Genomic DNA, 139,961 nt, shown 5'->3' with positions numbered 1-139,961 from the left:
AATCGGCCTCCTATTCTTTAAGAATCCACCTGAAGAACAAGCAGGACGCTTCTTCCGACTTTTTTTTGTGTGTGTGTGTGTGTGTAGGTGTGTAGATTGTGCACCCCACATAGGGTTCACAATCAGTGGCGTAGTAACTAGGAATAGCGGGGCCCTGTGACAAACTTTTGACATGGGCCCCCCCCCAAACCGACGCCGAAGACCTCAACCGACCCCCTCCTCAGAACTCTATTATGTCCCTTAGTAAGCCCTGCACACAGTATTAACCCCAATAGTGGCCCCTGCACACAGTATTAACCCCAATAGTGGCCCCTGCACACAGTATTATCCCCCATAGTGTCCCCTGCACACAGTATTAACCCCAATAGTGGCCCCTGCACACAGTATTAACCCCAATAGTGGCCCCTGCACACAGTATTAACCCCAATAGTGTCCCCTGCACACAGTATTATGTCCCATAGTGGCTCCTGCACACAGTATTATGCCCCACTGTGGACATCCATAAACAATTATTATACTCTGGGCTCTTTTCAGACCCCAGAGTATAATAATCGGAGACCCGGGGGAATAAAAACATTTAAAAAAAAACAGTTGCTTACCTGTGCCCGGCTCCTAGGCTGCCGCTCTTGTCCTGCATTAATGACGTCGGACGTCACATGTCCCGGGAAGCAGACCCGGGTCATGTGACGTCAGAGACGTCAGACACGAATGAGGGAGGCCAGAGGCAGGATCGTGGAGAGGGAAGTAACACTGTTTGTTATGTTCCTTACGTCTCCCGGTCCGCTGATCATTATACTCGGGGGTCTGCAAAGACCCCCGAGTATAATGATAGTGTTTGTGGGGCCCGCGGTGTCACTTGCCGATCCCGGCCCAGCCAGGATCAGCAAGTGAATGGGGCCCGTAACAGACTATTTAAAAAAAACAAAACAAAAAACACAGCAGTAGCGGCTGTCCCTGGGCCCCCTAATGGCCCGGGCCCTGTGGCAGCTGCTACTGCTGCTACCACGGTAGTTACGCCCCTGTTCACAATGTACATTTTTCCCTATCAGTATGTCTTCAGATTATGGGATGGAAATCCACACAGACACGGGGAGAACATACAAACTCCTTGCAGGTGTTTTTTTTTTTTTGCCCTTGGCAGGATTTGAACCCAGAGCACCAGCATTGCAAGGCTGCAGTGCTGGCCACTGAGCCACCGTGTGGCCCCGGTTCTTCTGACATCTTAACTTGCCCTAAGTGGCTGATCATGTGTAGGATTTTGACGCTGAATTTGGATTCCAGTATCAACGTATTTTGTCTTTATTAGGCAGAGCCAAATTCCACGACCAGATTTTGACAAAGTCTGTGCCGACGTTAAAGGAGCATTTACTGCCTCCCATTAAATTCAATGGGAGTCCTCAAGTGGAATTTGCCTGAAGAAAAAATGTTGCAATATGGAAAACTTCAAGATTAGAATCAGTAGGCCCTAAAAACTCAATACCCAATACAGAAGCAAGGTCGTGCTCATGGACAATCCAGGTTAGAAATGTATACTGTGTTGATCTCTGGTTCTGTGGATCCATGTCAGTAAGTTATTGTGAGGGTTGGACCTCCATCTCTACACAACATGTACATGTCTATTATTAATTTATTGCAATCTTTATTGCTATCATGACAATCATCGGTTACACGCAGAGACCAGCAGATCCCATGGACTATAACGGGATCCGTCAGGTATCTGCAGGTTTTAAACTGATAGCAGCGAAGGACAAGGTCCTCCATGCAGGAATCTTCCCTCTACAGATTTTCGGCGGAGTCTGCGAATGAGACTCCTCTACAAATATGAACACAGCCTTAAGTGACCCTTTCCTGTTCATACAATGTCGCCATCTATACGGTGAATTCCATAAGGAAACAGTTTGCCCAGTTTATTATGGACGATCTTCACTGACTTGTTCTGAGCCCCTCACCAAACACCCGAAATTGTGGACATTCAAGCGCAATAATTTTCTAGTGTAAATGTTCTTTAAATGCGGAGTTTGGCATGAAGCTTATATTTATGAACCCTCCTGCAACTTTTACCTAACAGACATTGTTCATCATTGTATGATAAATTGCGCACTACATGATGTGGCGCTAGGTTTACACTAACATCTGTAGAAGAACCAGAACAACGGATAGGTGGACTGCTAATACGGCGGTCACATATGGAGCAGGGTGGACCCCCATTATCTATAATGGGATCTGTTGGGTGTTCGCTCTTTTACAGTGGACAATAAAGTCGGACATGTTGGACTTCTTTGTCGAGTGATTTTGGACGCACACTGCGATGGAGTCTCCGAGTGGCGATGTGAACTGATACTGTCTGTCTGATCTTGGGGGTGCACATACTTTTGCGAGCCTGATTGTACATAACTCAGATGGTTAATAGACTAGTAAATAATTACAGACAATGCAGAATTTTCCTTCCTATGATCGGATCCTGATTGTCTTTCTGTTTTTGTAAATTCTAATCTCAGTCATGTCAGTAAGGTGAGGACGACATGGCCAATTTTCTCTTAACAACCCTGACAGATGTGACAACGAATCAAAAAATCAATTCCATTCGTTTTCTGTGGGTGCGACCTGGTTATGCAAATTCCTCATAGGAGGAAAAGTCTGTTCTGTTACTGACAGTCACGTGCGGCTGGTGCCCTTATAGCCAGGAATTATATAGGATATAACGCTGCCATAACTACTATATATAGAATTAGGAAGGCAAAGCAGACAGGCCGGGCCGTATGTGATGTCTGATTCCCATACAGAGGATGACCAAAGGGAAAAAACACAAATCTGCTTGTTTTCAGGAGATTGCCTATGCATAAGTGTATACGTGCTGTACATGTCTAGTATTATAGGATATATAAGTGCTGTACATGTCTAGTATTATAGGATGTATAAGTGCTGTACATGTCTAGTATTATAGGATGTATAAGTGCCGTACATGTCTAGTATTATAGCGTGTATAAGTGCCGTACATGTCTAGTATTATAGGATGTATAAGTGCCGTACATGTCTAGTATTATAGGATGTATAAGTGCCGTACATGTCTAGTATTATAGGATGTATAAGTGCCGTACATGTCTAGTATTATAGGATGTATAAGTGCCGTACATGTCTAGTATTATAGCGTGTATAAGTGCTGCACATGTCTAGTATTATAGGATGTATAAGTGCTGTACATGTCTAGTATTATAGGATGTATAAGTGCCGTACATGTCTAGTATTATAGCGTGTATAAGTGCCGTACATGTCTAGTATTATAGGATGTATAAGTGCCGTACATGTCTAGTATTATAGGATGTATAAGTGCCGTACATGTCTAGTATTATAGGATGTATAAGTGCCGTACATGTCTAGTATTATAGGATGTATAAGTGCCGTACATGTCTAGTATTATAGCGTGTATAAGTGCCGTACATGTCTGGTATTATAGCGTGTATAAGTGCCGTACATGTCTGGTATTATAGCGTGTATAAGTGCCGTACATGTCTAGTATTATAGGATGTATAAGTGCTGTACATGTCTAGTATTATAGGATATATAAGTGCTGTACATGTCTAGTATTATAGCGTGTATAAGTGCCGTACATGTCTAGTATTATAGGATGTATAAGTGCCGTACATGTCTAGTATTATAGCGTGTATAAGTGCCGTACATGTCTAGTATTATAGGATGTATAAGTGCCGTACATGTCTAGTATTATAGGATGTATAAGTGCCGTACATGTCTAGTATTATAGGATGTATAAGTGTTGCACATGTCTAGTATTATAGGATGTATAAGTGCCGTACATGTCTAGTATTATAGGATGTATAAGTGCCGTACATGTCTAGTATTATAGGATGTATAAGTGCCGTACATGTCTAGTATTATAGGATGTATAAGTGCCGCACATGTCTAGTATTATAGGATGTATAAGTGTTGCACATGTCTAGTATTATAGGATGTATAAGTGTTGCACATGTCTAGTATTATAGGATGTATAAGTGTTGCACATGTCTAGTATTATAGGATGTATAAGTGCCGTACATGTCTAGTATTATAGGATGTATAAGTGCCGTACATGTCTAGTATTATAGTTCTGTCGGGGGAATCATAATACCCCAGAGATATGCTGTCTGTAAAGGAAAATTAATTAACAGGCCAAGATTGGCTACAGCCAATCTTTGACCTGGAGAATCACGAAGACACATGGTGTTTGGTGTATCAAGGTGGATTCTAATTTAATGGTGCACAAAGGTGGTTTAAATACAATACAGACAAGAGCAGGTTGGACTATTCTAACATGGTTGGCATAAAATGATTGGTTATAAGATAAACCTGGCACATGACTATTGGCTGAGGCCTCATGTAATTTGCATATCATTACAGCTTAATGGACTTTGTCCTTAAACAAAGAAAGTTTCAAAAACACTTATGTGTGAACTAACAGCTTACACTATGTCTATATGCATATATCATGGAAACAGAGATAAGATGTCATGTTGGTGCTAAATGAGTCTCAGTGACCTCCATATACCATGAAGATAAGATATACAAATAGCCAGCTGCGACTTACTTACACAGTTTATGTGTGAAAGGTTACAAGATGACTGACAAAATACAAAGAAGGAGGATTTGACTCTAACATTCCCCCATTTTGAGATGGTTGAATACAGGAATTCATATTTAGGTACTTCAGTGACCTAATGTCTACTGCCGGACTTTACCAGATTCCCCTCATATGTTCCTGTATTCTAACCTAATCTCAATCATAGTTCTGGCCTTTTATATCTTGGTCTGCTCATCCTTTTGTATATGTTTTGTATTAAACAAACAAAATGAAGATAAGATTTTTACTACAACTTGCTGATATTTACTTGTTTATACTATGTATTGTTCCTAAAATATGAGGTGGTATCTTCTTAACTATATACTTTAAACATTTCCTGTTGCGTCAAAGAAACAGCTATATATGACATGACTTAGGCTAATATGGGGTTATGAGGACATATCCTACAATCTGACACATTCAGATCTTCGATCAAAATCATATGATGTTTAAGAAACTTATTGTCCTACTTCATTGTTAAATGTTCTATGCAGGCTTATCGTCAGGATCATCTGTAACAGCATTATCAGGAGAATCTTCATCGCTTTATGTTAGATACTTTCTTGCAATATGAAGCACGGATACAATTAGGCTCTCCTTCAAATATCACAGAAGGACTGGTTATCATCAGCATTTGGAATGGACCATCAAATCTTGGCTCCAAGGTTTTTCTCACGTGTCTCTTTATCACCATCAATCTCTTGGTTCAAATGAATAGGTCCCGCCCACTAACTTAAAATCTGAGAAGGAGAGAAAACTCAAAACTATACATTAGTCAAATGTTTTTGCCAATACATCACATAGTCAGTCAGTACACCATACCACATCTGTAGGAGTTGCCAAGAATACAACCCCCAAAGAAAGTTTGACATGGGCTAAAGCCAATTCTTCTCTTAGGAGGGTACCTTACAGAAAATACCAATACAAGTGACACACTACTTCTTCAGTAGCCGTCTATCTGCAGCCCCGTTTGTGATGGCTTTCTTCACCAGATATGCCCCAGGCCATCCTGAAGATAGATAACTATACACACAAGCACGTACTTATACCGTCTCACCTTTAGTAACTGCATATAGTTAACCTGCAATCTCTGGAACGGGTACAAGGGCTCTGGGCCTGGCTCTGAGAAACTTTTCACTTTTTGGCCTACTTTGCATTTAACACATGCCATGCAGTGTCTGTAGTGATGTTAAATCCTGCAGCCGCCCATCCTCTGCTCAACAGGTCACACATGGCTACTTCTAAACACTGCTTTATGCCATCAGTGGGGACAATGCACTCAGTAAATATATTCTCTTACCACCGGAGATCAGGACTTGTACATCCTCTTTTACTGTAGTCCTGGACCATTTTTGGTGCCTCAGTGTTGTAAAACCTGAAAAGAGAGCTAAAAGGGGGGTTTGGGTCGAGTATAATGACCAATTATCAGTAAGGCATATCCCCTAGGCCTCTGCAACTGGGTTAGTGGCAGTGTCTGCCCACAAGTTACCTCTACTTTCCTTCGTATCAGCCTTAGTGTGTGTCCTGACTTTTGACTATACCCACCTATGTGGGGGCAGCAGGGTCTATCACTACCTGAACAGCATGGAAATCCTTTTAAGCTTAACATTGACCCTACAGAAAGCTCTCGCTTTCCAGATTGGACCATAGTCCCACTATATCAAACACCTACCCTCAGACATTGTACCCTGTCTCAGTGATGGCTTCTAGTTCAACTTCATGAGCTGAGACCCATACAGTTCTATAATGGTTCTACTTGTGCTTGGTTTTACCCTTGGTTTACCTCATATTCAGTGACCATGACATATCTGGTGCAGAATCCACCATCATTCCCAAATCGAGAATCATCTAAAATAAAAACTCTCATCAGTGTTAACAATAGATTCATCATTTATTAACCAAATCAGCAAAAGTAAAATTAATTTTAAGTTATCTGACTCTCCTTACTCCTCCCCTGAAACTATTGTTAACAGGTTAGAAGGGACTTGTAGTGCAGCACAGAATGCAAAGCTTACATTAGAAGACATAGATAAGACACACTGCAGCCTGAGATATCCAGCCATTGTCATCTTTGTTTCCAATGCAAGATTTATCACCCCTTGTAAACCGTGTCTTATCATGGAAGCAGCTGCGCTGACTCTCCCCACACTTGTCATAGCTGTAGTACTACATATCCCAGCAGACTTATTTATACAATCCCAAGTAAATTCAGTTCTTTAAAGCTTCTAAACACTCCAGAAATTCATTGAGGTAAGTAAATACTCAAAATATATCAGCCATTACAGAGCAGATATGTGAGTGACTTCTGATTTACTTAGACAGCTATCTAACACCTTGTAGCAAACAATGACCCAGAAACACCACTTTAACTTTGTAGAACTGCAATTTATCTTTACCTGCGTGTACATATTAGGGGCGTTCTGTGCCCCTTGTGGCAAGATAGTTCACATGTATTGCCTACCCCTATGGGGCCTAATCCCATATCAGAAGGAACATCTGAATAACTTTTTCACACAATAAATCCCGATTGTTAACATTCTTGGAATTATAGTATAAACCCATAACAAATATTTATGTTACAAGTGTAAAGCCCATCTGATATAATTGATACACATACGCACCAATACACACTGAGTACATAATACATGTACATGGTATATCAAGTACATCTCATTTACACCAGAACACACATATATGTATTCAACAATGGAAAGAACTTTTATGCCTCCCTCTCATATCTACTTGTCACCACCCTCTGTGTTATCAGCAGTCAATATCTTTATCTGCTCGCTGTGGAAACTGAACATGTAACAATACAGACATGGACAAACAGAACATGTACACATAGCAGACACATGTAACATGTACATATAACTGACACACATATGGGCCCATTCACTTTTCTGAACCTTTCATACAAACATGCAACGTCACACTGGAGCTCCAGACAAAACAAAACAAATGTCAATTAAATCAAAAAGAACTTGTCTGAACTAAAATAAAAATTTTCATATATTTTGTACCGTGATATCACTTATTCTCTTGGGACGGCCAAATCTTATTCCTACAAATAGGCACAGAGTTAGTTATAATTCCCGCACAGCTAAATATTGAGGAGAAAACAAACCAAAACATGTAAATAGTTGCCTTCATCTTCTTACCAATTTGCATATTACTATAAAATAAACATAATAATGTTGATCTCATATTTATACCATTTATCCAATTTTTAAAAACATTACCATGAGGGGAGCATTCTCAAAATGGGAAACCTTCACTGAATAAAAGGACACTATAGACATTCTAGAAATAACTTAATGTCCACCCCCAAGCCTATATACACACATATGTGTATACACATACCTACACTTAACCTGCAGTATCCTCACCACAAAACATATCATGTTTCCACTTTCCACTAACCAACAAACTAACAACACAATGCTATGTGCCAAGCACATTAACCCTTTAGCTGGACTGTCAATGGATGCTCACTATACATTTCCTTACACTCAAAGCCTTTGTCCTTCGCTTAGGACACCAGCAATCTCTAGCCAAGTGTCCCTGGTTTCCACAATTAAAACACTTCCTGGTTACCCTCTATCCCTGTATCTGTCCTGCCTATTCTCCATTGGTAACTCCTGCTCTTTTTTTATTTTTTTTTATTTTTTATTTTTCTTGAGCGGCATCTTCTTCTCTCTCTCCCATTCCTATTAGTTCATATGGGGGTATACCCTACCTCAGAGGGTCCCTCCCCCATAATAGCTGATGGCCAGTCAGCCGTGAGCATCCCACTCCTCTAGGGCAATTAAGACAATAGAGGGTCACTTTTGACTCACCTAGTGGGACCTCCCAAACAGTCACTCTGTTTTCATTGAACTAATCTCTAATGTGCATGTTCTGGCGTAGTGCTCAGGGCAAAACCCTCATTTGGTTTCCACAGACTCCACTTTGTCTGTGTCCCTCTATCGAACACCCCTGAATCATTGCATGTACTTACTCAGATTCTACTCAGTCCTTAGTGTCCAAAACAAGGACTTTTCAATCACTCAGTACTTCCACTCTCGCAACTCTAGGGATTAAGGATGAAGAATAACTCTCTCTTCTGCACCGCTTTTTACACTCTATAACAGATGTAGCAACCAAATGACAGCATGGACAGTAGACAAAGAATGAGGTATAACATTTCCCACCCCACTACAGACAACATACTATTCAGGTTCTTGCACACTATATAATATGGCATCGATTGTTATAACATATGCAGCACTAATCTTCACTCACCGACACACAGGATCCGGAACACGTAGGAACTCAGATTAGTTATTTGGCAAGAAAAGGACTTACCGTTACAGCGCCGTTTTATTCATCTGAGGTCCTCCGGGCCCGTCTCCAAATCGGTTGGTGAGTGGATCAGTACACTATCGGCTGCACATTAAACGATTATCGATGCCCCACGATGGGCGTCAGGTTCTGTCGGGGGAATCATAATACCCCAGAGATATGCTGTCTGTAAAGGAAAATTAATTAACAGGCCAAGATTGGCTACAGCCGATCTTTGACCTGGAGAATCACGAAGACACATGGTGTTTGGTGTATCAAGGTGGATTCTAATTTAATGGTGCACAAAGGTGGTTTAAATACAATACAGACAAGAGCAGGTTGGACTATTCTAACATGGTTGGCATAAAATGATTGGTTATAAGATAAACCTGGCACATGACTATTGGCTGAGGCCTCATGTAATTTGCATATCATTACAGCTTAATGGACTTTGTACTTTGTCCTTAAACAAAGAAAGTTTCAAAAACACTTATGTGTGAACTAACAGCTTACACTATGTCTATATGCATATATCATGGAAACAGAGATGTCATGTTGGTGCTAAATGAGTCTCAGTGACCTCCATATACCATGAAGATAAGATATACAAATAGCCAGCTGCGACTTACTTACACAGTTTATGTGTGAAAGGTTACAAGATGACTGACAAAATACAAAGATGGAGGATTTGACTCTAACAGGATGTATAAGTGCCGTACATGTCTAGTATTATAGGATGTATAAGTGTTGCACATGTCTAGTATTATAGGATGAATAAGTGCCGTACATGTCTAGTATTATAGCGTGTATAAGTGCCGTACATGTCTAGTATTATAGGATGTATAAGTGTTGCACATGTCTAGTATTATAGGATGAATAAGTGCCGTACATGTCTAGTATTATAGGATGTATAAGTGCTGTACATGTCTAGTATTATAGCGTGTATAAGTGCCGTACATGTCTAGTATTATAGGATGTATAAGTGCTGCACATGTCTAGTATTATAGGATGTATAAGTGCCGTACATGTCTAGTATTATAGCGTGTATAAGTGCCGTACATGTCTAGTATTATAGGATGTATAAGTGCCGTACATGTCTAGTATTATAGGATGTATAAGTGCCGTACATGTCTAGTATTATAGGATGAATAAGTGCCGTACATGTCTAGTATTATAGGATGTATAAGTGCCGTACATGTCTAGTATTATAGGATGTATAAGTGCCGTACATGTCTAGTTATAGCGTGTATAAGTGCCGTACATGTCTAGTATTATAGCGTGTATAAGTGCCGTACATGTCTAGTATTATAGCGTGTATAAGTGCCGTACATGTCTAGTATTATAGCGTGTATAAGTGCCGTACATGTCTAGTATTATAGGATGTATAAGTGCCGTACATGTCTAGTATTATAGGATGAATAAGTGCCGTACATGTCTAGTATTATAGGATGTATAAGTGCCGTACATGTCTAGTATTATAGGATGTATAAGTGCTGTACATGTCTAGTATTATAGCGTGTATAAGTGCCGTACATGTCTAGTATTATAGGATGTATAAGTGCTGCACATGTCTAGTATTATAGGATGTATAAGTGCTGTACATGTCTAGTATTATAGCGTGTATAAGTGCCGTACATGTCTAGTATTATAGGATGTATAAGTGCCGTACATGTCTAGTATTATAGCGTGTATAAGTGCCGTACATGTCTAGTATTATAGGATGTATAAGTGCCGTACATGTCTAGTATTATAGGATGAATAAGTGCCGTACATGTCTAGTATTATAGGATGTATAAGTGCCGTACATGTCTAGTATTATAGGATGTATAAGTGCTGTACATGTCTAGTATTATAGCGTGTATAAGTGCCGTACATGTCTAGTACTATAGCGTGTATAAGTGCCGTACATGTCTAGTATTATAGCGTGTATAAGTGCCGTACATGTCTAGTATTATAGGATGTATAAGTGCCGTACATGTCTAGTATTATAGGATGAATAAGTGCCGTACATGTCTAGTATTATAGGATGTATAAGTGCCGTACATGTCTAGTATTATAGGATGTATAAGTGCTGTACATGTCTAGTATTATAGCGTGTATAAGTGCCGTACATGTCTAGTATTATAGGATGTATAAGTGCTGCACATGTCTAGTATTATAGGATGTATAAGTGCTGTACATGTCTAGTATTATAGCGTGTATAAGTGCCGTACATGTCTAGTATTATAGGATGTATAAGTGCCGTACATGTCTAGTATTATAGCGTGTATAAGTGCCGTACATGTCTAGTATTATAGGATGTATAAGTGCCGTACATGTCTAGTATTATAGGATGTGTAAGTGCCGTACATGTCTAGTATTATAGGATGTATAAGTGCCGTACATGTCTAGTATTATAGCGTGTATAAGTGCCGTACATGTCTAGTATTATAGGATGTATAAGTGCCGTACATGTCTAGTATTATAGGATGTGTAAGTGCCGTACATGTCTAGTATTATAGGATGTATAAGTGCCGCACATGTCTAGTATTATAGGATGTATAAGTGCCGTACATGTCTGGTATTATAGGATGTATAAGTGTCGTACATGTCTGGTATTATAGGAGGTATAAGTGCCGTACATGTCTGGTATTATAGGATGTATAAGTGCCGTACATGTCTAGCATTATAGCGTGTATAAGTGCCGTACATGTCTAGTATTATAGGATGTATAAGTGCCGTACATGTCTAGTATTATAGGATGTATAAGTGCCGTACATGTCTAGTATTATAGTGTGTATAAGTTTGAGCTCCAATACTGGACCCAAACAATGGACAAGAGTGGCGCTGTTTCTGGAACAGAAGATTTGACCACCGCAAAAAAAAAAAAAGCTACATTTTCATTACCAGCAAAGTGGATGGAATTCTGGATAATCTGATCCTCAAATTGCAGGAAAAAAATCTGCAGTGGAAATGCTTTATTGTAAGTTGCAGCATGTCAAGTATACTTGGAAATGCTGGCTTTTTCTATATAGGTATTGTGATGTACGGGGGATTCAGAAGCTCTGGTTTCTTTCCCAAAAGCAGCCTTTATTGCAGCAGAGAAGCTTACAGGTACAGGTAGTGCTGCTCAGCAGCTCAGCATGTCAAAACAAACAAATGAAAATAAAGACCTACGCCTGTCCGGTGGCTTACTAAACGAGTTATTCCCTCACTAACCAGGGGGTCAGCCTACTGCTGACCTCCTAATAAACAAGGTTCGCAAGTAAATAAGGGGTACACATACCCGGCCCTTTAACAGTGTCCTTTTTGGCAGAGCTTTCCCAGACTGGTTGAGTGTGTGTTTCAGTCTCTCTCCTCTCTCTCTTACTAACCAGCACACCTGTGCTACTCAAAAAGCCCTGCTGGTCTGTTTCCCGAGTCCAGAGTGGATGGCCCTGCAGGACTAGCCCGAACTTTTACTCCAGTCCGGGACCTACAAGCTAAACGCCTGTGCATACTGCAACAGTCTTGGGGAAAAATAGCTTCTCCCACACTATACCCCTCTCCACTTCACAGTATAATAGGGGCAAAAAATCCTCAGAGGATCCCATTACGGTCATATGCAGTAGGCCTCAGGCAGTGTTTTGGAAATCTAGGTTGACCAGAATGGGGGCAATTCAAACCGCTAGATTCACACCCTGGCCTGGCCAGTCCCTGTCTAGTATAAATCTGCAACTCGGCGCACGTGTATGCGTTATGCCTTTTAGTAACACTGGTGCGTTGTGCTTATGGGTATCAATAAAGCCTGGGGTAAGAATCGTGACTCTTAATAAATTTCCCCAATATCTTTCACTACAATGTGAATAAGGTCTTAAACTTCCGTTCTCAGGATAGGCCTATCAAAATAAATCCCCTTTAACGCCAAAATGTCACCAAATCTTATTGCTATCTTTATTTTTGCAACATTTTGACGCCAGAATTCCCGGAGAACACATTATAGAATCTGTGTAAATCCTTCCGCATATTCACACTGTGAGGCCTGAGCCTTACCTTTCCTCCTTTGCAGTAAACACGTATTATATCTTTAAAAAAAAAAGCCAATTGTTTTTTCTTTAACCCAAGGTGACATTTATTTCCATTAATAGAAAGCCTGTGGCATTTTCTGGCAACCATCGTGACAGGAGGAAGAAAAAAAGGATTGTGAGGGGAAAAAACAAACTAAAAAGCAAAAGCCCTCAGAAATTCCATTAGAAGAAGCTCATGCGGTGTCCTTCTCCGGCAATCAGACTTGTGTCTTCAGGTGGTTAGCCTTGCTGAATAGGTCTGAAGAGGCCTAGCTCCAGGCTTTCCAACAGGTTACTTCATCATAACTATCCCCTCTATTTCCAATCCAAAACCACCGCTGTTCAATTTGACATTTGCCCTGTGTGTTTTCATCACCTTTCTCTGTTTTTTTCCTCCCTTGAGCAGCAGTTCTGAAAGTCAGTCACTTGGAAGAGACAGGCCGGCCCCCTCCGCTCCTCTGACCTCAGAATCTGCATATAATTGCTGTCCAGCCGAGAATCAAATTAACCCCTTCCTGACGCCGGTAACAAAGACCCCCTTTCCCCCGGCTATTGTCCTTCTATCATTTGCGTAAGCGCGGCCCCTATGTGTAATGACTATCCGTGTCTGTAAACCCTTGATACGGAAAAAAAAAAACCCAACCTGTGGCTCTGCTAAGAGCGGGGTGGCAGACGGCCAAAGGAAATGTGGAATTTCATGGTCGCTCACTTGTTTACCCTGCTAATTCTTTGGGTCTTTTTTTTTTTTTAACCAAGGGAAAGTGTGGGAAATCAAAACGGAAAGGGAATGCTGGGATTTGTAGTGATCTAAATAGCTTATAAACTATATGGGGCGGATTTTAGTATTAGGTTAAGCCAGATATCTTGCGTTAAAAAAGTTGTAACCTTGGGTGTGTCTTATTAAATATTGCAGTTGGTGCTTTTGCGCCTTCCATGAAAGCGATGTGGGAGTTGGAGTAGCAGGCCGCAGCAAGAGAAGGCTGCGGGAAAATCGTGGCAGCAACACATCAGGGTCTCATAAAAGGTTTCCTCTGCGGAATTTATGCTTCCATGAGGGTCAGTTCACGCAGAGTTTTTTGGCAGTGGATTTTGACGCAGAATCCACCTCAAAATCCTTGACTTCAATGGGAGCTGCCCACTAGTAGTGGAAAAAAGCGAGATGACTAGAGATGAGCGAGTACTGTTCAGATCAGCCGATCTGAACAGCACGCTCGCATAGAAATGAATGGACGTAGCCGGCACGCGGGGGGTTAAGTGGCTGGCCGACGTCAAAGCGGAAGTACCAGGTGCATCCATTCATTTCAATGGAGCGTGCTGTTCGGATCGGCTGATCCGAACAGTACTCACTCATCTCTAGAGATGACCCTTCTTGCTGTGGATTCAGTGGCTGAATCAGCCGCGGCATGAGGCTCCCTTCTGATTAGGCCCATTCATTTGGGCCTAATCTGGAGTAGAATGCCCCGTTGTGGCTAGCTGTGCGTAATGCAAATTTCGCCGTATGAACATACCCTTATACAGAAAACGCAGACGTTTCTGTAGATATAATCGACATGCTTCAATTTCTTAAACCACGTCGGTTTTGGAAATTGCAGTTTATCCACTGTACGTATTTTTCCGCAATGTGTGGATGGGATTCGCTAGTATCCCATCCACCTTGCAGTGACTGTAAACATAGGCGTTTACGCCATGTGGGGCCCTGGCTTTAATTTACGCCAATCTACTGCTGCACATGATCTCCGAAATCTACAGTATGGGTGCAGGGCCCAAATTTATATGGCAGCTGTACTGTTTGCACCAGGGTTGCACACAGACTGGTGTACAATGTATCAGTCTCCATAAATATGCCCCTATATGCTCCAATATTCTATATATTCCTAATGTTCATACTGTCACATAGTGATTACCATCCTAACATCATACACAACTATACTGTTAGGAGTCCCTCTCCCGCCAGAAGTCTCATTGAGCACCCTCTGCTATTCTCTCCTATGTGTATGTACAGCACAGGCTACTACTGCTGCTGATGTCTCCTCTCCCTGCTCTCCTACACATAGCAGAGAGGGTGCTCGCTGAGACTTCTGGTGCTCGCTGAGACTTCTGGTGCTCGCTGAGACTTCTGGTGCTCGCTGAGACTTCTGGTGCTCGCTGGAGCCTAACTGAATAAAAACGGGATCATTCAAAAACTACTGAGGCGATTTACATACAAAAGGTATGCGTGGAATAACCTTTCTAAAGGCTATACAAGTATGCTTAGCTAAAAATGACTTTTTCCAATGATAAGAGCCCCTTTAATAACTCAGGGACATCTCACATCAGCCATGTAAATAAGACTCGGAAATAGCGATCCAAATAAATTTTCCCCCAACATGTTGTTACAGAGAAATCGGTCCTCTAACTATTTTTACTGCTGTGTGAATAAGGCCATATACTTACTACAGGACCAGAGATGGTGAATCATCTGGATTCCTGAGCCACGCAGCTCCTCTTCAGGTCTTGCACTAGGCCGGGGACCCAGGTGATAGAGCCGGACTGCTAAAACAGCGGTTACCTGCGGACACCCACAGACCTCAGACTATAACGTGAACCAGCGGAGAGAAAAGTCCGCTGCAATATTATTGTACTGAACCTATATAATGTATTGTCTATAGAGAGATCTCTATAGGGCAGTACATTGTATACTTAATTTTACTGTATATCATCTAAGCATACTATGTACTGGCATATACAGAAATAGCTCTATATATTATATATATGCAGGGAACAAAAAGCTGATCTAATCGGTGGTTGGATGGCACCCAAACCTGCACAGGCCCATTCACTTTCTTCAGTGAGCCCTGACCACAAAATGGACAGCTGTAGGATCTGTCCTGAGTTTTGCACAGGCTCACGGCCTAAAACATGGGCCTGTGATAATACATGAGTATGTGTATGGAACCATTACAATATCATGGCTCAGTGTGGTAGGTGTGAAAAACACGGCTAGGACACTGACAATGCACACGTGCATGAAGACTAAGGCCGGTTGCAGATCACCATGTGCAATCAGCCTGCTGGGAATGTCCCTGTGTGCCGCCCGTGCATGGTTCTGTGGATTCCTTTCATTAAATGAATAGGGCTGCAAAATAGGACAGGAATAGAACTATCTGGTGCGGCCCATACATGAGACCATGAAAATCACGGCCATGTGTATGTGCCCATAGAAAAGAACGGGTCAGTGTGCTATCCGGGAAATACATGGCCCACACCACGGTCATCTGCAACTGGCCTAACATTATGATTTGATATCACATGACCACAAGTCTCTATATCACCCCAGTCTACTATGCAAATAAGTGCGGGTAGAAATGATGCTATGCAAAAAAACCCAAAAAATCCCGGGCCCAGTTTCCTCTGAAGAACCCCTTGAAATGAGCCGACACTTGGCAATTACAGTTTAATTCCCCTAATCCTGGATTATCCATATGATGCAGCGTCTGAGAGCAGCCAGGTAGTTACCTAGGGATTGAGTTCTCCAGTTTCCCGGAGGAGATCTCGCAGTGTTCCTGCTCCGAGATGGTTGAGTGAATTCCTCTGAAGCAGAAATCTAATGTACTTTGGAATTGAAAGGCGCTACAGAGACACAAGTTATTATATTACTTCTGCTAGTACTGGCATCCCAGCAGGAATTCATTTGTTGCTGGTGCTGACACGATGCACATTGCTTGTAACATCACACTAGTTAGATCAAATCGGTGACTGGAAGCCTAAACCCGAGCGCCGACCATCTCTGCCGTCCCCACCCCCCTACTGTTGAATGAGCGCCTGCCACCAGTGTATTAGCAATATTAGAAGTGGAGAGAAAATGTAGGGGGATGAAATAATATTTAGAAATGTTTTGGTCCAAGACTTTGTGTGAACAGGTCTCTGAGGCCATTACATTTATACATAATGTCAAATATAATTACTTTCAGCCAGAAGGCCCAGCATGACATTGTTCAGCGCAAATGGAGCTGATGTAATAGACTGGACATCTCTGTTATTGCCTTGTAAAACCCTTAATTTGTTAAATAAGGAATAACAGAAGCACAATATAAGCTTAATGTGTCCATTGTGAGAGGCCCTAGTAAATAATCTCCGTGTTATCAGAGACCCATGATGTCATCTGTTACAACCGGTCAATGGAATCGATTTGTTCCGCCTGTTATTAAGAGTGATAGGCAACATAATTCCAATATCACAGATATCAGGACACATCACTCAGCTATGACATGCCTCTTATGTGTGTAATGTGTCCTCACGTACAGTAGGAGGCCCTGTATAGCCGACTCCGGGACACTACCGCTCCGTTTGTGGCTACCAGTCAAGTGTTAATACATCAAATGTATATGAGAAATAGGGAATAAATGTGCAAATGTTACTTTAGTAGAATCCTGTTACCCCCAAAATAAATAAAAATAATTATTAAATTCATTAAATTATAGATTACAGAAAGACATTCTAAGGGTACATTCACACTGAGTAAACGCTAGCTTATTATGTAGAGTAAAATTACACTTGTAAATTTTGCTATCCCATTGACTTCAATGACATTTTACAGGCGTATTTTTACAGGCGTATTTTTTACAGGCGTATTTTTTACAGGCGTATTTTTACACTTGTAAAAAAATATCATTGAAGTCAATGGGATAGCAAAATTTACAAGTGTAATTTTACTCTACAAAATAAGCTAGCGTTTACTCAGTGTGAATGCACCCTTAGACTGAGGCCCCACGTTGCGGAAACGCTGCTTTTTATGTTGCAGATTTTGCGGTGGATGTAACATAAAGCAAGTCCTAATAAGTCTCCTTTCTATCTATAATCCCTTTTGTAGACATTCTTGATTCTGGCTCAAAAAAGCAGCAAAATCTGCAACAAAAAGGAAGCAATGTAGGGCTATAGCCATGAAGGGGTCTTACAAAATTAAAAACAAACCCTCCCATGCCTATATTATGTTAGAAATAACACAGCCCTTGTCTATGGGCTGTATTGGATATCGTAGCGCAAATTTATTTATGTAAAAGGGGGCTTAGTTGCAATACCTGACATTACCCACAGAGGAGAACGGCGCTGTTTCTCCAATAAAGCAGCCGTTGTTCTTTCATAGATTCTGCAACCACTTATCCTTCGTAACGCATCCATATTACGTTTGCAAATCCTGTCCTGACCCCACATCGCATGACCCAAATTAGTAGCATCACAGTGATGGTTGCAAGTCATTGCTGCTGTATATTTGGGTTACTCAACTGGATTTGTGGACTCAATATGGATCATACAATGCGGATGCTTTACGGCCATAAAAAGGAGGCCTCAGGGGCAACATGGTGGCTCAGTGGTTAACACTGCAGTCTTGCAGTGCTGGAGTCCTGGGTTTGAATCTTGCCCAGGACAATATCTGCAAGGCGTTTGTTCTCCCCATGTTTGCGTGGATTTCCTCCCATACTCTAAAGACATACTTTTAGAGAAAAATGTACATTGTGATCTCTATATGGGGCTCACAATTTACATAAAAAAATGAAATAATAAAAGGAGACTTCATTGGCTGGTATAGTCATAGTCCAATCAGGTGCCCTGCCATAGCCTTTAGGGCACAGGACTATTCACTTGGGACCTGGGAATATTGGCCATGTAGTCATTACATATATATATATATATATATATATATATAGCTTCTTTAAGGGATCTTCATCTTTCAAGAATACGTGGCTGTGCAGTGATCTATCCAGCCACATAGAGGAGGCCGATGAAGTTTTAAGGGATTTGCTGGATCGACCATCTGCATAAATTCCACCTTATTTACCACTATGGAGGTTACATGAGGTCCTAGTGGTAAGATGGAGGCACCCACTAACCTTATCTGACAATCTCTTACCCATCCCCCGCACACATATAATAGATAATCTTCAAACATTAATGATTTATTTTCCATAAAATACATTAAAATGGGTAAATGATGAAATCATAATACATTATATATTATTCCAGGTCTCTTATTAAAACACCTCCAATATGTTCTGTACATGTTCCGCCACCCTTGTACAAAGAGTAACAGATGTCCTATGTGCCGCGGCGTCTGTACAGATGTACAATATGTACAGTAACGGTAAGTGCAAAGTTATGTAAAGCCATCTATTAAAAAACAAAAACATGCTCTCTTTTTGGAAACGAAGATACATTCTATGTGCTGAACGAAGCGGCAAAACCTCTTCTGTGCAAACAGGTGATTCACCTCTCAACAAATGAATATATCATAGAAAACAGGACAAGCAGCTCGCATAAACTCACATGCAATTGGCCAGCGAGATACGGCACTGTGCTGCACCTTTAAATACTAGGTGACGTTGCACCCAAGGCTACGTCTGCATTATACAGAGGTCGCAGCTTTGGCAGGGGCTGCATCAGATCTAAACTTTGGCAGGTAAAGACCAAATTTGTTCTCTATTCCGGCAAAGGTTGCTGTGGCCAGTCTGTAGCCTCCTATATGATCAGGATGTGCGGGGGGCAGGTCGGAGATTCTGGTCTTTGGAGAAGGCTCTGTCCCAGAAGGTTTACTGTCGAGAGAGAAAAGGAAAAACCTCCATCAATAAACAAATCGGTAGAGCGCCATCTTAGGACAACACGATACGTTGACTTAAGGAAATCAGCACGCCATGGGTTACGGGGTTGTTTATTTTATTGACTGGACTAAGCTCACAAGCCTTATTATATGGCTCGGAGAGAGGCCGGAGCATGGAACATTTACTCAGGAGACTCGCTGATTTACTTAGACAGTTCTCAAGGATATTGTGAAGTCCCGGACACCAAGCTTGATCCCTCATTAGAATACACCATTCATCCGCATACAGACACCAGTGACGTTGCGGCTACGTAGGCCTTCATTTCACCATCTATAATGTAACTAAGTCACCGGTGTGGGATACGTACCCATATTTATGGACACTTGCTAGGTCCACTCCCACACTACCCCAGGGGCATCCATTTTAGGTTATGACCACATGTTGGGTGTTTTTCTGCAGGTTATGAAGCCTTTTTTGACTGCAAAAAACATATAGCTTTTCCCCCCAACATGTGGCCTATACATCAAATAGTGGAATAAAGTGACCACGCACATGCTTGACCCCCAACCCATTCACACAGACGACTCCTCACAATCGGTGGGGGGTCCAAGTGCCGAGACTCGACAGGCAATAGAGGAGATGGACCACCATAATATACATTTCCATTATATACAGTCTCTACATAAAACATTCAAGGCTTAATATTTCTTTCATGTACATTTCCTCCGCCATAAGGTGCTTTTCTGTGAAGACCTTTATATATGTATTAGGTTTACTTCTATAACCCGGGGAAGTTATCAGACATTCATTACTATGGAACGGAGGCGAGAAGGGAAAATGGGTTTAGTTAAAGGACAGAGTTTCAATCTGAGATGTGTTCAGCTAAATGATAGCTTTTTTTTTCAGCCTATGAATTGATATCATTCTGTAGAGGAATCCAGACTTTCGGAGACATGTCTCCCGTGTCATATGTCTAGAGTGAAGTCACCCGGGGACCGGAAAAAACCCCATAATGTTCTATATTAAGCACAGACAGACTATGTTAGCATTGCAGACTTCTATCCAGCTATACATAACATGTATATAGAGGAATAATACTTACACCCCTCCAAAGTCTACATACAGCCATCTCTGCAAAAGTTCATAGGTTACCAGGGTCACACCAAACTGCGGGGAGGATCGGAAGACTCGAGCTGCGGGAAGATCACACATCATTCCTCAATGTAATAACTAGGACATGCAGTGACTTAACACCATGTGCACAGCATATTCCTGCCTGTGGCTTGTATCTGATATTACAATTCTGCGGTGTTGTGATCGATTCTACCATCCACATAATAAGCTAGGTCACTAGGTAACATTAGAAAATGCTCTGAGTCTGTGCAAAATGAAGGACAATTGGCCGAACAAGTCAGAAATTTATGTTTTACTCAACCCATGACAAATTTCCAACAGAACGGATCAGGTTTTTGGCACATAGAAGTGACCGGTTTGCTGTAATTTAGGAAACAATTGTCGGCTGACTTATGTATAGCCACATATACAACGGTCAGGGTGCATTCACATGGAATAACGCTCCACTCATTGTGACACAAACACGTGTCAGAGTCAGCGCTGCAAAACAATCCCATTGACTTCAATGGGTGCCGGTCTTATGCGCGCTACACATTGAAATCAATGGGAGGCTTTTAAACTCATTGATTTCAATGTGTAGCGCGCGTAAGACCGGCACGCAATGGGATTCTGTTTTACAGCGGTCACTCTGACACGTTTTTACGTGTCAGAATGAGCAGAGTGTTACTCCGTGTGAATGCACCCTTAGCTGCGATCGATTCTTTCCAAATCCGTCGGTTAAGTTTACATATGTTCTCAAGAGGGAGAGGTGAAGATGCTGCAGTCAGAGGTGTATCAAAAGCCAAAATTCAAGTACCTGACCCTTCTTTTATCTGATGTTGTGGGAGAGACAGGACAACTCCAAGCACATTATTGGCTTCCAAGTTGGCTTGACGTGAGGTCCTAGACCTTAGGGTCCTTGAATATTAGAGACTTCTTTCTGAGTCTTCAAAATCCTTTTACCATTTTTCCAAAATTATCAATAGGTCAATGCCAATTTGTGATAATTTTTAATGCAATTTTTTTGCAGCCAAGGCCTGAAGTGCATTCAATAGGAAAAAGGACTTGTACGTCTGCTATCTGCTGGACACACTTCTGTATGTGAAAGTGATATATTTTTAAGCTGGACCACACAGTGTTGGCTTATTTGTCTGGTTCTGAATGGTAGATGTCTTCTCATATGGTTGGAACGTGTGGTAGGCTTGTGGCAGCCATATTGTTGTACTCACGATCCCACCCCTCCCAAATCATTCTGCCAAAATATAGATTCTGACATGTCTTGAGGCAACGAACAGAAAGGAAGGGCTAATATAAATGACTCCAAAATCTATACAATGTTCTCGGCCTGTTCGGAAACATGCGAACCAGATACATGTAATACTACAAGGTATGGATATCTGCAATCCATGGGGTCACGTCTGAGATTCACATACAGCAGCGTCGGCGATACAAACCTCCGGCTCCTTTCCAGAACGCCCTTGCTCCTTCCTCTCGGAGAATCTTTTTAAAGCAGTCTGTAACACCAGTGTACGTGGTCTGACCGGCCCGAGCTGCCACTTGCAGTCTTGTCTTGATGACATCAGCAGGGGTTACTAAAGAAGCCGCAGGTACACCTAACCAGAAACGAAAAAGAAGATATTCACTTACAAAGAACATTAGCGAATGGCAGGAAAATCCCGGGCCGTTAGAGAATTGTTCAGATCTCCATCATACTGTCAATTTCAGAGGAATAATACACAACATCCCGTATATTATAGACGTTATAGGGTACTTGATGGTGAAGAATTATTGCCCGATGCACGACCGCTGACAAATCTATAGATCCATAGCACGCTCTTCTGTGACACAATCCATGTGGCTGGAGATGTATTCCTTGGATACCCAATTACATGCTTGTTAGGATCGCTCCACACACCAGGCATTAAACAAAGTGTGCGTAATGAATACACAAATGGATTACCACGCTTGTGTCACACACAGAGGAGCTGTGAATGGCTTATCTATAGCAAATCTGTAAGGGGAGAATTCTGATGATGGATCAGTCTATAACGCTTGCTGGGTTTTTTGTTACCTGAATCATTTGCCTTCTTGGAGCCCGGCCTGCGTGCCCTTGCTGTACTCACATCTACAGGGGGTTCACTTATTTAGTGCCACTCAATGGAGCCGGGGAATGCTGCAGTGCGAACAGGCACATGAATAGATTGCTTTACAGAAGGATTTACAATGCCACCTCTATGACTGGTCAGCAGGAAGCAGAGCTGCCGCATCCTGCCATCAGCCTGGCCCCGGGCACGAGGTGGCTTTTGCCCTGCTTTGCCTGGAAGTCAGGATGTTCCAGAACGTGAACACAATGTGGTTTATATGAGAGGACAGACCCTTGTCTGCGCCACCTATTCCCCTCCAGTGTCTTCAAACATGTCACTTAGACTCCTGGGAAACAGAATGTGACATATGGAAGGGGTATGAGAGGAATGATTTAATTTTCCATGAACGAGCGGAGGAATGAAGGGGGTTACTTTTTATCGGAGAGGAAGAGGAAATTGATATAGGTCTTATGTAATGAATATACAAGCTGCGCTTTCTATGGGCTTTAGTCCGCTGTATGGCACAATTCATGGGTTATTGTGCAGAATAATGAAAAAATATTCTGAGCCAAGGGCCATAAACTCTGAGCTGTATACAGTCAACTGTGCGGCTAGTGGAGGACCGAGGCGTTTTATAGGAATATGAGCTCACTATAGAAACAGTGACATTACTGTGGTGTAAGGAACGCTGACAGCTCAAATACAGAGAAAAAACATTTATTTATAGCGTCTCAGATAATCTATGGCAAATGTCATTTATAACACAGATTTTAGGTGGATGAAAAAATAAGCAGTAACCGGCAACAACACAGTCCTTATAGTATAGAAGACCCATCTAAAATATCATATTCCCCCATAACATGGCCGACCATGGTCACTATCCAGATGGTGGACGTCAGCGGTAAAAATCTACTGTTTTCCTATGAAAGTGAATGTTAACTGTCTCCCGCAGATCAGAACAGTCCTCACTGTCCAATAAGCCTAAAAAGATGGACACTACAATGTCACTGTCTAATTTCTATAATCCCCCGACAATGAACATGGCCACGAGTGTCTTAAGATTGGAGGAGGATTTAATTTACAATAGGAGTATTGGGTCCATGAAATACAGATTGTACGTTGGCCGTATTTCCCAGACAGAACACTGGGCAGATTCCAAGGATCAAAGTCATCTAAGATGTTAGAAGTCCATGGCTCCCTGCGGGACTACTGCCCCTTACTGAATATAGGATCACAGTATGGAGAAGTGGAAAGGCAGGGACTCCTAGTATCATAGATGACATTGATCCTTGGAGTCCAAGTCTCTGCTCTGTGTTCAGTCCTGGTAATATGACCAACCTACGATCTGTATTTTACAGACTAACTCTGAAGCCGGCATAAAGGCAAGACAGAAGTTGGTTGAACCCAGTGATTTTAGATGAAAACTGGTAGGAAACGCAATCATTGAATGCTACTGAAGGAGTGCGGGTGCATGAAGTCCAAGATGGATGGACTTTATCTTCTTTCAACCAATATAACTACATAGAGCAGTATAAAACATTCTAGAATTGCTAAAATTTAAAAGAGGGACTACAGCAGCACAATGTGGCTTTTTTTCTGCAATCCTACAGTTGGCCATTTTTAATAATCCTCAAATTTTTGTAAAGAAATATGACGTCACAAGAGTTCATTATGGAATTTAGACTACTGCAAAAGTAGACCTTTATGGCCTATCCTTAGGTCATCAATATCCAACTTGTGTGGGGTCTGGATGCACCAAATTTGCACAGTATACAGAGACAGAAGCATACGATTTATTGTGTAGTCATGCCTGAAAGGAATGGGCGCTGAGCTGCAACAGCGAGGCCACTAGACAGTGTACAGAGCCATCTACTTCCGGCAATTTTTAACAAACCAAACAATTTTTATAGAGAACTATTACATGTCCCGAGAGTTGGATCCACATTTCAGCCTGACAATATAATTCCATAGACTACTGCAGCGTTAACAATCGACAAAACTAAATTCCGCCAAAGCAGAAATAAGTTCGGTCTCCACATTGTGTTTTCGGCTGGCTCACGCCACTACACAGCCCTCTTCAGAAGTTGACTTCACTGTGACAATTTCAGGGTTCGGCCCTGTACACATCAGGCAATCAGCCGCCGTGTTTTCTCTACCAAAATATTTTCCGCCGACCTGAAGATCTCAGAAGCCGCTTTTGACAGAAGCCTGCTACAGATGGACACCCATAATGCTGCACCAAATCGCAGAGCGACATTAAGCTGTTTACACCAGTTATGCTAATGTAATTAGCGCTCATTAAAACAACGACATCACCCACCGCGAGCATATATTTACTGCTCCTCGCTGGTGACTGATACTGCTTTTGTATAAACGGGCTGATGAGGACAATTTTCATGTTCTCTATTAACAAAAACAGAGTTATCTTGCTAAGGGAGAAAAATAAATCTAAAAATAAGGTTTTACCTGCGATGGCACCAGCTGTCAGGAGCTGCAACGCTCCTATGTGTCCCTCTTCATTAGCAAACTGAGCTTTGCAGTGAGCGTAGACAGGGAAGTAGATGGCAGAGAACGGGATGTCGCGCAGGAAACACGCTTTGGCACCCTGCAACAAGTATTCACATTACTTTATGTACTTTGGCGACTTTTCCTATTCCACTTTCAGAGAAAAAATTTAATTGTTAACACATTTTTGACCACCAATTGTTGTGAACATTTTCCCTTAAAGGGGTTGTCCAAGAGTAGATACAGTTTTTATACTTATCTTTAGTGCAACTAAATTAAAGGGATTGTCTAAGATTTGATAGTTATGGACTGTCCTTAGGATCAGATTGGTGGAGGTTTGGCTACAGTTGCCAGATCTGCACAGTATACAGAGTCAGAAATAGATGACTTGCCAGGGTACAGCCATTGATCCCCCATTAAAGTGAATGGAAACGGATCTGCAATAGCAAGGCTGGGCCACTAGACAGTGTACTGAGCCAACTGCTTTTGGATCTGTACACTGTACAGATTCGCCAATCCACAATGTCATCTGAAAACCCATTTGGCTCTAGAATTTACTTTAAAAAAAAAAATAAATTAAAAAATGCACGTACATATAGGTATCACAATGTACATTTTTCCCTATCAATATGTCTTTGGAGTATGGGAGGAAATCCACACAAACACGGGGAGAACATACAAACTCCTTGCAGATGTTCTTAGCAGGATTTGAACCCAGGACTCCAGTGCTAACCACTGAGCCACAGTGCTGTCCCTTGGTTCTAGAATTTCCAGCAGAATTCCCGTATATATTATGTGAATTTAGATGAAAACTAAAGCAACTCTGCAACTATAAAAATATATTGAGTCTTCATTACAAATATCCTAATGTTTTATGTGTACAACTCCTACGCTTCTCCACAGTAAGGCTGCATTCACACGGAGTAAACGCTGGCGTTTTTTGTGTGTTTTTTGCACATAGCGCCGCGTTTACGCCGCGTAGCGTCGCGTTAACGCCGCGTATACGCCGCGTTAACGCCGGGCAACGCCACCGCTAAATAGCGCGGCGTTAACGCGGCGTATACGCGGCGTTAACGCGACGCTACGCGGCATAAACGCGGCGCTATGTGCAAAAAACACACAAAAAACGCCAGCGTTTACTCCGTGTGAATGCAGCCTAAAGATATGTTCACACGGCGGAAAATGGATTCTGCGTGTGAACATACCGTGCGGCTAGCCGCGACGGAATACCAATGCAGTACACCGGCATCCCATCGCGGCATTCCGTTCCGGATTAGGCCCGAATGAATGAGCCTAAATCAGGAAGGAGTCTCGTGCTGCAGAATCCGCGGGAAGAAGGGGCATGTCGCATCTGTTTTCAGATACTAGCTAGCGGAAAAAACAAGTGAGCGGCTCCCATTGAAGTCAATGGGAGCTGTTTTTGGCAGTGGATTTTGAGGCGGATTCCGCATCGAACTCCGTGTGAGTGAGCCCTAATAGACAACAAACAGACCCTTGGGAAGGAGTAGGAGACAGATTGAGGCTTATGGATGCGGGGTCAGACTACAGAAGGTTTGATTGTTGTCTGTTATCATGGAGATGCTTAGGTCTGTGTTTGACCTGTAAAACCGTAAATAAATATATTTTTTTGTTTCAATAGTTTTTTATTAAAGATTTTCAAAAAACAACTAGTATAAACTGAGTAATAAGTCAAACATATTACAGTAACTTAAGAGGGGAGGACCTACAAGACATGAGAATAATAGTATATTTTTTATTTTTAATATTATTTTTAATATATATTTTTAATATTATTTTTAATATTATAGTTTTTAATTTTTTTTTTAAATTACAAAAAAGCAGTATGTAAAAAAACCCAAAAAATCCTGAGCATCCAGTCTATCCTGGACATAACTCAATAGGGTAACTATGTAAAGTAGGATACCGGTATTTGCATTTATAAAACTTCTGCCGCATTATACGCGGGGTGACCAGTATATAGTCCTGTACTTGGATAATTTATATGGTTATTCCATCCTAAAGTTACACTTGTTAACCTGATAGATATACAATATAGAATATATGGAACCCACCTTATAAAGTCCGAAGAAGCCCAAGTCTCTGACCACGTTGACAGCGCTGACTCGGGGGCCTGTAGTAATTTCTCCTGCGACCTGTAAGCGAATCTTGACAATCTCCAGTGGGTTTGTGAAAATGACTTGGGAGCCTCCCGCCTGCACACAAATAGACAATTCCGTCAGATCTTTTACCAGCCGTCACGGGAGCAGATCTTTAGATTGTGTAAGGAGAATGCTGAGATAAACTAATTCCCTCGCCTCCAGTGCCCTCCATAAAGTAGTTAAATACTAATGATATTACACAGACTTGTATCCTAAATTGTGAGGCTATAGATCCCCTCGCCTCCCCCTAAGAATGAGAAAGTCTTATAACTGGAAGGATTAAGCGGCGACTGTCAAATGAGAAAAAAATTAATTTGAAAGAACCAAAATCTGACTGTGTAATGTTGATGGGTATAAAATGGAAATGTGGCCGCCGGGGTGTTTAGTTAATTCAATAATTATCCAGAAAATCTGATCATCCAGCAGCCATTGTGCCAGACTGATTATATACAGGTACGGAGCCATGATTATTAGTAGACACGGAGATACAATTACACAGGCCAGGGCTTCATGGCGGAGACCATCACTACCATCTGACCCATCAGCTGCCCTCATTTCAGAAGAGATCTTGTTGATCTGTCTTTCAGATGTGAAAAGTAAACCTAGGTGGTGTCCATTTCTTAAGCCTTAGTCTCATCTTATACTTATAACGTGAATACACCATTGGAAGGAATCTACAACCCCTCCCAAGGATATCCAACAGCCTCCACCATGTTACCGGTGATCCCACCATCAACATTAAAACTAAATCGCCCATACGGCCATTGTGGTATTGTCATGGCCAATTGTTGGCAGATGAAAACTTAGTGTATGGTTAGTCATCTAGATATTGCAGATGCCATCTCATGCCTAGTGAGGACCAGAGGAAGAAGAACAGGCTACATTAGAACTTGTCATGTCTTGGTCTGTATTCATGGATCCCTCAATATACTCAAGCCTAGAAGGGATCTTTGAAACCAAATTATACTTAGATTGACGTCTACTGTAAAAACAGCACGGGTCATCAGTTTTTCATGGTTCTAATTATAATTTATGGATGTAATTTTTTTTTTGTTACGGTCATGTGCATTACCTATAACATCCAGGCAAAGGCAAACTATGATAGTACAGCTTTTCTGGCAAATCGTCACAAATGTTATTTTTGCCCCCATCTTTAAGCCAAACCCAAAAGTGTTCACTCTAAATAGAACAGTGGGCTAGACTTCCTTCACACACAGTCGCTCTTTGGCCGAGGCCCCACAGGCTGGAAAATCGCTGAGTTTTACAGTACTTGCAAAGTGGATGGGATTCATGCAAATCCCATGCCCACTTTGTGGTAAAAACCACAGCGCAGACACGCTTCGATTTCCAAAAACAGTGCAGTTTTGGAAATCGCAGCACGTCAATTATATGTACGGAAACATCGGCGGCTTTCCTGTAGATATAATGGTAACAGAAAGTCAGCGGAGGAAAACTCAATGAACTTTCTGTTCAAAACGCTGCGGGAAGAACCGTGATGCATTGCCTCTGCGGTTTATTTGCGGTGCTTTTTGCTACGAGACACCACATGGGGCCTCAGCCTTAAGGCGTTAGAACAAGCCAGTCTCAACATGGCATATGGTGAGGTGAGTAGTCCAATTGGTCAGGAAATGGCTTTTATCCATGGAGGACATCAAATTCCCTTGACGGATCAACTAGGACATGCCTCCGAGGCTATGGGGCCTGGGATTCTGGTTCTGTGTGGTTACAGTTTTAAGGGACCACCTTTGGGGCAAGGTACTCCTATGTTGTAATATGTTATTGCGGTTTTGAAATTTGTGCCGGATCCCCCCATTTACATTAAATAATATACCTAGAGCATGCCGTGTTTGACATAAAAACTACAAAAAACAACCCCCCCCCCCCAAAAAAAAAAAAAAATCCTTGGAGACGATATCTGCTCGCAGCATTTTTTTTAACTTAAAAAAACCCTCAGGAAAAGAATCTCAAAACCATGGGATTTTTCCTGAAATACTATACACGATCTCACCTGTATTGCTACACATTGGAATAGAGAATTTCACAAAATTTGCACAGTTCAAGAGTTCAATTAATCTTCGGGACCTTTGGATGTTGCGGCCACCACAGAGGAAGAGCAAAATTATAAGAATAACTTTTTGCTTTTTGATGTCTCAGTGCTAGATTTCTAGGTCAGCTTCCAAGAGGTTACAGAAAGACAAAATTATACTTCAATGCTCAACATTACAAGGCAAAAATAATAAAAAAAAACTTAAAAAAATAAAAAATAATTAAGATCCTGCAATGAATATCATTCAACCAGGATAAAATGCACAGAAGTCAATTTAGCCATCATCAGTGCGCCCTGAGCAGATGAGTAGTCGTGGTGTGACCCTTGACCTTCCGGGGTCAGCACATTGTCCGCAGGTTACTTCTATACACAAGACAGGGATTGTTCTTTGTTTATCTATGTAGATTTATATTTGACACAACATCTATTACACCTTGAGCACTGCTGTCTCCTGTCTGGACTAAAGGGATGGATTTAAGGACGGCAGAACTGTTCAAGGTTTTCTTAAAAATTCAGTAATATCTGGACATACTTTCCAAATGAGACCTAAATGCTATACACCCAACTTTCTAAATTCTCTCGGTTTCTAAAGACTCAAGCAGCGAAAAGGGATTTTAAATAAGGAGGGGCTTTGTATGACATCATCTCAATTACACAGAATTAGGAGTGATGTCATCAAAGAGAAGTCATTTACAATTAGGGCTTAAGGTGGCCTTGTGACCTCTCTGGCAGCTCAGAGTCACCCGATACAAGAAACAAGTTTGTACAGGAACATGTAATTCTTCATGGGATATATAAGCTTTGAGAAGCGGCCATTGTGTATTTCAGGTCTATAGTAACATCCGGTATTTATTCAATATATTGATGCTTATTTTCTATCATTTAGAGGTGAAAAGATTTATGCGCTCTTATCAAAATTTGTATTCTTCAGAAAATATACAAGTAATGCTAAAAAAGAAGAACAAAAACAAAAGTCACCAGAAATATCGGCCATTAACTAGCCTATAGTCACTTATAGTAGTGACAACCAATCCTATTAATGTTATAAATGTGAAAGTTTGAGAGTTTGAATGTTTGTGGGTTGTGTGTTTGGATGTTTGTTCCTCAATCACACCCGAACGGCTGAATGGATCTCCTCGCAAATTTCGCACACACCTACATATTGGCCAGGAAGGGGTAATAGGCTACTTTAAAAGTGTCTCACTCACCCCAAAACGCCACCGCGACCCTCCAAAGTTGTGTCCTGCTCCGCTGTTGGCTGTCACCGCAGAGACTTGCACACAGATGCTATTGGTGCATGCCGGTGTGTGGGCGGGATAGGGAGCCAGTACAGCGGCCCATAGGTTGCTGCCGAATTGTGGGCGTGGCTAGCGCGTGGGAACCCGACGCTGAACATGGCGGCTGCCCACATCGGCTCGAATGCCGCTGACATGTCGGCCGGCCACACATTGCCTCAGGCCGGCGTAGCATTCAGCAGCGCATCCAGCCCCAACAAGCCCAGCCGCACCTACCAGCGAACTGTGCGGCTGGGAACACAGACACCACGGGAAGGACCGCACATGCTCGCTGAAGCTGCGGCCACAAGACACACACCTCCCCAGCATGTAAATGGTGAGTACTGCGGGAAAAGGGATCGGCGGGATGCTTAAGGGAGGGGAGGGGTGCTGGTGCTATGGGTTACGGAGGGGGCCGGGGGGTGCGGGTTTGGCAACAAAGGCCAGAAGGTAAGTAGAGGGGAGGGGGGCCAGATACCACATGTGGAAAGGGGGGAGAGGGGGTACATGTAGGAGGTGGCTGTAATCTCTAAAGGGGGGAGGAGGGGGCGCGTGTGGGAGGAAAAGGGTGAACAGCTTAATGGAAGAGGTAACTTGGCATATTGGTTGTCACTCTCCTATATATATTATTGGGTGTCACTCTCCTATATACAGTATATTATTGGGTTTCACTCTCCTATATATATTATTGGGTGTCACTCTCCTATATATATTATTGGGTGTCACTCTCCTATATATATTATTGGGTGTCACTCTCCTATGTGGCATAACTGGACAGATTTCCATTCTGAGGTTTGGGAAAACTAGTTAACAATATTGGTCATACAGTCACCCAGCTTTCCCAAAGCACATGTATTTTAAGTCTTCGGCAGAATAGGCCATTTCTATGAGCGCGAGTTATGGAAAGCAGTATAAAGACAATAGTATATTATTAAAAGTGAAGAAGAGTAAAATGTGCAGAACTTACAGGTTACTTTTTAACCATTTTCTGGAGTCTTAACCCCCCAAAAAAGAACCCTGGTAAGAGACACCTTCAGATAAGCTGACAAATTACACTGTATATACTCATTATCCGGAGCATCAATATAAATAGCAGGAGTCATCTGTTTAACCTCTGTGTCACCCAAAGGGGTAAAACACCCACAATGAACAATTATGCAAAGCCGAAAACTAAAAAGAACCGGGCACAAAAAATGTGCACACTGATATCCGGCAGACAGCACTCCATGTCACTTTATGGCTGTGGGGTATAAACATGTGACCCTACACAGAAGACCTATTGCCCTTTCCAATTTCACCCAAGGCAAATCCTCCAAACATTAGGATGTCCCGCAGAATGTCAATCTGAGCCTCCTACTTCCAACCTACACATCCTTGTCAATTAACAGTTTGTTATTGTTTAGCTCAGGAAAGATGTCATTCTTGTATCTGCCTATAGGGGCAGCAGTGCTACATTCTCGAGGAGCTGCATTATCTTAAGGAGAGCGCACCACGTATCGTAGACATTTTATTTTTTGCTCCACATTTCTGATTGACAGTCATAAAATTATATATTAATAATGATAATAAATAAAATGACTTAAAATAATCGCTAATCAGAAATTAGTACTATCAATTAGTATTAGAAAATATTAATAGATTTATTAATTAGCACAAATGGTTTTCTATTAATTTTATAATAAATGTATTAAACATTAGATATTAAATAAATTGTATCAAATTAATATTAAATAAGGAAAAATTAATTAGAACAATTTAATAAAATTAATCATAATAATAATAATTATTATTATTATGAACAACTGTTTATAAGTGTTATGTGCTTTGGAATATATTGGTGATATTAATATACACATATATAAAATCTGAACTTATCTGGGACGCATTAACCTAAAAATTAAGTAAATTACCTTTGGATTTCGCAGGATTTGTGTAAGAATAGGCACTAGAACTGAATTCTTCATGGATATCTGGTATAGGGATCACAATTTAAATTTTGTATCAGTATGTCTTTGGAGTATGGGAGGAAATCCACGCAAACACGGGGAGAGCATACAAACTCCTTGCAGATGTTGAGTTGGGCACGATTCAAACCCAGGACTCCAGCGCTGCAAGGCTACAGTGTTAAACACTGAGCCACCGTGTTGCCCCGTAAGGATTTCTGGTATAATTTATGGTCGGTTTTATAACATTAGTTATAATAAATTTTATTGGTACAAGGTATCCCTGCCCAAACATGTTCACCAGATCACCAATAAAAAGTGTGCACAAGGTGCAAGACAATTGATGTGGTGCATCTTTGGTGCAAGAAAGGGCCAAAACTGGTGTAAATATGTTAGTAAATTCCCCATAGAGTGGATTAGAAAAACATATACCTGTATACCCATAACTATATATCATTTGGCTCCTATTGACACAGATACAATGTCCCTTATCACTAGTCACACAACTAGTGCCCACATGCCACCACTGATACCAGTATACAATACACATCACCCTAGGACCCGTTGAATGGCTGTCACCGTCCGTTTTCCAAACAATGACAGTGTATGGGACTATTTACAGTTCTGCTGTATGTGAATTGACCCTTACAGATCCCAAGGGTCCTCATTATTGGAATTGTGTCTATATTGCACTGACCATAGTATCAGAAGATACATTCTAACTGTCTGCTTCACCCCAAGTGTGAGAAGGAGCGATATCGCAAGTCTTTCCTCCCAACCGCGATCAGGCTACGTAATCTACATCAGTCCAAGCAAAGATCACGCCGCACAGAGAACTAAATGATCCTGAAGTCTTTCTTTCTTTCTTAGCTGCTATGGACTCCTAGTACATTTCTCTTCTCAGTATATGTGTCTCTACATCTGTAATATATTACTGTGTATTATCCTGTATCTGTATTACTATGCTGCTGTAACATACTGAAATTTCCCCCCTGTGGGACTATTAAAGGATTATCTTATCTTATTCAGCTTTTGGCTCTAATATTTAATATGGAGTACAATTCAGTGACTTTAGGGTTGTAGTAGCTACATGTATATACAGCCTTAGCCCTCTTGCAGACAACTGTATGACTAGTCATTGTGTTATCCGGGTTTTTTCCCAGATGGCACACTGACCCATTCATTTCCATGGGCCCATACACATGACTGTGAATGACATGGGCACGTGTGTGGGATGATAGTCTGGGCAACAAAATATGGAACAGGTCCTATTTATGTCCGATTTCTGCAGTTCCTATTTATTGAATGAAAGGAGCCACGTAAGCACGGGCAGTACACGGGAGACATCCGCATGTTCCCGATGCGCCACCCATGCTGTTCCTTCACGGCAGCTAGTTAGCATATGGTCATGTGCAATCGGCTTAACAAAAAGACCAGGAATTACAGCCCTGACAAGCATTGATAAGGAGGGCTTACTAGTGTGCTTGGTCAATGTACTAGCCATGTTTTCCATTATCCTCCATGGTCCCGTAAACTCGTTGGTGTATTATCACGCCCTTGTATGGAGCCATAACTGTGTTTTGCGGCATGGGCTCACTAAAGCAAGTCACTGGGTCATAGTTCTCTTTCATCTTGTTTTACCATGTAGCTGGCGCATGCACGGGTTCATGTGCATGCAGCCCAACACTCAACTTCTCATGAATTGAATAGTGTCCTGTACACTTGTAGGAAACCTATTCTGTACAGATACCATCATCGGATTTTGCAGCCTTTCTGCATTTTGGCCTATAGTGAGAGCAACAAAACAGTCAGATCCTGTCGGGTGAAAATGCAGACATAGCCCATAAGTGATATACATGTTATGTCTGTGCAATGTTCCCATCTGATAATTTAATTGGATCTTGGTCACAAGCACAAGAAATCAGATTACAGGGCACCACTTATTTTATATATATATATATTCCCTGCTAATAATATCAGGACAGATGTCGCCATGATGATCTCAAGAACAAAGAGTTGATCAGATCTGTAGAGCTCAATCAACATCACTTCCAGCAATGAATTACATGCCCTGTGTGGGTGAAGGGACTTCGTCTGAAGAAAAAAAAAAATTAAATGTCTGCAATCCTGAATCCTTCATCATTTTATTACTTAACAGCTTTGATGTGTCAGTTTTTTGAAAGATCCTTAATCTTTCATTCAGGTAAACTAGGAGAGACTCATTTGGTAAAAATTTTGCATAATTAATCCAAGATTGAGGATTTGTGTAATTGTTTTTGCTTTAAATTACTGGAACCACTTTAGAAAAAAAAAAAAAATTACTACATTTTTTCAGTTTCTCTTAAACCACTCAGATAAAAAAAAAAAAAAAAAAAAAATCAAATGTAGCAAATAGGGTTGAGGGATCGGAAAAGATCAGATCCCGATTGGCGATCCAGTACATTTCACGATCACGATCCAATCCCGCCTAAAAAAAGATCGGAAACGGCATTCCGATCCTGATCACTCAACCGACTTACCTGCACAGAACCGCTGCCACTCCCCGAAGCTCCGGGCCGTTGTTCTCTCCTCTCTCTCTTCGCTGTGCGCGGCCCCGCCTCCTTAGGCTAGTGTTACTGTTGGGAATAGGTGGGACTTTTTGTGGTTTAGGAGAGTGTGGGTGGGTACAGGGAGGGGAGACGTGAGTGATGCACTCAAATCTCCCTGCCCACACTCTCCTAAGCCACAACAAGCCCCACCTTCTCCCAACATCAATCACACTAACCTGGGAGGCGGGGGCGCGCCGGCGTACGCTCTGCCGGTGTGTGAAGAGAGAGAGGAGAGAACAATGGCCCGGAGCTCCGGGGAGCGGCGTACACATTGGGAGAGGAGGCAGCAGCAATTCTGTGCAGGTAAGTGGGGGGGACTAAGTAGCCGGCGGATTTTTTAATCACTACACAGAGTGGAGGCTTCAATTTTTGGACTCCACGCTGTGTAGTGAACAGGATCATTTTTAAAATCTGATCTTTGATCATTAAAATAAATCCCATTGACTTACATTAGGATTGGGATCGAATGGAAAATGATCGGAAATCGTATTTTAAAATCGATCCTGAAATCTCAAGTTCGGCTCAACTCTAGTAGCAAACTATGTTAAAATTCTATACATTAATAAGATTTTTTTTTTTCATAGAGTCTAGTAAAGAAGAAGGATCTTAAAAGTCAAAGCTCAACACTATAGCACACGCCTATTTATTCCAACTTGATATACCCCACAATTTCTTTTATTGTGATCTGGCTGGTTAGAGATTGGCTCAGTCCTGCTCTCTATGACCACCATCAGGTTACGGTTTTGGTCACGCTGGTGGCCACCATAATTTTATGCTGGAGATTAATATTATTATTACATGTTGTGCATGTTATGAAATCCTGCACATCTTTACTCTTTTGCCAGCTGAAATCTGTACACGGCTTCTCCCTGGAGTACAGGTTGGAGGCATGGACGCTGAGACTCGGGGAAGGGGAAGTCTCCTCAAAACCGTTATAAAGTATAAAACTTAGAACAGTGGTCCTGATGTCATATCATAGAGATTATTTCAAGAAAAAAAAAAAGACAGTATTGGGATTGAGTTTTCAACTGGCTATATCTCTGGCAAGGTAGAACTGTGATCTTTGTGACATATGAAAGCTGAGAATCTCATCTTGCATATGACAGAACCGCAATTCTAGATTATTCTATATTATAATGTCTGTTTGAAATGTCCAGACTCAGCTTCCCTGCACTATACAAGAACCCCATTCACTCCAATGAAAAGTCAACAGCAAGTCTGTCCCCATCCTAGTCAACTCACATACCGGATATTTAGTGCAGATTTTACAGCCTATATTTGAGACACTGCCGTTATATTCATATAGACATTGGACTCTCCCGTCAAAATAATCACCATAATGGAATTCTTACTGTGTACAGAACCTGAATCATCTATAAAGTTTACCTGTAAGTGGTTATATCGGACCTGCAATGTCTTCGCAGAGATAACCCTGAGTCGTGTCCTTGCTATACATGTCCATAGTACTTTTTTCTTTTTTAATCTTCACAACAGCGTCTTTCTCATATGGCACTGAATGCAAACTTTGTGCAGTGACAGGTGAAGGCCTAGGTATGTACCAAGCTGCCAGATCCAATCACAGGAGACTAGAAGCAGCCTCCTTCAGGACCCTCCTGGGACATGGCTCTGAATTAAAAACTAGTAGGGGTCATTAACCTCACTGCCCTCAGTACTGGGAGTGGATAGGATTTTTTTTTTTGCAATCCCAGCTTGTCGGCTTCACTCAAATGGAAGTCATTAAAAAAAAAAAAAAAAAATTACAAAAAGACATCCTTGGATATTTCAAATACAAAAAAAAACAAAACAAAAACACGCGACAAACAAGTAGAAGTGCAGTTTTTTTTCCCTTTTTCTCCTAGGAACAAGGTGTCAAATGCATCTAGAAAGAATCTGAGTAACCTTAAGATCGAATAAGCTTCTATCTTACGTATGCAAATATTACTGTCTATGGCTCCATGTACACGGCTGTGTGCTTTGTTTTTCAAGGCTAGCACACTGATCCCTTATTTTCTTATGCCCCATACACACACCCGTTTATTACCATGGGACTATGAGGGGGGCTGTGAGCCCTGTAAAAAAACTCAGGACAGGTCCTATTCCTGTCCGTTTTGTGACCAGAACTCACTACAGGAAATGAATGGGTCAGTGGAGGGCACCGACAGCACATGGATGATACGGTTTTCCCACGGACCCTATGATACACATGTTCATGTTGCCTCCCAGTAAATAAAAAAAAAAAAAAAAAGAAGCCATCAAATGATTACAACACGTTCCAAATTATTAAGCAAATCTAATGTCCAAATTATTATGCAAATTTAAGGGTCATAAAAATTAATTTTTTTTTGTTTTTCAATTACCGTATATACTCGAGTATAAGCTGTCCCAAATATAAGCCGAAGCCCCTAATTTTACTACAAAAAAAATTGGGAAACCGTATTGAATCGAGTATAAGCCAAGCGGGGGAAATGCAGCAGCTACTGGAAAAATTTTAAAAAATTAAAATGGCCGGGATATTTGGGTGCAGTAGATGCTGGGGAGGGGGTGTATTGGTTGTCTGTCTTCCCCCCCCCACTTGGAACTCAGCCTGGCTGAATATAGAGTATCTGCAGTGCTCCTATTAACCCCTTCCTGATGGAATCGGAGTACTGCAGATACCCTGTATTCAGTAGACCGTGCACTTTCAGACACAGAGATACCTAATGTGTATGTGTTTGACAGTAATTTTCTACTTTGAGGGCGGGTTCACACCAGCGCCCCGGTCTCTGTTATGCAGGTTTCTGTTTTCTGCCCGTGCCAATAACACGGTATCCATAGACTGCAATGGCCCTATATTGTCTCTCTGTGTGCTTCTAATTTTCTACATTTTTTCTCATAGATTCCATGAGTTTGCAGAAGAAAAAAACAACAACATTTTCTATCACTTGGTGTGCTAAGAAAGTATTGTTACCCAAAAGCATTGTGAAGGTCCTACACGGCTGCATTTGGGGCTACGGTTCGTAAGACTCCGTGTTCCACCGACCAGGGTCCAGACTTGTGTCCTTCTAGGTATATGAGCTGTGTACATAACCATAAGGCTCTCTATTTTTTCCCTTATTCTTTTTCAAAACCCAATACCAAATAAATAAGATCAGGCCTCTCCTCAGGGCATCGACATTTTTCTTCCCCCAATCGCATCACTAAACAAGATACTCACGCAGCCGCCAGCCATGATTTCAGCCAGGAGCGGAATTGAACCATCTCGCTGTGTAAACTTGTCTCGAACAAAATCATTAACCTACATAAAGAAGGGAAATAGTGACATAAGTAAACAAAATGATTACATTCCCCGCACATCTCCCGGCCTGCGCTTTCTTCCACCAGATTATTGGCAGCGCTGCTCTTTTATAAAACAGACATAACAATTTATAATGCTATCTATAAACAAGAGCCACTACAAGATGCGATCTGCCTTTCACACTCCCATAATGGGCTCCGCGGGTCTATCTTGTAGCCGAAGAACTGACAAAACACACAACTGGTTTCTCTTTTTTCACTTGATATAACAAACAAAAGCCAATATGCGAGTGAATTTAGAAAAATGGGGGAAATTATAGACTGTGGGACACCAAACTTTGCAAACATATGTCTGCTATTGTCAACTTCAGAGGAACAGCAGAGCCGGAACCCAATTTTGTTATTACATGAAAAATGATCCATGACAAAGAAATATAAGGTGTTTTATTATAAGATGATACACTGGTTTATTTTGGAATTATTTCAACTTTTTTGGAAGGATGATTTTTATCTTTTCCGTGTAAAGTATTGAAGACAAATCGCTATTGACTGGAGAGAGAAGATTCGACACCGGCATCTTGAAAGATTTAGTGATCAAGGTTGGATTTGTACAAGCAGCATATGTCCAGTGGCTACACAATTATTACTACAAGATGTACCGATAAAATTTATGATCTTAAGAACTGGAGAAGATTTAAGATCTGAATAGATTTACTGCTGGTTCAGAATTGGGTTAAGTGGTCCATCGTAAGACATGGACATGTTCTGCAAAAACACCACTGGGAGGTCTAAATAGGAATATCAATAAGAATTACAATTTAGCTACATAATAAAATACAATTCCAATAGTCTACAACCAGATGATGGGGCTCATGACGTCCTATGTGACACCAACCATCACCCAAATGTGTCTTCTTGGTCACATCCAACAAAGTTTTATACCAGGATGATCTTTACCTTGCTAGGGCTCAGATATTAATCCTTACTATTGTATTCTTATTTTACACTATTGTCTAATAACGGAGAGAACTACATACAATTTGCACATTTCTAGATTGGAAATTCTCCAAGTCACCTACCGTCAATTTAATAGCCTTTTCAGGGGCGACTCCTACAAGTTGTGGTAGAAGACCTAAACAAGAGACAGAAGAAAAAAAAATCTTAAGAGTTGGGAGTATACTGTGTACGTTAAATAAGTCATTGCTAGCATTGTATGGATAATATTCCGACTATAGAAATATTGCTAGAACAGGTCATCATTTTACGCTTGGTGGGAGAACTTTACAATTATATAAAAATAGATGGGAAAACCACTTTAGTTTAAGGCTCCATGTTGTGGAAACGCAGCTTATTTTGTTGCAGATTTTATTGTGTTTTTTTGAGCCAAATTCAGGAGTAGATTGAGCACGAGGTAGAAGTATAAGAACTTACTGTAACTCCTTACTAATCAGTCTTCCCCTCACTAAACTCTCCCCTCTACAATCTATTCTGAATGCAGCGGCCAGGCTTATCTATCAGGCTAGACACTACAGCGATGCCTCGGGTCTGTTCTGGTCACTACATTGGCTGCCTATTCATTATAGAATAAAATATAAAGTTATCACTCTCATCCACAAGGCTCTCCATAATGCCGCACCTCCCTACATTTCCTCCCTCATCTCTGTCTAGCGCCCAAACCGTGTTCTCCGTTCACTCAATGACCTAACACTTACATCCTCTATTATCAGAACCTCCCACGCTCGTATACAAGACTTCTCCCGAGCTGCACCACTTCTCTGGAATGCTCTACCCTGGACAATCAGATTAACTCCCAATTTCTACAGTTTCAAACGCAAACTAAAGACATCTTTTCAGACAGGCCTATCACAATTCCTAATGTAAACCCTTCCGTACTATAGTTAGAATCCCCAAAATTTAACCCTCCTCTGTCCCCGCTCCCACATTACCCCACATGATATGATGTCTTTTCAGGCTAACTTTATTTTTCCAAGCTCCATCCACATGTTACAGGACACAGCTGGTGACGGCTCATAAAGTTTTGTTTGTGTAATGAACCTCTATTACAAAATTGTCTGAATACTGTATAAGCAATGCCGCCCCTGCTACCTCTTGTGTCACCCCCTCTACCTCATAGATTGTAAGCTCTTGCGAGCAGGGCCCTCAGTCCCTTTGTGTGAAATGACATTCTTTGTTGTATATCTGTCTGTATTTGAACCCTACAAATTGTTCAGCGCTGCGGAATATGTTGGCGCTATATAAATAAAATTTATTATTATTATTATTATTATTATTAAGAACTTCCTACATATATTTCCTATTCATTTTGTAGCCAGTCTCGTCTTCGGTTCTAAAAACCATAACATAATCTGCAACAAAAATAAGCTTAAGGGTGCATTCACACGATGTAACGTTGAGCATGATCTGGAACGTATACACGTGCCGGCAGATGACGCGCTCAAAATGCTCCTATTCATTTCAATGGGAGTTAAGAGCGTATACGCCGCGTTATTTTGCGCCCATGATTTTGTGGCAAAATCACAGGCGCAAAATAACGCGGCGTATATGCTCCTAACTCCCATTGAAATGAATGGGATGTTTTTGCGAGCGTAATCTGCTGACACGTGTATACGTGCCAGATTACCCTCCACTTTCCTCTGTGTGAACTCACCCTAAGGCGAAGGCCCCGCGTTGCAGAAAAGCTTTTTTGTTGCAGATTTTGGTAAACCTAAGAGGCTCCTATACTTCTCTCTTCTGTTAAATTCACTCCTGCTTTTAGCTCCAACTCCCACAGCAAAATTTTCAACAAAAAAGTAGTTTTTCTGCAATGTGGGGCCTAAGCCACAGAGTTTTGCTGTGAAACAAGAGCAACATTGAACATATGAATCTGCAGAAAGGAATCAGTTAAAGAAAAAAAATCTGCTACTGACTCCCAATGAAATGTATGGGAGAGTTGGGAGGTCTATTTTGATGCAGATTGCAAACAAAACTCAGTGTGAACATACCCTTATTGCATCATGATCAGCACTAACGGTGAAGACGCTGACAATCTATTGAGGACTGCTCTAGATGCAATTCCTTCGTATTAAATTCACCTTCTTCTAAGGGCAGAACGTGTTTTATTCCCCCATAAAGCTTCCGTACGGTACTTTGTTTGCGCTGGCAATAAGAGGCAATTAATCCAATCTAAAAATGCCTCCACGCTGACTTCCCATAACATGTAAATATTCCCATTCATACACCATTACAAGCATTGCTCCCCAATAGAAAGGGAACACAATTAGGCATAAAGGATGTATTCACACAGTAAGAAGTGTGTTTGTGATTTATGTACACAGCACAAGGCAACAAACACTCCATGGGTTAATTAACCTGAAGAATATTCAATCACAGCTCAATAATATTCAGTCAATTTAGGTTTCAGAAAAGCAAGAAACTGGGAAAATTGTGCACTGTTAAATTATGTGAAAAAAAAACTTAGAAGTCATTAATAGAATTGACTAAATGATTTTTCTTAGAAATCGGCTGCACAGTTGCTAATGTGACTTTAAAGACACGTTCCAGAGAGAGCAAATGGGCCACAGTATCTAAAGTGAAGCTCCGTGAATTTATTACATGTAACCTAACCCAAAAGCCGCCTCTGTAACCTATGAGGTCCTATATAACTGTACCGCACAATAGGTGGCCAACTATTCCTCCATACACAAATATATGGTCGGCCAGTTCCATTTATATACAGGGGCGCACCTAAACTAGCCCAAGACAGGCCGCTCTGAAAACAAAACGGAGTGGACCTGTCCTGGGCTGGCTTAGACCTTGGTACTAAGACGTCACCATGCCTCCTGCGCCGAGACGCAGACATCTTATGTGCGGGTGAAGAAGAGGAGGTGGAGTCTCCTTTAAGAGATCGCAGGTAGGTGAGTGAGGATACCTTTTTTTGTTCTGTTTTTTTTTAATAGGCTGCTACCTGCTGTGAGCAGGATCGGGTCCACAAACCCCAACAACTACCACTATTATACTCTGGGGTCTTTTCCGACCCCGGAGTATAATAATTGCAGACTCAGAGGAGGTGAAGAAACATAAAAATCACTGTTACTCACCTCTCCTGGATCCAGTGTTACTCCTAGCAGGCTTCAGGCCTTTACGGTAATGTCCCAGATGTCACATGCACGGTCTATGTGACATTTGGGACATTACCATAAAGGCCCGAAGCCTGTGCTAGGACTAACACTGGATCCAGGAGAGGTGAGTTAATAACAGTGTTTTTATGTTTCTTCACCTCTCCTGAGTCTCCGATTATTATTCTCCGAGGTCTGAAAAGACCCCAGAGTATAATAATGGTTCATGGGTGGACTACTATGGGGCATAATAGAGGTTGCAGGGGCAACTGTGGGGCATAATAGAGGTTGCAGGGGCCACTGCCTCTTCTGACATATGTTGTGTGTCAAAAACACTACTAAGTCCTGCCAAATAAAAGTAGTACAATCCTAGTACCAATAGAACTAGATAGAAAGGTGTGGATTGGACTGTCATAAAAAAAGACAACTTACATGAAAGAGTACAAAATAGGACAAAAAAAAGCCAAGATGAAATGTAAAAGCCAACATTTCTAATGATTTCTAATGCTTTGTTCTATATTTTATTTGGGAAATTGAACATTATATTACAGTTCTCAGTTGGAAGCGCCAGATTACCAGACCTTATGGATTATCAGACCTTCCCTATAATAACATGTGCTGAGGATAATACAGATTTGTAAACAGGTACATTACACCATATTTTACAGTAAAATATGTCTATAAATTACACAATGATCTACATTCACAGATTGATAAAAATGCACATAAATTATAAATATTTCAAGAACACATGGTGGCTCAAAACATCCCCCCCCCCTCCTTCAAATCAAAGCTAAGAAATGGTCAGGATGAACTACTCTGGGACCCGACCAATCTCATAGCATGTGTGTTCTAACCTCAGTCTCAACCCCCTTGCAGATGTTTGTTGAATAGAACAGTTTATGACGTCGTACCACATGGAGAGCTGCTATTCTCTGATTTCTGGCCATCTTTAAGGATACCAATTACACAGAGAAGCATTTGGGATGGGTTAGTAGTAGATGAGGAATAATAAATAAAAGTAGTAACAGGAGGACACCCGACATATATAAAATACACAATATTAGGCCTCATGCACAAGTGTGTGAAGGCCATGGAGTGAGGGTCCGATTTTTTAATGGGATACATTCAGATTGCATTGGAGTGTTATCCAAGTGCATTCTGTCCTCCATTAATTATAATGGGGGGTTCCGTTCCATTTCCACAGAGCAGGATAGGATTTGCTCTATCACTCTCAGAACAGAGGCTCGGGCTGCACACACTGAATTGTGCATGAGGCCTTCCAGATGTGCATAGAGCAAAACGGCAAAAAACTGCAGACTACAAGTCATAGAATGAATAGAAAGTGTTATTCCCATGTACATGCTGCAATACTAAAAATCTTTCCTAATTTTATTAAAGATTAGGTACACTTCAAGGCTATTCCCTCTTGATTTCAACTCACCCCCCCAGACCATGAGAAGGAATCAATTTGTTAAATTTTGGTAATTTCTGTAGCAGCAACAAACAAACTGATATGGTAAAAAGTAGAGATGAGCGAGTAGTATTCAATCAAGTAGGTATTCGATCGAATACTACGGTATTCGAAATACTCGGACTCGATCGAGTACCACTCACTATTCGAATGTAAAAGTTCGATGCAGAACCAGCATTGATTGGCTGAATGCTATACAGTCGGCCAATCAACGCTGGTTCTTCTCTTACCTTTAGAAGTCTTCTCCGTGCAGCTTCCCCGCGGCGTCTTCCGGCTCTGAATTCACTCTGCCAGGCATCGGGCCTGGGCAGAGCCGACTGCGCATGCCCGCGCTACAAGAAAATGGCCGCTTTGACTGTAAGCGGCCATGCGCAGTCGGCTCTGCCCACTTGTAGTGCCTGGCAGAGTGAATTCAGAGCCGGAAGACGCCGCGGGGACACTGCACGGAGAAGACTTCTCGGAGGATCCAGCCCGACCCTCACTCAGGGACTTGGTAAGTGTAATTTGATCGAATGTTGCCTACCCCTGAAACGAGCATTTTCCTCCCATAGAGTATAATAGGGTTCGATATTCGATTCGAGTAGTCGAATATTGAGCGGCTACTCGAAATGAATATCGAACATTTTACTGTTCGCTCATCTCTAGTAAAAAGTCGTAAATGACATGCTAATCTAAGAAACTTTGTACTATTCATGAGAATGCTTCTTTCTCCGTTCATCAGGTTCCTTTCCCCTAATACATTCAATCTGATTCAGTTTTGTGTTCAGAGAGGGGAGATGGGCAGTTGGTCTCATAGAAGTCTATGGAGAGTAGAGGGGGGAGGAATTGCTGCTGGACAGAAAGAGGGAGAACAATATTAGGCTGAGTGAACATTCAGAACAGCCTGATAAGGGGAGATATAAAAGAAAGTTTCTTATATTCACCTGCGCTATTCATTTATGATCATCTTTTTCTGTAGGTACTAGCACTGGACACTGCAGAGATATACAATCTTCTTAGATTTTAGCAGAGGTTTACTGAACCTAGAGGAATTACAGCAGCTTGTCCACAGTATTAGATGGGTCAGCAAATTGTCCTGCCAGTTCCCCCTTACTCATAATGATTCCTTTGTGCATCTTCTTGCCCAGTTTTGCAGCATTACCTTAGGATCTGTTGTTTCCTTATAACACACACATCCCTACTATACGTCTTGGTATTTGTAATATTAAACATCATTAGGTATATACCCCAGATATATATCCTCCCAGCTGTGCTGCAGATGTCGCTCACCCGGCATAAAATAAATCACTGACACATTCACAGTCAGCTCAATCATAAAACACCTACAATCTTTGTTAAAAAGAGTTAAAAGAATTCTTTTCATAGCAATGCAAGTCTTAAGGAGCCTCATGTGCAGCGGTCACCTACATGGAAGGCGGGGGAATACAATGCCATTATCCACTATTCAATTTACCATAGACAATCACAGTTAATCATTAGGATTATGGTACAAAAAAAAATTGTGCCAAGTGGATAGAAATTTGTTCCTTTGGCCATATATTGTGCAGGAATGGACTACTAATAGACATCCTTACAAACAACTTGCAATGCATGTCCCTTTAATGGTAGATTTTCAATATAGAACAATGGCGGGACTAGAGGCAAATTGAAATGTACAGAGTCCATGTCCTCAGTTCTAACTGCATTGACGACTGCATGTATGATTCCAGGTTTAGTCCTTACTCGCATGTTCATGTCCATCTTTCATCCATGAGGATGGAACAATCCCAGGTTCCACATTGGACTACAAACACTATAGTGGCCATATTGGCTCTTTCCTTAATCGTTAATCTTGCAGGAAAGTTTAACCCCATGACTTAGGGGATTCTTGAGGTCAGGAGGAAGATTTTCTGGGGTTTGCAACAACAGCTGGTTGGGTTAGCTATCTGACCTATTTGTTGCTAGAGGGACTTTGGAGTTTTACTTAGTGACAGGTGGGTCATAGGACTGGGGAAATCCAGGTGACCATATTGAAATACACAATACAAAAAAAACCCCACAAAACCCCGCACCCGGATAAAAATGTTTGATTACTGTAGAACTTGGTATGCAGTTACGTCTCAGACAGGTAACATGTAAATGATTAGAGGTGTGCTTTGATTGGACATTGGATCTTGACGCAAGAGGGCCACTTTTGGGTAGTGTACTTCTTGGTGAGAAATCATTAACTGCTAGATATGTCTCTTCAACACATTCAAAGACATTTTGCCCAGGTGACAGGCTTTGAGAGGGGGTGCATCACTAGACTGAGCAAAGTAGAGTGGTCATTTCATCACATTGCCAACCATCTAGGCCAGTGATTCCCAAAGTGGTCCAGGTGGACCCCCAGGGGTCCACGGGAGACTCGATGGGGGTCTACGTTGGCGTGAATCTTCACATTTTTTGACGGGTTTTGGAAATATGGTAGAAATGTAGCAGCAGGGGGTCCACTGAAACCAATAAAATTTTGAAAGCGGTTTACGAGAAAAAAAGATTGGGAACCTCCGATCTGTTATTTCATATGCACAGGTTATTGAACATATTTGTCTGAGCTTATAGCTGGACGGTTTTCATTCCTGACCTTTAGGGGGAGTTCAAACGGAGTAATGTGCCGCGTATACGATCCCGGCTCCCATTGAAATCAATGGGAGCGTATACGCCGCTCAAAATCTCACATGGCGTATACGTGCCACATCACGCGGCACGTTACTCCATGTGAACTCCCCCTTAGTCTGTGGCCATTTATCTTCCACTATGTATGTGTCTATTATTTTATTATGTAAAGTTTTGATACAATGTTTATATGGTTTATGTCATTTGTAAAGGACATGTAATAGATTTTGCCTAGCATTACATCACTATGGTGTAAGGAGTTGCGGCTTCTTGACTTGGTTCTGGCTAGGATATTTGGTTGATATCCTGGCCATCCACACACATATTCACATACATACACCTAGTCTACTAAATATACAAAGCACAAAGAGCTATTATATTTCTCATAGTATGAATAGGATATAATCTCTCCTTTGAAGACTAGAAGCTCCAAATTTTACAACAATTTAAAAGAAACTTTCCCATAAACATCCCCATTACAATGAACCATGCCAAGGGTGGGGGTCTGACAATAACATCCAGAATACAGATTATGGATTATGTATAGTAGTACTGTCTGACTAGCCGGTGATCTAAACCTCCCTCCCTTCCTCCAGGTTAAGGAGTGATGGACAGGGCGTGAATAGGAGGATACATTTTGTCGTTGTAGGAGGAAACGCATAAGCCGGATTACTATTAATGTGGAAGTAGACAATATAGGGTTCAGCAGGGACATTTATAGCCCTTAAGTGGCTGTAGTGGGGGATTAGAAGGAAAAGGTAAAATTACATTCTCTTTAACAGGTGAGAACAAAGCTGCAACCGAAGATGACAATCTGAATATACACATGATGTTGTCAGGATTGTCGTTTCTTGGAAGGCGTGTGCTGCCAATGGCAAAGGACTTTTACTGCCTCAACAGATGATACTTCCATCTCTAAGTCGTATCATGTCACTAAGAAACCATACAAGTTATTATAAATGGTACCAAGACTATGGACTGCCTCAGGGAATATTGTACAAAACAGGGCACTTTCACCATGCGCCCTCCTCGCTTTTATATAAATAAAATTTAATATAGAAGATTATTGTTTGAATATTGAAAAATTATACAAATTTTCCAATATAACTTCTGTATCAATTCCTCACAGTTTTCCAGATCTCTGCTTGCTGTCATTCATGGTTTACTCCCAGTGGATAAAAAAAACAGTCCATGATCATGTGATATGCGGTCCATGGTCATGTGATACATGGTAATGAATAGAGATGAGCGAACAGCGTTCGATCAAATAGCTATTCGATCGAATATCAGGCTGTTTGAGATATTCGATTCCAATCGAATACCACGCGGCAAACAGTAAAAATTAGTATCCCCTCCCACCTTCCCTGGCACTTTTTTTGCACCAATAACTGTGCAGGGAAGGTGGAATTGGAACGACAACAACGTAGGCATTGAAAAAAAATAGGAAAAAGCCATTGGCTGCCGAAATCAGGTGACCTCTGATTCATAAGAATAGTGTCAGCCATGTTCATCTCAGTTGCGGTTTGGAGAGATAGGGAGAGATTGTTCTGAGGGTGATAAAGAGATTTTAGCTTTTTCTAGGCAGGAAAACATTCTGAAACAACAGCTTTTCAGAGGTATACTGCAGGAACAGTGTACACATACAGTGAACCTGCCAATGATGCATCAGGGAAGCAGCAAGGGACGGGGGCGAGAATGTGGACATCCAGTCCACAGTCCAGGTACTGGAAAGGGGCTGCCAGCAGTGCCCCTCGTCAGCAGCACAAAGGGGCGAGGACGTGGACGTTGAAATCCTGAGATCCATGAGGATCAATTCCACAGTACCTCGATTCCAATTATATACTTGAGAGGGGCAGCCAGCAGTGCCACAACATCAAGCGGGGTGCAGGGTGTAGTGCTGCCAGCACACAATGTACTCGTCCTCCTCCTCCAACACCACCACCTTCACCACAATTTAATACTTAAAAAAAAACATTAATGTTTTAGGCCCCCCCAGGGCCTGAAATCTGATTTTTTAGGGGTCACCCAAAGGGCCTAAAACTCTGCTGTTACAAGACTCAACTCAATTTAAGGGCCTAATACTCTGCTGGTACAAGGCTCAACTCACCCCAAGTGCCTGAAGCTAAGTTTGGGAGGGCTCACCCCAAGAGCCTGAAAATAAATTTTTGTATGGCTCAGCTTAAGGGCCTCTAACTTAATTTGGAAGGACTCACCTCAAGAGCCACAAAAGTAATTTTTGGTGCACAACTCATTATAAGTCACATTACTGTGCTGTGATTTATAACGAGCTGTGCACCTGTGTGTTCATTACTAGAGAAGAGCGAACAGTGAAATATTCGGTATTCAATTCGAATAGCTCCTCAATATTCAACTATACGAACGAATATCGAATCCCATTATAGTCTATGGGGAAAAAAAGGTTTGTTTCAGGGGAACCCAAATCCATCTCAGGAGGGTCACCAAGTCCACTATGACACCTCAGCAAATGATGCCAACACCTCTGGAATGCAACTGGGACAGCAGTGGAAGCATGTCTGGGGGCATCTAACAAGCCCAAGTCACAGTATTACCCCAATATCACAGCCTAACAACTACACACTTTCCACACTCAATACAACCTCTATGGAAAGTGGAAAAATACCTGGAAACCTTTCCTCCCCAATTGTATGGACAGAAACCCAAATTTTACGCTAATGAAATCTTACCAAGCACCCATTTCAATCACGTTGCCCATGACAACCACAGAAGGCAAGGGGGAAATCAAACAGCACCCACCCTTATGTGTCATTGTGTATTTTTTTTTTTTGTAGACTATATTAAAGGGATTGTCCGGTTTCATCAAATAAATGTTATTGGTTGAAAAATGGAAAGCTTGTACAATTTTCCAATGTATACTTTCTGTATCAATTCGTCATGGTTTTCAAGAGTTCTACTCGCTGTCAATCATTCTCCTTACTTCAAGTGGATAAAAATCAGTCCATGGTCATGTGATATACGTTCCATGGTCATGTGATATACAGTCCATGGTCATGTGATATACGTTGCATGGTCATGTGATATACGGTCCATGGTCATGTGATATACGGTCCATGGTCATGTGATATACGGTCCATGGTCATGTGATATACGGTCCATGGTCATGTGATATCCATGGACCATATATCAAATGACTATGGACTGTATATCCCATGACCACGGACCGTATATCACATGACCACGGACCGTATATCACATGACCATGGACCGTATATCACATGACCACGGACCGTATATCACATGACCATGGACCGTATATCACATGACCATGGACCGTATATCACATGACCATGGACCGTATATCACATGACCATGGACCAGATATCACATGACCATGGACCATATATCACATGACCATGGACCATATATCACATGACCATGGACCGTATATCACATGACCATGGACTGATTTTTATCCACTTGAAGGAGAATGATTGACAGCGAGTAGAAATCTTGAAAACCATGCGGAATTGATACAGAAAGTATACATTGGAAAATTGTACAAGCTTTCCATTTTTCAACCAATAATATTTATTTGATGAAACCGGACAATCCCTTTAATACAGTCTAAAAAAAAAAAAAAAAAAAAAATCAGGTTTTTCTGGTTTCCCCTTAAGATGTCCCAAATGCACCATCTTTATTAAGAGGCACTAAGTATTCCAACTAATCTATGCAGAAATCAGTTTTGGTAGACGTGGGCCATTGATCATATTGAAGTGTCTCTGTACCATTGTAGAGTTGAGGGCAAAAACATTAACATGTAGGTTCTGTATCATCACGCTTCATGTAAAATATCATGAAAAAAAAAAAAAATACATTTCAACCTAAACTACAGACAATCAATCTCTCGAAAATTGAGCAAGCAACTCAGTGACCTGCAGCGGTGAACTTTTGCTGAGACACCTATAGATACATCCATTACATGGCCAGGACCAGGAATCCACAATGAGTTAGTGAAATTGACTTGATGTTGTCTAGCGGTGAATACTGATTTCTTGGCTTCCATTCACGGAGCATATAAATAACAAATCACTGACGTACTAAGGACACGAGAGGGATGAGACTTTTCTTTTAACATTTACCAAGAGGAAACCAGCCAATAGATAATGAAACTGCCTCCATTTCCATCCCCATGTCAGTAATTTTAAAGACTTCTGTGCTGGAGAAAGGTAGTTATTAGATGCAAGGGGAGTTGAAGAGAATACAAAGAAAGCGATCCTCCCTCCATGGTCTATGAACCGTTCGAGGAGAACACCCACTGAATATTATGAGGGAGACAAGTCACAAAGCGCTATCACACCCCTTCTCATCTCCACGATGACAACAGACTCCTTCTATACCAGAAGTCAGAAAATCAGAACTTCAGTATTGTCCCCAAAGGGCACGAAGAGCGCACATCATAGGTGCCGAAACCTTCTTCGTGCGAGTACAAAACCTGCCAAGATAATTGGTGTTCTCATTCAGTTATCATTGGTGGTTTTGTTCTCCCGATAGGATTATGTTCCAAAATTTTAATGCTAAAATATAGGGCAATTTAAGGAGGTGGGGGGGTGTCCCCTTATTGATAATATATGTAAATACATTAATTCCTAACCTTGTTACTGCAAGGGAACCCCTAATGCTGATCCTCACTGAGAGATGCGAGGAGTGGGAAAAACTTCTAGAATTTTTTGTCCAGTGCTGCAGCCTGGCTAAGATTTTGCAAAGTATCTTTGAACAGGTTGCAAACAGGCGACAATGTTTTTTGTTGCCATGTTCTATAGCAGTGGTCCTCAAAGTTGTGAGAAAATCTCCGAATAGAGTATCCCCAAAGAAGAAGTCTCTTATAAATGTTAAAAAAAATAAGGCTTAGTTTGGAGCCTCCGTTAAGTTATGTAATAACCCCTTCATTTCCCCCACTTGTAGAATAATGGTCCCTTAAGTGACCCCACATTTAGTATAATGACCATTCAGTGCCCCACACTCCATGATGTCCAAGAATGAGTGGCAAGCCACATTCATTATTCAACACTGTGCACCATGCTTCTGCTCCGGGGCCTGATGTGACAACAGTACTGAGTACTTGGATCAGAGAGAAGGAGTGGAACAGAGTGGTGAGCAATGAATGCAGCTCAATCCCCGGGTTGCCTGTAAATGCAATGAGCACCTTCATCACTACTGGTAGAGACACTTATTACACTTAAAGATTAAACGAGCAGGCTTCCATCCTGGGCAGGGGGGTAAGTGGTTCTCACCTGTGGCGCATACCCCAGGGACTGCGGTGTGTTCCGTCTGTGGTTTTCTACAGATTCCTAGGATTCTATTGGTTGTAAAACCCTGCTCTACATGACAGCAATTCCTTGGCAAAATTATGGTATGCTCATAACTGCAAATGTTGTATCTTCTCCTTTTACATCATGACCATTAAGTACCCCAACACCCCAAAAAATGAGGTCATAGATTCTAAGGCCTATCCACAGCTTATTTGTGGCAGGAAGCATTTGCAGCTTGCGCCCATGAACTCTGCAGGGTAACATAGGATTGGCTGGATGGATTGGTTCTGCTATGGGGAAGATATACACATACCAGATTTACTGCAGATAATCTGTGACTGCCCCATTCAAGTAAACAAGGTTTTTCTGCAACAGATCTGACCCTGTATGAATATGTCATTAAATCATTGTTTGTTACGATATAGTCTTTAAGGTATATGATGAAGTAGAGGAACACTGTGTTCTGACCCCCAATACATGGACACTACAAGATGTTACAGGTAGATCCTTTAAGTCCTGTCAAGTTACAATGTAGGACCTTCCTGGATAAAAGACATGTTGCAGCATTGACTTGTTGCTCTTCTGTGGCATCTTCCCTCCCCATACATATCAATAAGTCTAGGGCGCCCATGGTCCTGTCAACACTTCAATGGTTGTCCTTCCATGGACCGGTTTTGGTAGGTACTAACCACTGTATACCGCGAACATCACTCAAGATCTGCCGTTTTAGAGATAGCCTAGTCACCACAATCTGACCCTTACCAAAGATGCTTAGATCCTTATCCATGCCCACTGTATCTACTTCCATCTACATCACCTTCAAGAATGGACAATTCACTTGCTTAATCCACCCCAAACCTTGGCCTGGTAACAATGTACTTAATGTTATTCACTTCACTTGTTGGTTTTACTGTTATGGCTGATCACTTTATATATATTCCATCTTTTTTTCTATTTTTTTTGCTAATTAAGATTCCATTTCAATATTCCATTATATAAACTAATATCAAGTTGTCAAATAAGTTTAATATTATAGCAACCCAAATGTAAAAATAGATTAATAAAATACAACATAAAAACGACTTCCAAGTAAATAGCCTACACTGCGGATGTGAAATTCAGGGCCCAATTATTACCATTGTCAGTAATATTATCCAACAGTATTAACACTTATAAAACAAAATAAGACTTTCTATTCATTGTTCCCACTTCCACCCAATACATTCTCCTGTGAATGCGCTAGGTTACATAGAGCTCTGCAGCTTTTCAAGCACTCCCACGCCATCCATTAAAGTTGCTCTGTGTAACACAGCTAGTGTAGACTACACTCTTTTGTCATCTCCGCAACAGCCAATGGTGCAGGGCATGACAATGAATGTTTCCTTTAAAATGCACCTCAAGAGATACGCGGCATACACTCCAATCATTTCTATATATAGTGAGAACAATATAGCACAGTTCAGAATTAGTTTGATGCATTCGAGAAGAACGTTGACCTTACGGAAGGGCAGGCTTTGCAAAGAATCGCTCTAACTAAATACACAAATGTAGCACTTTGCAAACTGCTTCCATGCAGGTAACCGTAATTAATGCTTGGCAATTACATATCCGGTCTTCACAAAGTGCACACGGACACAAATACTTTACACTGGTTACCCAAGAGACCCTTTAAAGTGGACCTAAACTTTCTAACAACTTTTGATTTGTGCCGTTGATAAGTTTTGCAATATATTTTATTAACAGATGCTGGCTCCATTCCGTGAAATCTTACGGTGAAAAACATTTTTTGTCCCCATTTCTCTATTAGCATTAAAGGGGGTTGTCCAGGCAAAAAATGGACAGCCTATTTAAGTTTTAAATCAGACAGAGGCAATGAAAAAAACCCCAGTGCTCCAAGGATTCCCTGAAAAGTCCGGTCTTCTCGGTCTCATGCTGATGTTTTGCGCAAGTCCAAGCCACAAGTGATTCCTGAGACCAATCAGCAGCCTTAGGGTGCGTTCACACAGAGTAACGTGCAGCGTGATCTGGCACGTATACGGCATGTGAGAGTTTGCGCGCCGTAAAAGCTCCCATTGATTTCAATGGGAGTTAGGATCGTATACGCTGCGTTATTTTGCAGCCGCAAAATAACTCGGCCTGAACACGGAAACGGAAACCTGTGGTCATTTTTCAGATTCATTCACTTAATAGTTGGGGGTTATAAATTTGGCTAATATTTGAATGGGTTTGAAAAGTGGCTGGCCGTGAGCGCCGGTGAGCGTTTTATGCTATCTGCTGCGAAACCTTTTTTTTTTGAACCGGACACAAAGTCGGACATGTCGGACTTTGTGTCTGGTTATAAAAAAAACCAAAAAAAACCCCTGCAAAACGCTCACCGGCGCTCACGGCCGGACACGGTCTGTCAGGTTTCCGTCTTCTGTCAGCAGAAGATGGAAACCTGAAAACATGGATCGGGCGCTGGTGTGAATCCAGTGTAACCCACAGGAAAGATCATAAATGTAGTGTAACAAAACTTAATATGGGATCTTTCAGGTGATTTTTCAACCTTAAGCCATGACAGAATCTGTCACCGATTTTGCAGTTTCCCATCCTCCTGATCAGTGGAGGACCCAGTGATCGTGACCCCAGCGATCAGACACTTAATCCCCTATTCTGTGGATAGGAGACGAGTGCCTATAACGATACAACCCCTTTAAGTAGCTTTACTCTGGAACCATACGCCCATCAGACCTCACTAATGGAGTCAGTTTGCCTAGTGTTTAGTATTTTGACATGAAACACAAATTTTCCCAGCAATACAGATGTAGACAGCATGGACACTACATGAACACCAAATAAAAGAGGAAAAATTGTCTGTAAATCAACGATAAAAGACATACCTCTATAAAGTCCAAAAAAGCCCTCATAACGCAAAACTTTCTTAAAACAGTCAAAACTGTTTTTATACATCAGCTCTCCCACAAAGGAGGATCGTTGGTTCTGCATCCGAGTCTTCACCAGGTCAATGGGGTAGACGGCTGTCGCTCCCACCGCTGGAAATATAATAAAATAAATTCAATGTTCATACACAGAGATAGGAATTCCATATAGAACGCAGACAATATATTTAATAAGAAACGCCATCTTGCGCTCATTTTTTTTCAGACAGTATAATAACATAAAATGTCATATTTAATACAGATTTAATTGAATTTCACTTAATTCTGCCTTCCTTTTAATTTTCGGAATTCTCCATGCTCCTCTCCTCTTTCATCTTCGCTCTTTATTTCCTTGTACGACTGCCACCACACATAATTATTGTGAGCGGAGAGTTCTGTATCCGGAAGTACTGTGTTATTATGGAAGGCCTACTCTCAAGACTGTCTGGAGCCAGAGGTGGCACTGCCGGGGCCTTGTGATCATGGCAAAAAAAAAAAAAAAGAAGAAGGGGCCTCCAGTTTGTGCTCTATTGAACAATGCAATGCACCTTCTCGCAGATCTGTGCCGCTCCAAAGAGATTATATTACATTAACCCAAGCATGCAGACATATCACTCACCTCCAGCAATTGAGCCCAATGTGAATCTGTAAGCAGACTCAGCAACCTGGAGCCAGATGGGCCTACCCATGTCACTGTAGGATTGCTATAGGAGAGAATATGGAAGAATTTATGGGAAAATGTCAGAAAGTTCTGCATTTTGTGGTATAGAAACTCACGTGAACAATGGATTCTGTTACAGTTTTGGCATCGTATGTAAAGAGGGACTCCTACAGAATGCTATGATTGTTTGGTCTTTCTGGATTGCCCCTAATGTGATCTAAAAACACCCATCATAGGGGGCAACACGGTGGCTCAGTGGTTAGCACTGCAGCTTTGCAGCACTGAAGTCCTGGGTTTAAATCCTGACAGGAACAACATCTGCAAGGAGTTTGTATGTTCTCCCCGTGTTTGCGTGGATTTCCTCCTATTTTACAAAGACATACTGATAGGAAAAAATAAAAAATACATTGTGATCCCTATAGGGGGCTCACAATGCATAAAAAAAAAAATAATCAAATAATAACACCCATCATGTGGACGTTTTTCACGTTCATGTGAGTTTGGTACCTAAAACATTGCACATGTTATAAATTTGGTTAATAAAAAGAACCCTTCAACTAACAACATAGGAGAAAGTGAACCTATACTTTACAAATATGTGCACTTTAGGATCATGTCTGCCACTGTTTCATGGGTGTCCTAGGGTACAACTGGAATGTTTAAGAACAATTCAGTGGGTATCTGCTTTGAAAAACCCCTTTTTGTCCAAACGATCCCCTGAAAATAAACTCATCACACAGGAGACCAATCAATAGAGGATTTCAGCAGCAAGTATTAGAATTCACTACAGCGCCCCTACAGGTAAAGTGAAGTATTACATCACGTCCATTGAAAAACATACAGTATGTTGTCAATGCAATGCATGAGTGTCAGCGGTCCTCGGGTGACTGATCCCGCTCTTTGTATTCAGTCTCTGCCCTGACTGACTCATAAAAGGTCCTGAATGACAGATCTTTCTCCATTACAATCAGAATAAAGTAGTTAAAATTGCTTTATTGAAAAGGATTGCCTGTCTTTTCATAAGCTTAAAAATCCAGAGCAAACAGCTCAGTCCAGTTATTCCTAGTACAGGTTGTTGCTTCTTTGCATGTACAGGCTTGCAGAAATGTCCAAAAAAAAGTTATTACACAGTTTTTCGTTTAAAAAAAACGAAAAAAACAAAACACCTTTAAAGGCCAAGATTATGAAGATTTTGAGACAGGTTTCTGCTACAGTTTCTCTAGTTACAAATCAATAAAATAAAAAAACCTGATGTATAAGGGGCTGTTTACACCGACACATTTGATGCAGATTTTGGAGGCAGATTCCGCTTCAAAATCGGCTCCAAATTCTGGTTGAATTCTGCCTCCTATTACGGTATTTTCCAAGGGATGCAGTGACGTCTAAGGGTACATTCAGATGGAGGAAAAAGGTGCTGAATTTAGTGTGGAATCTGTGTCAGATTCAGTGCTGAAAAAAAGCCTCTCATTGACTTCAATGGACGCTAAGGGGGCATTCACATGGAGTAACGCCGGGCGTGTATCACAGCCGTACACACCGGCATTACAGCAGACTGCCGAACACTTCCCATTCACTTCAATGGGAGCGCTTGTAAAGGCCGCTGTTACGAGCGCTCCCATTGAAGTGAAAGGGAAGTGTTCGGCAGTCTGCTGTAACGCCGGCGTGTACGGCTGTGATACACGCCCGGCGTTACTCCATGTGAATGCCCCCTTAGCGTCCATTCACACAGAGATTTTTTTGTGAGCAAAAAAAATTCGCTTCAGGAATTAGGAAATGTTTTTTTCCTCCAGCACAGTGTATGGACCTTGAAAAAACCACTAGTGGTTTTTCCATGCGGTCTTTGCCAATTCCACGTGGATTTTCCACCTCCCATTGACTGAATTGGTTTTTGCAGGCAGAATCTGCCTGAAAGAAGCTTTTTTCTCCACTAGCAGAAAAAAAAGCTAGCGGAACTCATAGAACTCTATGGGGAGGCGTTTTTTCCACGTGGATTCTGACACAGATTCAGTGCCAAAATCCTTGCCAAACTCAACTGTGCAAATGGACCCTTAAGCTGAGGCCCCACATTGCAGAAACAACTTTTTTTTGTAGATGTTGTTGTGGTTTTTTGAGCCAAAGCCAGGAGTGGATTAAGCAAAAGGTAAAAGTATAAGGGCTTGTTCACACGGGGGGCGGTTTTTGGCACTGAGAGTGATGCGGGGAGCCACGTCACTCTCGGGTCAAAACCCGCCTGCCACGACCGTTGCGGTTGCGGCTTCCCCCTCCGGAGTTGGCTCATATGAATGGGCCGACCCCAGAGGTTGCTGCCGCCAGGCAGAATCCGCGGCTTGGCGAGCCGTGGAATCCGCCTTAAGAAAGGGCAGCATGCCGCTAGCGGAAAAAAGAACGCTAGTGATCTCCATAGACCACCATTGTATGGAGGCGAATTTTGAGGCGAAATCCGCTGTCAAAATCCGCCTCCTTAACCCTGTGTGAACTAGCCCTAAGAACTTCCTATAGGTTTCCCATTCCTTCTGTAGCCATTCTTGGCTTTGGCTCAAAAAAAAAACAACCAAAAAAAAAAAAAAAAAAAAAAAAAAAAAAAAAAAGCAGCGTTTCTGCAACGTGGGGCCTTAGCCTTACACAATCTTGCTATGGATTCCACAGCTGATTCAGCCGCAGAACCTGCAGAGCTACACCAACGCGGGTTTGCCCTATTGCCAACCCATGGCAGAAAGACACAGGGAATAAATCCGAGGCAGAAGACTGACTCAAATTCCACTCCACATTCCGTATCCTTTGTCAAAAAGAAGGTGTTGCCCATTTGCCAGCTAACAGAACAACAACAAAAAAAAATCCACCCACTATTTTATGCAGGTCCAAAATTTCCAAAGTACTATGACAAGAATGCATATTAAAAAAGAGGAACATTGGCTTGTAGAGGATGGAATTTCAGAATAACTATTTATATATGGCTATTAATACTCACATCAAACATCACGTATAGGAAACGAAGGGTTACATGGCTGCTCTTTAAATCAATGTGATCTGAGCGATGACAGCTCCTTTACATATGCCCCACTCGTTTTATCAGGCCGAGTCAAGCTTGAAGAGTTCAGCTGTAAGGGAGTTCACTCAATACGGACATGCTGCCATCAGCCCAGCTCTACCCTGGCATAGCTCGCCGTACCACTTGCTAACTAACAAAGATAATTGCAAAAGTTCAAAAGGCCATGTATAATTATGTTTTCAGAGAGGGATTAAAACCCGCTCGCCTGATGATAGCTGGAGAGTTGCAGTGTCACTAGCCCTTTGTTGCACGTTTTTCGTAATATGTTTAACCTCTCACTATACGCACAGGAACACCCGCTAGAAAAGTCACCACCAGGATCTTTATCTATGGTTTATTCATGTCATCTGGGACTCTGCCATCAAGATTAAAAACATACTAAAAAGTGAAAGTATTGTGAATTTTTTTAAAGAAAAAATTTTAAAAAATTGCCAAGACGATATTATAAATATTGGGGAGGGGACAAAGGTTGCAGAAGGTCCAGGTGCCTAAGAAGTTCCACTTTATGCTTTCTGTATAGAAGAAAGACCGCTCAACTACAATGACCAAGATAAGTAAGGGGATGGGTGGACTGGAGTATAAAACCGGTCGTCAGACTTGGGGTTGTTCAGTTTGGGAGGCAGATTGGGGCAACTGCATTACAATGTACAAAGCCATGAATGATACCAATTGTCCTTCCAAGGACTATTTGTAATTGGTACTAACCACTGAAGACCGGATACACAAGATCTGCCATTGTAGAGAAGCTCTGACCCAATCTTTCAGCCATCACAAATTGACAATTGTCACAATTACACAAGTTCTAACACTTGTCCATTTTTCTTGCTTCCAACACATCAACTACAGGAACTGACTGTTCGCTTTCCACCTAAGGCTGGAGACACACAGGGAAAAATTTACTAAGACCGGTGAAGTCTTAATATTTGAAGATGACAAAATTATTGGGAGGTCTTGACCTCAAAATAACTCTGGCGTATGTTGCAAGGTCATGTGTGCAAGAAATGAAATATAGAGCAGTCGGGAACGGGTGTAGATCTCTGGGATAGTTTACACCAGTATTCCAGTATGAGTTATAGTAAGTCAGATGACCTGAGCTGTCCCCATCCCGCCGTAAAAGGGTTATACAGCTTCCAAAAATTAACTGCAAATACATCCATAGCAGTGCTGAATACTCACTGTACCCTTATGCACCCTTTGCTTTACTTGCTGCTCCTTCTATCACTATTATTTACATGCAGTGAATCTGTAGACAAACTTCATCTGCATGCTCTCATTCACTGTGTACCCCTCTCTTCTCCAAACGTAGGCTTTGTGCCAAAGATGTGTCACAACGATGCCCATGTATATGAGTTTCTTGGCGTCAACTAAATCGTTTTTGTTGCTTTTTGTTCATGCAGATTTTGCAGCAGGAAAGGGTAATACAACTCTTTCCTTTATATTTTCAGAACCGTGGTGGTCCAACATAGACAGACCCACTGATATTCAGATATTATATGGAACCAGAGAGAGACACCTATGGACACATGTAGTGTCCTTGCCGCTGTATTGCAGCTCAGCCCCTATTCAACTAAAGAGAGACTTATAATACACCACCGTACTTGAACATGTGAATATACCCCCAACAATGACATCCTTTACGTTCTGTTGTTTTGCCAGGAAAAATATACCACTTTATATAGCACTATTCTGCCTGTCGAATCTACTGGAGAAGAATAAAATCTACCAGACCCCACTGATAGCAGATAACACTCTCAGCAGGTAAACATAGAATTGGACATACGTGATTCTTGTTGGACATATATACAACATGAGGCCCCTGGCACAGACAATTCTATGTTCTTGTAAGAGATAAGCCACGGCCGACACCTTTCTTTCCTAGTCTAGCAAAACACCTCCTCTTGGAGTATGCACCAAGCACCTACTACTCTTTAAAGGGATCCTATCATTCAGAAGCAATTTTTTGTCCCTAACACGTCAGAATAGCCTTAAGAAAGGCTATTCGTCTCCTACCTTTAGAGGTCTTCTGCGCGCCACCATTTCATAGAAATCCCGGTTTTCGCTGGTATGCAAATGAGTTCTCTTGCAGCACTGGGGGTGGGTCCCAGCGCTCAAACACGGGCCTCAGGGAGAGTCTACTGCGCATGCCCGCGGCCACAAGAAAAATGGCCGCTTACACAGTAAGTAAGCTGCCATTTTCTTGTGGCCAGTGGGCATGTGCAGTCGGCTCTGCCCGAGGCCTACAAGTTTCAAAGCCTGCGCCGGAAGGAGACACAGGAAGAGGATGTTCCTGAAGAAGATGGAGGCAGCGCTGGAGAGTTCTCTCGCAGCATTGGGGACACCCCCAGTGCTGTTTGAGACCTGGGGCCCGCCCCCAGTGCTGCGAGAGAACTCATTTGCATACCGGCAAAAACTGGTATTTCTACGGAACGGAAGCGCGGTGAAGACTTCTAAAGGTAGGAGACGAATAGCCTTTCGTAAGGCTATTCCTACGTGTTAGGGACAAAAAAAAAATGCTTCTGAATGATAGGATCCCATTAAGAGGCACACCATTTACCGCCATTGCTTCTGCACCTTCTTAGTACAGTAAGATTTTTTGTTTCACATTTCGGATATAGTACTCCTTGAAGTACTTTTTATGGATTAAAAAACAATGTGGATTAAAAAATGCAGACTAACCGTAGTCAAACATCCCACAATAAGCAAGACTGTCTCTTGAAGTCTGAGTTATGGCTGCCTGGCAGTCGTAAGAGGTGATCAGAAAAGGCAGACATGCCGGTTTCTTCATCTGCGAGGAGGATTCCCCGTCTTAGGCACACCTGTTTATCTTTATCCTTTTCAAAGACAATTCCCTTCCTTGTAAGCTTCCTCCAGTCACTCAGAAACCAGAGGATTATACTCCGCATTGTCTGAAATCACTTTCTTGGCTAAAACTACTATGCTGTTAAATACTGTAATTTTCTTTGAAGGATATGTCTCTTGTCCAATTTAATAGTAGCAGATAAGGCACAATATTTAGTTAGCTGCATTTTGGTGTAGATCAGTGGAGCCGATGTACTTCTAAAACCGAACAAAAAATCATAATGGAAAGCATCTGTAAGGAGGTCACGTAAGGAAATAAATAAATATGGCAGGTGACTTACATCAATGAAGAAGAAATTGCTAAAATTTATCTTTCTTGATTACGAAGCAGTCATCCTTGTTATAAAGCCGGCCACATGTGGTCAGACTCTGACATCTAATCAAAGTGACCTGCCGCCGTGAGGTACACGTGTAGCAGAGCCGAATTTGTTATTTAAAGGGGATGCTGGAAACTTAAAGAAAAATACACAAATTCTATCTATAGTATCTATCCATCTATCTATCTATCTATCTATCCATCTATCTAATCAATCTATAGTATCTATCCATCTTATATATCGTATCTATAGTATCTATCTATTTTATTGTATCGATCTATAGTATCTATCTATCTTATCCATCTTATATATCATATCTAGCTATATCTATCTATCGTATCGATCTATAGTATCTATCTGTTTATCTATCTTATCGTATCAAGCTATAGTATCTATCTATAGTATCTATCTTATTGTATTGATCTTTAGTATCTATCTATCTATCTAATCGTATCAATCTATAGTATCTATCTTACTGTATTGATCTTTAGTAGCTATCTATCTTAGTATCTATCTATCTATCTATCTATCTATCTATCTATCTATCTATCTATCGCAGCCAGCCTTCATATTGGCTTTAAAGATGAGCCCCGTTGTTTGTTCTGCACCCCCAATCTTCCCAATTTCAGAAAAAGAGACCAGGTTAGGCCGGGGATGCCTCATCCCACCAAATTTATCTTAACTCTCACCAGAAAACCAGTGTGAGAGATAACTGAAATCTACACCAGTCGCTGACTACCATAGATTTTAATTCTAGGCCACAGAAGTGCATCAGATTTACTATGAGGTCAGAGGAACCTCTTGTGCAAGGCCAGCCAGTCTTAGGAGAGTCCGACGCAGATTTTGTTTAAAATCGTTAGAGAGAAAAATACTCCATGCAGTGTAAAAGTCCAGCATTCAGTATAAAACCAGCAGAAACCCGACGAACCCCATTATAGCTTATGGAGTCTGCGGGGCAGGTCCTATTTCTGTCCCTTTTGTGGACTGTTCTCACTGGATACAATGAATGGGGCCACAAAATCACAGCGGCACATGGAGGTCATCCATGTAATAGATTTGCAGTCCCAGTAAAGCAAATGAGGTTTTATTCAACTTCACACGCACACTGCAGAAAACTTGGCACTTTCAAGAATACATTAAGAAAAACGAAAAGAAAAAAAAAAAAAAAAGCAGGATTTTATTTTACCTGCACAAAATGTTGTATTTTCCATAGACATATATGGAGGGGGAAGCAAAAACAGAAACTGAAAAGAAGTTTTTTATACATTTTGTTGCTTTTGTTCGTTGTATTTTTAGCTGCATTTCCCAACATGTGACTTTAGGCTAAAGCCCCACGTTGCGGAAAACACTGCTTTTTTTCTTGCAGATTTTTCTTCCTTTTTTTTTTTTTTTAATCAAAGCCAAGAGAGGATTGACGAAACGGAGAAGTATAAGAACTTCGTATATTTCCCCATTCCTTTTGAAGCCATTCTTGACTTTGGCTCAAAAAACCGCAACAAAATCTGCAACCAAAAACGTGGGGCCTCAGCCTAAAGTAGGATTTTATAGTATGGGGAAATAAAATGAGTATTCGTCAGGACAACCATATTAGGTGAACACGGAAACTCTGTACAGGTGATGTCTTTGGTTAGATTTGAATACAGGACCCCAGTACTAGCAACTGAGCCTTATATGCCACACAGAAGAACGGAGGAGGATATAAAGAGGAAGATATGTCTGTATGAATGAGACTGTCACCGAAAACATATCCGGCTGGTTAGGTAACCTTCTTCTAGACCATTACCAAGCAGCTTACTATGTCCTTCCTGTAGTACATCTCTCCCATCCTCCGTACCGGGAGGGGGCGGCAGGGGGGATGAGTTAGGATTCTGCTGCCTGAATACAGTAATTAGGGCTGATTAATCACCGCTGTGACATTAATCAGTCTGAATTCTCTCTCAGGCTTTGCTCAGACACCTAATTTTTCTGCCCCAACAGGTGTCTCATAAATGGCGTTCAGGGGAGCAATATATAGAATGCCGCAGACAGTCAACAACCACGTGATTCTGTCAGTCTCCCGACATGTCAAAACAGCACGTCGAGGTGAACCACACTGCCAGGAGGAACAAATGGCATTCACACTTCTAAACTTCAAATCAGAGGGGAAAAAAATGGAACTATAGGTATAATTGACATTCCTGCATTTAATATTTAGGCTGCTTTCACACATGATATTTTGATGCAGTTTTTGAATTCAAACCTATGCATAGATTATAGAATTTATTTTTTGAATTTATATAATCTCTAAGTAAAACGTTCCTTGCTTTAGAAAGCATTCCTTAGGCCTCATATATGCCACTGTGGTTGTTTTCCGTAAATTGCCTCCAAAGGAAGCATAGCCTAAAACAGGCGCACCTAAAATAACCGGCACCATTAGTCACATTTCATAAAACTGCCCCTAGAACCAGGGCCAAATTGCTTCCAGGGAAGTTTTGCAGCATGTTCCTCTGCAAGTTTCTACGGCAAAAAAACGGAAGATGTAAGCTGGGTTCACACAAGGTTTTTTGGTGAGGATTTTGACGCGGAATCTGCGTCAAAATGTGGGTCAAAAAAATTGCCTCCCATTGAATTCAATGGGTTCCTTGTTCCACAAGTGGTTTGTTCTTGCTCGTGGAAAAAAGAAGCGACATGCCCTTTCTTGAGGCGGATTCCATCGCAGAGTCTGCGGCGCGACACCTCCCTCCCGACTAGGCCCATTCATTTGGACGTAATCTGGAGCAGAATACCACGACTGGATGCTGGTGCACTGTATGCAGTGCACCGGCATCCAGTCGTGGCTAGCCGGTTTTTGGACCAGATTCTGAGGCGGCCTCCACGTCAAAAATCTAGTCCAAAAAACCCCTGTGTGAACCCGGCTTTATGCTGTAGCACAGCTGCAGGTTACACCATGGGTTGCAAAAGTTGAAAGCCAAAGGATAGCTTCACACAGAGGAATCTGCCATGGATTTGGGAGCGGATTCGACAGTCCCGGGCATGCCTTGGGTTGTAGTCATAGGATGTGATGAAGATTTTTTAGATCTCATTCATGATGCTGCTACTTTTTTGATGCAAAAAACCCACAGTTTACAATGGCTGCACTTTTCACATGTAACAAACATTTTTAAGCTGAGACCCCAAATTGCGGAAATGCTGCTTTTTTTAGTTGCAGATTTTGCTGTAGTGTTTTTAGCCAAAGCCAAGAATGGCTACAGAAGGAATTGGAAATGTATAAGAAGCTCTTACACTTCTATCTTCTGCTCAATCCACTTCAGCAAAAAACCCCGTGTGTACCTTAGGGTATGTTCAGATGGCAAAATTTTTTGCGGTTTTGTGGGCAGATTCCGTCCTGGAATCCACCTCTCATTTTCAAGACCTAGGTATAGCCCAAGCCTTAGGTTATAGTGCATTGAACGATTATAAAAAATAAAATACTGAAAAAAGGATAAAGAACTAATAATGTGCTGGATGGATAACACAAGGCCTTAGGGTGCATTCACACTGAGTATACGCTGAGCTGATTCTGAACGTAAAACACGTTCAGAATCAGCGTGTACAAAGCAGATCCCATTCATTTCAATGGGAGCCGGCATACGAGCGCTCCCCATTGAAATGAATTGACTGCTTTTTTCCTATTGGTTTCAATGTGATACGCTCGTATGCCGGCTCCCATTGAAATGAATGGGATCTGCTTTGTACGAGCTGATTCTGAACGTGTTTTACGTTCAGAATCAGCTCAGCGTATACTTCGTGTGAATGCACCCTTATATGTGTAACATCACTGTTTTTCACAGACCTAACGCTAATAGGGTTTATTCACATGGATGTTTTAAAGCCCATGAATATCTACAAGTCTATTCACATGACTATGTCAAAACGGTCAAAGATAGAGCAAGTCAGGTTTTTTTTGATGGCCGTGAAAAATGACCCATCAAAAATACAGACATGTGAATAGACCCATAGACATTCATGGTTTAAAAACAGACGACGTGTGAATAAAATAGAAACTTTGGGACAAAAAATGACTACTAAATTTTACTTTCTTCTTCCAAAGCAATCAAATTTAACGCGGTATTATGTCACTGTAGATCTCCGAATCCAGATGAGTTAAGCATTCTGTTTACTGCAAACACTCTACTCTGCTTGATGTCCTAGTCTAGATTTGCTAAATAACTTTTGCCCTCCCCAATAAAGTCTGTTTGTAAAATATAAGGAAAGGAAGGAGCGGGAAAGAATAAGATTACGTTCTGGTGTCATTTGTCTCTGTTGGTGGGCCAGAGAAGTTCAGTGATGTGACATTCACCAGCCTGGAGCGACAGGTTGTGAGCAATTGTAAAATAAGCTAGAACCCGACTTCCTGAACATCTGTTCCTAACACTTCTCCAGCGCTGAGCAGGCCTGGCAGATATGTACTTCACTTAGTAGAAGGGACGCTGGGTGCTTAAACATTACATATGGGAAAAACTAATAAAACTTTAGTAGACTAATAGAATGTTTGTCAATTCGGATACAATGTCACTTACTCTGGAGGACATTTGACAGTCCATGTCATGCAATGCTTCCTTTGGCCTGCAGAGGTGCTGCAGGGAAATTGAACACTTGATGCCACATTCCGCTACAGATTATTGGGGTCCCACTATCAGGACACCATGTGATCAAGTACTCACAAAAATATATATCAAAGGGGTTGGTAAGTCTCCACATACCTGTCTCTGTATTTCTGCCAAGTTGTAAGGTAGTGCTCCTTCCTCTAAAGGTGCTATTCTTTCAATATCTGTAAGGGTTAGACGCCTGCACAAAATAGTTAATGTACATATATCAGATTTATTGCCAGATTACATGTGAAATAATAACATTGTATATGTTTCTGTGAGTTTCCCCAAGTACTCTGATTTCTACACCTACTCCAGAAAAATACTTAACCTTCCACCCACAGTCCTGAACAAACCCTGCTCAAGGTCTGAGCAAAGTATATTCAAATTTAGTCCAAAAAGAGAAAAAAAATATGGCCAGCACATCCCAGTCTTATACATTGATCTTGTGCTTGTGAGCAAATTCTACAATACTGAACATGAGGTTCTTAGTCTACATATTGATGAAGGTGTATAAGCCCACTCGCTGCTTCACGGCGACCTCTTCATAGTGGGTCCCTACAATACTGGGTGTGGCTCTGCACAGCGACCACCACTATCGCAACACGGTGCCCACAGGGCAAGCGACTCAGCAACACCCCTGCCACCAGACTAAGCCCCCTGGCAGGAGTGGCAGGGGTGTTGCCAGACCACTGAGTCGCTCCCCCTGTGAGCGCCGTGTTGCGGTTGTGGCGGTCGCTGTGCAGCGCTGCACCAAATAGAGTAGGGACCCACTATAAGGAGGTTGCTGTGAAGTGGCTAGTGGGCTTATACACCTTGATCAATATGTATACTAAGAACCTCATGTTCAGTATTGTAGAATTTGCTGAGAAGCACTAGATCAATGGTAAGACCGGGATGTGCAGGCCATGTCTTTTTCTTTTTTGATATACATATTACAATTTAATCTGAGTAGGATATGTTCAGAGAGACTGCGGGGGGAACAGTCACTATAACGCCTCTAACGTCCGTAGGCACAGGGGCTAGACAAAAAACATGTCTGCAGTCCACCTAGATTTACAGACATCACTGGTTAAAGCAGAGCTGCATAAACTCATAGCTTCACTTTAATCTGTGTGCAGGAGAACAAGTGCAGCTGGGAAAGGAGAAAATGATTTTATTATTCTCCTATCCCTGTCCAATGGAGGCTCCAATGCAGAGGTGAACCCAACCTTAAATTGTTGGATCTCTGTACGACCTATGTTCTCACTCCATTAAATCTTTATTCTTAAAGGGATTCTACCACTAAAACACATTTTTTTCTAGTTAAAACGTCGGAATAGCCTTTAGAAAGGCTATTCGTCTCCTACCTTTGGATGGGCTCTCCGCCGCGCCGTTCGTTCAAAATACCGGTTTGTACCGGTATGCTAAGGAGTTCTCTCGCAGCGATGGGGGCGTCCCCCATCGCAGGAGCAGCGATGGGGGCGTCCCCATTGCAGCTCGAAAACCGACCGCAGCGCCGCCTCTATGGTCTTCTGTATCCTCCCCTTGCTTCTTCAGCGTCCTGTCGGAGGCCTGCGCAGTACGCTCTGTTCAGCGAAGATTGCCGAACGTACTGCGCATGCGCAAAATTGCAGTGACCGCACTATGGATTTCGCGCATGCGCAGTACGTTCGGCAATCTTCGCCGAACAAAGCGTACTGCGCAGGCCTCCGACAGGACGCTGAAGAAGCAAGGGGAGGATACAGAAGACCATAGAGGGGGCGCTGCGGTCGGTTTTCGAGCTGCAATGGGATGCCCCCATCGCTGCTCCTGGGATGGGGGACGCCCCCATCGCTGCGAGAGAACTCATTAGCATACCGGTACTTTGAACGAACGGCGCGGCGGAGAGCCCATCCAAAGGTAGGAGACGAATAGCCTTTCTAAAGGCTATTCCAACGTGTTAACTAGAAAAAAAAAAAAGTGTTTTAGTGGTAGAATCCCTTTAAGGAAACATAGATTTACTACATACCCGGTGGCATTGAATAAATCTGAGAGTTGATAGAGAATGTCAATTTCCAATGGAGTGATCTGTCCAAACTTGTTTGCAGCATTTGCAAATTCCTCTGCAAAAAAACAAGAACACCTTTTTAAAGGGGTTATCCAGTTTCTGCTATACATAGTCTATTCTTAGGATAGGTCATTAGATCTGCAAAGGTCGGACACCCGGATTCCTGAGACAACACAACACCCAGTATTGTTTACATGCCATAAACCACACTGCTCACTGCAGATTTATACAGTACAATGTCCAATACGTATATGACTATGCAACAAATACCCAAAAACGACCAGCACGGCCAAACAGTATGAACTATATAGGCAGGTGCCAGGACTGGAATGGAAATACAAACAAAAAAATAGCAAAATATGAGAACTCTGCTGGCACCAGGAGCACTACTGCTAATGTGCCTGGGCCTATAAATAAATTCAGCGGATGTGTATTTCATATTATGCTCTACTTAAAACCAGTCTTGGACATATGAGTAGCATGCATGACCAAAATGGAGTTAGTCACACACCCATATGCACAATGCAACAAATACAATATGTGTACAATACATGCAGATGCTGTTGCAACTTTTTGTGTTTGAATGTGCATGATAACAGCCCTCTTCTACCTCTAGTAATGTACTTATATGAAACAACACAATATTGCTAGTTCACATGCAGTTTGAACCCCCTGGTGTAAAAAATAGGGGGTTCAGCTCCTTGGAAGATATCAAGACGAGGTCTGTGCTGGATTATCGATGTTATAACCCAGATTCTTTAACACTGATTTATACACTATACATTTGTAAAAGGGGTTGGCTGAGACCCAGGCATAATGAAGACTGAAGGCCTATGTACTGGATAGGTCATCAGTATCAGATTGGTGGGGGTCCCACATCCAGATTCTGCACTGATCAGATGATTCGGTGCTAGAATCCATATACAAGGTATACAGCCTGAAGCAGCTATAGTCCTATTCAAGTGAATGGGACCACTGCTACAGTTTCCCAGCACCACCACTAAAAAGTATACAGTGTACAGAGTACTACACTATAGCGGTGGTGCAAATGCAGCTCTCCTGCCAGTCACATGAATAGGCACAGTGCTGCTTCCACCTGCACACCCTGCATTCAGCTAAGGCCTTGTTCACATCTGCATCGGTAATCTGTTCACGGAGGGGGATCCGCATGGGAGCCCCCCGAACAGAATACCAAATGCAGATGGAAAGCAGTGTGCAGTGAAAGCACACGGACCCCACAGACTATAATGGGAACAGAACGGAATACCAAGCGCAGATGACAAGCGGTGTGCAGTAAAAGCACACAGACCCCATAGAATATAATGGGGTCCATGTGCTCTCCGCGCAGTGTCCGCAAGAGTCATGCGGACAGAAAAGTAGATCGTGATTAGAGATGAGCGAACAGTGTTCTATCGAACACATGTTCGATCGGATATCAGGGTGTTCGCCATGTTCGAATCGAACACCACGTGGTAAAGTGCGCCAAAATTCGATTCCCCTCCCACCTTCCCTGGCGCCTTTTTTGCACCAATAACAGCGCAGGGGAGGTGGGACAGGAACTACGACACTGGGGGCATTGAAAAAAATTGGAAAAAGTCATTGGCTGCCGAAATCAGGTGACCTCCATTTTAGACGAATAGTGGATTTCAAATCCGGGTCATATGAGAATGTGAACTTTGTGACTATGAGACAGGGATAGCTGTACAGGCAGGGATAGCTAGGGATAACCTTTATTTAGGGGGGAATGTTATTAAAAATAACTTTTTGGGGCTCTATCGGGTGTGTAATTGTGATTTTTGTGAGATAAACTTTTTCCCATAGGGATGCATTGGCCAGCGCTGATTGGCCGAATTCCGTACTCTGGCCAATCAGTGCTGGCCAATGCATTCTATTAGCTTGATGAAGCAGAGTGTGCACAAGGGTTCAAGCGCACCCTCGGCTCTGATGTAGCAGAGCCGAGGCTGCACAAGGGTTCAAGCGCACCCTCGGCTCTGATGTAGGAGAGCCGAGGGTGCACTTGAACCCTTGTGCACCCTCAGCTCTGCTACATCAGAGCCGAGGGTGCGCTTGAACCCTTGTGCACACTCTGCTTCATCAAGCTAATAGAATGCATTGGCCAGCGCTGATTGGCCAATGTATTCTATTAGCCTGATGAAGTAGAGCTGAATGTGTGTGCTAAGCACACACATTCAGCTCTACTTCATCGGGCTAATAGAATGCATTGGCCAGCGCTGATTGGCCAGAGTACGGAACTCGACCAATCAGCGCTGGCTCTGCTGGAGGAGGCGGAGTCTAAGATCGCTCCACACCAGTCTCCATTCAGGTCCGACCTTAGACTCCGCCTCCTCCGGCAGAGCCAGCGCTGATTGGCCGAAGGCTGGCCAATGCATTCCTATGCGAATGCAGAGACTTAGCAGTGCTGAGTCAGTTTTGCTCAACTACACATCTGATGCACACTCGGCACTGCTACATCAGATGTAGCAATCTGATGTAGCAGAGCCGAGGGTGCACTAGAACCCCTGTGCAAACTCAGTTCACGCTAATAGAATGCATTGGCCAGCGCTGATTGGCCAATGCATTCTATTAGCCCGATGAAGTAGAGCTGAATGTGTGTGCTAAGCACACACATTCAGCACTGCTTCATCACGCCAATACAATGCATTAGCCAGTGCTGATTGGCCAGAGTACGGAATTCGGCCAATCAGCGCTGGCTCTGCTGGAGGAGGCGGAGTCTAAGATCGCTCCACACCAGTCTCCATTCAGGTCCGACCTTAGACTCCGCCTCCTCCGGCAGAGCCAGCGCTGATTGGCCGAAGGCTGGCCAATGCATTCCTATGCGAATGCAGACTTAGCAGTGCTGAGTCAGTTTTGCTCAACTACACATCTGATGCACACTCGGCACTGCTACATCAGATGTAGCAATCTGATGTAGCAGAGCCGAGGGTGCACTAGAACCCCTGTGCAAACTCAGTTCACGCTAATAGAATGCATTGGCCAGCGCTGATTGGCCAATGCATTCTATTAGCCCGATGAAGTAGAGCTGAATGTGTGTGCTAAGCACACACATTCAGCACTGCTTCATCACGCCAATACAATGCATTAGCCAGTGCTGATTGGCCAGAGTACGGAATTCGGCCAATCAGCGCTGGCTCTGCTGGAGGAGGCGGAGTCTAAGATCGCTCCACACCAGTCTCCATTCAGGTCCGACCTTAGACTCCGCCTCCTCCAGCAGAGCCAGCGCTGATTGGCCGAATTCCGTACTCTGGCCAATCAGCACTGGCTAATGCATTGTATTGGCGTGATGAAGCAGTGCTGAATGTGTGTGCTTAGCACACACATTCAGCTCTACTTCATCGGGCTAATAGAATGCATTGGCCAATCAGCGCTGGCCAATGCATTCTATTAGCGTGAACTGAGTTTGCACAGGGGTTCTAGTGCACCCTCGGCTCTGCTACATCAGATTGCTACATCTGATGTAGCAGTGCCGAGTGTGCATCAGATGTGTAGTTGAGCAAAACTGACTCAGCACTGCTAAGTCTGCATTCGCATAGGAATGCATTGGCCAGCCTTCGGCCAATCAGCGCTGGCTCTGCCGGAGGAGGCGGAGTCTAAGGTCGGACCTGAATGGAGACTGGTGTGGAGCGATCTTAGACTCCGCCTCCTCCAGCAGAGCCAGCGCTGATTGGTCGAGTTCCGTACTCTGGCCAATCAGCACTGGCCAATGCATTTCTATGGGGAAAAGTTAGCTTGCGAAAATCGCAAACTGACAGGGATTTCCATGAAATAAAGTGACTTTTATGCCCCCAGACATGCTTCCCCTGCTGTCCCAGTGTCATTCCAGGGTGTTGGTATCATTTCCTGGGGTGTCATAGAAGACTTGGTGACCCTCCAGACACGAATTTGGGTTTCCCCCTTAACGAGTTTATGTTCCCCATAGACTATAATGGGGTTCGAAACCCATTCGAACACTCGAACAGTGAGCGGCTGTTCGAATCGAATTTCGAACCTCGAACATTTTAGTGTTCGCTCATCTCTAATCGTGATCTCCTTTCATGTCTGCATGATTCGTGCGGTCAGCTCGTGGAAAAACACACGGACCTCATTATAGTCTATGGGGTCCGTGTGCTTTCACTGCACACCGCTTGGCAATGCATTTGGTATTCCGTTCAGGGGTTCCCCATGCCGACTCCCCCGAACGGATTACCAGATATGAACTAAGGGTCATTGTACGGAGGGCCAGGTGTCGGGCCATCACCGATCTGATACTGATGACCTAGCCTGCAAGTAGGTCATCGGTATCCGTTATGCTTGGCTCTTGAACAACCCCTTTAACAGAGGGTTATGCTTCCAAACTATGGGCACACTCATATCCTATTTTTCCTACCCATTAAGGATTTAGATTTTTGTATTTAGTAAAAAATGGATACAAACAGAGGCACAATCCATTCGCATCGGTTATTCATTGGCTAGAAAGCAACAGATTTCTAAAGGATTTTTGGTGAACACATTTTTACAATATTTTACTCTATAGGCGCAGAGATGGATATATTATTATAGCTGCTTCGTCTATGATAACGAATTCTTCATATGAATTTTAAAAAAATAAAAATATATAAAAAAAAATAAAAACATGATGGGAATGAACCCTATGATAGCCAGGATCTTAAGAGGGCAGAGAAAAGTCAACACTTAAAAAGTGGATCCACTACAAAAGGCCATAGTAAAGTACAGCATGTATTCACCACTACTTAGAAATCTCCAGTAATACCCAAGAGAGAAGGCATAATGGAGAGAGATAATACCTTTGGTGACCTCCAAGTCTCTTCTTGTGCCGGCTAAAGTGCTGTATATCTTTCGTACCAGCTCCATGTTATTTAGCAAAGAGTTAAAAGCATTGAAGTAGGAGAAGCTGACTTGGTGGGAGATGGTTCCCCCTGCGGCCTGCAAAAAAAGGAATCATTGATTAAAAAGGTAAGTGTTGCTATGGTTACTTAGGGCAATCACGGATCTATGCGACCGCACATTTCGGCTTCTTTTCGTACAGACTTTATTGATACTAAGGCTATGTGCACATGAGCGAGTGTCCTGTACGGATCCATTAAAAAGCGGAACGGATGGTATTTTTGTGTTCTCCATAGACGTATATGAGCCTGGATAACAACATGGATAGTGGTAGGGCCTGAGTTTTGTATAGAGGTTAACCCTCTTCCTCCCCCCAGACCTGTGAAAGACATGGCCATGTTTATAAAAAAGTACAGGTTAGTGAGCATACTGACCAAACCTAGGGTCATGTGCATATATCCTAAGGGCTAGTTCACACGGGCATAGAGGGGGCGGATTAATTAATCCACGTCATAATCCGCCCCCTCACAATGTTGGTCTATGTAGACCGCCAGGCTATTTTTTCCGTGAGCGGGCTGCCCTTTCTTCAGGCGGATTCTGACCCGAGAGTGACGCGACTCCCCGAATCACTCTCGGTGCCAAAATCTGCCTTAACGCTCCCTGTGTGAACTAACCTTAAGTCTAATGTGGCACACATGGGCACTTGTGGTATGGAAAAACGCCTCACCAACCGATATACAGTATATCACCGCCTTTCTATTTGCAGCCACCCCTTGCAAACAGTTGGCGGATATTCAGATGAATGGCTGTCCACGGAATACATGAATGCCTCAAATTTACCATAACAGGCGCCGTTCTATCAGACTGACTCTTCAATCTGGTTCACAAAGTGAAATCTGAACAAGTGACCCCAATTTATGATGTCTGATACCCAAGACCCCGCTGATCAGCTGTAGTGCTCATATGAGCGCTGTGACCTCTTCACTGTTTACTCTGCACAATCGTTTATTGCAGCCGTGCAATGTACTTATTGCTACGTCCCATAAATGTGAATGGAGCGAGACTGTGAAAACATTGCATGGCTGCATTGAGATAGATGGATTGGGGTGTAAAAAGTGAAGAGGTCACAGCACTTGTACTAGCACCACGGACACTTCAAATAGATGATCAGCAGGGGTCCCCTGGTGTCGGACCACCAATGATCACTCACTGATGACCAATCCTGAGGATAGGTCATCATTAGCAGTGACCTGCAAACTGCCCTTTTAATTGAGAATATTGTTTGGATAAAGACATTTTGTAGTTTTGGAAAAATGCCTTGTCCTTTAATACAGAAGAGATGTCTGCCATTGCTACTTACAGAGACAAGATTTTCTTCCACAAATGGTGTAAGCATATGTGACCGTATAGTAGCCATAATGTCACTGAAGTCCAAAGCCGTTATCATCCCAGATTTACTTTTGTCCTTTTGAGCAAATGCCTGTCGAGCATGTTCTAGCTGCAGCTCCTGAAATTCAGAGGAAGAAGACGCCACCAGTTACTTACTGTACATCATTCCCAAAGCCCCTAACAATACATTCAGCTTCTTGATCACACAATACACTATGGGATATCATATGAACCATATCAGTCCAGAGAAGTGGTCTCATCTTGCATTACCTCTATATAACAATTTCATACATAAGTATACTAAGCGCTTATATCTGTTATATTCCTACAGAATGTTGGATCAGAAATTTTCTACCCAAGGGTAGTTTCTAAGGAAGACTATAACCAAAATGCAGAGCACCATATGGCAACACTGAGAATATATGTATATCCAGCATGCTTCCTGAAAACCATGCATTGATCAATAGGGAGCTACCTTCCAAAAGGTGGCGCTAGAGCAAATTCCCCTTTTCCACTAAGCAGGAGATATTTGCATATTCTGTTCCCAGTATTCCTAGTAGAAAATGTTTGGTCTGTATCACTCTACACCCACAAAGTGGCCTGCGAGGGCAATATCTCCTAAGGAGACATAATATCCCCTCTGACCCACATCTATGACTTCTTACCTAGCCAAATCAGACCCTGCTTCACAGTGATGATGGACTATAGCCCCAAATCAACTGTCTGCAGATAGGTCTCTCTTCCTTTTGAGAGATATGTTCTGGTTTTGCTTTAGCCCAAGCCAAGCCAAGGTTTTTAGAAAACCAGACAGCTGCCTTCCAAATGGTGGTGCTAGAGCAAGTTTTCCTTGATCCTTCAACAAGAACTTATTTGCATATTATTTCCTCAGAATGTCTGGAAGAGCAAGTATGATCTGTAAAATTCTACACACTCTAACATTATGTTCACACTGGGGAATTTGGTGCTGAATTTGAGGAAAATTCCACATCAAAATCAGTCAGATTCTTATTTTTCCTCTAGCAGATTTTTTCAGCTTTTTTTAAGGCTGGGTTCACATAGGTTTTTTGAACCAGATTTTGACGCGGAATCTGCATCAAAATCAGTCTCAAAAAAACGCCTCCCATTGAAAGCAATGAGAGCCGGTCATTTTCTTTTTCCGCGAGCGGTTTGTTCCCGCTTACAGAAAAAAAGAAGCAACATGCCCTTTCTTCAGGCTGATTCAGCTGCGGACATCCACCTCACGACACTCCCTCCTGAATAGGCCCATTCATTTGGGCCTAATCCAGAGCGGAATGCCACGACTGGATGCCGAAGCACTGTATGCACTGCACCGGCATCCAGTCATGGCTACTGTTTTTTGGAACGGATTCTGAGGTGACCTAAACGTTATGCTCGATCTTCAGGCAGATTCTGTCTCATACCTTCCATTGAAGTGATTGGGAAGCAGAAAATACCATCTGATAGGTGGGGATTTGATGCAGAATTTGGACAAGCGGGACATTCCTGAAGCTGAATTTTGCGCAAGGAAAATTTCCTCTATATCAACTGCCCCTAAAGTGGCTTACAAAAGCAAGACCTTCCTAAATTGACTAAGTATCCTTCATGGGCTTTACAACTTTGGCACTCAAATGTTTCAACCATTTGAATGGCAAACTGTATCATCACATGCAAAAGTGCTAAATGTTAACTTCTATAAAGTAAATATACCATTGCAACATTGTTGCTGTAGAATGAGCCCTTGTTCTCTTTTGAGACCAAACTAACTTGTTTATTGTGAGGTTCGGACCATTTTCAATTTTTTTTACGCCCTCTAATAATTCAGAATCAGAGACTTCTTACCTGTAAAAATTCTGTAAACTCCAAATAGGAAAGGTGTTTTTTCCTGTTGTGGCCGAAGTGAAGTCTGATGAACTCGCAGTCCCAGTTAAATGGGATATGGTGATGAATGATGGTTTGTCCAAATATTTCCTTAACATTCTCTTAAAAAAATAAATCAGCAAATCAGATTTTGTCTTCACAGCTGAAAGGTCATGAACAGATATTGTGCTGCAGAACATGGTGATAGAATTACACATGATCTCAAGGAATTATCCAGGGATTAATGGCAACATTGCAGGATTCATGTCTTGCTCGGCCTCAAGTGAGTCAAATATTGATAATATTATTCAAATTGCAGAAAAATGGGAAAGTCTAACCTGACAAATATACTGAGCGAGTTATGGCTGTCAAGGTTATTAGTTCAGTAGATCTTCAAGACCATTTATGCTTTACGTCTTTTAACCTGTCCCTGCCGGTGACCTGTTTTTGGAGTGAGGTAGTTGCATGATGTGATAGTTGAGGATGCTCACTACTGCTCCACACAACTCTACTGGAGATATGGAAACAATGGGGGAAATTTAATATTTCTTGGGTTTGTGACTTTTTAAATACTACCGTCAACACTTTCCAAAAAGTTTATAGGGCGAGGATATGCAGGGGACCAGGCTATCAGAATCATTTATGACTGAAAATTGGCGCCGCCCCATGGAGGTTGTGCTTTATTTGTATGTCACTATTCAGGTGCATCCTTCACCGATGCTGGACATATGAAGAGCAGTGTTAAAAAACAGAGCTGTAGAGTCAGTAGGCCAAACCACCAGCTCATACTCCTCTCTCTGTCTGCAGTCGGACTCCAACTGCTCGATTTGTACACACTCTGACTCCAACTCCCCTATCTGTCCACAACCTGACTCCGACTCCCCTATCTGTCCATAGCCTGATTCCAACTCCCCTATCTGTCCATAGCCTGACTCCGACTCCCCTATCTGTCCACAACCTGACTCCAACTACCCTATCTGTCCACAACCTGACTCCGACTCCCCTATCTGTCCATAGCCTGATTCCGACTCCCCTATCTGTCCATAGCCTGACTCCGACTCCCCTATCTGTCCACAACCTGACTCCAACTCCCCTATCTGTCCACAACCTGACTCCGACTCCCCTATCTGTCCACAACCTGACTCCGACTCTCCTATCTGTCCACAACCTGACTCCGACTCTCCTATCTGTCCACAACCTAACTCCGACTCCCCTATCTGTCCACAGTCTGCCTCCGACTCCTCTATCTATCAGCCTAACTCCGACTCCCCTATCTGTCCCCAGCCTGACTCCGACTCTGGCTCAAATTCTAACTTGTTCATAAATGGCCAACAGCCAGGGTCAATCCTTTGCAGATGACTTCCTATGAAAAGATATATAAGAAACAAAATATATACTGAATTAATTATACAATACTAATAATTGTATAATATAATAAAAAAAAATAACTAATCATTTTATTTTTTTATAATCATTTTAACTTTCTTTCGACTGCGACTGCCCAGCCCTGGTTAAAAGTGCCAGGCTCCAAAAACCCCCCCGATTATTATTCTAACAATCTTGAGAGACCTCCAGTGATCTAACATTTTTCATCTATTCCATAGATAGGTGATACATGATATTTTATTTGCAAGACAAGGGAATCATACAGTGTTGACTAAATACAAATTAAGATCTTGTTTCTTGGTGTTGAATCTTATCTTTTAGCCCTTAAATCTTTGAGAAGACACATTGGAGGGGCCCTTTGAAAACAAAGGAAGATCAGTAATTGCACCATGTATTTGACAAATAGAATTATAGTTACTTTTCATTTATTGTTACAATATTTATTTGCAACGTATGAATATAGCAAAGGTTAACTTGACTCATAGCACATTAACCACACTGTGGCACAGAGTGTTAACTCTTTCAATGTCTTTTGTTGTCTTCTGACATAGGAGATCACGGTGCAAACAGTCAAATTAAGCTGTGCTATATCTGTACATTACTCCCAGTCCCAGAATAAATTAAGTAGTAATTAAATAAGTAGAATTTAATAGAAATAACAGGATATTATGTATGTTTGGTTGGTTTGCATACCACACTCAGTGAGGGTCACACTCATAGGTCAATGTTTTAGTGGAGTGTAGTCGTCATGAGAGAGCCTGAAGGTCTGAACCAGACAAACAAATAAAACATACAAAACCACAGCATAAATAATACATATATGATATGCACAAGTAAATGACATTAGTACACAAGCAGCATGAAATAAGGTGATTTATCTATAGTTCATCTAACAACCCCTGTCTACATCCCTTGTCCCCATCCGACAACTCCCATCCACATGCCGTAATAGGACATATAATGAAAGTGGACTTTCAGCGAATGCGGTAGATCGAACCTGTCCAGGTTTTGCATGGACAACCACTCATTGGATTTCTGTTCCTAACCTCACCCTGCGATAGCCATCCCCAGGTACAAAAGGGATTATCATAATGCCCCTATGTCTGATGTCCATGAGTTTGGACCCACATTAAAGACATAAAAAGGGTCATTGTACAGCTGAGAGCTAATGATGACATTGCCATAGGACCCTCACCAATCTGATCTTAATGGCCTGACTATCAGCACCATTGCTGACCCACTATTTGTAGAAATGAACACACTTAAAGGAGTTTCCCAGGTTTATTACTTGATGACCCATCCTTAGGATACATCTTCAAATGAAGATCAGCAGTGGCTCAACACGCGTGCCCCCTCTGATCAGCTGTTTGAAGGGGCAGCAGCATTTGGGTGAGCGTTGCATCTTCTTCACTGAATACCAAGAACAGCAGCGTACATTTGTAGATCAGCTCTGCACGGTATTGCAGATCAGCCCTATTCACTTGAAAGGGACTGAGCAGCGAACAGACCATGTGACTGATGAATATGATGTCACACAGCCTGCCACTTCCAACAGCTGATCCCTGGGGCTCCCTGCTGATCTTTAATTGATGACCTTACTCTAATGATAGGTCATCAATTAACAAAGCCTGGAAAACTCCTTTAGGCTAAGGCCCCACGGGACGTCCTGCTGCAAAAAAGCGCTGCGGGAAAAACCATGGTGGCACTTTAGACAGAAAGTCTGCAGAGGTTTCCTCTGTGGACTTTCGGTTTCAATTATACCTATGGTCGTTTCCATACGTATAATCAACATGCTGCAGCCTCCAAAACCGCACGGGTTTTGGAAATCGCGACGTGTCCGCATTGCGATTTTTACCACAAAGTGGGCATAGGATTCGCTAGAATCCCATCCACTTTGCCCTGACTATAAAACACTGTGATTTTTCCTGCGGCATTTCCGCTGTGGGCAAATCGCAGCTTTTACGCCATGTGGCGTCCCGGCCTCAGGCTAAGGCCACACACTGCAGAAACACAGCTTTATCTGTTGCACAATATGCTGCGTTTTTTTAAGCCAAAACCAAGAATGGCTACAAAAGGAATGGGAAAGCAATAGGAAGTTCTTATACTTATCCCATCTGCTCAGTCCTTTCCTGGTTTTGACTCAAAAAACTTCTGCAAAATCTGCAACAACAAAAAACTGCATTTCCGCAACGTGGGTCCTCAGCCTAAGAGAGTGCTGAAGTCTCCTCATTGTTTATATGGGTCTGTCCATCTACACAGAGCTGTGCAGAGTATTGCATCTCAGGTGACAAAACTGTACAGTCACTACTAAATAGATGTCAAGTAGGTAGACCACCCATGTAAACGACAAAGGTCGCAGTACTCACCCGGGCCCCTTCATACAGTTAATTGTCAATGGTGCTCAAAGTCAGACCCCCACCAATCTAACATTGATACCTCATCCATATTATGAAACTAGAAAACCATATTAAACAATAGGTAAACCAGAGGTACATTTTAGACCCTGTGCAATGCAATGGTTTCTTATCGTAGTGGTCACTGATACACAACTGTACAGGGGTGATGGCCACTACAATTATAATAGTTATCTAAACTAAACATATATTTACAACGTTCCTAAAATGTCAGCATACATCAAGTCGAAGGGCAAGAAAAATAAATTACCGACAAAATTGAAAAACATTTAGTTCTATTTTTATCTGCATCTTGTGGGGTGTGTGGTCGATGGTACTTCAATTTCCCCTATCAGCATCAGGTGGTACAGAAAGTAGTACTGGATGAAGAACCTACGGAGTGAAATGACTGGGTTGGCAGAGATGAGCCTATGGGCATTTCTTGTCCGGCCTCCAGCTCTATGTTATTACCCAGCACCCGTCGTTGGCACACGCTGCGCCTGCTAGAGGCAGATCTCATGTGAAGTTGCTTTTCCCTGGCTTCACCTCCCTCCAACAAATGAATGACTGACCCCTAATGCCCCTCCACTAATAAAATCACAGTCTGGAAAAAATATACAGATGCAGCGGAGATAAATTTGTCATTTAACTCTTTGGGACTCCATTACTTTTGCCCTGTTATGATAACGAACAGGTCTGGCTGCAGTCCTATGTAAAACCGTAGATAACGCATTGTATAAAGCCATTTCTTGCGCTCCGTGAAATCTACTTCTCCCCCCAATAGACTTAAAAGCCGGTTTTTTTGTGTTGTTTGACTCTGCCGTTGATGTATTCTTACCAAATGTTACCTCTCCAGTGCCGCTCTTATCAAATAACTGATAAGCCACAATGAACATAGCATCGGGGGCACACAACACCGACTCGAATGCCAGAAACTCTTGGAAAGAGATCAACCTGCGGATAACAAAATAAATGCACTTTGTCAGGGGGAACAGGCAGCAGAGGTCTCGAGTTAACAAAGTGGTACATTCTGTAAACATTTACTGTGTTATTATCTAGCTGGCAATCTCTGTACTTGTTCACTTTTTACTTAATGCATACTGCGGCGTGTTATCTTGTGTCAGGCCCTGCGTGTGTTGACAGAGATTTAAGCAGATGGAGTTCGAGCAGGGGAAGCAGACGGGCTAAAAGGCTAATGTACCGCTCAGGTAACATGGTCTTTCTATTTCCGATTTACATTTTGCTGGCGAGCCTATCTGATGGCGAGGGCTGCAACCTGAAACACTGATGGCTTTGTGTCTGCGCTTCGCAAGTGTGGACGGATTGGAGGGTTGTCAATACTGGGAAATAAGGAAGTACCAACAGGTTTGGTAAAATCCTTGTAATCGGGACACATTTTAGCGGAGTGATTTCCTTTTTAAGCCATTAAGTGCGGAGAGAAGTCACGGTAAGCCGGTTCTACGTATGCCGACGTTTCTCAGCTGAAACAAATGCAAATATGTGTATTTTCTAGTACATGAATATTCTGGCACCCAAGTATTAAGTCCTAGCAATAAACAACGGAGCTCTGAATAGAAACAATACTGGGAAAGTATGCGGCTCTGGATTATATTAGCATAGCTCTGGTGTTCACAAATTCTAGGGATCGACCACTTTACCCTATTTAGCATATCATCGGATTCATAAAACCTAATGTGCCACTCCAGGAATAGTCTATTCTGGATTTTCACACAAAAAAAAATATTTCATTAAAAGTCGTCCAGTAGGCCATGGAAGAACTTTGTAAAATAGGCAAATTGGTATGGATGCTATATACAGTGTTGTGCAAAAGTTTTAGACCAGGGGTAGGCAACCGTTAGCACTCCAGCTGTTGTAAAACTACAACTCCCAGCAGGCACACTTGCTCTGCTGTTCTTGGAAGTCCCATGGAAGTGAATGGAGCATGCTGGGAGTTGTAGTTTCACAGCAACTGAAGTGGCAAAGGTTGCTGACCCCGGTCTTAGACAGATACCAGCAAATGCTGCAAAGTAAGAAGAGTTAATAGTTTAATTTTGTCAATGAACAAAATGAAGTGAATGAAGAAAAGAATTAATATTTGGTATAACCTTTGCCCTTTGGAGGAGGAGTCCTAGAAGTGATGATATGACCCCCAAAAGATCTAGCCCTAATCTCAACTCCATCCAGTCCGTCTGGGATGACATGAGACAGAAGGATTGGAGCAAGCCTATAACCACAGAAGATCTGGGCTTAGTTCTCCAAGATGACGGGAACAATCTCTCTGCCCAGTTCTGCCAAAAACTGTTTGCAAAGAAGAATTGATGGAAGGCGAAGGGCAAAGGTCACATCAAATATTGATGGGGTTTAGAGTTATCTTTCCTTCATTCACTTTTTGTTAATTGACAAAAATAAACTATTAACACTTTTATTTCTGAAAACATTCTTACTTTGCAGCATTTTACCCCACATATGCCTAAAACTTTTGCATCATGCGGTATATCTGTTTTAGAGTTCCTCAGTTAGGCATTACACATAATAGCAGGTATTTGTAAATACATGAATACACAATAACATATGTGTGTATAGATGTACACACACACACACCTAAAAGAAAACATGTAAGAGATATATAAACCTCACCCATCTTTGGTTTGATCAGCGACTCCTCCCAGCAGGTCCACAGTCTTGGGATTGAAGTGTACATCAGTGTGCAGTCCAAGGTATTTCTGCACAAAGTCAGTTGGCGTCATGTAATGTTCTCCATCTTTGTCGACAAAGCTGGCGTACTAAAAAAAAAAAGTAAATAAAATAAAAACTATTTATTACTTAAAGTGTAATGAGTCGCTGCTGCCTCATTGTCCAATCCTGAGCTGTGGCGGGGTATTCAAACTCTGCATTCAGACTGTAGTGTCAGATGACTGCTATATGATCCTCACTGCTGGTGATGTTGTCCTTGGCCTGGTGACAACTGCCAGAGATATTGTATACATCCTCATGTCAAGTGACGTCCCTAGTGTTTCTTGTGCACAGTGTCAGGTGCTGCAAACTAGTCACAAGTAAGAAGTCTTAATTCCTTATGCGTCTCCTTCACCAGAATAGGACTGGGCAAAAAAAATGGCGGCCTTGATCAATCAGCCCCTACTTCAGCACTGTCTATTAGATAGTATTAGTACATCTGTCCCAATGATTTTAGAGAATATTTATGGCGCCGTGTAGAGTAAAGAATCTGCATGCTGCCATACACACTTAGGCTGTATTCACACTGAGTAACGCTGGCATTTTTTGTGCTTATTTTTGCACATAGCGCCGCGTTAACGCCACGTAGCGCTAACACCGCGCTATTTTGCGGTGGCGTTGCCCGGCGTTAACGCGGCGCTATGTGCAAAAATAAGCACAAAAAACGCCAGTGTTACTCAGTGTGAATACAGGCTAAGGATAAGTTCACACATAGGAATTTGGCACTGCATTTGATGCAGATTTTGACAAGGAATCTGCCTCCAATTCTGCCTGAAATTTAATTCATTTCAATAACAGGCAGTAGTGGATCAAAAGCAACCCTGTTTGTTTTTCAGGCGGATTTCACCTAACAAATCCCCTCGAAATGAATGGGAGGCGAAAATAAATCTTTTCCGTCGGCACAGAATTGGATCTAAAATTTGGCAAAATCTGTTAGCAGAATTTGGAAAATTTGCTTGCCCAATACAGGCAAAATACAGTGGCACTCTTCTCCAAAATCTGTTACAAAATCAGCATCAAAATAAGCTTCAAAATCAATATCAAAATCCTTGTTGGTTTTTGCCAAGCAGAATCCGCTTCAAATTCCTGAAGAAGAAATTTTCTGCTTGGCAAATTCAGTGTCAAATTCCTACATGTGAACTCACCATTAGGAGGTGCGTACACGTCAGAATTTGACGCCTAAAATCTGCTTCTCATTTCAATGAGAGGCAGCAGCTGAATTTTCAACTAGCAGAAGGCCTCCAAAGGGTATGTTTATTTATTGTGCTTACTTATATAGCGCCATCATATTCCGCAGCGCTTTACAGACATTGACAGTGATCCAATCTACAGTCCCGATCAGTATGTTTTTGCAGTGTGGGAGGAAACCTGATTACCCGGAGGAAACCCACGCAAACAGGGGGAGAACATACAAACTCCTTGCAGATGTGGTCCTTGGCGGGATTCGAACCCAGGACTCCAGCGCTGCAAGACTGCAGTGCTAACCACTGAGCCACTGTGCTGCCCTATGTTCACACAGAGTTTTTTGCAGACAGATTTTGATGCTGAATCCGCCTCAAAATCCGCCTGCAAAAACGAGTTCCCTCGCTTTTTTTCCCCCCACAAGCAATTTTTTTCAGCTAGCGGGAAAAAGAAGCAACGTGCCCTATCCTCCTGCGGATTCCGCAGCTGAGTCAGCCGCAGTGCGACACACCCTCCTGCTTATTCGGGCCTAATCAGAAGCGGGATGCACTGCAACGACATCCCGTCGTGGCTAGCCGCACGGAAAAGTCACATATGCGAACAGACCCTAAGAACTCCCATTGAAATGAATGGGAGGCAGAAAAATACATCTTTTTCCATCAGCCCAGAATTTAACAAAATCCACTTGCAGAATTTGGCCCTGCCCGATACAAGGTAAGTGACATTGCTCTCCAAATTCTGCTTTAAATTCAGCGTCAAAATCGATTTTTGACAAACAGAAAACTTCTGCTTAGGAATTTAAAGCAGATTTTTTTCTGCAGAAAAACTCCCCCCCCAAAAAAAAAAAAAAAGCATGCTCACTATCTGACACAAATACCATGGATTTTCACTATAGATTGTACCCTTCATTGTGTAAGCAAAATTGAACAAGTGTAGTTTTTGCTGCGAATTTGCAGCATAAATATTCCGCCATGTGTGTACTCAGTCTTAATTATTACACTATAATACAATAATTACTATAATACAAATTTCTTTCAAGCCCATGAGGCAGATAGATATTTTGTTTAACTAAACCAGCAAGGTATGTAAAGTAACTACCTCAGATTTCAGCGGGAATTACTAAAAAACCATCAAAAACTTAAATAGACTATAGCTAAAAGCGATCTGCCGGCGCTTCTATTTCTGTGCACGGTGTCACAGATGGCTCCTGCCTCGGCACCAGTGACAATGACTCAGTTTTCTGTCAGCGTCCCCGGATACATGATGTACCTGTTGTAAACGGTGATACAGCGGGGAGCGCCATCTGTGAATGACAGGAATCTGGATGCAGTGACGTACGGCCTGTAAACTTTCTGTCAAAACAAAAGGAGCACGTGCCACGCAATATTCTGCTTGCTGTGCCTATATGCAACACTGCTGGCCAGACACACGCCACCGAGGACTCACAAACATGTCATAGGGCATCCAAGGACACCGGCAAACATTCACTTTTTACTGCTTTTTAGAAGGAAACATATCATTTTCTTATGCGGGCACTGGATTAGTATATAGTTTGGGATGTTATTTCAGTCCTGTATCAGATAATCCAAAAATCCTCAGAAGGCAGCACTTGTTACCAGCGGTATAATGCGGAGGTTCATAAAACCAAAATCATAAGGCCATATTATGGGATAGGATGGGCCATAAAAAAAAAAAAAGCTCGGACAACTGCTTTAAATTTGGTGGACTCATAAGAGTAACTAGGAATGGCGGGGCCCTGTGGTGAAATTTTGACATGGCCCCCCCAACCGAACCCCATCCCTCCCAAAAAGACACATCCCTCCACACATTCCTGCACGCACTATTATAGTAGCCCCTGCACACTATTATGCTCCATAGTGGCCCCTGCTCACAGTATTATCCCCCATAGTGGCCCCTGCACATAGTATTACGCCCCATAGTGGCTCCTGTACACAGTATTATGCCGCATAGCGGCCCCTGCACACAGTATTATGCCCCATAGTGGCCCCTGCACACAGTATTATGCCCCATAGTGGCCCCTGCACACAGTATTATCCCCCATAGTGGCCCCTGCACACAGTATTATCCCCCATAGTGGCCCCTGCACACAGTATTATCCCCCATAGTGGCCCCAGTACACAGTATTATGCCCCATAGTGGCCCCTGCACACAGTATTATGTCCCATAGTAGCCCCTGTACACAGAATTATTCCCCTAGTGGCACCTGCACACAGTATTATGTCCCATAGTGGCCCCTGTACACAGTATTATCCCCCATAGTGGCCCCTGCACACAGTATTATCCCCCATAGTGGCCCCAGTACACAGTATTATGTCCCATAGTAGCCCCTGTACACAGAATTATTCCCCTAGTGGCACCTGCACACAGTATTATGTCCCATAGTGGCCTCTGCACACAGTATTATGTCCCATAGTGGCCCCTGTACACGGTATAATGCAGCCTTCACCTTTCTTGTGACATTTCTCTTCCTTGTGGTGCCATTGCTGACAACAAAAAAATGGCACCACATTTACATCTTTTTATAGACACCCGTCTACTGGATACCTGTTCCATGCTGGGACCCCACATGGCCTGTGGACTTTCTGTGAAAAGGGTTGCAGGAAAAACCATAATGTGTTGCCACCATGGTTTTCCCGCGCTTTTTTGCTGCGTCCCGCTCTATGGATTGTGTATGTGTTGTTAGAATTTAGCTTAACCCCTTAATCACATAGCTAGGTTTTAGCCGTGAAAGTCGATGCAGGATGCACCTGGAAGGCAGGGACTCCTAGCATCATAAATAACCATACTGCTGGGGTCCCTCTCCTAGCAGTAAATAACGCCAGTAAATCCGGTCAACACATAGACCGAAACTCAGCTGTGTGAATGCAAAGTAAGACTTTCACTGCAATATTCTAATTACGTTGCAATGAGCAAAAACTTATGGGCCAAATGTTGCACTATGGTATCCCATAGAAATATATATATATATATGTAGATATATGTCAGCAATAGATATTCCTGAAAGAATCTTCTGTTACACAGAGCAGGCTGCCGACATCCATCAAAATGATCACAAGTCACAGGACTCAGTGAATGACAAGAATGAGCATAAGAAAGCCTTTTTTCTCCTTGCTGCATTGAAACAACTTCTGTTTCGAGAGGTCATTGGTTTGCCCCGCCAGGAGATGCAATCTGATCAGTTCTGATCCACACTTGGTTTTATAAATCTCTTACTGTACAACCTGGACATACATTATTCATATCTCCAAGGACACAATCTCCTCCTTACTTCTGAAAAGAGAATCTTTGTAAGTTTCTGGTAATGGAGCTGTGTGATTGCTATAGGACGCTGTTGTAGCCGAGCCTTGTATTACTGACGGTTTGCGGAGAATTGACAATACACAGGGGAAACTCACGTTACATGCTAATTTCAAACACAAACATATTGCGTTACATGTTCAGGAAAGTGACAGGGCCAACGTCAGAAATAATAGTAGTATAGAACTGGTCACAACACAAGGGACTGTGGCGGAAAAAGCCTATTAAACAGTGGGCATTATATAAGAGATGGCATCATCTGTCAATCCTAACGTCATCAGTGTAACACAATGGCCACATATATTAATGGTCAGACAGTATAACGTAAGATTAGACAGTACTTAAAGAGGACTTTGATGTCCCCCGGCATTAGAGGAGCTATATATTCAGCGCACTCCTCAACTTTGCCAGTATGAACGTCCCTCTACCTCATAGATTGTAAGCTCTTGCGAGCAGGGTCCTCAGTCCCATTGTGTGAAATGACTATTGCTATGTAATGTATCTTTCTGTCTGTATTTGAACCCTATAAATTGTACAGCGCTGCGAAATATGTTGGAGCTATATAAATAAAATGTATTATTATTATTATTATGTGCCCTGGATGCAAAGATATTGTACACCAATATCAATGCACTGTCAGAGGGGCCAACCTTGCAGCTCAGTGTCATCCTTGGACAGTGCAGAATGCCTCTTCTCCCCCATGACAGTACAAGGCTATGGGAGTGGACACGTACGAGAGCACATACCGGCAAAAATAATAGTGTTTGGTCTTCTTTAATTGAGTCTGAAGTATCTGATGTGGCTGATACTGGATGATAAATCTGTGGCATCCTTAGACTATCCACCTATTAGTTGGTTTACTTTGTTGCAGCCCTATTTTTGCTACACCATGTCCCCTTACCCATAGAGCCGCTTTCACCGATTGAGCAAGTTGGAGAAAAGATAAATTTAAACTTTTCCACCAGAATTGAGTCGTAGCCACAATCGTCGCAGTAATATGGAGAATATATCACTGTATAACTAGACTATTACGGGTCAGGTTCTCCATTCTGTGCCAGGAATGGATGGCCAAAAACAAAGCGTCACAGGTGACCCAAAGTGGCCAATCACTGGCTTCATGTTGGGTACCAGTGATGTATTAGAAAGCTTTCCCTTTCTGTGCCCTGAGTGAAGAGCTATCAGTGCTGGTACCATAGCTCTTCACCGACAGAAGGGCGCTTCTGACAGTCAGTCAGGAACGCCCGTGCAGACAGTAGCGCCTATAGCACTGTACTGTGAGAGCGGGGAGGAACACCCCCTACCTCTCCTCACAGTACTCATCCATAGACGAGCACTGGGGGGGGGGGGGGGGAACACGTTCCTCACCACTCAGCGTCATCGCAGTAAGCAATGCCCCCTCTCACAGTACAGCGCTATAGATGCTGCTGTGAGGAACATCGCTCCTGACTGACTGTCAGAAACGCCCTTCTGAAAGTGAAGAGTTACGGTACCAGCACCGATAGTTCCCCATCAGGGGCACAGAATGGGAAAGCCAATAGTGCGCTGAATTTCTAGCAGTGTATTAAACCGCATTTGCCCCAAATGGTGAAAGGTGCTCTTTAAGTGAAACATCAACCTAACCAGGCCATGATTGATTGAAACTTGACATCCGTTTTTTAGAACAAAAATTTCTAAACATTTGACCCCAATTGCCCTGATGAGACTTTAGTGCGGGAGTCAGCAGGCGTGATTTTGCTAACTGTGTTGCAAAAGAAAGGCTTGATGATCCAAGGTAAAGAAAACTGAGCTGCAAAATGCAACGTACAGTTGCATATAATGGGAAGTATAATATAGGAATGCACATACGTGCAAATGCCATAAGAAACGCATTTACCGGATCCGGGACAAAACGTCTGTGCCAAGCACTGAGACACAGCAATGCTTATCCATCCTGATAATAGCAAGTTCTCTGTACTTGGTAAAAGTTGTAAAAAAGTGAAGCTGAGAAACATAAAAAGTTGTCTGAAGCTGGAACCCATTGTAAATGACTTCACTGTAGTTTCTGCAAGTCAAGGTCATGAGTGGGGCAAGGTCACTGAGTTTCTTGCTCTCATATATCCTATGTATAAATAAGACTACTCTATACTGTAAGGCGTATCACTTACCCAATGTTCCCAGACCGTTATATTTACAAGAAGTGACAATGAAAGAAGGATATTTTGCATAATTCTTACAGACCAGACATGGAGACTCGGAGCTGAACATTTCAAATGTGTTTCGTGATTTCAGGAGGATTTTTGTACATTTAATTTTGTCGCTGTGGCACAGACTTTGTTTTCACACCAGAATGCCAACTGTAAAAGGACATAATGTACCAGTGAGAGGAAGGCAAGGCTTCTCTATACAGAGCTCCTTCAGGAAGGGGAGCCAAATTTAGGCCGGAATGTGTGGCCTTTAAGAGCACGAACATAAAATGTCCTACACATAAGCTCATGCGACCTTCCGAGCTGCCTGAGCCGCCATCATCGATATTATGTGTACTTATGCCAAAGATAAAATGGATATATTATACTGAAAACTAGAGCCCTCACAGATTGTATTTTCCCATATGGATAATCTCCCCTCCTGTCTCACATAAGAACATATAAATGATAATAATGGGCAAATATTCTAAAAATGATCTATGATTTTAAAGGGTGCAGATGGAATATAATAAGGGGTGTTTTAATCAACATAAGAGACCTAGACTATGGGTAAGTTCACACATAGGAATATGCTGTAGATTTGGAGGCAGATTCTACCCCTACACGGGAGGTACAGATCACAGTAGGATGCTGAAAAAACATAAGCACCCTGCTCAATCTTGCCGTGGATTTCATGGCTTGATACTCCCTGCCTATTAGGTCCTGCATCTTGTCACGACTAGACCACAGCAGCAGGAAATGAAGAGGAATTCCTTTAAGGCCGGGTTCAGACGGGGGTTTTTGATGCGGAAATTGATGCAGAGGACGCCTCAGATTCCGGTCCAAAAAACGGTTAGCCGCACCTGGATGCCAGTGCAATGCACCGGCATCCAGGTGCGCCATTCCACTCCGGATTAGGCCCAAATGAATGGGCCTAGTCGGGAGGGAGGTGTCACAAGGTGGATGTCCGAGGCTGATTCCGCCTGAAGAAAGGGCATGTCGCCTCGCGGAAAAAGGAAATGACCGGTTCCCATTGTTTTCAATGGGAGGTGATTTTTTGAGCAGGGCTTTGATGCAGATTCCGCGTCAAAATCTTGACCAAACAACCCAGTCTGAACCTGGAGTTAAAGAGGACCTTTCAAATCCTCTGGCACTGGTGGTTTTATATACTGCTGGAAGGCTGACAGTGCGTGGAATTCAGCTTTGACAGTAGGCGCACTGGGAGCCAGAGATATTGTGACGAAACTAACGCAATATCCCTTCACCGTCAGAAGGACGGGCCTTAATGCTCAGCGTCAGTGCTGGGCGGTAAGAAATGGCCCCTCTGACAGTACAATGTTATGGAAGAGTACTAAGGGTGGAATGTTCCTAACCACCCAGCAATGGCACTGAGCATTAAGGCCTGCCCTTCTAATGGCACTGATATCTGCGGCACCCAGGCGTACATCAGGAATTCAAAACACTGTCAGCTTTCTAGCAGTATATAATACCGCAGGTGCCAGAGGATGTGAAAGGTCCTCTTTAATTTTCTCCCATGTGATCTTACCCCAATAAAGACTTTTATTTGTTGTGCACTTATGATGAGTGCTGCCGAACCCAGTCTGGGATATATACACTCTCTACCAATAAGAATTTGGACACTTGTAGTCCAAGCGGCAATTACAGCCTCAACCCTCCGGGGTATGCTTTCCACAAGTCCTTGTATGATGGCTAGTGGTATTTTATTCCATTCGGCTTGGAGAAGACAGGTAAGTTCTTTCACCGATTTTGGACGGCTGCTGCACCCCTTAGTTTGGCGATCCAACTCGTCCCAGATGTGCTCGGTAGGGTCCAAGTCTGGGCTTTGATTCCTTTTGGACCAGACAGAAGCAGTATGGCCCCGTGCACACAGTTGATTGTCAATGGAAAGGAGCAGTTTGAACTCAGATGACACTCGAAATGACATCAGAGTGTCAAGATTTATGATGCATTCACTTCTATGGGGCCTTCCAATCCATTCTGTTCTGATAACACTGATAGGACCTGCTCTGTAATCACCGGAACAAAGCATCGGACGCCCCCTCGGGAGAGCCTCAGCCTGCACACTCGGCTGCGTGCATTAGACCTAAGGCTCCTCTTTAGAAAATTCAGAAAAAAAAAGCCATGGATCGAATCCATATGAAAGTAACAAGTTTTGCATCTAATTATACAAACTTAATAATTGTATATCATGATATATAATAAAAGAAAAGCCTGTATGTAGGTGAGACAGGACAGTCACTGAGGATGAGGATGAACTCACACAGACATACGATTAGAGAACAGAGACTGGACCTCCCTGTGCCAACACACTTCTGCAATGAAAGTCATAACATGACTCAGGATATGAAGATCCTGGTACTGAGAGGGAATTTCAAGAGCAGAAAAGATCCGCCTCATATGGGAGATTAAACTCATGACGACCTTTAACACGCTTCAGAGGGGTTTAAACCAGGCCCAGGGTTTTATGACGTTTTACAACCACTAGACACCATGTCACTGATCAAAGAAGCCATAAACCCAGAGAACTTTCCTGTGAACTGATATATATGTTTTCATTGTTTATTTACATGGTGTTCTGTTCTCCATCTATTTTGCATCTAACACTCCATTTCTCTGTGTATATATATGCCTACCTTCAGAAATTGTGTTATACCATCCTGATGAAGGGACCTTTATAGTAGTCCCGAAAGCTCGATATGTCATCAAAAAACTTTTTAAGTTAGCCATTAAAAAAGGTATCAACTACTGAGGACTTCTCTCAAAAAATTTCTTTCATGATATATAATAATTCATTGTTATATTTTGAAGCTGAAGTCAATAACATTTTTTCAACCCCAATTGAACCCAAAACTGGCCTCAAGTTTGGCTGCACAGCCCTGTCCAAAAAAGCGCCCTGTTGTCATATTTAGTACTTACAGAGAGTTGTAAAGATTTTAAGAACCTAAAATGGCCCATTGGCTTGTATACATAGTGCCAGCCTTCCACCATGTGTGACTAAACAAAGCAAAGCGGTAGCATGCGGTTATTCTCAAGTCCTTCATTTAGAACACAACTGTTTCTATCTTTAGATCAGAGTCACCGACCTTTGACCAGTGCTGACCTCAAGAAGCGCTGACCTCCAGATCTGTAATACAATGTGAACAAGAAAACTAGACTGTTCCCACTATAATCACCTTCCTGTGCTGAAAAGATGTCGTTTTTGGAAAATGGGGAGAAGGTGAATTAGGCCCTGTTCACAGTTTGCATTTGCAGGATTTTTATTTATGCACAAAGAATTCAAAAGAAAAGTATTAGGCTGAAGCCCAAGGTTGCGGAAAAGCAGCTTTTTTGTTGTAGATTTTGCTGCTTTTTGAGCCAAAGCCAAGAATGGCTACAAAGAAAATGGGAACTATATAGGAAGCTTCTTCTCCTTCTACCTTCTGCTTAATCCACGCCTGGCTTTGGCTCAAAAAAAAAAATAGCAGCAAAATCTGCAACGAAAAAAGTGCTGCATTTTCGCAACGTCATCCTAATGTTTTTAGTTCTCTCTAACCTGTAGAGAAGACAACTAGTTGCTTTTGGAGGTTACAAAGACTATTTGTAAACTTGCTTCATTTTTCTTTTTAAAGGAGCAACCGCACGAAAACAAAACTTTGTGGGTTTCCGTCTTCTGCCCGAGAAGCTGGGCAGGAGACGGAAAATACGGCAGTCAGTGTCCGCGGGTGACCATGAGCGTCTTCTGGTCTTCGTGGCGAAACCTTTTTTTTTTTTTTTTTTTTAACCGGACACAAAGTCCTGTATATCCGACTTTGTGTCTGGTTAAAAAACAAAAAACAAAAAAAAAAAACCTTTTCACCACAGAGAGGCAGAAGACGGTCATGGGCGGAAACTTGGGTTTGAAAACTGACTGCCAGTTTCCATCTCCCGTCCAGTTTCTCGGGCAGAAGACGGAAACCCGAAAGCGGAGACCGGGCGCAGGTGTGAACCCGCCCTGAAGTTGGATCTTCTCTGCAACATGGAGTGTTACCATCCACTTGGCTAGTAGACTCTAATCTCCTTCAATACAAAAGCAACTCGAACTCTCCAAAGGTAAAAGATCTGCATTTGGGTTTCTGTTCGGGGACCCCCCCCAAATGGAAACCTAATCCGCTTAAAAAAGCAGTTACTCGCGGAAACCATTGACTATAATGGGATCTGCTTGGTTTCTGCCCGAAAAGGGCAAAAAATGCGGAGAGAAAAGAGCTGCTTGCATCGGTTTTCTCTTAGCATTTTTCATGCGGAAAGGGAAACGGTATCCCCATACGGAGCGCCAACACTGGTGTGAACCCAGCCATAAGCTCAATAGTAGATTATTCACTTCTATATGAGGGATCATTCTTGGCGCAGACAAGGGAATAATCGGAGTATATGTTATAATTGTATCAGTCTGCCCAAATGTTCATTTTCTCATGTGCGTCTCATGAAATCTTTCCATTGTTCTTACAAACATTCTAAAGCGTCTTGGTAGCCTATAAGTACTGGATAAAGAGGCTTCGATTCTAGCACAGTGGCATGTGAATGACAAACCTGCGCAGATCTGAAAATCTATCTCCTTTGTTTCATGTCTATAAAAGAACAGCGGCTGCTTCATTGTACAAAATGTACGGGTTCAGCTGCATCTTTCTTTTGTGAACAACTTTGCATGTGTGTTCTTTCTTATATATATAGGTTCAGACCACTTGCTGACTACTGAATACAATTGTCTGAGCACAACTAGACTCAGAAACAATAGACAGCTTAGTTCTGAACCGTCCCCATCCGGAATCATCCAGAGAAATATTAATGTAAAAGAAATTGCATTTGTATAGAATAGCTTGACATTATGGACAGCAGGCAGGTCACGTCTCTAGCGTCTTATTGTATATATTATTTTTACATTGGGGAAGATTTACTAATCCTGTCTAAGATTTAGACAGTGAAATCTTGCATAGACAGTCTACAAATGCTGGACAACAACTCTGGTGCATCTTTCATTTGTCTAGTCTAACTTTATACAATTTATAAGGCAGGGCAGCATCTGCCACGAGGCAAGAAGAGTATCTTGCCTCAGGTAGTAGACTGCCGAGTCCCTGATGGGGTGCTAAGGAGAGTACTTGTTGGACGAACCTTGCGTAATACACCTCACAAGGTTCACCCAGCTGTTTTGTTTGGACCAAACACATCTGAAACAGAACTGCTATTATTATACTCTGCGGTTTTCAGCCTCTTCCAGTCTCAGATACATCATGAATGACATCAGAGACCGCTGAGGCCTGTGATTGGGCTACGATGACAGACACCGGAGTCTTGTGGACAGGCGAGTATATATATTTTTTTAATCTTACATCTGCCCAAGGCTCCTCTGGAGTTTGTCCAATTCCTGGACAACCTCATTAAAGAGATCCTACCTTTCAAAGACATTTTTTTCTAACACGTCGGAATAGCCTTAAGAAAGGCTATTCTTCTCCTACCTTTAGATGTCTTCTGCGCACCGCTGTTTGCTTGAAATTCCATTTTTTCTAGGTATGTAAATCAGTTCTCTCACAGCGCTGGGGGCAGGTCCCAGCGCTCAAACAGCACTGGGGGCGTCCCCAATTCTGCGAGAACTCTCCAGCGCCGCCTCCATCTTCTTCTGGAACGAGGTCTTCATTGCGTCTTCTAACTTCTAGGCCTCGGGCAAGCCAACTGCGCATGCCCGCCGACCACGAGAAAATGGCCACTTCCAATACTGTATAAGTGGCCATTTTTCTTGTGGCTGCGAGCATGCGCAGTCGGCTTTGCCCTAGGCCTAGAAGTTAGAAGACACCGCTGAAAGAAGACATGATGAAGACCTCGTTCCAGAAGAAGATGGAGACAGCGCTGGAGAGTTTTCTCGCAGCATTGGGGACACCCCTAGTCCAGTTTGAGCGCTGGGGACCGCTCCCAGTGCTGCGAGAGAACTCATTTGCATACCGTCAAAAAACAGTATTCCTACGGAACGGCGGCTCGGAGAAGACAACGAAAGGTAGGAGACAAATAACCTTACTTAAGGCTATTCCAACGTGTTAAGTTAGAAAAAAAAAGGGTTTGAAAGATAGGATCCCTTTAAGTTGAGCACTGAAGGTGAGTGTATGTCCATGACTTCTTTAAATGTGCATGCAATGAGGGCTCAGTGATGAATCACCCAGATGGCTTCAGTGCTGAGTAGCACCCAAGCATAATTTTTCAGCTTTGGGAAGGGGTGGCAATATTTCAATTTTTGCCTCAGACAGCAGAAAAGCTATAGTCAGGCCTGCTTTTAGGATCGATTCAGATGACCTTGTACAGTTCAAAAGGGTGTTCTGTGCACGAGGGCAGGAAATATCAGTGCCGTTAGTTTCAGCACCGATCTCTGTCCACTGTCAGAAGGGCGTTCCTGACAGTCTAGTTGAGCTGTGAGAAACGCCCCTACTGACAGCACTTATCCATAGCCCTGTACTGTCAGAGGGGGCGTTCCATACCGCCCAGCAATGACACAGAGTTGTGAAGAATGCCCCATCCCCTTCAGTACAAGGCTATGGACAATTACTGTCGGGAGGGGGGGGGGGGCGCTCCTCACAGCCCAGCTAGACTGTCAGGAACGTTCTTTTGATGGTGGGCAGAAATCAGTGCCAAAACTAACAGCACTGATATCTCCAGCCCCCCATGCACAGAACGGGAATTCAGTGCACTGTCAGCTCTCTGGTGGTATATAAAACCGCATGTGTCCAAGAACATGAAAGGCCCTCTTTAACAAATCTCCTGCACTATGAAGCAATAATGAGTTGACTATATAGTTTATAGCAATGTATTACAGATGCTATAAATCCAAACGCCACATTTATTGCCTATATAGGTGCTATAGTGCAGCGATGGCAAACCTTTTAGAGACCGAGTGCCCAAACTGCAACCCAAAACCCACTAAATTATTGCAAAGTGCCAAAACGTCAATTTAACCTTAATACTGTGCGGACCCACAAGTGCGGACAATTATGGACCCGCAAAATACAGTCGTGTGAATAAGCCTTTAAGAGATTTCAATTCTAGAAATAATTTTGTACTGCATTTGGTATAATTTTAATGTTAACTATCTACATCGCACAGATCTGTTTTATAGTGATCATGCAATGTTATTATGAGCTATAATATTACATGTTTGCTATATAACTGATACTGTGAGATAGAAATAGTGAAGGGCCCCCACTCAGTCCAATCTGCTTCATAGTGGACCACACACAGGTTCGCCATCACTGCTATAGTGTATTACATAATCATATTTAATAGGGCATGAATATATTGGTGGTGGTCCAAAGCATAGGTTTACCAAGAAGGTCCATACGTTTCAGAATATGCCTTTGTATAGGTTCTTATTTTATGCCTTAGCCAGGCAGTGATCATCTGTGCTTTCTAGGAATGTATTGGTTTAGTAGTGTATCTTTGTGAGCCCTGGTATCTAGTACATAATTCACATGTAGCAAAAATAAATCAAATATAATTATACGAGTATATTATACAATGCAGGGTGGCGCCGTATTGCAACACAACAGGACTCTGCGTACCTACATGCAGCTTCTTTGTATAAGACTCATATGTATACAAAAGCAAAATGTTCATTTTGGGGTTAAACATACGCAAGAACATGGGTGTGCTGGTTTTCTGCCACGGGGAAGAAAGGTGTAGTATAATATCAATAATTTACTGCATATATGTCACTGACAGCACAATAGATGTCTACATGATACATTTCTTCTATGTAGATGTCTTTTGTCTTAGTACAATAATAGAACGCCCATAAAATAAGTGATGTACATTTTGTCCAAAAACTGGATGGAGAACGCAAAGTGACAGGTTTTTTTTGTTTGTTTTTTATGTTACTGCACAATATAGCTAAACTATACTATTGTACAATTGACCGAGACTTCTTGAGGGTGTCAAGTCTCGCAGAATTATTAGAAAAGCTGGCTGTAAGAACTTGGTAGACATTTCAGCCCCTTATGGATGAGTCCACACGTTGCAAAAAAGCTGCAGATTTTGCTGCAGTTTTTTTTTTTAGCCAAAGCTAGAAGTGGCTTCAAAAGGAATGGGAACTCTGAAATAAGCACTTAGGCCTCATGTACATGATGGAGTGTCCAGTCTAATGAATAGGATTCTGACCTCTGGTTTCCTAGCCAAATGAATGGGATGAGCTGCACCATCAGACATACTGGTGAGCCATATTGCCTATTGAAAGGGAGTCCACTATTGCCATAAATCTCTTCTAATCCAGTTATACGCTGTTGTATGGGCAGTTAGTGGTATAGCATGCATACCTCTTTGCGTCAAAAAGTAATATTGCTGCCAAGAAAGTGGACTTCTAATCTATATTCAAAAGAGCTGCACCCAGGACGTGGCCATGCCTGCCAGAGCATGGCCACGGGGTAGAGTGGGGGTGACTATGAATGCTCTGGCAGACACAGTCAGGTGAATTAAAGGGTTCATTTTCATATGGATTAAAAATTAATTTTCCAGGGGCAACATGGTGGCACAGTGGTTAGCACTGCAGCCTTGCAGCGCTGGAATCCTGGGTTTGAATCCCACCAGGAACAACATCTGCAAGGAGTTTGTATGTTCTCCCCCATGTTTGTGTGGATTTCCTCCCATCCTACAAAGACATACTGATAGATAAAAAAAAAAAAAAAAAAAAAAGTACATTGTGATCCCTATTTTCCTGATAGCAAGATTGCACTTTGACCCAGGTATATTCACTATGTCATGAATAGCTCTTACACTGCATATAAGGGGTTCAATAGAGATGTAGGTGGATATAGACTCCCTATAAAGAGGACCTTTCACCACCTCCATCTCATTGCATCCATTAATAGGAACTGCCCCACTAATTCCAGCCTAGTTGGAATGTTTTCTCTAGCACGCACCATTCCTGAGCAATTAGTGCAGATAGTTTCAGCACCTAATATGATAATTAGGCTCTGTACTGTCAAGTGGGCAGTCCTTGACTTGAGCAAACACTCTAGCACCACCCACTTGGCCGTAGCAAGCCTAATTAGCCTATTACGTGCAGAAACGAACAAAAAAAAAAAACTCACTGCACAGACTGGGCCATCAACCAAGTGTCACTGCCATCTTCAATCCACTAGATCCCTTCTATAGGTTATAAACCACTTTGGAACAATACTGCACATTGCTCAGTACTTGGTAGAATTTTACACGGATTGTCAATGAGGCTCATATACTACATATTACTCAGAACAAAGCCTCTTCTGTGAATGCTATACACTGCAGCACAGAAAGAGTTAAGACATTTTAACGCTACAATACATGAAATCCGTCATTTCACTCAAATGTCAAAGACATTCTCACCCAGAACCCGGAACAGACAGGTCATACAAGACATCTATATATTAAAAGTCAATCTTGCACAATTTCTACAGTCCTACAAATGCTTCTAGTGAAGCCGAATATTCTGACCTGCATCTAAATTGTTGTAGAATTTTTTACTCTTCTCCAGTCTGCAAGACCACAAAAAATAAATAAATAAAATCACAATACGTGCATAATGTATAGTGGAAATATTTGGTGCCATCCCTTTTAACTCATTCCCGACATGCGCCATAATAGTACGACATAATGCAGGTATTTAAATATGGCGGCCACTTAGGAACTGATTGCAGGTATTAATCCCCCTGACACCTCAGTCAAAGCTGAGCGAGGAACAATTTTTGGGGTAGATCCCCCAGAATGAGATCCAGGGGTGGCGAGTCATTTGCATGACAGATACAGTAACAGCCTATTGAAGGTTCCCAGGCTTGTCTGGCATTCACGTCTTTTGCAGGTTCCTCTGTTCCACCCCATTCTGAACTCTTTTCCAGCTTTCCAGTGTATTATATGGAACCTCGAAGTACAATGTGTCCTGACAAACATTAACTGCTCATATGGCTTTGCGAATGGAAAAAAAAGTTATAAAAAAAAAAAAAGTAATGGTCTTTGGAAGACAGAGCGTCAAAACCTAAAATCCGAAAATGCTTGCAGCAGGAAGGGGTTAACGCATCTGATGCAGCTCGTCCGATACCCAGTTTCCGATTCATTTCTGTTAAATAGCCTTCAACCTGCTTTCGGACTGTCCATGCAGGAACAGGGGGAATGGCTCAGAGTACCAGAGCACAGAATTGGAGGAGTCACATCAAAAAAATTAAAAAGTAGAGCACCGGGTATTTGCATTATGCATTGCATAGTTATTGGGAATTATTCTAATATTTTTTTTTTTTTTTATAAATTCTTTATTTATAAACATTTATTCTAATATTATTATACTGAAAGTTATATCCCATAAAATAAAAGTGTGTCCAATTACTAAACCCAAACATGACCCTCAAGATATATAGACTGTATCGACATGTGTTAAAGGGCTTGTCCAGGCTAAAACTTTAATTTTTATTTAGGCAAGTGATGTGGGGGAAAAAAACAAAAAAAAAAGACAAAAACACTACCCTCACCTGTCCCCGATGCTTCGGTGCCTCCCAGTACGGTCCGGCCTACAGTTCCACTGTTTTCTTCCAGTGGACGTCCCCACCGCACATGACTGCTGAGGCCTATCTGCAGCCTCAGGAAAGGACCTGGGACAACATAACCGGCGAGAACTCCTAAAAAGAAGACAGCCGAGCAGTAGGACCAGTCCGTGCAGGGAGGCAGTGAAGCAGCAGAGACAGGTGAGTGTTTTTTGTTTTGTTTTTTAAATTTCACCTACCTTGGCCTAATTAATAAAATATCATTTGAGCCTGGACAACCTCTTTATTAAATAAACCAAAAGTAAGCTCACTGAGTAATTGTTTGCCAAAACATACAATGGGGAGACGGAGGCCTCTAAAGGGAGAATACACTTGACACTAAACAGTCTAAACGACAGGCAGTCTGAAAATACGCCAGATTTATCACAGTGGCTGATGTTGGATGATAAATATACCAACTTTTTAGTTGGTTTACTTTGACCCTGAATTTTTCAATACTACTTTGGTGCATTGTGGCGGAATAAGTCACACCCCATTTTTATGAAATTCCAAAATAGTATGTATAACATGTCAAAAAACTAGATGCACTAAGGGAGCGTTCACACTACCGCCAGGGGTCTTTGTCCTAAACCCTGGGGAAAGTGGACAGGGGACGGTTTGCCGGTGAACAGCTTTAAAACCCATTCATTTGAATGGGTGTCTGTATGCCGCCTCTACACCTGGAAACCATTTTTTTTTTTTTTCACAGACACAAAGTCCTGCAAAAAACTCCAGGCGAGAGGCTGCATACGGACACCGGCGTATACCTTTAAAAACCCATGCAAATGAACAGGTTTTAAAAGGTGACCGCTGTCCAGTTTCCCCGGGGTTTAGGATGGAAACCCCTGGACAGACAGCAGTGGTAGTGTGAACGGCCCTTACGAATGAGCCACACTGCGCCAAATTTATGCCAGTGTCTAGGTGTAATCACAGTAGTAAATCTGGGTAGCTATCAATAGTATCTGTCCACTTCTTAGCTTTCCATCTATGAAATCAATCATCCCATATATATCTATCTATTGAACTTAAGATGCAAAAAGAAGAGAGCAGGACTGAACAACACAAAACAAAAGATTGTATTCATGTCCTGCAGTCCAAAACTAATGACTGTATAGCAAAATCTCCCCCCCAAAAAAACAGGCCGAACGCCAATATCAAAATACAAAGGGACCTATCTATTTATGTATAGCAGCACTCTTCATATAAAGGATGAGTGCCAGGACATTATTACTACTATCCACTATTCCTCTATCCACAGGGGATGGAATAAGTGTCTGATCCCCAGCGATCTGACTTCTGAGACCCCCATAGATCACGACAACAGGGGTCCCCGAGTGCTCCTTGTGAATGTAGTGGAGGTGTGCACACTCAGCCACCGCTCCATTCACTTCTAGGAGAATCCGGAATGGCTATCTCCATCAGAAGTGAGCAAAGCATGGTTTTCCTGATCACTGGGGGTCCCATTAGACCACCTGTGATCGGACCTTATCCCCCGTTGGCGGGAAAAGCCCTTTATATACTAATATATATACATAAAGATTGCAAAATGTCCTGTCAATTTGTTAATTGCATACTTCATACAAATTCAAAACAATGAAGACCAAGTCCGCTGCCAAGAAAACTTGGAAACATCACAAACAGAACCAAGAGTTATATAATGAAGATTAGTCCATAATCCTCAGATGTTAAACAGTATATAAATCATTGATTTTCGCGTCGATCGGTCACTGATCTGTCCAGCAACCATTCATAAATAGCTGGCTGGTATCCAATAAAGCTTTGTAATGATACAACATTCAGTCGTCCTTCATACAGAGAAGGATAGGCCATGGGGAGGGAGTCAAGTTGCATAAGACCTCTTAGGTATGTGGGCCAGGACCGCACTGTACTAACAAAGTGGTGAAACCGGTTAATAACATGTTACTGCAGGTCCATGGTATAATAATCCAGTGTGGCTGATGCAATGGAAAGTACTGGCAACGACAAAAGAATAGACACTGTAAGACTGTACTCCATATATACAAACAGTGCCTGTGCTATATACCAAGAAAAGAAATTGTGACATAAAGATTATAACAATAATGCAATAATACATGAGGGGTTTGAGTTCTATAAAAGAAACCTGATACCTCTAACCCTATACTGAATATTTACGGTAAAATATTGAGCAGCCATAGGTGACCCTCATGCCCCTATATGGAACCATACAATGCTTAGAGGGGAGAACACCAGATACATAAATCATCTGATCGGCGCTGTAACCCTGAGCATTGTAGTGGTTTGTTTACTTACAACCATTCAGCCATTCCAAAGATATAAGCCCTGGTATTGCTGACTTATATTAGCGTATACTAGTCAAGTGGGCATTAACACTGTGGTTTCCATGGAACACCCACTTGGCTAGTAGGCCCTAATTTGCATCAGCAATAAAAAGGCTTATATCTTTGGAATAGCTGAACAGATTTGGACACAAAAACATCAAAATGCTCAGGATGACCGTGCCGGAGGTTGTAGGTCATTGGGGTTTTCAGACCTGGTGACAGGTCTTCTTTAACACGCCATATGATGAAACATGGACCTTTTTCTGTAACAAATACATGAAACCATAAGGGAAACCTGTGCAACTTAGAGGCTTATGGAAAACAGTATTGAACCAGAGCGGTCTACTGGCACCACATTACAAATCTGTACTGACCACGGATCTATTATAGGTCTATCTGCATGGGTCTCATAAGTGGCCATACACGTTCAATAGCTGTATTACCCCCAACATCCCATATGCAATGATGCTCAATTTCTCTGAGTGTGTCTATGTTGTCAATTGGATGAGGAGTGGAAGCCGCTAGCAGATACCTCTAGCGGTAACTTATCTCCTGTAGGCTACAGGGAAGGGGGGGGTCCGTATACTGTAACGCTTTGATAACCCTTGAATATTTACTTGCTATGTATATTTGCTGTGTATTTTACATTTTGTTGTTTATGTTGTATGTATTAAACCATGAAAATTTAAATAAAAAAAGACCTCATCAAATAAAGGGAGGTCCCTCTGGCTTTGTATGTAACCACTATTTTAGCAGTCCATCTGTCCATTGTTCTGATCCTCCAACAGACCAGAACAGTGGACGGCCAGTGGTAGTGTCAACCTAGCGTCAAGAGTAATGGACTGGGCTTTGAAATTGTACAAGCCCCGATCCTTTAGACCCCGACACTATCTTTTGAGGAATGTCAGGCTCCAAACATAAGATGTCAGGTGGTCTGGCTGGATTTTCTGAGGATCTTGACTTGCAGACCTATCGATCTTATTCTGTGAACTGTCCATAGGTCAAGGAAGATAACTTTAGAGGGAGTTTATCCATTACTGTGAGCTCCATTGAGGTCCTATATTGTACGTGCCAAACACTGAGGCCCAATTGTATCACTAGAGTTAACAAGACAGGGCAGGAGGGATCATGTACAAAACAGAGAACATGGGAAGAGACTATTGCTTCCCATAGTATCCCAAGAATATAAAATGTAAATTGTCTATATAAAATGTCTGTGCGCCTGATATATCCTCCTTTAATGCACTTTCATGTCATAGACAGACATCTAAAGTATGCCATTAAGTGAATGGAAAGGTTATAGCCTAGGCCAAATGTCAGAAACGATCCAATTGCCTTGTTACCTATGGCATAATTCTAACGGTAGATTCTAACGTGTAGCTCTCCAGCTGTTGCCAAACCACAACTCCCAGCATTTAGAAGAGGTCTATATGTCTGACAAATTGGGAAAAATCCATTTATTAAAAGCAACAAGTAAAAAAAAGACATAACAACATGCACAGTCATCCTGACAAAAGACGCTGCGCCGCCATTCTCTGTACTATAGTAATTACTATTACGGGTCCCCAATGGGACACTGCCATAATATCTGGGGTTATATAGATTTCAATATATCATTAATCTTAACGTGTATAGTTTGGCACAAAAACATAACCTTAAAAGTATTGTGAAAACAAGGTGTGACCTTCACCTTCACCATGGTCAGCACCGGAATCTACTATGGCCACAGGGGCGAATTTATTAAAGGGGTTGTCCCATAACAAGGATCCTATCTATACTGCTAGTTTATGTGGATATAAGACTTTTCCTAAATACATTGCTTTATCAAAACTGCTTTGTTTGGCCGCTATCTTAATTTATTCACTTCATTGTTGACACTGGTCCTTGGGATTATCTGCTCATTTGTTAAGTGACCTAGCTGCCTGCTTCTTCCTGCTCTCAGGGTGGGGGAGGGGCTGACAAGCAACAGAGCTCCTCATATAGGGGAGGTGAGAGCTCTGGGATTACTGTGCTGTCTATCTTCAGCTTTTCCACTTATCAGCCGGTTTAATTGAATTTGGCTGATAAGGGCTGAGATAAGGAGTCCGATACCTCTGTATGCAATGCAAGCGCACTCAAAGCCAGCTCTGCTACATGAGTTTCCACATAGCAGATAGCAGAGCAAGTGAAACTCCGCCCACCAATGTGTGAGAAATCCAGGAAGTGAAGAGAGTACAGAGCCTTCAGGCTGCAGAACAAGAGTTATGGGAATACCCCTTTAAGGTAAATGCTCCAGTATTCTTGGCTTACTTTGTGCCAAATTATTAGCCTACATAGTGTACATTGTGTTTATTAAATATTTTTTTCAGCTTGGCCCAGTAAGGGGGCTTAACAGAAAATGGGCAGGCTTGTAGAGAAAAAAGGGGCTTAAGTTGTAACAATGTGTGCCAGAATTGTACAGACGTTCCGGAGCAAAGTTGTGTTGCAAAGTAAGCCAACTAATAGAAGGTATAAACTTACACCAAACAGTATAAAGCTGCAAAAAATGTATCACCCAGTCTGAAATGGATGAATTGGCCATTTTGGCTGCCCATCCTCTATAGCGTATGGTCAGCTTAAATTTGCACAGACAGGATCTGTCATTGACAAGTCTCTACGTTGATAAAAGTTCACATAATACAAAAAATACATGACTATGATTCGAGTCTATATCTTCATTCCTATCCTTATTATACACAGCTTGCGTAGTGTATTTGTTCATCTGCTTTTCCCATTGGCTGCCTGAAGCCTAGTCTGACTACATGGTATAACGTAGGTAACATACGTTGCTCAGTATTTACAGCTGATCCTGTGCATTTGTGCATCAGATTTCTTTTTCATGTACAATGTCACCTCCTTGAAGATAACCGTGCTTGCAGAGTTTCATGGGTTAACTGGTAGTATATATTCAGTATAAACATTTAGAGGATATTGTCCAATTATATACCCACAATAACATAATAATTCCAATAAACATTGTGAGTGATAATAAAGATTTATAAACAACAGTTGTCTTACCCTAAGGAAGATAGCCTTCAACTCTCCAGGATCAGCCCTTTTGGTAAACTGTAATAAATAACATGAATAAATAAAATTAGTCAAGTATTTGGGTACTACCCCTCTAAAGATGCCCCAAATGCAAAGACACCCTTGACCCCTTCCCCCCTCAAATGTAATGGTACTGACAATGGAAATCTCTGAAGTGAGATAACTGTGTGCTCTTGGCTGATATTGTTGTTTGCTATACTTGAAGAGAACTTTTGACACCACCACTAGCAATTTGAGCTCTTTTCTCATTTAATAGGTGCTACCTCGCTGATTCCAGTGCAGTTGGAATTATTTCTCTAGCCCCCACCATTCCTGAGCAATCACTGCAGTCAGTTTGGGTGCCCAATATGCCAACTAGATTCTAATGTCAAGTGAGCGATGTCAGGCAGGAGCAGGCAAGGGGGCGCAACTCAGAGGCAGAATCAGAGCTCAGAATCACGCACCCTTGCCTGATAGCATTCATTTGCCATCAGAGAGTATAGTTAGCATATCAGTTACCCAAAATAACAGCACTTATTGCTCCGGAATAGTATGGGCTAGAGAAAAAATTCCAACTGTGCCGGAGTCAGTGAAGCAACTGCTATTAAGAACTGTAGATTGTGAAGGTGGTAAAAGGTCCTCTTTAATGAAAGCGAGCAAAAATTGTTGATTTGTTGTGAAAAACACCCAGATTATGGCTGTGACCACTTGTTCCCAGCAGAATTAGTGTCATGCTTAGCGCCTTTTTTGGATTATTACTCTAAACTAGCATATTAGTCTCTAGAGAATCCTGTAGCTCTCCATCTATTGCAAATCTAGTTTCCAGTTTCTGGCAGTCAGGGTATGATGGGAGTTGGAGTTTCACAATAGAAGGAGACCCCTGCTCCAAAACAAACTTCTATATTGGAGGTTCCGTCATAGAATCCATTATATTCGCTTGAAAAAAAAAACAGGGTAGCATATATTGTTTCAGTAAAATGGGGGGCACTGTGAGAGAACCCAACTGACTCAATTAATGGGGTCTGTTATGTGCTGGATAAGTCACGTCTTGAATTCCATGTATCCGAGTATCAGAATGGTATAGCATAGAGCGCTATTCTAGTCAGTTACCCCTCGTTCACATGTGTGTTTGGTAATCCGTTCAGGGAGTCCGCATGGGGACCCCCACGAACAGTCTACTAAACGCACTAGCAAGCGGTGTGCAGTGAAAGCACACGGACCTCATAGACTATAATGGGGTCTGTGTGCTTTCTGTGTGCTGCCCGCACGAATCATGAGGGCATGAAAGTAGATCACAAAGTACTTTTCTGTCTGCATGTTCCATGCGGACACTGCGCGGAGAGCACACGGATCCAATTATAGTTTATAGGGGTCCATGTGCTTTCACTGCACACCGCTTGGCAATGCGTTTCGTATTCCGTTCGGGGACGTCCCCATGTGGACTCCCCTTACGGATTACCAGATACAGATGTGAACGAGGGGTAAGATCCATTTCACGTTACATCCCATGGGCACAGCTAGTATATGACACTGAAAAGGTCCCTGTATATATGTGAAACTGACCCATAAAATGGATGCAGTCACCTATAGGCAACTATGTTAAAAAATAAGTCTACTGTACCGTTTAACTGGACACCTGTACATGAAATAGAGCAGTCTGCTACGCTATCCCATGCTGTAAAAAAGCAAAAACACTACACAAAAATACCAAAGGGTTACAAACTTGGCCCTATCAATATGACGTCCAAGGGTCTATTTAATGTATGTGTTGTATTAAAGGAGTCTTAGGCCTTATTCACAGCCATCACGGCCATTTTGAAAGGAATGGGAGTGAATGAGTGTATTCAAATGTCCGGGTTTTTTTGACGAACGGACAGAAAAAAAAAAAACAGTTAAGAAAAAACCTGCCATGCTCTATCGTTGTCCATTTCGGACCCAATAGAAAACAATGGGTTCATCTTTAACGGATTGACGTCTGCCTTACATCAATTAAAAACGAAGTAGTGTGTTGGGTCAAAAACGGATGCAAAACGGGCGACACTGCCATAAAAAACAAAACTGGACCATTGTGTGAATAAGGCCAAAAAACGGATGACTCATAGATATGACAGACACATAAGTCATAAGATAACTGATGATGGATAAAAGCATGACACTAGTGCGAACAGCGCCAAAAGCCTGCTTTTAATGTCAGAGTCTCCCGCTAAGACGTCAGCCTTTGACATAGGACATTTTTACGTTAATGACAATTTCTGAAGCCATTTTTCCCCTCTACGACCTACAGTAAAAGTTCAGCTATGTGATAAACTGCAGCGTAACCATCACGGCACCATAATAATCCATCACATAACATTTCCTAACAATTAGACAAATGCAAATGGATGGATTTGGCGTCATCTACGTAAAAATGATGTCTAGTAAGGGTTTAGTGTATGCCGGCGTCCTGTACACTATGATCAGGTGACATCCCTGGGATGTATACAGCAGGTAGCATGCTCCACACAAGAGACACAGGGCAGGACAGAGCTGGTGCCAGCCTCTGCCAACATGCAATGGGCATGTATGACACATAGAAAACAAGCACTACAGCATGACAGCACCAAGCAGCGATGTAGCAGGGCCCGGGCTGCACCCAGCACTCCACCCCCAGCTTATGCCTGCACAAGACATCATGGCATGCACTGCAGCTCCAGCCTGAGGTGGGCTCTGGCATGGTGGCCAGCTGGGTCAGGGCAAGCGGCAAAGCATGGAGAAGCTATTATGCAATACGAGCAGCTTTAGTTGGAGTCACCTTGAGCGCCATGCTGAGGCTGTGTGATGTCAGAGCTGGCTGAGGGCGCGCTCCCGCCGGCCTCGGGGACGCGCGCGGCTGTCTCTTCTGCTGCGGCTGCCCACTCTGGTGCTGCCCGCTCCTGTCACTGTCAGTGGGCACTGCTCGGGAAGAAGGTGGCAGCTCTGTACACTCCCCCTGCTCCAGAATAGGCAGGTTATTTATATGTGCCTATGGTGGGGGAGAGGCCCTGACAAACGTAACACGGCTAAGGTTTCATCTCCTCCAGGCTGCACTGCAAGGACTGACAGGCTTGCCAAGGATTCTTCCTCTGTAGTCATATCATAGTCAGGGATCCAATGGTGCCCTGGGGTGGGGGTGGGACAAGAGTTTTTTAAAGGGGAACTCTGACAGAACAAAAACTTATCTCCAAGTCTTAGGGCTAGTTCACATTTGCATCTTTTTGTCCATTTCCAGAAAAATGGTCAGTTCACACAGAGGAATTTGCAATGGATTTGGAGGCGGATTCCACCCCCCGAATCCGGAGCAGATTTCTGCCATTGTTTTCAATTAAAGCATCCTGCTCCGGCAGAATCCGCGGCTCGAGACTCCTTCCTGGTTATGCCCATTCATCCGGGCCTAATCAGGAGCGGGATGCTGTGACGGAATGGTGATGCATTGAATCGTCATCCCGTCGCAGATAGCTGCGCGAAAAAGCCAGCGGTGGAAAATGAAGAGGAATTAGTCATTGATTTTCCGGAGTGTGAACTGACCCGAATAACTAACAACAGCGAGAGACTCTGATGACTACAATGTGGTCTGATGGGTGTCCATTATTTTTTTCCTGACATTAGGTTCACATTAGCGTCCGTGTTTCTGTCCTTCAGGTCCAAATCGGGACCAAAAGACAGACCCGGACCCAATAGGCTATAATAAGGTGTCCGTCAGGGTTCCTCCAATTTTATACTGATACCAGTTTTATCCTCCTTGCAGGGCTTTTCTCTCCGGAGAATACTCCAATGCTAGTGTGAATCCAGCTTAATATTGACAGACGGAAAAGTCAGGTTAGCAGGACTCTCATCCGCAACAAAAAAGCTGTGTTTTTGCAATGTGGTGCCTCATCCTTACACCATTTTCCTAGCATAAACAAAGTAAATTTGCAACCTTTAGGAGCCTTCACACGGAGTTACGCTGCGCTCACTCTGAATGTAAAATCACGTTCAGAATAAGCGCGTAAAAAGCAGCTCCCATTGACTTGAATGGGAGCCGGCATACATGCGCTACCCATTGAAATCAACTTTTCCCTTATCGGGCCAGCATCGCAGTTCAGTATCGGGACATGCTGACTCTAGCATCCTGTGATCCGCTGCTCCTTTATACACAGCTCCAGTGCCAGCCAGCATCGGGCCATCAGTTCAGCATGTCCCGATGCTGATGCTGAACTGCAATTCTGACCCGATAAGGGAAAAGTACCAAAAAGGCCTCCCATTGATTTCAAGTCAATGGGAGCTGCTTTTTACGCGCTCATTCTGAACGTGTTTTTACGTTCAGAATGAGCGCAGTGTAACTCCGTGTGAAGGCTCCCTTATGCAGGTTTTCTGCACATTTTCTATCCTGTTTGATCTGTATTTTTACGGTATAAGCAAGTGTGAATTGTACCCTGGGATTAGGGCTATGAATCCCCTGACATAGAGAGAATACAGAACAATTTTATTAGTTACAAAAAATTATGTGCAACACGTGTCGGCCGTTTGTCTCATTAATCAGGACTAGGCAGCGCACATTATTACCATGCCTGGCGGTGCCAGCAGGTAAGATCCCAGCTGACTTCACTGACCATATGCTACGTGCTGGGTTGTAATAGGAACACTGCAGTCAGACAAGTGATTTCTTAACTTTAGAAAGAGACAAGCAGAAGATGTATACTTGTGAACAGACTGAGGGCGAGTTCACACCTGCACCCTTGTCTCTTTAGGCAATCCGTTTTTTGTTTTTTTTTTCAAATGAATTTTGAAAACTAACCGCCAGGTTTCCGTCCCCTATCCAGTTTCTCGGGGCAGAAGACGGAAACCATCAGGATTGCCTAAAGCGGACACGGGCGCAGGTGTGAACCCACCCTGAGAGTGACCCGGACCCCTAGGAATTTAAGGTCAATGGCCCTAACCATTAAAATATTAATGTGGATGTGTCCTGCACTCTATTGGAAAACTGGTTTCAGTAGCATCTCATTTGCATGTTGTAAAGCTGACACATATTGTAGTGTGAAATGCAATGGATAAGCGCAATATTTATGGTGCAATTTCCAAAAAAACGTGCTGGTTTCCATGCACACACTGCAGAAAAAATACATATGCATGAAACAAATTTTCAGCAGCTGAAATTTCTGCAACAAATCTGCCACGTCTGAATATATACTTAGAATTTATTGAAAGCACTAGCACCTCTGTCTACAAAAAGGACACGTGTGGAGAAAAGCTGAGTGTGCTGCTTAAACAAAAGGACACTTGTAATGTCACCGACTCAACAAACACATCACAAAGCTTTTACTTCTGCCGTGTCAGGAGCAGTGACTGTACTTAGAGGGGTCATGTCACCAAAGGAGGTTATCATCTCTCCACAAGGTAGGTCATATTGTGCTGATAAGTGGGGGTCCAACTGCTGGGACCTGCACAAGTCTTGTCTCCCCCATCTGAGTAACACAAGTCACACATTGTTTTTATCAATTTTTTAATTTAGAAATAAATTGATCTCCGAAATGCCAAAAAGGACTTTTTGGAGCTTTTTTTTTCTTATTAGCTGTAATTTTCACAAAATTTTTCATAAAGATAGATAATAGATACAGAGAACATCCAGTATCATAAAAGTGCAAACTTTTTTACACTTTATTTTTACAGCTTTACCACTTCAAAGAATGGGTATCTATGAAGGTATGTTCACATGTAAGAATCTACCACGGATTTGGGGGAAAATTCTGTCCCGAATCTACTAACTCCCATTGAACACAATAAAAATAAGCATCCTGCTCGATCTTTCCACGGATTCCGCAGCCTAATTCATCTGGGCCTAATCAGCAGAGGAAAGCCGTGACAGAATTTTGATACCTTACTTTGGCATTCCGTTACAGCAATTTCATGGCCGAATACGGTGGTTGAAAATGGAAAGGAATTTTTTGTCATTTTCTGCCATGTGAACCTAGCCTTAAACTGCCTCCTTAAGGCTAAGGCCTCACGGGCCGGAAATGCTGCGCTAAAGCGCTGCAGGAACAACCGCGGCGGGTACGCTTCGTGGTTCTTCCCGCAGCGCTTTGAACAGAAAGGTCACAGAGTTTTCCTCCACGGACTTTTTGTTAAAGTTATATCTGCAGGAAAGCCGTCGGCGTTTCCGTAGATATATATATGACACGCTGCAATTTTCAAAACTACAACGGTTTTGGAAATCGCAGCGCGGACATTTTTTCTGCAAAGTAGGGATGGGATTTGCATGAATCCCATTCACTTTGCAATTACTGTAAAGCACCACGATTTTTCCCATGGGGCCCCGGCCTAAGGTGAGTTTATACTACTGTTATTTAATGTTCGTTGCTCTCATCTGTCACAAGATGAAAGCAAACAACATTAAGGCTGAGGCCCCACATTGCAGAATTGCACCTTTTTTTTTTTTTTTTTGCACATTTTGCTGCTTTTTTTTTTTTTGGAGCCAAAACCAGGAGTGGATTGAGCAGAAAGGAGAAATATAAGAACTTCCTATATATTGCCCATTCCACTTGTAACCATTCTTGACTTCGTTTCAAAAAAATGCAGCAGAACCTGCAACAAGAAAAAGCTGCGTTTCAGCAACATGGGGCCTCAGCCTAAATGAAATATGCATATCGAGCACTCTTTGTCTGTCTATCTGCATTCACCCCCATGTAAAAAAAAAACATAACAGAAGATTTTCCAGAATGCAGTACTTTTTCTTCCGTTACAAAAGTAAATACACATGACGTAAGAAAATGGCCATCATGTGTTTTACATTATAGGCTGGTCTTACATGACCGTAATGTAAATCCGCAATTGAGGGTTTTCAATTGCGGACCATTTGCGGACACATTATATGCAATGTGGCCTCTTACACCACCGGATATTTTATCTGTGGTGTGGCTGGGCCACAACCTTGGTCCGCAATTTATATAGCATGTCCGTAATGGCCGTGAATTGCGGCACTGCACGGACTCGCCCACAGAACTCTATGGGCGAGTGCGGCAGGACACGGACATCTGCGGAGTGTATGTTGCCGATCAGCAACATGCGGACCGTAGAATCATTACGGTCGTGTAAGACCAGCCATAGTCAATGGGAATGGACACAGACGTAGAGGGCTCTGACGGTGTTTTCTACTCTACTACTGTAACTATCCATTGCTCTCATCCTATGATAGACTGTAATAACAGCAGTGTGAACATACCCTTACCTTCTACAACTTGTCACCTTCCCTATCCATTTCATTGCTCTGATAACAAGAAATTAACTACTGTATATTCAAAATTTTGCTTTAGACATAAATGGAGAAAAACAAAAACTACTTTTCAGTAAAATCAGTGCAAGATAAGTAGAGTAAAAAACTTCCAAAATTACTCATCAATTTATGGAGGTTATAACACCGGTAAACTGTAAATTGTGTTGTCCTTTGAGGAATGAAGTGAAAGGGTCCACAGATAGACCCCTGACTCGCCAACATAAACCTGCTCTGGTTACAATTTCCTTAAAGTTTAGTGAACATCTCCCATGGTGGATTGTGTGGAATTTACAAACCCCTGGTGGTATTTCCTTGACAGCTATTACCCACTTCATTCTTTACCAACTTGGGATGCCAAACTCATCCACTTATCAAAGAACATTTCATCTGGTACTTCACTATACACATCCTTTCTGCTTCTCATTTCCTCTCAAATCAAAGTCCAAATCTTCGCTGTCACTCATGCTTCATTTTATCATGTTGGCCTTTGCTGCATCTCTAACCTGGGCTTCAAATACTTCCCTTGGTAATCCCTCGGCTCTAATCATGATTTAGTAGGATACCTCTGCGCCCCTTACCACCTCTCCTTCCTGTGTGCCATATGTTCTTTACTAAGACCAAATACCCGATTTTTCAACCTCTCCTATTTGCTATAACTCAGTTTTCCGTGTTTGCATTGTTTTATGTTGCTTTTTTCCCATTATTATTCAGTATATAGAAGTTAGCCACATATACAGAACAGGAACAGCTTTACGTTCTTATCCCAGTGAATGTAAGAAGCATTGGTGGACTATCTACTGCTGTATATTAAGAAATGATTTATGTTCTTTATCCAGTGACAACCTTAGCATGTATGTAAATGTAACAAAAATTATAGACTGGATCGTGGTGCATTCAGTAGGTGCATTCATAGCAGTTATACCTCCTTCCAAGACCTTATTCACACATCCACATATCACAAGCGTGACTTTTTGGATGCCATATGTACCTATTTATTTGAATGTGTTACTCAGATGCAACACTTTTGGGTCTCAGCTGTGTAATACTCAGTCTCTGGTGGCTTAACCCCCTAGATGACATGAATAATATCAATCACTGCATCTGGGTGGTTTAGGGGGAAAGATTGCCATCCCTTGTATCCTCCGTGATTGTGGGAACCAACGGGTTGCCGTAGGAGCCAAGAGTCAGCGCAAATGTCTTCTGGTTGCCTATCCGTATTATACATAGGGTAAGTAAGGGATTCTATCATTAAAATTATATTTATTCTGACCAACACGTAGGAATAGCCTTAAGAAAGGCTATTCTTCTCCTACCTTTAGATGTCTTCTCCGCGCCGCCGTACGGTACAAATTCCGGTTCTCTTCGTATGCAAATGAGTTCTCTTGCAGCACTGGGGGCGGTCCTCAGCGCTCAAACAGCACAGGGGGCGCCCCAAATGCTGTGAGAGAAATCTCCAGTGACGCCTCCATCTTCTTCTGGAACGCCCTCTCCCTGTGGCTTCTTCCGGTGCTGGCTTCAAACTTCTAGGCCTCGGGAAGAGCTGACTGCGCATGCCCGTGGCCATTTTCTTGTGGCCACTTACCCCAGCTTACTGTGTAAGTAGCCCCCAAAAATTGCCACAGGCATAGGCAGTCAGCTCTGCTTGAGGCCCGATGGCAGAGCTGACTGCGCATGCGTAAAAGTTTGAACCCAGCGCCGGAAGAAGACGCGGAGAGAGGCCATTACAGACAAAGATGGAAGGGGGCGCTGGAGATTTCTCTCGCAGCATTGGAGACGCCCTCAGTGCTGTGAGAGAATTCATTTGCATACAGAAGAAAATCGGGATTTCTACCGAACGGCAGCGCTGAGAAGACATCTACAGGTAGGAGAAGAATAGTCTTTCTTAAGGCTATTCCTATGTGTTAAAAAACCTGACTTCTAATAAAACCCCCACATAATATAATTAAAATAAATTAAACAAACATGTTATATTTATGTGTATATAGTCTGTATTTTTCCCGTACAGTGAAAGCCATAAAAAAATATACCATAATGTGCAAATTAGTGTACCTTGCTTCCCTCAAAAAAGTCATACATACCAAAGGTTGGTAACAATAAAAACTACAACATGCCTCATATAAGAGTTCTTACGTTTTTCCACCAACAGAACAGTAAAAAGAAGTTTTAGGCGTCAGAATACTTTGACCTCAGGAAAATTATTCATTTTCAAAAAATGACATTTATTAGTAAATGCTGTAAAACCTATTAAAAGCAATGTAATTATGGTATCGCCGTAATCGGAATGACACACTGGAAATAGTTGCCATGTCATTTCTAATGCAGAGTGAACGCTGTAGGAACAAAATGCAGAAAAATAATGACAACCTTCATTTAGAAATGATGACAGAAATAGAAAAGGTTAGAAATTTTGGAAGGCGGGAAGGAAAATATTTAAAAAAGCTGCTGAGCATTAGGCTAAGGCCACACGTAGTGGGACGCAGCAAAAAAATGATGTGGGAAAAATCGTGGCGACAACGCATCATGTTTTTTCCTGCAGCACTTTTCACAGAAAGTGCATCAATTATACACAGTCCAGTCATATTAATGTGACCACCGCCTACTTTTGACGTCAACGTTAAATAACCAATCGCAGAAGGCGCGTGTCATCAGCCATCTGGGTGCACTCATCATTGTGGAAGGCACGATGGATCAACACAAGTATGCATCTATCCTTGCCGACCATGTTCACCCCTACATGCAAATTATTTTTCCTCAGGATGATGGCATCTACCAGCAGGACAATGCGACGTGTCATAAAGCTCACAGTGTATGTGGGGGAGCACCAGGATGAGTTTACCGTACTCCCTTGGCCAGCAAATTCCCCGGACTTGAACTCAATCGAGAATCTGTGGGACCACCTCGATCGGGTTGTTCGCGCCATGCATGCTCAATTGCGTAACCTAGCGCAGCTGGCCATGGTACTGGAGTCGGCATGGCTCAACATCCCAGTGATCATCATCACAACATCCCCTCTCTTCCTGCACGTCTAGCAGTGGTCCGCTCTGCCAAAGGTGGTTATTCTGGATTTTGACAGGTGGTCACATTAATGGGACTGACTGTGTACCTAAAGAGAAATTGCCGGCGTTTCCATGGATATAATTGACATGCTGCGATTTCCAATACTGCAGTGGTTTTGGAAACTGCAGCATGTCCGCTGGGCGTATTTTCCGCATTGTGTGGGTGCCCCCCAGCCTAGGGAGGTTTTTTGGGGCTTTTTGCAAGGAGGCCAGGGAAGGTGAACAAGAAAACTATGCTAACTTGTTCATGGTGCTGCAATGTCTCCCACTGTGGTCTGGTCCTTCTGCTTTGGGGTCTTGTTTTGGCAGAAGTTCCCACCGCACTTGACCACTGAGGCCAATCAGTGGCGTAAGGAAAGGACACGGGCTGTCATAGGTAATGACTTTGTGTCCAACATTCACCTGTAGTCACTATTGTCTAGTTATGCAATAGCACATGCTTTATGAAGAGCATCTTATTAAAGGGGTCCTTTCAAAAGTCTACACTACAATGTCTCATATAAGTGGGCTCTGAATGTTGACCCCTATGTTATCTACAATTCACTAATGATCCCATTCTTAGAAATAGGCGCCTACATCAGATCACATCCATAATCTGCTACTCCTACTCCATATATATTTCTGTTGTAGTTAACCACGGCTGATCTGAGCTCTGAAGCCTTTACTTCTTTATGAACTATGCTCAGTTGTGATTTTTTTTCTATATTTTGACATTGCCAAAAACACATTTGGATCCAGCAGAGAAAAACAAATAAAACCGTACCTGAAATAGCGCTTTTCTACTCCCTTCTACTGAGATCTGTTCTTGTTTTCAGCAAATTACATATGGAGATAATGTGAACTGCAAATAAGTCTTGTAACAAAGCCCATACAAATCAATACGTACACACACCTGCCACAAACATTCACACACACATCAAATATATCCTCCAACTTTTAGAGACAGGAAAGTGGACCCCAGGTGCTCCCCTAATAAAACTAGGGCCACATAGAGATTTTGGCTGTGACTCCCGTTGCACAACCAAAGATTGCCATGATACCATAAAACTCCCTCACTAATGTAAGTCAATAGAGTATCATTGTGTCTAGCTTGATCTTTTTGCAACCCCCTCAGGGTCACATTGCAACTCTATTCACTTACATTAGTCAGGGCTAATGAGTAAACCAAATCTCCGGCTACCTGCCCACACGTAAGCTCAGATCCTCCAAGGACCTCCTACTCTGCTCTGCTCTCATCCGCTCCTCACACAACCGCCTCCAAAATTTCTCCCGTGCATCCCCCATACTCTGTAACTCCTTACCAAGACACATAAGACTGACCCCGACAATCACAGGATTCAAGAAGGCCCTGAAGACTCACCTATTCAGGAAGGCCTACAACCTCCAATAACACTATCACCACACCACCATCTGAACTGTCTCTACCCCAGAAGGGCCCTCTACCCCACTGTTTTTGTGTACTGTATGTAACCCCCAAATGTAAAGCACCATGTAATTAATGGTGCTATATAAATAAAAAATAATAATAATAAAAATGAGGTGACACCTCCAATGTTATCAGTTGTCTGACAGCGTTCAGCCCAGTCATTAACCCCTTCCCGACATTTGCCTGTGGGGCCACCTCGATTGGGTTGTTCGCGCCATGGATGCTCAACCGCGTAACCTAGCGCAGCTGGCCACGGCATTGGGACTCAACATCCCAGTGACATCATCACAACATCCCCTCTCTTCCTGCATGTCTCGCAGCGGTCCGCTCTGCCAAAGGTGGTTATTCTGGATTTTGACAGGTGGTCACATTAATGTGATTGGACTGTGTACTATAGGCACACTGGGTGGCTGAGATGACATCTAGGTACAGAGTCAGACTATCCACTATCCTCCATCACTGGGCCTCATCTTCTCAGCCATACTGCGGGGGTCCCAATCACCAATCGTCTTGCTGCTGCCTGAGCCCTGATGCTATATGGGCACGTATCCATGGTATACAGAGATAAGAGGGTCCTAGTAGAAGGGAAGAGCCAGGCAGAAGACAAGACCCTAGGACATAAACCATCAGAGGCGATGGACACTACTGAAAAATACCTTTTTGTTGGTAATTTAGGAATTTGCAAACAATACTTGCATGTAATTATATAGTGGAACCCCAGAATGAATTGTACCAGACATTGCTTTGTTCAGGTTAACTCCTCCACCTCTATAGTATGTAGATGACAGACTGACCAATCTAGTCAATGTGACAAGTTCCCTTTAATTTGTAAAAGATCAATTTGGATATAGAATTCAGAATAACCATTCCCAACCCACGGCTTATATTTTTTGCTCCCTATATAACATGAGGTTAATAAAAGGTAGCATTCCCTACATCATAGTATTTTGATTTTATTCTGCTGAAACATTTTCGTTCCACAATAAAGGCGGATGGCACTGCCGAGCTGATTGTATTCTTCTCTTAATGACTACAGTAGATGCAATCTACTTGGCAGGCTTGAAAAGCATGTCCTTGAAAAGGCCTAGTCACTCACAGCTATCTCCGTAATTTGTACTGATGCCCACATGTGTCTTAGCCAATCTCGCAAATCTATATTATTTCAATCAGGTTAGTTACATTAATCATAGGAACCTTACCGAACAAGTGGATTGTGCTCAACACATGGAGTGTGAAGAACCCCTGCTCAGAGCAGAATAAACTCTTAACATTTATGTAGGGTTCACCTTCAAGACACTATAGGAACTTTCAGAATAAAATATGAAACACTCCTAGGTACTTAAATCCTGACACGTGCTGCATAACCACAACCATCTTCGATAAATTTCCTTTATAATTCACAAAGGGTATTATACAGAATAATGAATGATTTGGAAAACTGTTTATACAGCTTGCTGGGTAAAACATATACAGGTATGTCTGACGGTCACATTACTTCAAGGCTTCTTGAACAGAATATGACTTTGTCATCCTTGGCGCTTCCCCTCCAGGGTAGCAGATGGGGATTTTTTTTGCACTCAATCATATCTGGTAATTTTAGTATCATGTAAATTGCTGATAAGTTCAGAAAACTGGCAGGTCACTGAATTCCAATGAAAAATACTAGTTCCAAGTCCACTTCAACTCCTCAGCATTATAGAGACAGTTTGGTACAAGTAGCGTCAGTCTGGGGTTTCTTATACAGATAAAATAATTCTTAGGGCCCATCCTATTTCTATACAGAACATAGGGCCAATCCATTTAATACCTAGCTGCACCTTGACACTACAGTATGTGTATGGGAATTGCAATTGGAGTAGCAACTCCCCAGTAGCTGCTGGAAACCCTGGGAAGGGGCACAAGAGACAGTGAGATGTAAGCTGAAACCCCCCACTGTCCCTTTCTGCTTGCCTAGTCCTATCCTATGTAATAGGCGGCAACTTCCTATGTACGTGAAATACATAATGCAGATAAGACAAACAACAACAAAGGGAGGTCAGCTAGCCAGGGTTCGGTAACAGTCGAGCAATGCAGTGTCAAAATCGATATCCAAAAGAGTAGTCAACAGGGAAAGCCAGAGGTCAAGAATAAGAATACACGAATAAACAGCAAGAGAAAAAGCCAGCATGCACAAAGCAATAGCAAGCATCAATGTGAATGAGAGCCAAGAATAAATAGGGAGGAAGAACCCACCCCAAACCTGATAGGAAGGCAGGCTGTCAATCACAGGGCAAAACAAAAATTAACTCTTAGAGGAGCAGAGGAAAATGAAGGTGAAGGAGACGGGTGTGGTGGAAAATCAATTAACAAGGTGAAGGAATAGGACAATGTTCAGACAATGCAACCAAAAACGCTAAGCAAGTTATCAAAATGCACACGCCTCCTGCAGCATGCGAGCAGAGGGTAGTGCAGAGACCTGAACAGAGACCTGAACAGGCAGAAATGTTACAGTATGTCATGGTGTTTTGGTACTTTGTGTCCCTTGATGTATAGTTATGCTATAACAGGAATTTTTTTCTCCACTGATTTTCATGCTGACATTGTGACGGAGTCGACCCCTGCACAAATATGAATGTAGACTTGATGGCAAAAGCTGGAATTGCAAGATTTTTTTTATATAGCCATTACCTAATTGGGAAAATTTAAAACATCACCAAAAATTCTTTAACCCCTTCCCAACATCCGATGTACTAGTACGGTGGATGCCGGGAGTTTAACTATGGTGGCCACCCGGGAGCTGAGCGGCCACCATGTGTCTGCTGTTTCATACAGCAGACACCATGCGCTAATACCCCCAGTCATGGACACAATGGAATTGAGCAGACCCTACTGACTTCTTTGGGAGAGTTTTCTATGCATGCTCTTTGACCTGGGCAGAGGTCATAGTGTAGAAAGCGGAGTAGATAAATTGTGAAATCCTCTATAGTGACTGGTGGATTCTTTGTCTGTATCTACATATAAATGATAACTGTCATTATCAGTGTGCTGTAAGTGAGGTGGATGCTGCAAAGAAATCTTCTACAGAAAACAGGAAGTGTCAGCATATAATTTGGCTTAGTAGCCAGAGAGAGAACTAACCAAAGTAATAGTAGTAATAATTATGATAATAATGAATTTACACATTGAAAATAATGTCCTACTGTTGTTAAGGGGGTTGTCCAAGTTTAAGATGTTTATGGCCTATCCTAGGGATCAATGGGGGGCCATTGAAATCAGTTGGAGGTGATCTGCAGCTGTAGCGCCCAGACACTATACAGGAAAAGTAGCTTTGTACAGCTGATCGTTCTGGTGGTTCAGGTGATTGTGGCTATAGGCCCCCTCTAATCAGGTATTTATGACCTATCCTAGGCCACAAAAATCTTAACCCCTGACAACCCCATTAATCATAAGTAGGAAATCCTGTTTTCTATTTTTATTAACCAAGGACAGAAACGTTGGAAGTTTATTAATGTTTTGTTTTTTTCTTCCACTCACATAAGGAAATTTTTTCAAGCAAGGTACTTCAGAGAAGGAGTGAACTTACCATTGGTGCAACCTTTGCAGCTACACAGGGCCCACTAGGTCTTCAGCCCTATCACCCCGATAGCAGTTTTCTACTATTAGATTGCAGGACTTCATGGCTAATGATTACTGATGGATTATTGGAAAAACATAAGGGGGCGCTCTACAGAGAGATATTAGAAAACAAGGGGCGCATTGCTGTTCATACCTATGGGGACCTCAGCTGTCTGTCCATAGCTGCTCGGGAGAGTCAGCGAAAATAGCTTAATAATAATGATGTATTAATACATACCAGGCAATGGCTCCAGTGGACATATATATCATCTAGATAATGTTATTAAACAGATTACCAATTGTTATATAATTTGCAAACCGTCCCCTGATTTTGCGGTGATGACATTTACAGCTTTACAAACAGATCTCAGAAAGAATTTTGTGGTCTTTTAACTGCTGTGAAAGACGAATTAATGTCTCCGGGGAAGATCAAACAGGACACCACGGGGCTTTTCCACTACAAATCTCCTAGTATGTTTCTCTTTATAAAGCAATCAAGTGAAATATAGGTCGCAAGACTAGATTGCTTTGTGCTCTCCTTCAGGATTGTATTATTATATTGTATACAATCAATAAAGCTCTTTTTGCCTGATACTATATTGCAATTGGTACACTGAGAGATTGAGATGTGATGTGAGAGGTAAGAGATGTGCTATGATGCACCTCACATTGCAGAATGGGCAATAACTCAATTGTTATTGCAAATCAATGTCACATACTGAGAATAGTAAAGGAAATGGTGAGATTTCATTGCATTATATACCTGGCATATAAGCAAATTGCCAGAATGTATACTTGAAAAGAAACTAAATATCCTCAAAGATGTGTTATTCAGGGCAGATTAAGAGTACTATGGGCTGTTCAGAAAATGTGACCCCCCCTCCTTCATTCACACCCAATATCCCAGTAACAGAATAATATCCTATAGTGGTCCCTCTTCACATTATAATGTCCTACAGCAGCCCCCCATGCAGTATTATGCCCATAATGGCTCCCACACTGTATAATACCCCATAGTAGCTTTCAATACAGTATAAAGTTCCATAGTGGCCCCCACACAGTATAATGCCTTATAGCAGCCCCCCACGCAGTGTAATGTCCCATAGCAGTCCCCCACGCAGTATAATGTCCCGTAGAAACCCTCCACTCAGTATAATGTCCCATAACAGTTCTCCATGCAGTGTAATGTTCCATAGCAGCTCTCCATGCAGTATAATGTCCCATAGCAGACCTCCATGCAGTATAATGTCCCATAGCAGCTCTCCATGCAGTATAATGTCCCATAGCAGACCTCCATGCAGTATAATGTCCCATAGCAGCTCTCCATGCAGTATAATGTCCCATAGCAGATCTCCATGCAGTATAATGTCCCATAGCAGATCTCCATGCAGTATAATGTCCCATAACAGACCTCCATGCAGTATAATGTCCTATAGCAGATCTCCATGCAGTATAATGTCCCATAGCAGCTCTCCATGCAGTATAATGTCCCATAGCAGCTCTCCATGCAGTATAATGTCCCATAGCAGCTCTCCATGCAGTATAATGTCCCATAGCAGACCTCCATGCAGTATAATGTCCCATAGCAGCTCTCCATGCAGTATAATGTCCCATAGCAGCTCTCCATGCAGTATAATGTCCCATAGCAGCTCTCCATGCAGTATAATGTCCCATAGCAGATCTCCATGCAGTATAATGTCCCATAGCAGATCTCCATGCAGTATAATGTTCCATAGCAGCTCTCCATGCAGTATAATGTCCCATAGCAGCTCTCCATGCAGTATAATGTCCCATAGCAGCTCTTCATGCAGTATAATGTCCCATAGCAGCTCTCCATGCAGTATAATGTCCCATAGCAGCTCTCCATGCAGTATAATGTCCTATAGCAGATCTCCATGCAGTATAATGTCCCGTAGCAGACCTCCATGCAGTATAATGTCCCATAGCAGACCTCCATGCAGTATAATGTCCCATAGCAGCTCTCCATGCAGTATAATGTCCCATAGCAGCTCTCCATGCAGTATAATGTCCCATAGCAGCTCTCCATGCAGTATAATGTCCCATAGCAGATCTCCATGCAGTATAATGTTCCATAGCAGCTCTCCATGCAGTATAATGTCCTATAGCAGCTCTCCATGCAGTATAATGTCCCATAGCAGCTCTCCATGCAGTATAATGTCCCATAGCAGCTCTTCATGCAGTATAATGTCCCATAGCAGCTCTCCATGCAGTATAATGTCCCATAGCAGCTCTCCATGCAGTATAATGTCCTATAGCAGATCTCCATGCAGTATAATGTCCCGTAGCAGACCTCCATGCAGTATAATGTCCCATAGCAGACCTCCATGCAGTATAATGTCCCATAGCAGCTCTCCATGCAGTATAATGTCCCATAGCAGCTCTCCATGCAGTATAATGTCCCATAGCAGCTCTCCATGCAGTATAATGTCCCATAACAGACCTCCATGCAGTATAATGTCCCATAACAGACCTCCATGCAGTATAATGTCCCATAGCAGACCTGCATGCAGTATAATGTCCCATAGCAGACCTCCATGCAGTATAATGTCCTATAGCAGACCTCCATGCAGTATAATGTCCTATAGCAGACCTCCCTGCATTATAATGTCCCATAACGGCTCTCCATGCAGTATAATGTCCCATAGCAGCTCTCCATGCAGTATAATGTCCCATAACAGACCTCCATGCAGTATAATGTCCTATAGCAGACTTCCATGCAGTATAATGTCCCATAGCAGACCTCCATGCAGTATAATGTCCTATAGCAGATCTCCATGCAGTGTAATGTCCTATAGCAGATCTCCATGCAGTATAATGTCCCATAGCAGCTCTCCATGCAGTATAATGTCCTATAGCAGACCTCCATGCAGTATAATGTCCCATAGCAGACCTCCATGCAGTATAATGTCCTATAGCAGCTCTCCATGCAGTATAATGTCCCATAGCAGATCTCCATGCAGTATAATGTCCCATAACAGACCTCCATGCAGTATAATGTCCCATAGCAGCTCTCCATGCAGTATAATGTCCCATAGCAGACCTCCATGCAGTATAATGTCCTATAGCAGATCTCCATGCAGTATAATGTCCCATAACAGACCTCCATGCAGTATAATGTCCTATAGCAGATCTCCATGCAGTATAATGTCCCATAACAGACCTCCATGCAGTATAATGTCCTATAGCAGACCTCCATGCAGTATAATGTCCCATAGCAGACCTCCATGCAGTATAATGTCCTATAGCAGACCTCCCTGCATTATAATGTCCCATAACGGCTCTCCATGCAGTATAATGTCCCATAGCAGCTCTCCATGCAGTATAATGTCCCATAGCAGATCTCCATGCAGTATAATGTCCCATAACAGACCTCCATGCAGTATAATGTCCTATAGCAGACCTCCATGCAGTATAATGTCCCATAGCAGACCTCCATGCAGTATAATGTCCTATAGCAGACCTCCATGCAGTATAATGTCCCATAGCAGACCTCCATGCAGTATAATGTCCTATAGCAGCTCTCCATGCAGTATAATGTCCCATAGCAGATCTCCATGCAGTATAATGTCCTATAGCAGATCTCCATGCAGTATAATGTCCCATAACAGACCTCCATGCAGTATAATGTCCTATAGCAGATCTCCATGCCGTATAATGTCCCATAACAGACCTCCATGCAGTATAATGTCCCATAACAGACCTCCATGCAGTATAATGTCCTATAGCAGCTCTCCATGCAGTATAATGTCCCATAGCAGATCTCCATGCAGTATAATGTCCCATAGCAGATCTCCATGCAGTATAATGTCCTATAGCAGAACTCCATGCAGTATAATGTCCCATAGCAGATCTCCATGCAGTATAATGTCCCATAAAGTTTCCCACACAGTACAGTATTGCACAGTAGAACCTACACACAATGTAATGTCTCACATTGGTCCCTATGGTAATAAAATGAAAAAAAAGCACATACATACAGATGACTGAATCGATTTTATTATGAATTTTTAGGGGTTCACCACTCACAAACTACTTTTATATTCTGGGTCTCTTCAGACCCTCCTAGTATAATAAGTGGAGGCCCAGAGAATGTAAGTAAACATAACAAACCCTTTTTTCACCTCTCCTGCGCTCTGGTGCAGGTCCCTGTCCACTTCTGGCTTCCTGAATAATGTCAAGGACTGCTGAGGCCACTTGAATCTATGCACAAAGACATCAGTGTGACGAACATGACTGCTGAGGTCCAATCAGAGGCCTAATAGGTCTCTGACATCATTCAGGAGTCTGGTAGTGGCCGAAGAAAACAGGACCCCATACCGGAGCCCAGGGGTGGTGAATAACACTGTTTATTATTTTTACTCACATCCCCTGGTCCTCCGCTAATTATAATGATAACAGATCCGGTTCAGACATGTTTGGTCTAAATGAAACAACTAGGAGAACCTTGTGAATATTTGCAAGACGAAGTCTGTTAGCAGGAAAATCGGTATCAAGCTAATGACTTCTACACTTTCCAAAGAGGTCTTTCTTACACTATGTTCACACCTGCGTTTTGGGTTTCTGTTAGGGGATCTGCTTGGGGATCCCCAAAATGGAAACCTAATCTGCTTAAAAAAGTGGTTATCAGAGGTAACCGCAGACGCCATGTACTATAATGGATTCCATCAGGTTTTCTACTGTAAAGGGGGCGAAAAAAGCAGAGAGAAGGGGCCACATGGTGGCTCAGTGGTTAGCACTGCAGCCCTGCAGCACTGGAGTCCTGGTGTTCAAACCACGCCAAGGGCATAAAACCATATGCAAGGAGTTTGTATGTTCTCCCCGTGTTCGCATGGATTTCCATCCCATATTCCAAAAAAGACATACTGATAGGGAAAAAAATGTACATTGTGAGCTCTATGTGGGGCTCACAATCTACATTTAAAAAAGAAAAAAAAAAAAAGAGAGAGAAAAGCGCAGCATTTTATTCTCATGCAAATTAGCTGAATAGGGCTTTAGGCGTGTTTCTTCTCCACAAGGGCTTTAATCTTTGTTCTAAATATGTTCCCCAAACTGCAAACAAAGTGGGAGATGTCACTCAAGCAATGGGGCTGGAGCAACAGGAGAAGAAACGACCCAAAAGCCCTTTCACGAAAATGGAGCGGCAATGTAGAATAAGAAAGACAGCTTTGGAAAATTTAGAAACCCCCTACAGGATACCGTCATCAGTTTAAACCCCCAAAAAAGTTTGGGGGGTCTATTTTTACACAAGGCTAGGTTTAGATGGCGACTTTGGTTGCAGCAGTTCACTCAAGGATCACCCTGCAACTCCTTTACTAATGTATGTGAATGGAGTCACATCGCAACCCCAAGGATGCTGCGACTTCAAGCACTGCTGGATTTTTCTGTGACTAGAATTTACTAAAACTTGGGGTCACAACGTGACTCCATTCACATGGCAGAGATGTTTGGTTGGAGCTAAGGCTACATTCAAACCTAGGCCAAGTTCCTGTCAAACCCTGTAAACCCAAATTTTTTGTCCCACGATTTCAGAAAATAACATAAATCCAGTGGATCTCAGTATGGATGATAGAGTCCTTCAGGACCCTTCAGTGATCAACCAGAAGAATGGAGACAAGGACGCAGATATGAACATGCCTGTTGGAGACTTGGTTGTAATGTCTGCCTGAAATGAGCGGAGTTGCAGCACTTTACACGATGGACATCAACGGATCCGTTTTTTTTAACATTGAGGTCTACGGAAGGTGGATAGAAATGGATTACCAACAGATACTAATCCATTTGTGTCCGATTTGCAATCTATTTTCCCTCTTCATTCTCCTCTATGTATGATCAGAATGAAGATGAGGAGGATTTGGCCAAAAATGGACACAGAAGGACAGTTTTTTGATGGACACTCATTGACGGCTCTCTCAAAAACGATGGATTATGGCATGTGCTGTGTAATCATTTGTGTCTGTGTTTTGACAAATCAGTTTTTTTTCAGACTATGGGTGGATACCAGGGACAGATGTGAACATGATGTTAAATGGGGTCAGCCGGGCTTTGTCTGTAACCGCTATTCTAGGCCCATTTTCATTCAAGGAGTCCACTTGAGAACCCCCCAAACGGAAACCTATATGCATTAAAAAGTGGTTACCTAAGGAAACCTGCAGACTCCATAGACTATAACAGGGTCCATGTGGTTTCAGCACGTAACATGCGGAAACGTGCTGCTTGCATTGTATTGGGTTTCCGTCTGGGTCTGCATAGGGCCCCCGAAAGATGACCCTGTCCACTTAAAAAGCGATTATACGCGGAAACCCGCATACTCAGGGGCGTAACTACCGCAGAGGCAGCTGCCACAAGGCCCGGGACATTAGGGGGCCCGTTTTTTTTTTTTTTTTTTAATAGGCCGTTACCGGCTGAAGTTACTGCAGCCGGTAACAGGCCCTATCTACTTACCGATCCTGGCTGGGCCGAGATCGGTAAGTGACACCGTGGGCCCCACAAAGACTATCATTATACTTGGGGGGGGGGGGGGGGGTCATGTCAAAAATTCGCCACAGGGCCCCGCCATTCCTAGTTACGCCACTGTGCATACTGCCTGGTTTCCGACGGTTTTATACTGAAACTGGTGGAAAGAAAAGCCCTCCCTGCCACAGTGAAGTTTCCAACACAAGTGTGAATTCAGCCTTATACTTATAAATGTCACAGGAGGTTAGAAGTGTTGATATGGAGTCTGAGAATACTCTGGACCTCCCCTCAGTATAAATCCTCAGCCTCAACCGCTTTCTACGCCACAAACAACATACAGACAGGCAGCCACCGTCCACGCACATGACTGCACCGTCCACTTATAGCAAAGCGTTAACCCGGTTGCTTAGTAACCCCAGGCCGCTTGGTAAACAAGCCTCAGAGGCAGGAAACGGAAATACGTCACGATGTCACGTGATCGGCAGAAGGCGCGGGTTGATTCGCTGTGGTCTCCTGACGTCTCTGCAGATGAGCAGACATGGCGGGTAAGTTCCAGGGCAGCGCCGCTTATAAGATAAGGCTACAGGACGGCAGGTAACTCTCACCACAGCTGGGTAGCCGGTCCTGTGTGCCAGCGAGGGTCTGCGGGTGACTGAGGGGTCGCTAGCCGCGGTGGTTGTCAGCTTCTCCTGTCACTCAGGACAACCCCCCGCCTGCGCCATCTCCCGCCAAATGTCCTGACTCTTGTCTGGGGCTGTCTGCTGACTTTCCCGGGAGATTGCTGCTCCAATGCCGGCTGTCTGTATTAGTTCTAGTGCTATACAGAGACGCCTGGGCCGGACATGATGCAGTAACAGTATACACTCATACAGGGGCCTGTGCTGGAGACTTCTATGTGACTGTAGTGTAGCCTGCACTGTACCCCTCAGCATGGCGCCTGCAGGCAGAGGGCTGTTACTGTAGCTTGTACCTACTACCTCATGTCTGCCAGAGCCTTATTGTTTGGGCATCTTTCCTTTTGCAGGCCGTGCCCTTCTACCAGTCTGAATATGCATTTAGGCGCTGTTCACATGACGTAAACTTACGATCAGGTGCGGCCTGTGATCTGTGAACAGTAGAGCGGCTTCTCCTTTTTGACAGCTCCGTTTTTAGGAACCCACCGTTTTCATTGAAAGTCTATGGGGGGTCCCTGAAAAAAAATGGATTAATAACTTGCCTACATAGAATGCTGGGTGATTTGTGCCTAAAATAAAGTCTCAGATTTCTTCAAGCTTAAGGCTGATTCTTGTTTTTTAATTTCATTTTTCATGTCTTTGTTTATAGGAAACATGGGAGGTTTGTATGGGACTCTACATGGCTCCTAGGTCTTTATGGACCAAGGTTTAGGATCCCGTATAGACCTGTAGCAAGACCATCCGTGCCCACATCAAAATAAACCTAATCTTTAGGCTAAGGCCCCACAGGACTATCTGCAGCTATAAAGCGCTGCGGGAAAAAATATGCATCACCGTTTTTCCCGCAGCACTTTAAGCAGAAAGTTTGCAGAGTTTTCCTTCACGGACTTTGTTTCAATTATATCTGTGGGGAATCCGCCGATGTTTCCATAGATATAATTGACATGCTGCGATTTCCAAAACTGTGCTGGTCTTGGAAATTGTGGCAAGTCCCCGGTTTTTACTGCAAAGTGGGCATGGGATTTGCAAGAATCCCATCCACTCTGCAGTGACTGTAAAACGCTGAATTGCAGCGTTTCCGAACTGTGGGGCCGCAGCCTTATACTTACTTAGTGTTGTATTGCATCAGACTCATCTCTGGTGCTCCTGTTGCTTTGCAGATCTTCAGTGAAGCTGGGGTTGTCCACTTGGTCTTGACTGAGTATGTGTCAGATGCCCGGGGGCATGCGCGCTGAAACTGAGATGTACTCTCTTGGCTTCACTGAAGAACTGTACTGAACATGGGTTAGTACGGTATAAGTGTTTTTATTTTTACTGTGGGCAGAGATGACACTGAAATATTGTTTATTTGGAGACCAAACACCCAGTCTATAAGGCCCTTTGAGTGGTTTTGTGTCCCAAATCACCCTGATAGGTTCCCGTTAAAGAGTACCTTTCATGTCCTCCTACGTATACCGCTAGAAAGCAGAATTCAGTGCATTGCTGGCTTTCCCAGTATGTACCGTGATAGAGGAGATATTGTTAGTTTTGGCACCGATATCTCCCCGCTGTTAGAAGGGCATTCCTCCTAGCTCTTTGCTAGGCTGTGAGTAAGGCCCCCTGACTGTGCTGTAACATAGCTCTGTACTGTCAGAGGAGCGGTCTTTACCACTCAGTGATAACGCTGAGCTTTGAGGAATGCTTCCGTATAAGTTTATGGATGATTACGGTCAGATGTGTCGTTACTAGTGATGACACTAGACTGTGCGTAATGCCCTTCTGACAGTGGGGAGATATCGGTGTCGAAACTCCTCACACTGTCTGCTTTCTAGTGGTATATAAAACCACACTTTCATGAAGACATAAAAGGTCCTTTTTAAAGAGATTGTACCATTAAAAACCTTTTGTTTCTCCCTAAGGGTGCATTCACACTACTGATACGCTGCCTGATTCTGAACGTTAAAACACGTTCAGAATCAGCGCGTATAAATGGGAGCCGGCATACGAGCGCTCCCCATTGAAATGAATGGGCTGCTTTTTTTCCTATTGGTTTCAATGTGATATGCGCGTATCACATTGAAACTAATAGGGAAAAAAGCAGCCCATTCATTTCAATGGGGAGCGCCCGTATTGAAATGAATGGGATCTGCTTTGTACGCGCTGATTCTGAACGTGTTTTACGTTCAGAATCAGCTCAGCGTATACTTAGTGTGAATGCACCCTGACACGTCAGAATAGCCTTAAGAAAGTCTATTCTTCCCCACCCCGCTGTTCAGTTAAAATCCCATTTTCCGCCGGTATGCAATTGAGTTCTCTTGCAGCACTGGGGGCGTCCCCAATGCTGTGAGAGAACTCTCCAGCGCCGCCTCCATATTCTTCAGGAATGGGGTCTTCACTGCGTCTTCTTCCGGGGGTTGGCTTCAAAATTCTAGGCCTTGGACCAAGAGCAATGCTGACTGTGCATGCCCGCCGGCCACAAGAAAATGGCCGCTTACAATACCGTGTCCTGGCTCTTCCCCCGGCTTCATCGTCCTCTTCTTCTGGCAGGATTGGTTCAACTCTGGCACGTGCGCAGTATTGCTCCCTCCGGAGCGCTAGTGCGCACACTCCAGCGCCATTTTTCTCAATGGCATGCGCAGTACACTTGTATAGTTCTAAGGGGAACTCAGTATGCACCGAATTTGAACCATTCACGCAGGAAGAAAAGGACGATGAAGCCGGGGAAGAGCCAGGACCAGAGGGCATACCTGAATTATCAAGAAACTCAGGCCTTTTAATAAATCAGGGGCACAGGCAAAATTGTAATCTACACCCTGTATAAATCACCATTAAACTGGCATATGTTATAATAAATGTCTAACCAAGGCTTCTGTAAGATGGTGCAAGAAAACTAGCTTAGACGGGAGAAAAATGAATATGAAAATATAGGAAAACCCTTTTTAGACTGAGGCCCCACGTTGCGGAAATGCATCTTTTTTTGTTGTGGTTTTTTGAGCCAAAAGCCAAGAGTGGCTATAAAAGGAATGGGAACTCTAAAAAGTTCTTATACTTCTCCCTTCTGCTCATTCCATTCCTGACATTGGCTCAAAAAAACGCAACAAAAAAAGCTGTGTTTCCACAATGTGGGGCTTCAGCCTAAATGCTGTATGCATATTACCATTGTAGAGTCTCCTGAGCTGTGACCGTATCAGGACGTTATGCAGTTCAGGCTTCAAACCTGCTGCTCCTGGGTACATTTATATGCCATGGCTGTTCTGCATCACAACCAGCCATGTTGTGCACACTCTGTAGCCTCGTTGTGCATGCTCTGTAGCCTTGTATTCCTCAGGCGTGCACCATAAACTGTTCCTGGCTTTATTGCACATGTCAGATATCCACTTCTGACACATGGGCAGTGCACTTTGTTATAAGGAGCATTTATAGGCTCGGAAGGATGCTGGTAGTGATGTAGAAAAACCAGGGGATATCAGTCAATCCTGAAGGAACAAGGGTTATAACTTTCATTATAATCCTGTCTGTGGTCGCTGCTAAGGGTATGTTCACATCAGCAGCAAGTTATGTGTAGTTTGCAGGGCCTTTCTGGCTTTAATTAATGAGTCGAAATTTGAGAGTCTTTATTCACATGAGTGTGCCGGGTCCTCGGGTGTACATTGAACCTGGACAAAATGGGTAACTCGTTTTCATGGATCCTTCTTGGACTTGAGTCTATTGAAGGATCTGGGAAAACTGCCCTGGAAATGGCATGTCTATTATTCTGCAGATAGGGGAAAATGGCTAGATAAGTGAGAACATTGCTCTTGTGTGTACAGGGCCCGATGTTTGTAAAATCAGGACGTCTATTAGCTCATTTTGCCATACTGTAGGGATCTTATACACTTGTCTGCACATATGTTTCGTACTACACCTAGCATTTTGATTCAGGCTAAGCCATGTTGCAGATTTTGTTGCGGTTCTTTGAACCAAATCCAGGAGTGGATTGAGCAGAAGCGAAAGGTATAAGAACTTCCTAGAGATTTCCCATTCCCTTTGTAACCATTATTGGCTTTGGCTCAAAAAACAGCGACAAAATCTGCAACAAAGAAAGCTGCGTTTACACAATATGAGGCCTCAGCCTTAAAGGAAAATGATCTTAGATGGGTTTTTCAGTTCAATTTTTTTGATACCCTATCCTGAGGATAGATCATTCTATGTAGTGAAGCCGTAATTCCATCGTATAGCTGATGTGAATCAGACATCGCTCAATGTAAATAGTGAAGGGGTCACAGCAGTCATACAAGTGCCTCGGCCCCTTCAAACAACGGATCAGCGGACACCCTGGGTGTCGGACCCCCACTGAACTCTTATTGATGGCCTATCCTAAGGAAAACTGTGTTCACTCAGGGCAGGTTTGTTTTAGAAACTTCTGTAAATTAAAATTAGCACTACACATTTGAATTGACTTGTTTCTGCAGCATGTTCATAGATGTTTATGAACCGCTTTTAGATTTATTAAAGGGATCCTATCAGTCAGACACAATTTTTGTAGATACCATGTCGGAATTGCCTTAAGAAAGGCTATAAGTCTCCTACCTTTCGTCGTCTTCTCCGCGCCGCCCTTCGCCTACAATCCCAGTTCCTGTTGGTATGTAAATGAGTTCTTTCACGTCACTGGGGGTGGGCCCCAGCGCTCAGACAGCTCTGGGGGTGGCCCTAATGCTGCGAGAGAACTCTCTCCAGCACCGCCTCCTCTTCTTCAGCAGCGTCATCTTCAGCCTCATCTTCCGGCGATGGCTTGTAACTTCTAGACCTTGGGCAGAGCAGACTGCGCATGCCCACAGGCCACAAGAAAATGGCCGCTTGCACAGTATTGTAACTGGCCATTTTCTCGTGGCCTGTGGGCATGTGCAGTATGCTCTGCCCGAGGCCTAGAAGTAAGAAGACACCGCCGGAAGAGGAGCCTGAAGATGACGCTGCTGAAGAAGAGGAAACGGCACTGGAGAGAGTTCTCTCGCAGTATTTTGGACGCCCCCAGTGTTGCAAGAGAGCTAATTTGCATACCGACAAGAACCGGGATTGTAGGCGAACGGCGGCGCGGAGAAGACGACGAAAGGTAGGAGATGAATAGCCTTTCTTAAGGCTATTTTGACGTGGTACCTACAAAAAATTGTGTCTGACTGATAGGATCCCTTTAAATTTCTGTAAGTCACATGTGAACATTCTCTTATTCTTTTCAACCTGCTCATGCCTCATGTTTGTCGTTCCGTCTTAGGTCTCAGTAGTATGGAAAAGAAGTTGGCTGAATACAAATGTAACACAAATGAAGTCATAAAGTTAAAACTTGGTGAGTAATTTGCATTTCTCTCATATATATGCTCGCTCGAGCAAGCAGAGCTTGTGTATAGCATGGAAGTGGGTAGAAAGCTGCTGACAGACTTCTCTTGACTGATTTTCCTAAGAACCCAAAAATTGGGCAGTTGAATTTCTATGGCTCCATACTTACGAGGGGCAAGGCAGCGATTCTGCATCAGAATGCACTTGAATGTTACGCAGAGTGAGATCCAAGTGTCTGTTGTGATGCACTCTCCTTTATTGGGGCTTCCAATCTATTCTGTTCTGGTGTAACAGAGCAGGATAGGCCTTGCTCTATTATCATTGGAACGAAGAATCAGGTGCCCCCCTCAAGAGATCATCAGACTGTACATTGGGTTGTGTGCACTAGGCCTACATGTTTGACAATAGGGCGTCTGATGCTCCATTATGATGATTATAGAGTAGGTCCTATCATGTAATGGATAGTAAAGCCCCCATAGAAATGAACAAATCACAATAGGACTTGGAGGTTATTCGGTTGCATTCCTTTGAAAAAAAAAAAAATGTCCTCCACTCAGCCCACACACTCAGTTAGTAAATCTGCCCCACCGGGGCCGGAAAGGGGATGCAATGGGGGGGCCCGGGCCCGCACTGCAGGTGGGTCGCGCAAAGCGGTAACGCTGCCGCGGACTAAGTCGCGGGTACTTCTAGTCTGTCAGTAAACCTTAAAGCTGCACGTTAAGGACAAGTGATTGTGTACAAATCAGGGCTGTGGATTTGCAAGGCCAAACCACCAACTCTGACTCCTCTATTACTACTTCTCTGACTCTGAATCCCTTACATATGGCTGATAGCCATGGTCAGTAAAAATCCTCAAATTCATTTCAAAGCCAATGATTGAATTTCTATGAAAGTAAATATGTAACAAACTATACATCTAATTAACTATACATTCTTAATAATTATATAATTCATTTTATTTCTATGCCATAGTTGGTAACTTTTTCCTCGACTCCAACCAGAATTGGTCCAGACTCTGACTCCACAGCCCTGGTACACATACATGTACCCAAGCCATATGAGTGCTTCAGTGTGCTTTTGTGGGTTTTATAAATCTTTAACACTTTCTTCATCTGTTTTTTTTTTACTAGTGCGCTTCCCTGAGGACATTGATGATGAGAGCACAACATTCAGCCCAGAGTTTAGTCACCAGATATTTGGAGATGAGTAAGTACTGTAGAAAAACGCTGGAAAATAGGCTTTAATAAAATGAATAGTTAAGTTCAAAAAATTTGTAAAGTAGATTGTACTGTGTGAGCACAACTGTATTCATCTAAGGGGCAACACGGTGACTCAGTGGTTAGCACTGCAGCCTTGCAGCGCCTTGCAGGGACATCATCTGCAAGAAGTTTGTATGTTCTCCCCTTTGTTTGCATGGATTTCCTCCCGTTCTACAAAAGACATACTGATAGGGGGGAAAAAAAGTACATTGTGATCCCAATATGGGGCTCACAATCTACATTAAAAAAACAAACAAAAACTGTATTCATCTACATTACAGTGATACAATAGAATTTAAAGGGAGTCTACCTCCACCAAAACCACTTCTGCACCACTTATATAGTGTTGTAGGGCTGGTTAGTGACATGGTGACCATACCTTTTGTGTGTTAAAGTGCAATCTTGGCAACAAGAAAGTTAGATGGATGCCAATAAGCTGTTCAGTGCACCTGTAGTCACCACACATCAGAGATGACAATCTTTAAGGAAGGGAGTAGCGACCACAGATATCTGCAGGGGCATTCAGCAGAGTTCTCTCAGTGTAAAAATCAGCATGGCAAAACCCACCTTTTGACTTTAAAGAGCTTGAAATCCATCTGTATAACCCACAGCACGAATAGATATGGGTTTAAGGCTAAGGCCCCATGTAGCAGGCTGCAGGAAACGCATTGTGAATCGTGGTGGAAATGCATGAAAACCACCAATATGCTCCTTGTTTCAGTGAGGTACCATTGTTTGCATGAAAGTATTGTATAGTGTTACTGGATAGCATTTACTAAATCACTTTCACATGCAGCAAATCATGTCTTTGTTTTATGGAGACCCGGTGCCCTATATGTTGTGGATTTCACCTTTTGCACTAAAAAAAGAGTAAACTCCTTGTCAAAACCTGTCAGTAACCTTTTTGTGTATGTTGTTATTCCTAGTCATCTTCCACTTTCTTCTGTCTTTTCAGTGAGGTGGCATTTGGATATAAAGGCTTGCAGATTCTGCTTTACTACAGCGCTGGGAATTTATCTACTATGTTCCGTGTCCACTATACCTCTAAGGTCGATGAAAAGTTTGAGGGGATCCAAGTAAGTTACTTATCTCATGTCACGCCTTATGTAAAGGTTTTGTGAATAAAGCATTTTGATAGTGAAAAGGCTGCAAGGTCTGGAAGTAAGGTATATCACATTCTTTGTTGGAGGGAGGTCTGATTTAAATATTTGGGAATCCATGACTCACGTAATCTAAAGAAGCCTCTCCTCCCCAGACTTGAAAAAATTGACCCTTGGTCAATAGCCCAATTTGGGCAGCAGAAAAAAAAAGGTCTTTAAAAAGGCTCTATCATTTGAAAATCGTCATCCTACTAATATTATAAGTGTGAAAGTTTGTGAGTTTGGATGTTTGTTCCTCAATCACGCTAAAACGCCTGGACGGATTTGCGTGCAATTTTCCACAAACATAGTTTTCCCTTAGGATTGAGTCACAGGCTACTTTTGGTGCCACTAAACAACATGGCCTCCTAGCAGGAGACTCATAAAAGCAGGACTCCTAGCCCCAGCTATAGACTCACACACACTGCCTGGCATTTCCTGCCTCAACCTGCCTGCACACTCCTTACTGTCACCTCCGGAGTAGCCCTCACTCTACTCACTCACATAACACATCACATTGTCTGTATCACTACATACACACTCACACACACTGCCTGGCATTTCCTGCCTCAACCTGCCTGCACACTCCTTACTGTCACCTCAGGAGTAGCCCTCACTCTACTCACTCACATTTACATATAGCTTTCCACTATATAACACATCACATTGTCTGTATCACGACATACACAATACAACACATCACATTGTCTGACACAATACAACACATCACATTGTCTGACACAATACAACACATCACATTGTCTGACACAATACAACACATCACATTGTCTGTATCACGACATACACAATACAAAACATCACATCACATTTGCTAGCCCACCAAACTTTTTAAAGCACTTTTACAGTTTCACACGTCTGTGTCCGCCCAATTCTCAAATCACCGCAGACGAAGTCGTGGGTAAAAGCTAGTTTTAGATAAAGAAGAAAATGGTTGTTTTTGTACCGTGTCATGAACACACATCGCCATACAATTATAGAACAGAGAATGGACCTTCCCGTGCCAAAACATTTCTGCAATGAAGATCATAATATCACCAATGACATGAAAATTTTGATTTTAAGAGGGAATTTTAAATCAAGGAAACTGACTGATTCATGAATACAAGAGCGTGACCCTATTTAACACTCTGGAGAATGGAATGAATGTCTCACATGGGTTCATGTCATTCTATAGAAATCACTGAACTAAGACAGCCATAAAGATTAGAACCTGGGAACTGTGAATTGTTTACATGTTTATACTAATAAGCCTCTTCTCCTCATCCCCCTCCCTCCTGAAATCCTATCCCTATGTGTCCTGTTGTACATAAATATGCAACCTTCAGAAATTGTTCTTAGTTATATCTGAAGAAGAAGCCAAAGAGCTTTGAAACGTTATATTATGTCATCATTATAAGTTAGCCATTAAAAAAGGTATCACCTACTGAGGACTCAAGTTTTTTGTTTTTTTATATTTCATTTTAGAAAGTGATACGCTTGAATAGCCTTTATAAAGGCCATTCAGGTGCTGTTACTAGATTTTGAAAAGAACCACTCCCCCCGTTTTTTTCACATATTGATCAAACCGATATGCAAATTAACTTCTCGGTGCACCCTGGGCATTCCCCAAGCCATTGTGCACCCCCTACGTCATACCTTTGTAACGCCCCACCTTTGCTTGTGATCCTATGATGCCCTCCTCCTCCGTAGGTGTAACCACCTTCATTCTCTGTAGTCTCGATCCTGCGCTTTGAAATCTCGAGCATACGTAGTAGCTAGAGATGAGCGAGTAGTGAAATATTCGAGATTCAATATTCGTTTTGAGTAGAGCTTCAATATTCGACTACTCAATCGAATATCGAATTCATTATAGTCTATGGGAAAAAAATGCTTGTTTCAGGGGAAACCACTATTCGACTGAAGGAGAGTCTCCAAGTCCATGAATAGGAGGAGTGCTGTGCAGTTGCGCTGATATTCCATTCGGAGAGTCCCCCTGCGGACTCCTTTCGGATGGGAGGCAAGCGCTAATGTGAACTTGCTCGTCCTGTAGAACCAGCATTGATTAGTCGAATGCTATACACTATATAGTATTCCGCTATTCAATGCTGGTTCTGCAGCAGGCTCTTCTTTGCTAGTCAGGAGAGCTGGCATCTTGCGTTTATGCGGGAGCTGACATTTTCTCATAGGAATGCATTGACCAGCGTTGATTGTCCGGATGCTATACAGTGTACAGCATTTGGCCAATCAATGCTGTTTCTGCTGGAGGCTCGTCTGTGAGGAGGCGGAGTCTAAGATCGGACCACAGCAGTCTCCATCTAGACTCCGCCACATCACAGACAAGCCTCCGGCAGAACCAGCGTTAATTGGCCAAATTCTGTACACTGTATAGCATTCAGCCAATCAATGCTGGTTCTGAATCGAATCTTTACTGCAAATAGGAGTAGTATTCAAACGAGTACAAGTATTTCGAATACCGTAGTATTCTATCGAATACTACTCGCTCATCTCTAGTAGTAACGCTCCCTTCTGAACGCTACTGCACATGCCCGAGCCACATTTTCTTGTGTGCTTTCTTCCATTGTCCATAAGAAAATGGCGCTTGGACATGTGCAGTAGTGCTCAGAAGGGAGCGTTACTATGTATGCTCGAGATTTCAAAGTGCAGGATCGAGATTACAGAGAATGGAGGCAGTTACACCTTTGGAGGAGGAGGGCATCACAGGAGCACAAGCAAAGGAGGGGGCGTAACAAAGATGTGACGTAGGGGGGTGCACAATGGCTTGGGGAAAGCCCAGGCTGCACGGAGAGGTTCATTTGCATATTATTCTTACTGATATGTAAAAGGAAAAAAAAAGGGGGGAGGGGGGGGTCTTTTCAAAATCTACTAGCAGCACCTGAATATCCTTTATAAAAGCTATTCAGGCATATCACTATGTAAAATGACGATTTCCAAATGATAGAGACCCTATAAAATCCTTGCAAAGCTAAATGGGTTGGCCAGAATTTTTTAAAATGTGGCCACATAATGGCAGTCAATTTACTGCGTTCCACAGATCCGAGTTTCTGTCACGTGACACTGTCTGGAGCCAATTCACTGTTCTGGTGACATTCCATGCCCTCCTTCAAGCTGGCATTCACTACTTTGGCAAGGCACAGGACGTCAATCGGCATGAAAATATACAAAGGGTCCGTCATAGTTCTCGCTGCCCACACTCCACCTCCAGTCCCAGTACTTTATTAGAGAGAGGGGTTGGAACGCTGGAAACAGAGTGATGTGGGAGGCTGTAAAGCCAACCTGGAGGGACAGTATCAAGAGAGCAGAAGGATGGTGTGAAAGGAGTGGAGTGGGATGTAGTTATAGTCACAGCTGGAGCAAAGACTCATGGGTAGCAACAGCAACTAGAAACCATACAGTGGGAATTCATGGGATACAAGAGATGTGGTATTTGGGCTATAGTGAACTTATTAGTAAGCTAGGGGACAGTTTTTAGCAATTTTTTGATTTTTTTTTTTTTTCTTTTTGTCTGGAGAGCTCCTTTAAATATTTGTAATGATAGGTGACAATAGGGGTGACCGATTGGTCCCTGATCTGGTAGTTCAATTTCAACTTTTGAATAAATGGAAAAAATACAAATTCACGCTTAATCTGGTAAGGGACATTAATGTTCCCGGGGCACAATTTTGAGATCCTAGTGTCGACGTATTGGGACATAATTTTTATTTATTAATTTAAAGGAGCCTTGTCATTCAGTTAGGAAAAACATCTATCTATCTATCTATCTATCTATCTATCTATCTATCTATCTATCTATCTATCTATCTATCTCTATATATTTGTGACCAGAGGCTTCCCTGCTCTGAATTTGGCTGCTGCTCTCTGAGGGTTGTGACTTTTCTGTCTCAGGGGACATTGACGCCTCCTTTTTTTTTTTTTTTTTTTTTTTTTGGGATCTGTTCATAGCTTACCTTACCTTATCACAATCGCTAAGTTTTTTTTTTCCTGACTTCGAAGACCCTTGCCAGAATGGGGTTTACCGGACAAAATTTTTTTTTTTTTTTTAAAAAGGTCTGTTATTAACACATTGATAAAATTTAGTGCTTTCAAATACCTGTCACAGGGTTTTGAATGATTTTTGG

The 139,961-nt window shown here is 42.6% G+C and overlaps 2 protein-coding genes across 2 annotated transcripts in view; one reads left to right on the top strand and one right to left on the bottom strand.

Moving 5' to 3' along the window:
• Positions 1–18,877: 18,877 nt before the first annotated feature.
• Positions 18,878–108,594, bottom strand: SLC25A12 (solute carrier family 25 member 12). Its single transcript, XM_075284178.1, has 18 exons — positions 108,442–108,594; positions 105,642–105,689; positions 82,971–83,116; positions 81,172–81,287; positions 76,537–76,676; positions 74,669–74,815; positions 73,269–73,407; positions 68,428–68,521; positions 66,552–66,636; positions 55,564–55,648; positions 54,906–55,058; positions 39,598–39,650; positions 38,439–38,519; positions 27,307–27,447; positions 25,196–25,334; positions 22,100–22,258; positions 20,635–20,725; positions 18,878–19,526 (listed from the first exon to the last, which is right to left on the bottom strand). The coding sequence occupies exons 1-18, from the start codon at positions 108,451–108,453 to the stop codon at positions 19,340–19,342; spliced, it is 2,016 nt and encodes a 671-aa protein (XP_075140279.1). The 5' UTR covers positions 108,454–108,594; the 3' UTR covers positions 18,878–19,339.
• A 19,340-nt stretch (positions 108,595–127,934) lies between these two features.
• The window catches only part of HAT1 (histone acetyltransferase 1), a 37,375-nt gene continuing 25,348 nt past the window's right edge, over positions 127,935–139,961 (top strand). Inside the window, exons 1-4 of the mRNA XM_075284148.1 lie at positions 127,935–128,009; positions 133,366–133,437; positions 134,558–134,633; positions 135,642–135,762. Of these exons, the coding sequence (XP_075140249.1) occupies positions 128,003–128,009; positions 133,366–133,437; positions 134,558–134,633; positions 135,642–135,762 (276 nt within the window). The 5' untranslated portion in view covers positions 127,935–128,002. The remainder of the gene's footprint in view (positions 128,010–133,365; positions 133,438–134,557; positions 134,634–135,641; positions 135,763–139,961) is intronic.

The sequence above is a fragment of the Leptodactylus fuscus genome, chromosome 8 (genome assembly GCF_031893055.1).
Source record: "Leptodactylus fuscus isolate aLepFus1 chromosome 8, aLepFus1.hap2, whole genome shotgun sequence".
Classification (NCBI taxonomy): domain Eukaryota; kingdom Metazoa; phylum Chordata; class Amphibia; order Anura; family Leptodactylidae; genus Leptodactylus; species Leptodactylus fuscus.
The sequence above is the reverse complement of the archived record's forward strand: the minus strand, read 5'-3'. Positions and strand labels throughout refer to the sequence as shown.

Coding starts and splice junctions, on each gene's coding strand:
- SLC25A12 (XM_075284178.1), bottom strand. Junction 55,649..66,551: donor TGGCAGAAATACAGAGACAG/GTATGTGGAGAC, acceptor TCTCTCCTATAG/CAATCCTACAGTGACATGGG. Junction 55,059..55,563: donor ATTGGGCTCAATTGCTGGAG/GTGAGTGATATG, acceptor TTATATTTCCAG/CGGTGGGAGCGACAGCCGTC.